This window comes from Electrona antarctica (assembly GCF_951216825.1).
Source record: "Electrona antarctica genome assembly, chromosome: 11".
Taxonomy (NCBI): domain Eukaryota; kingdom Metazoa; phylum Chordata; class Actinopteri; order Myctophiformes; family Myctophidae; genus Electrona; species Electrona antarctica.
In genome coordinates, this window is record NC_136792.1 from 52,160,856 (window position 1) to 52,305,034 (window position 144,179).

At 43.8% G+C, this 144,179-nt stretch overlaps 6 protein-coding genes across 7 annotated transcripts; 2 read left to right on the forward strand and 4 right to left on the reverse strand.

Moving 5' to 3' along the window:
* The first annotated feature begins 2,045 nt into the window (after positions 1–2,045).
* Positions 2,046–10,818, forward strand: LOC306931961 (uncharacterized protein). Its single transcript, XM_079513666.1, has 5 exons — positions 2,046–2,139; positions 5,998–6,123; positions 8,243–8,389; positions 8,837–8,950; positions 10,502–10,818. Exons 1-5 carry the CDS (start codon positions 2,094–2,096, stop codon positions 10,708–10,710), a joined length of 642 nt encoding a protein of 213 aa, XP_079369792.1. The 5' UTR covers positions 2,046–2,093; the 3' UTR covers positions 10,711–10,818.
* A 5,994-nt stretch (positions 10,819–16,812) lies between these two features.
* ints4 (integrator complex subunit 4) lies at positions 16,813–54,736 on the reverse strand. Its single transcript, XM_079514411.1, has 24 exons — positions 54,565–54,736; positions 51,155–51,352; positions 50,592–50,712; positions 48,445–48,551; positions 42,876–42,981; positions 41,119–41,204; positions 39,403–39,453; positions 38,112–38,200; positions 37,814–37,934; positions 37,438–37,509; positions 37,142–37,316; positions 36,051–36,256; positions 35,303–35,445; positions 34,367–34,482; positions 33,472–33,605; positions 32,386–32,540; positions 31,844–31,937; positions 31,250–31,330; positions 30,539–30,669; positions 28,460–28,519; positions 26,504–26,663; positions 19,576–19,719; positions 18,032–18,152; positions 16,813–17,217 (listed from the first exon to the last, which is right to left on the reverse strand). Exons 1-24 carry the CDS (start codon positions 54,616–54,618, stop codon positions 17,033–17,035), a joined length of 2,910 nt encoding a protein of 969 aa, XP_079370537.1. The 5' UTR covers positions 54,619–54,736; the 3' UTR covers positions 16,813–17,032.
* A 21,203-nt stretch (positions 54,737–75,939) lies between these two features.
* kctd14 (potassium channel tetramerization domain containing 14) lies at positions 75,940–84,413 on the reverse strand. 2 transcript variants are annotated; one of them, XM_079515058.1, is made up of 4 exons: positions 84,212–84,406; positions 80,478–80,702; positions 78,303–78,437; positions 75,940–76,590 (listed from the first exon to the last, which is right to left on the reverse strand). In XM_079515058.1, the coding sequence occupies exons 1-4, from the start codon at positions 84,263–84,265 to the stop codon at positions 76,270–76,272; spliced, it is 735 nt and encodes a 244-aa protein (XP_079371184.1). In that variant the 5' UTR covers positions 84,266–84,406; the 3' UTR covers positions 75,940–76,269. The 2 variants fall into 2 exon arrangements, with proteins under 2 accessions (XP_079371184.1, XP_079371185.1); XM_079515059.1 differs by lacking the exon at positions 78,303–78,437 and having other exon boundaries at positions 84,212–84,413.
* Positions 84,414–86,233: 1,820 nt separating this feature from the next.
* Positions 86,234–94,127, reverse strand: rps3 (ribosomal protein S3). Its single transcript, XM_079514326.1, has 7 exons — positions 94,008–94,127; positions 92,167–92,297; positions 91,615–91,708; positions 90,368–90,462; positions 88,963–89,150; positions 87,654–87,854; positions 86,234–86,308 (listed from the first exon to the last, which is right to left on the reverse strand). Exons 1-6 carry the CDS (start codon positions 94,035–94,037, stop codon positions 87,658–87,660), a joined length of 735 nt encoding a protein of 244 aa, XP_079370452.1. The 5' UTR covers positions 94,038–94,127; the 3' UTR covers positions 86,234–86,308; positions 87,654–87,657.
* A 5,323-nt stretch (positions 94,128–99,450) lies between these two features.
* LOC306933042 (alpha-2-macroglobulin-like) lies at positions 99,451–119,730 on the forward strand. The gene is made up of 36 exons (XM_079515025.1): positions 99,451–99,620; positions 99,786–99,966; positions 100,056–100,218; positions 100,413–100,465; positions 100,784–100,804; positions 100,969–101,134; positions 101,993–102,077; positions 102,329–102,446; positions 103,590–103,707; positions 103,816–103,928; positions 104,013–104,198; positions 104,386–104,616; positions 105,908–105,977; positions 106,198–106,343; positions 107,040–107,189; positions 107,499–107,648; positions 107,787–107,877; positions 107,959–108,061; positions 108,508–108,733; positions 109,086–109,212; positions 109,717–109,838; positions 110,392–110,443; positions 110,880–110,972; positions 112,818–112,994; positions 113,142–113,217; positions 113,343–113,514; positions 113,654–113,725; positions 114,702–114,867; positions 115,197–115,387; positions 116,045–116,269; positions 116,411–116,535; positions 116,723–116,813; positions 116,925–116,993; positions 118,004–118,109; positions 118,658–118,727; positions 119,621–119,730. Exons 1-35 carry the CDS (start codon positions 99,535–99,537, stop codon positions 118,696–118,698), a joined length of 4,362 nt encoding a protein of 1,453 aa, XP_079371151.1. The 5' UTR covers positions 99,451–99,534; the 3' UTR covers positions 118,699–118,727; positions 119,621–119,730.
* A 6,512-nt stretch (positions 119,731–126,242) lies between these two features.
* gpr184 (G protein-coupled receptor 184) lies at positions 126,243–130,113 on the reverse strand. Its single transcript, XM_079514461.1, has 2 exons — positions 129,935–130,113; positions 126,243–128,172 (listed from the first exon to the last, which is right to left on the reverse strand). Exon 2 carries the CDS (start codon positions 128,142–128,144, stop codon positions 127,122–127,124), a length of 1,023 nt encoding a protein of 340 aa, XP_079370587.1. The 5' UTR covers positions 128,145–128,172; positions 129,935–130,113; the 3' UTR covers positions 126,243–127,121.
* Between the last annotated feature and the right edge of the window lie 14,066 nt (positions 130,114–144,179).

A 144,179-nucleotide genomic window follows, 5' to 3' on the forward strand; every position in this document is an offset into this window, starting at 1 on the left:
GTAAATCACTAGTTCTCATACTTTAAATGCCGTGATAAAACATGTTCATCAGGAACTATATATGATTATACTAGGAGAAAGATCTTTTTCAAATAAAGTGTACAGAAAGTGTTAAAATTATGTTTTTAAAAATGGGACGTGAATTAGAGAGGGTTAATTGAAGTATAATGGAGATTGTTGTTTATAGAGCGTCGCAGTCCCGCCCCCTTTCATGACCAGGAAATAATTCCCAGTGCGTTTTTCCCATAGACATTTCAAAAATGTATTTAAAGACCTTTTAAGCGTCGTACAAAGCCAACTCGAGTTGTGACAAATCATGACAACAAACACAATATTTTGGACCAAACAAATAATTACAAAGAAGAAAAACAACCAAAAAAAGTGTTGTAACCTGCCGTTTTCTTCTTCTTTCTAATTATTTGTTTGGCCCGAAAAATGGTGTTTGTTGTCATGATTTGTCACGGCAAGAGTTGGCTTTGTTCGAGGCTTAAAAGGGTCTTTAAATAAATACTTCTTGGAATGTCTATGAGGAAAATGAACGGAGAATCATTTCCTGGGCCCTGGTAGGGGGCGGGACTGCGACGCTCTATTGTGGTTATCATTGTTTACATGTCATTGTCGTTGTTGTCATCTATGTTTTTATGTTTGTTGCATAGCTGATAATAGTCAGAAGAAAATCATGTATTTGTTAGATCATTATTATACTAGGAAGGGTTGGGGTTTCTCTTTTTTAGCTAGGAAATGAAATATTTTACATGTTGAATTTTGTAACTATGTAAATGAAACCAACAATTCAAATAATTTTTTTTGAGATCCACCTGAACTGAAGCCACACCCACAGCTGTGATATACAAATGATAAAGGGGGAGGGGATGATATTGTGATGTCACTAACGTGGTGTCTTTCTATTGGGCCTTTTGACTCAAAGGTTTCAGGAAGAAACAAAAAATACACAGGGAAGACATATATTTGCATATTATAACCACACACGACGGTCTATTACTATTAGAGTAATGAGATGAGATTCAATTTATTGTCAATGTACAGTACAAGTATAGTACAGCGAAAAGTATTTTTATTTTCGCATCTCACCAATAGTGCAAACATGTCAGTAAGGAGGATACATTAATCAGTACAGTAGTAACAGCAGATATGGGTTGAGTCATTTAAATACTTGAATAAATAAGGATATGAGCAGGAAGAAAAAACATTGATATGTCCATATTGCACGTAGCCCTTATTGCACGTGGCCCAAAGCACAAAGTGCTAAACTAAGGTCCAGAGACCATATTGCACGAGTCCACATAGTGCTATAGACTATAGGATGTGTCCAGAGTCCGAGTCTAATGTCCAGTCTAATGTTAAGACACAAATAAAAATGTAAAAAATCAATTACCACAATTAACTTTAAAATGTTCTACATTTACTCATCTCATTCAGTAGTCATTCAGTTGTGAAAACAGACACTTTGGAAAAGAGTATAGGCTATTTATTGATTGATTGATTGATTGATTGATTGATTGATTGATTGAATACTTTATTAACAGACTTTGGCCAAACCCATAGCCATAGGGCCTAGGCTTGTTTCTATTGAGGTCCTCTGTATAATATCAGAATCGGTCATAATCTGTATCGGCAGATACCGATGACCCTGCAAATAATCGAGATCGGATATCGGTCATAATTTCATAATCGTGCTCCCCTACTCTCGAGCCTCTCCCTAGGGAGGTCATCGAGGCACGTCCCACTGGGAGGAGACCCCGGGGCAAACCAAGGAAGCACATCGACTCACTGGCCTTGGAACGCCTCTGAATCCCCCAGGAGGAAGTTACTGATGTTGCACTGGAGAGGGAAGTCTGGAGCACTCTGGTGGAGCTGTTGCCCCCCGCGACCAGACTACGGATAAGCGGTTGAAGATGGAAGGATGGATGGTTGGCATTATTTCAACTTCAGAGAAATGAAAGTGAAAGTTAAGAAATCGAAGGAAAGGGAGAGTTATGCATCTTGCCCCCCCCCCATCCAGATGCCACACCCCATTTGTAGACAGATATTAGAAGCTGAACCGTTGCCCAGTTCTTCTGTTGAACAGCAACATGCATCTAGTCACAGTGATCCTTGGAGTTCTGCTTTTCCCAAAAGGTAAGTATTTTATTGAATGATAATATGTTGGGGTTTGATGCATGTGTTAAATTATATTTCTCCATATAAATAATCAATCATTTCAGTGTTGTTAGTGTTGTGTGTGTGTGTGTGTGTGTGTGTGTGTGTGTGTGTGTGTGTGTGTGTGTGTGTGTGTGTGTGTGTGTGTGTGTGTGTGTGTGTGTGTGTGTGTGTGTGTGTGTGTGTGTGTGTGTGTGTTCTAAATCTAGTCAACAATGCCTGCATAGCCGACTGAGGCTATGCACTGGACAAATGTGCATGACATAATAAACTAGAAATATGAGGAAATGTTGTAGGGAGAAACAGTATCCAACAATCAATGTCCGACAGGAGTTTTCATGTCATCTATGGTGATTAGTATTATTGCCATCACCATGAGTGGGTCAGTCGTGTAACTTTACCGATGTTAAACTGTGTATGTGTTCAACAACACAGCCATGCAAAATTACATTGACAGCGCGAAAGCTTAAATCCCTAGACTCCTTCAAAACAAACTCAAAGAGCACCCCTATTTTTCTATACTGTATGTTTTCCCTTTTTTCTAACTGTGTATATGATGATTTATTTATTTCTTCTTTTTTTTGCATATTAGTGTATATTTGTATGACTTTAAGGCCCTCATTTATCAATTGAGTGTAAAATCTGCCCCAAATTCAAGTGTAGGTTTCGTAGTACACCCACGTCGCCACGGCATTTATAAAGTGATCGCAAACAGCTGATCCTTCCTTAATTTCGTTCCGACTAGGCTAGGAAACCATAGTTACATGACGAAAAAAGCTATTGCCTTGCTGCCCCCCTCACCCCCCCTCTCATACACACACACACACACACACGCGCACACGCAACTTGCAAGCCCAACTGTGTGTTGTACCTCAATGATGTGTGCTGCCGTCTGCTGGTGGATACTGGTGTGGGCTGGTCTCTCCTGAACATGGATACCTACAATAACCTTTTCAGTTCACTGCCCCTGTCCGCGCCCTCTACTGCCCTGTATGGTTATGGGGGGTCAGGCATCGACCTGCTGGCGTCTCTCCAGGGGACTGTCTGCTACGGCAGGGGTTCTCAACCCGTGGTTGACCCCTCGAGGGGTCGCCAAATTATTTTTTTTATTTATTTTTTTGCAACTGAATGGCTGTAAAGTGGAAATGAAGAGTTTACATAATACACATAGTACATGCATACACCTTCCCTAATGATTATATCTGGTTTCAGTATTTATTTATGGTGTATTGTCTCTATTATTAAGGTTATTGTAGCAGTCAATGAAATGAAATGAAATGATTACTATATTTACCCAGGGTATCTGGGCTAAGCTCAAGAACTTGTTTCCAGCCAGGCCCTGCTCATAGAATATTTCATCGTAGTGGTTCAATGCCTTGTTCAAGGGCACTTCAGCGGTGGTAATTTTAACGTGTCGGACCGCTGATTCGAACTGGCGACCTTCCGGTATCAAGACCGCTCCGCAATCCGTTCGGCCACCGCTGCCACATTATTGGGGGTCGGGAGGGGGCGGGGCGGGGGTCCCGAGACGTTGCCAAAGCATTTTCGGGGGTCCCCGGCCAAAAAGGTTGAGAACCCCTGTGCTACGGGACTAAGACTGTGCCTGGCTGTGTCTTCCAAGTGGCCCGCCGTGGGGCTAACCTGCTGGACCTGTTCACCGCTCTGGGGTTCTCTGTCCTGGACACGGGGGGGGGGGGGGGGGTCGGCCATTATGACTGTCACCCATAGAGTATATATATAATAGAGACTGAACTGGTGCGAAGCTCCGCCCCCCCAGCTATTCATGTCAGTGGAAGTTGCTCAGTGGCGTTTTGAAGCACCCGGAAGACTGCCGGAAGTACCGTCTGAGAACGTCTACTTCCGCATTTGACCACCAAATTTTGGTGGTCAAATGCGGAAGTGCAACCGAGCGCTCAATGTTAAAGCCCAGCTGCACGGGGTTTCCCGGTCATGAATCCACGGGTCCGCCTGTAGTCCCTCCTCCTACCACTAGGGAGGAGAGCTTCAACGTTGGAAAGCCTGCCTGCCCCCTTGCTGTCACCACGCCATGGCAGCAGAAGTGGCCGTCTCTGTTTCCTGGTCTGGGCTGCCTCTCTGCTTTCGCCCACCAACCCCTCAGTTAAGTCTGTCGTCCAGAATTCAAGGATTTGCGCCACATTCTAACGATTTTCCAAAAATAGCAGATCTACAAGCTCGTAGCGCGCCACCGAGTGGCGCGCTATGAGCATGTAGATCTGCTATTTTTCAACAGCTAAAGCATAACAATGTTTAAAATACCAAAAGGGGTTCTCGCCCAGAATGGGATTATACCCATTCTGCAAACTGTAAATACAAATTTCAATCCATCCATCCATCCTTATTGATTGATTCGTTTATTAGACATAATGTATAAACAGCAACAGAGTACAGTACGTCAAACACTACAGTCCAAAAGGGATAGCAGCACCAAAACAAAAAGTCCTTGCGGTCTTGTTTCCATTTAGGCCCGGCCTATATGCAATCAATTCATAGACAATTATAGCAACAGACGGTCGCTAAACAATTTGGATATGGCAAAAAATAAAAACTATATTAACCAGGTGCTCGACGGAGATATAAACAGGTGATCAAACGGGATTAAGGCATAAAGAAAAAAAGAGACGATGTTTCGATGTTTCAACCTAACCGGTCTTCATCAGGGCAAGACCGGTTAGGTTAAACATGTTGGCAGTTGCCTTTTTAATTTAACCCATTTAGGCCTGACGTCGAAATTAAAATAAAATCTTCTAAATTCTGACAGCTTTCTGAAATAGCCTACCTCATGTTTCTGTATCAGTGGTGCTCAATATTTCATGTCAAGGACCCCAAAAATGATATGTAATTGGCCACCAACCCCCATCTGAAAATAATGTTGTTCCAGGAACCCCTCAGAAACAAAGATTTGAGTAAAAAATGTTGGCTCCGAAAGAATATATATTCAAAGATTTGTGCCGCATTTTCACGATTTTTCAAAAATAGCAGACCTATTGAACAATATTATTGAGGCTTTTGAGGTGGGGTTTAGCCAAGACCCCAGTGAGGCTCTCCAACGTTGAGGCGCTCGGCCCTAGTGGTAAGAGTGGGGACTGCAGGCGGACCCGTGGAGTTATGACGAGGAAACCCTGTGCATCTCGTTTGCATGCACTTCCACATTTTGGACAAGGACTATTAAAAGAGGACAGGGAGCGAAGACCGTGGACTGTGGACTCCATGTGCTCCCTGGAAGGAAAGAAACATGCGCAATTGAGACCAAGGAAGCTGAACACGGAAGTGTTGGCTGCATATAGCCTGCATTGTGCATGTTTCTTTCCTTCCAGGGAGCAACATGGAGTCCACCGTACGGTCTTCGCTTCCTGCCCCCTTTTAAAAGTCCTTGATTTTGGACAACAAAATTTGGTGTCCAAAAATGCTTCAAGTTTGCTTCAAGTTTCCAAATAATACACATGCATGGTGGACTGTGTGTAAAGAATTAGCGTTCAGTCGTATTAACCTCTATGATGTAGGGCATTAAGCAACTAGTCGACTAGTTTACTAGTAAATCCACTAGTCGACCTTGCTGGTACTAGTTGACTAGTTGATAAGATTTTTGATTTTGTAGGCCTCAATATCAGGTAGATTATAGCTATAGTCACCAATGTACACAGTTTTTAAATGTACACATATGTATAAAAAAAAAAAAAAAAAAAACTTTTTTTTAACATAATAGGTGGTTAAACAACTAGTCGACTAGTCGACTAGTAAACTAGGCAACTAGTCAACTAGTAAAAATGACTAGAAGTGAATGCCCTACTATATGATGTCGCCCCTCTGTTGCCTTAGCCCTGTCTGCCTTGACATGCTACGACTGCACGGAGGCACTCCGACTCACAGGAGCCTGCACCGAGGTACAGACAGACTGCCCTGCTTCGCAGCAATGTGGAGCCTCAGCAGTCAGGACATCTCTGGGTATGTATGTATGTATGTGATAAGCTGTGGTGGGGGGGAAAAAAAGTACTCACCGTTATTTACTTAACCCATTCTGACGATTCTAAAAATGTCTTCTACATCCTGACAGTTTTCTGAAAAAGCTATGTTTCTATGTCAGTGGTTCTTCGATTTTTCAAAAATAGCAGACCTACAAGCTCGTAGCGCGCCACTCGGTGGCGCGCTATGAGCTTGTAGATCTGCTATTTTTCAATAGCTAAAGCATAACATAATGCTAACACCAAAAGGGGTTCACGCCCAAAATGGGTTAAGTAAAAGTATCAATACCGCAAAGTAGAAATACTCGCCTGGGGGGGTCAGATCAACATCTGGAATGAATTCTGTACTGGCCATATATGGAGCGTGTCCTGAGTATACAGGGTTTGAGGAGGTCAGATCAACATAAGGAATGTTAGAACAGGTTCAGCACTCAGCTCCATATACAGTATGAGTATGGAGATCTGAGGGTGGCAGCGGGGGCAGCGTCTTGAGTGTACAGGGTTTGATGAGGTCAGATCAACATAAGGAATGTTAGAACAGGTTCAGCACTCAGCTCCATATACAGTATGAGTATGGAGATCTGAGGGTGGCAGCGGGGGCAGTGTCTTGAGTGTACAGGGTTTGATGAGGGCCCAGTTAGGGCAGGGCCTGTTGAGAACTCTAGTTTTCGCCGGCTGCCGGGCGCGGCTGCACTTATAACTTTGGGTCAGGGCAGGCCCGTCTAGAGTTTGAATGGACAGTTCCAGACCCACAGGAACGCACCCAGGGTCCGAAACGGTTGAGAAATGACAGAGTTGTGGGGGTCCCTCCCTCCTCTACTGTACCCTCTACTGTACAGAGCAACAGAGTACTGTACTGTACTGTACTGTACTGTACTGTACTGTACTGTACTGTACTGTACTGTACTGTACTGTACTGTACTGGCACACCCGAAATCACCATAGTTAATATGTGCGTGTGTGTTTGTGTGTGTGTTAGGTTGCGCACAGGTGGTGAAAAACAACCATGCTGTTTTCGTGCTCAGACGCCCACCCACCCACACACATAGCTCCGTAAGGGAGTGGTTGCACCACTCAAAAATCTAAATCTACAGAGTAACTTCAAATAAATTCAGTCACGCTGTCACGTGTCACGCTGAGTACATGCAGCGCTCTCTCTATCACGTTGGCCTTAAAGCCCATTGGCTAATGTAGTGCATGACAGATGATGCAATGGCTCCGGCTGCTCTTCTCTGTGCGGTATCGGGTATCCGTCGCCACCGTACGCGTTGCGTCTCCGTCGCGTGCGTCAAAAAACGATCCGGGGCAATTTTAATGCAGTCACGCAACGCAACGCGGGCAGTGGAGCCACCCTTCATTGATTAAAAAGGGAACATTCCCTGACGGTGACGGAGACGCGACGCTGACGCGCCCGGTGGAGCCCGGCCGTTATCAAAACAACGCTCAGTGGAGTGGAGGATGCTCGGCATTCTTGTTCTTAATTTAACTCGGAGCGTGGACATGGTGAGCAATAGTCTCTCTCTGGTTCTGATATTAAGGTCATACAGATAGAAGTATGCATGGTATTGGTTACACAAAACAAGGGACTAATTTCGCTCCTATGCCACCAACATGTGGAACGCCCTACCAACAGCCGTTAAGACACGTGAATCCCTTGACTCCTTCAAAACCGCTCTCAAAGGGCACCTACAATTCAAAACTGGCCCCCGTAAAAGTCTGAGTCCACCCCACCTTCTCCTTACTGTTACATGTTTTCCCCCCTTTAATTTACCTCCTTATATGATGATTTCCTGTTTTTTTGTATAGAAGTGTATATTTGTACGTCTCTAAATGTTCTGATGAATTGAAAATGGTGGACCCTGTTGTAAACAAGTGTAATGCTTTATCAGTGTGTCGTCCACAGTAACAGTCTTTGTATTGAGTTGTGCTTGAGTTGTGTGTATTGATGTGAAATGTACCCATTCTGGAAACTGTTAATAAATACTTCAATCAATCAATCAATCACCTCTATGGCTAACAATACCTGAACACACTGCTTGCATGTGCTTCTAAGGAATGAATCCACAACAACAACAACAGTGGGTAATGTTGTTTGTTTTCAGCTGGGATTAACGTGGAAGTCAAAGTGAAGTCTTGCCTGCCGTCTGCCAGTTGTGGTCTCAGTGGCTCTATGAACGTTGGAATGACCAAGACAAGTACTGTCAGCCAGTGCTGCTCCACTGCCCTTTGTAATGTCCACTATCCCACACGTAAGTACCTATAGCGTGCGTGCGTGCGTGCGCGCATACTGGTATCAAACTAGTTTGGAAGCGCTCGTCGGAAGTCACTGAACGGCCTTGTTTGTAGTTTGGAAATTGCACATAATGCAGGAGGCAGCAGCACGACATGCTAATAAAAACGAGTGTTTCCAAACTCCAACACTTTGAAAGATAATCATCACCTGCACGGAACATGTCTACGGTGGATATTGCAGATATAAAGAGGATAATTCAAGCTTGCCGTATACAGCTGCAATGTATTTTCTATTTGGATGAATGGGCTGTCAATGGAGGGTGTTTGTTGCTCTAGATTCAACCCATTATAAAAAACAATCTAATGTTGCAAATTGCGGCTATGCAAATAATGTGAATGTTATTTTGTTGTTCAGCGTTGAAGGAATCGTGTATATGACCATTTAAAAAATGTAAACCCTCCAGCTCCCTCCATCTCTGCTACTCCCAACGGCAAGAGATGTTACACCTGCGAGGGCGACACATGCTCCACCATCCTGTCATGTTCTGGTGGCGAGGATCGATGCATCTCCACAAGAGGTATAACAACGAGTCTGTGGTTTCACATGTTCTCCTGTTTGGCCAAATATTTCACATTATTCTTCAGCTCTCAGAAGAACGTTCAATTAAGCAATATTACACTTGAGGGTCGTGCTTTACAGTCGTTAATGACACGCCTGCGTTGCTGCAGCTGGACGAGCCGATAGGCCAGTTCCTACAAGCAGAAGTGTCATTATATATATTGCATATATTGCGATTATACAAGTTCAGTCAGACAACTCACGAATAGATTTATTACAGAATGAGTAATGAGTGTGCATATGATATTTGACTTGGCGTTTGGCTCTGCTGGATTTCTCCCTGCTCTGCAAGATTAAGCAACAACATAAAACATTAAAAGCAGGGAGATAGATATACAATAACCCCCCATGGGGAACATAAATAGCAGATTCGGCACAAACAAGGGACTAAATTATTTTCGCTCCTATGCCACCAAAATGTGGAACACCCTACCAACTGTCATTAAGACATGCGAATCCCTTGACTCCTTCAAAACCGCTCTCAAAGGGCACCTACGGATGGCTGCAATTCGAAACTGGCCCCCGTAAAATCTGAATCCCCCCCCCACCGCCCCCCCCTTTTTCCCCTCACTGTATATATTTCTTTTCCCTTTTTACCTCCTTTATGATGAATTCCTGTTCTGTCTATAGAAGTGTCTATTTGTACGTCTCTAAATGTTTTGATGATTTGAACATGGTGGACCCTATTGGAAACAAGTGTAATGCTTAATTGGGTCGTCCACTCACAGTTAACAGCCTTTGTATTGAGTTTGTGCTTGAAATGTACTGTAATTCTGCAAACTGTTAATAAATTCTTCAATCAATCAATCAATCAAAGCCCACCGGTGGTGCTGGGGTGGAGGTGGGAAAAAACATCACATACAACCAGGGACCATATGCAGAGGAAGGCAGGAAGAGCATGCAGTCTGGTGAGCTTAAGTAGCCCGCCCAATTGGTCAGCTGACTGCCGCATCGGCGAATGACGTGAGGGACTTGCACACACTGTACACCCACATAGTAATGCAGCATGTTAACCCCTTGAGTATAGTATGCGCCTTTGAGCATGGCATTACCTCCCTTGAGGTTGTCTGAATGAACTAACTCCGCAAGCTACGTCTCATTTCCCCAAAACACATTTTCACAATTTCATTATAACTAAAAGATATTTGCAAAAAAATATATATACTTTCTTGATGACAGATGTAGCCACTACGACCGAAAAATTTCCCTAGAAAATGGCTAGCCTAGCAACCAGGTCTAGCCTCTCTGGGAGAGCTGCGAGACTCACTCAGCACAGCTGATTTGTAGGTTACGATTAGACGTTCCATCACGCTCGTTTGAAGCACGTCTAGATGGCTACTTCAGTCTTCAACCAATCAGATTGCTTCCTCTAAACGACCCGTTGCATGAATTAATTATGTTTCTCTAGACATGGAGCGTTAAGTGTACAAACAATGGATTAATTATGTTTCTCTAGACATGGAGTGTCCAGTGTACAAACAATGACGTGTTTTATCATGTCTGTTCACAGTGGAATTCGGAGGCTCTGCGCGGACCGTGAAGGGCTGCGTCTCAAAGAGCCTGTGCGTGTCGTCGTCGGGGGCTGACACTCACGCAATTCCAGGCGTGTCAGCTACAGTGAGCTGCTGTGAGGGTGACCTGTGCAACAGCGCTACCAGCACCGCTGTTAGCCTGTTGCTGCTGGCAGCAGCGGTGCTCTCTTTTGCTCTGTTCAACTGAAGGTTTCGCTGCTTCAGTTCAAGAGATTCTATAACAAGAGACAAAACTCCTTAAAACTGTTTAAGTGCCAGGGACGTTAAGACGAGCTGAATCTAATTATGCACTGATTGCCAGGGACGTTAAGACGAGTTTATTTTTTTATCCATATTTTGAAAATTCCTCTAATCTGGTGTGCAGGTGATGACATGCACATGACATGCACAATAGAATTACATTTTCTTTCTTTTATCCCATTATAAAATGGGCTAAAATGGCACCCAGGACCAAAACTGGTGTCCACCAGGTGGCGCTGTTAAAGGACAACTTTGTTTTTCCTTTTTTCCCAAACCAAGGTTCATGTTTTAGGTCGTTATTAGAGAATATAGAATAAAGATGAGAAAACGAATGCTGCTTTCATTCGTTTTAACAATTCTAGCTGTTTTTGACAGGGGGGCGGGGGCATTCGAACAAGTGGCTAAATATGTATTTTAGTTTTACGGTGATCTTTTGTGGCAAGATGTAATTTCCTGGGGTCTAGTAGGACTATAGTACTGTAAATAACAAAGAAATCGCTGTAAAATGTTGTCAAAAAATACATTTTTTATCACTCCAAGACACATGCACATACTGATATTCTGAGTTAATGTCAATGTAACTCCACAAACACACACATAAACATTCACGGGCGCACACACATGCACCCTGAAATTCTGAATGAATACGTTACTAATTTCTACTTTGATCCATTCATAAATATCATAAATAATTATAGTAGTATGCATATTTCTTGCCGTTCAACATGCACAGACCAGTTGTGTAGAAGCATTACACATAATGATATAGTAGAATAGGATAAAAACAGGTTTTTGTTCGTACACGTACACCATGACTTTTTAATGTTTTTTAAAGCCGTCATCACTCCAAAATGGCGACTGCACGGAGCGCTGGTTGTTACTATTGGACTTAAAGGGGCATTCCACTCATTTTCAACATTTTACTATGTCATTAATATACCTTAGAGCCGTTGTGTGGAAATAATAAAAACGTCCCCCCCATTCTGTGTTTCCTAGAACTGGAGATCTGAAAAAAATCGATGATGATGTCATCAAGATGTGTTTCACCATGTTAATGATTTTTTCGATACTTACAGTTCTAGGAAACACAGAATGGGGGGACTTTTTTATTATTTCCACACAACAGCTCTAAGGTATATTAATGACATAGTAAAATGTTGAAAATGAGTGGAATGCCCCTTTAATGGGAGTTTCATCTCTGGTTATCGAATCTCTTTGGTTTGAGCCTTATCTCTGTAAGATCTCTTGCTGCTACTGGTGCAGGTGACAGTGCTTTGCAGTGGGTTAAACGTATTTGTCAAGCCCAAAGGCATGCATGGTCCATGCAGCTTCGCAATAGAATTGTCTGTTACAAAATGTTGCCTCACTCACTCACTCACTCACTCACTCACTCACACACACACACACACACACACACACACACACACACACACACACACACACACACACACACACACACACACAGTCACACACACACACACACACACACACTACCCTAGAACCATTCGTTTCTAATGAATTTGAAAAATAACCTTTGAGCTCCGAATATTAGCTTGTTTACAACTGAAACGGACTTCCTCTTCTAAATAAGAGCCACATGTAATGATTAGTCAACACTAGTTTTATTTCTAAGTCTACTTACAGGACATTAATATCACATTTGAGTTCCTTTTGACATTTTTGTAACATGTAAACACAACATCTTATTATGCATATCGCATTCTCGCCGAGAAATATTAGTTAAAAAAAAGAATGGTTCAAGCCCATTAATTAAGATTCGAGTGCCAACCCTAACGAGCGAAGGTTCGAACCCCGAATGTTCGGGGACAGCCTTAACACACACACACACACACACACAGCTGTATGTCATTCTTTTGTACTCTAAGGTTACAATGAAGGGTTTTCATTGAAGTGGATTCACTTCGAACACATTTTCAGCTTTGAATGATCCTACTAAATGTATATCATGCCAGTTGACGGGGTCCCAAGGGGATCACCGGACCACTATTTACATAAACATCCTATCTACCATACTGAACCTCTACTCCAAAGGCCACCATCACCCTGTCACAGGCTTCCACCACCCTGTCACAGGCTTCCACCACCCTGTCACAGGCTTCCACCCCAGCAACCGAATTCAATTAAGCATTTTAAGGGGCGAAAGACAGAGCCAAGATGGGGACCACTGGAGACGAGTAGGACTAGGACCTCAGTCATGAGGAGCGCGTGACAGCGCGTCGGCCACCACGTTCTCCGTCTCTGTTCACTTTTCAAAATATATTACCTTCCAAAGCTGTGAGCACAAATAATCTGACGCACGTGGTACCAGTTGTAACACTTTACTACTTGATGTAAAGGAAAAATACAGGTGAACAAAATGTCTTAAAAGGTTACATGGTGTGTGATAACATGTGGTAGAAAAAATATGTGCTCTCTTATCTCTACATCAACTTCACAGCTTCTGACAAGCTCAAACCGGAGGACAGGAGAGTAATTTAGACATCAAAGAAAAAGGAGCACCAATCACAAACATTCAATCAAGAACTGACCAATCTAAGCAAGGCAGTTAAAAGAGTACTCTGCTGCACTAATTATCATGAGATCAAACACTGCTGCATAGAATAGGCACAATCAAGCAAACACGGTCATCATGACATGACCTCATAAAGTGGCTCTAGTCTGTATAAATGACAACAGGGGTACTACCGCCTACATAAAACGTCAAAGTGTTGCAAAGCTATTATGAATTGAATGCAGGTCTACTACAGGCTGGTACATGGTGGTTCTCAGGTGGTATGTTTACTGACCATGTGTGGTCTAGATATCTCCAAATCTTCCTCAGTGTTACACCAGTGGTTGTGTTATTTTATTGTTTTTTTTTTATATCGTTATTGTTGTTTTATAGGTCATTCTGTGTGTGCAGGGCCAATATTACGCATTTAAGTGCACGTGCGTGCACCGTGTCCGATGTCGATGTCGATGTAAATGCCGTTATATATATGAACACGGATAGGATGATAAACAAGCGATGTCCGTCCGCTGTGCGTTTGCATTTGAGCTTTCGTTAGTCATGTTTCACCTGACACAAAGAATAAAGAATAACATTAAATGAGCCTTGGTTTTTCTTTTGTCCAGAAAAAAAAAAGGAGAATATTCTTCAGAACATCTGCAGATACAAAGTAGACTCAAGCAGTGCATGCTTTTATTATCTGCCTGTGAACCATTATCTTTGTTTTGTTTGCTAGTGGCAGAACCTCCAGGCATGAATGCAGATTGCACACAGGACTGAATCTACAGTACACATATGTATAGAGACAGAGGGGTTAAAAAAACAAACTGCCTATATTAAGTAATATATTTCACAATATATTAACCACTTAACTGCTTCTTCCAGGCTCTACTGCCTGGAAGAACTTTCTGGAGGAACTAAAAAAATGTTCATAGAAAATGTAAAAACATCCAGCTCAAGTTAGGAGGTTTTTGTCAGGACATTAATATCACATTTGAGTTCCTTTTGACATTTTTGTAACATGTAAACACAACATCTTATTATGCATATCGCATTCTCGCCGAGAAATATTAGTTAAAAAAAAGAATGGTTCAAGCCCATTAATTAAGATTCGAGTGCCAACCCTAACGAGCGAAGGTTCGAACCCCGAATGTTCGGGGACAGCCTTAACACACACACACACACACACACAGCTGTATGTCATTCTTTTGTACTCTAAGGTTACAATGAAGGGTTTTCATTGAAGTGGATTCACTTCGAACACATTTTCAGCTTTGAATGATCCTACTAAATGTATATCATGCCAGTTGACGGGGTCCCAAGGGGATCACCGGACCACTATTTACATAAACATCCTATCTACCATACTGAACCTCTACTCCAAAGGCCACCATCACCCTGTCACAGGCTTCCACCACCCTGTCACAGGCTTCCACCACCCTGTCACAGGCTTCCACCCCAGCAACCGAATTCAATTAAGCATTTTAAGGGGCGAAAGACAGAGCCAAGATGGGGACCACTGGAGACGAGTAGGACTAGGACCTCAGTCATGAGGAGCGCGTGACAGCGCGTCGGCCACCACGTTCTCCGTCTCTGTTCACTTTTCAAAATATATTACCTTCCAAAGCTGTGAGCACAAATAATCTGACGCACGTGGTACCAGTTGTATCACTTTACTACTTGATGTAAAGGAAAAATACAGGTGAACAAAATGTCTTAAAAGGTTACATGGTGTGTGATAACATGTGGTAGAAAAAATATGTGCTCTCTTATCTCTACATCAACTTCACAGCTTCTGACAAGCTCAAACCGGAGGACAGGAGAGTAATTTAGACATCAAAGAAAAAGGAGCACCAATCACAAACATTCAATCAAGAACTGACCAATCTAAGCAAGGCAGTTAAAAGAGTACTCTGCTGCACTAATTATCATGAGATCAAACACTGCTGCATAGAATAGGCACAATCAAGCAAACACGGTCATCATGACATGACCTCATAAAGTGGCTCTAGTCTGTATAAATGACAACAGGGGTACTACCGCCTACATAAAACGTCAAAGTGTTGCAAAGCTATTATGAATTGAATGCAGGTCTACTACAGGCTGGTACATGGTGGTTCTCAGGTGGTATGTTTACTGACCATGTGTGGTCTAGATATCTCCAAATCTTCCTCAGTGTTACACCAGTGGTTGTGTTATTTTATTGTTTTTTTTTTATATCGTTATTGTTGTTTTATAGGTCATTCTGTGTGTGCAGGGCCAATATTACGCATTTAAGTGCACGTGCGTGCACCGTGTCCGATGTCGACCTAAATGCCGTTATATATATGAACACGGATAGGATGATAAACAAGCGATGTCCGTCCGCTGTGCGTTTGCATTTGAGCTTTCGTTAGTCATGTTTCACCTGACACAAAGAATAAAGAATAACATTAAATGAGCCTTGGTTTTTCTTTTGTCCAGAAAAAAAAAGGAGAATATTCTTCAGAACATCTGCAGATACAAAGTAGACTCAAGCAGTGCATGCTTTTATTATCTGCCTGTGAACCATTATCTTTGTTTTGTTTGCTAGTGGCAGAACCTCCAGGCATGAATGCAGATTGCACACAGGACTGAATCTACAGTACACATATGTATAGAGACAGAGGGGTTAAAAAAACAAACAAACTGCCTATATTAAGTAATATATTTCACAATATATTAACCACTTAACTGCTTCTTCCAGGCTCTACTGCCTGGAAGAACTTTCTGGAGGAACTAAAAAAATGTTCATAGAAAATGTAAAAACATCCAGCTCAAGTTAGGAGGTTTTTGTCGAAGCGCTTTTTAAAAAGCCACTTCATTTGAGAAGAATGTGGGGGATCTTTGTTATATATAACAGCCTCATGAAATGCTTGCATTGTTGTTTTTGATTGATTGAATAGTTTATTGAACATAAATGTTAACCCATTTTGGGCGGGAACCCCTTTTGGTGTTAGCATGATTATGTTATGCTTTGGCTATTGGAAAATAGCAGATCTACAAGCTCATAGCGCGCCACCGAGTGGCGCGCTACGAGCTTGTAGGGCTGCTATTTTTGAAAAATCGTGAAAATGTGGCACAAATCTTTGAATATATATTCTTTCAGAAGACTTTTTATTTTATTTATTTTTTTAGCCGCGCTCTGGAATCATTAGTTGATTTGACCCCCAATGCAACCCATTGATGCTGAATGCCAAGCAGGGAGGCACTGGGTCCCATTTTTGGTCTTTGGTATGACCCGGCCGGGGATCGAACCCACGACCTCCCAGTTTCAGGGTGGACACTCTAACCACAAGGCCACTGTCAGGTGGGCAACCCTTAATGTTTTATTTACCAGCCAGTGGCAGGTGGGCAACCCTTACCACTCCTCTACCCTGACTGATACCTAATTTACCAAAACCTAATCTGCAGTTACCACTTTTCTTGAGTTGTCCTGACTGAAGTATAGGAACCATTCATTCAAGGAGCCCTAGATACAAAACATCAAAGCAAGAAAAATAATGTCTCAAGTAAACGAAATGACTTGAATCCAAAACCCAACTTTAATAATACTGCACATACAAAGTGTGATCATTGTGTCAAAACATAACACAAACCAATTCTATCTGGAACATTTTTTTTGTTTCCCCCCCCAAAAAATGTTTTCGCACACACCTAAATAACATATGAACTCTGTCTACAGTGTCTAGACGAGGCAAATTGAGAAATAAAAAAAAATGTCTCGTTATGTAACAAATAACTAGCGTCTGGCGGGTTTGGGATGGATGAACACTTTGACCGGCTTGCTGAAGGGGATGGTGCCCTCTATGGTGCCCTCCGGTGGCGGGAGGCTGTCGGTGCTGTCGCCCCAGCCTGGTTTGGACGAGGAGGAAGACGAGGAGGTGCTGTAGGCCAGGAGGAGCCTCACCTCGATCTGACTCGGCTCTGAGAATGAAAGGACGAGAGAGAAGGAGGGAGGAGGTCACAATATGAGAGATGAACCTAGCCCGGGCACAATCACCAAAAATATATCATGATAATATATGTGGCCAAATTTGACTGAGGGACTGCCATTGGATTCGTTTTTGTCATTTGAAAGCAGGGAATCATAGCTTCAAATTGACATATTGGTTGTTCAGTTTGACCCACCAGTTTTGGAGATATGGCTTATAGAGTAAGGTCTCGCAGAAAACAGCGAGTTGAGAAAACAGGTTCACTTCTGTGGTGTCTAACATTACACCTATAGCTACATGTTTAAGCATTTATTTCATATTTGCATGTCGATTTCAGCTCTGACACTTATTTCAGACATGCTCTAGTATGTGAAGAGTCTGGATAAAAAAAAAAGGGTTTTCTTTCTGTACTTATACATATGTATGGTACAAAACACTGAAGTCCTTAAACCAGAAACCTAACCGCAAGCACGGAAGCAGCAAATCTTTGACCGCATGTCCGACCGCTGTGTCCGCATAACGGCCCGTTGGTGTGTCTAACCTGCGTGTGCATCTCTGACCGATTAGCCAAAATGTTAGATGTTAGACCCTGACGAAGACCTTCTAGGTCGAAACACGACAAAAATGTAATGTTTTTGTTCACATGACTCCCTGTTTCCATATATGGTGTTATCATCATATACCTAGTTGTGTGCTGAAGTCGCACACCGGAAATGGCAGATCTACAATACAAGCTCAGAAGATGTCACAGCGTGCGTGCGCACATGCATGCGTGCGCGTGCGTGCGTGTGTGTGTGTGTACAGACCTGTCCAAGCGGTGTGTGACAGGTACACCTGTGTGATCAGTCGGTGTCGGTTGGGTCCAGGCTTCCTGAAGTCTCCGGGTTTGGGTTGGATGACGTGAGACTGCCCGTCCGGATACAGAACCTAGGGACACAGAGGGGGTGTGTTTAAACATGCTACTGTAAATGTAGTCCGGATACAGAACCTAGGGACACAGAGGGGTGTGTTTAAACATGCTACTGTAAATGTAGTCCGGATACAGAACCTACGGACACAGAGGGGTGTGTTTAAACATGCTACTGTAAATGTAGTCCGGATACAGAACCTACGGACACAGAGGGGGTGTGTTTAAACATGCTACTGTAAATGTAGTCCGGATACAGAACCTACGGACACAGAGGGGGTGTGTTTTAACATGCTACTGTAAATGTAGTCCGGATACAGAACCTAGGGACACAGAGGGGGAGTGTTTAAACATGCTACTGTAAATGTAGTCCGGATCCAGAACCTACGGACACAGAGGGGGTGTGTTTAAACATGCTACTGTAAATGTAGTCCGGATACAGAACCTACGGACACAGAGGGGTGTGTTTAAACATGCTACTGTAAATGTAGTCCGGATACAGAACCTAGGGACACAGAGGGGGTGTGTTTAAACATGCTACTGTAAATGTAGTCCGGATACAGAACCTACGGACACAGAGGGGGTGTGTTTTAACATGCTACTGTAAATGTAGTCCGGATACAGAACCTACGGACACAGAGGGGGTGTGTTTAAACATGCTACTGTAAATGTAGTCCGGATACAGAACCTAGGGACACAGAGGGGGTGTGTTTAAACATGCTACTGTAAATGTAGTCCGGAAACAGAACCTACGGACACAGAGGGGTGTGTTTAAACAAAAATAAATGTATAGCGCTTTTCCAAGCGCTCAAAGCACTTTACAATGGTTCCTTCATTCATACATTGGGAGGTGAAGCGGCGAACAGTCGACGCCAGCGTCCTCACATCCCACATTCACACACCAACGGTGGCGAGCTCACACCGACCGACTCATTGGAGGCAAGGTAGAGTTCAGTCAGTGTCTTGCCCAAGGACACTTCGACATGTGGACAGGAGGAGCCAGGATTCGAACCGCCGACCCCAGGGATCATTGGACGACCTGCTCTACCTCCTGAGCCACAGCCGCCCAGACATGTTACTGTAAATGTAGTCAGGATACAGCACCTACTGTACCAACACAGAGGGCTGGGTTTAAACATGCCAAGTACTGTAAATAACATTACGATGCAGGTTAATTTTAGATATAGAACGAACACACACACACACACACACACACACACACACACACACACACACACACACACACACACACACACACACACACACACACACACACACACACACACACACACACACACACACACACACACACAATACAACTATATAAAAAAAAAAAGACTAATTGCTTGTTACCGGTTATAACGGGTTGATAACTTCATGTCCAGACTGACCTGGACTTTAACAGTGTTCTGCAGGGGTTTATTAAAGGGTTAATTAACCTACCTGGACTTTAACAGTGTTCTGCGGGTCCTGCATGTGTTCCAGCGTTGCGTCGATGTCTAGCGCCACCACCAGGCCACTGATGAACTTCAGGGGGTTGTCAGACTCCCCCGTTGGCTCGATGATGGTCGCCGTCGCCCGCTGGATCTGTTGGCATTAGGACACAGTCTGTAAACTACACTGGATCTGTTGGCATTAGGACACAGTGTAAACTACACTGGATCTGTTGGCATTAGGACACAGTGTAAACTACACTGGATCTGTTGGCATTAGGACACAGTGTAAACTACACTGGATCTGTTGGCATTAGGACACAGTCTGTAAACTACACTGGATCTGTTGGCATTAGGGCACAGTCTGTAAACTACACTGGATCTGTTGGCATTAGGACACAGTGTGAACGTAAGTTACGTATGTAACTATGGTTCTATGAGTCCCGAATGACCGCCAGAGGCGGTGCTTAAGCACTGAATACGTCCCTTCGCGCATGCGCAGTCGAGTATTTTATACCAACAATGTCAATTTTGACCCCGTGATGACCCGGAGTCGTCTATATCTTCCGGCAGTCACCAGGGGCTCAGTCCCTACAGAATCTTCTCGCGAGCACACGAGGATTCTGAGTGACAAGAGTGCTCTGGCGGTCATTCGGGACTCATAGAACCATAGTTACATACGTAACTTACGTTCTATTTCGTCCCTGCTGACCGCCAGAGGCGGTGCTTAAGCACTGAATGACTTATACCAGCAAAGTCACGAGGAATCCTGATTACAAACCTCAAAGAGTAGAACCGGAGGATTCGGGGAAGAGGACCACGTCCAATGGGTGTGGAGTGGCAACATTCACCCTGTAGTACCTTGAGAAAGTGCCTGCCGAAGCCCATGAGGCGGCGGCACAAATGTCCTCCAAGGGCACCCCTCTCATGGCAGCCCATGATGTGGAAATGCTCCTTGTAGAGTGGCACCGTACACCCGATGGTACGGGAAGGTTACTTACCTCATAGGCGTGGCTGATTGTGTCCACAATCCAGTGGGACAGGCGCTGCTTTGAGAGAGCGCCGCCTTTGTTCACACCATTATGGCAGAGGAATAGCTGCTCTGCCCGCCTGATGCGTGCAGTAGCACCAATGTAGGCTCTCAGGGCCCGGACTGGGCACAACAGCTCCAGTTTGTCTGTAACCTCCCCAGGTGGGGGGTTAAATCGGGCCAGCCTGATAGGCTGGTTGAGGTGAGGCTGCGACAGCACCTTTGGGAGGAATGCTATGTTTGGCCACAGCGTGACCCCTGAGCCGTCTGCGTTCCACCTCAGACATGTCTCACTGACTGACAGGGCGTGCAGCTCACTGACGCGCTTTGCCGATGTAATGGCCAGGAGGAAAGATGTCTTGCACGACGCCCACTTCAACTCCGCCTGTGCCAGGGGTTCGAAGGGAGGCCCGCACAGGGCGTCCAATACCCGGTTAAGGTCCCATGACGGAGCTCTCGGAGCTCTCGGGGGATGCAACCTCTGAGCACCTCTCAGGAAGAGGGACACCAGGTTGTGGCTCCCTACCGTGCGGTCCTTAATTGTAACGTGGCGGCAGGATATTGCTGCCACGTAAACTTTCAAGGTAGAGGGAGATCGGCCCTTACCTAGTAGGGATTGCAGGAACTCCAGGATCGTGGGTACTGGGCAGTGTACTGGGTCTTCGCCCAGATCCCTGCACCAGCTGGAAAACAGCTTCCACCTGTTGTCATACTGTAGCCTGGTGGACGGCGCTCTGGCGTTCAGTATTGTGTGCCTCACCGGGCTGCTCAGCGGTGGCTCCGGCCCCTGAGCAGCCAGACGCACAGCTGGAGGCGTTGTGGGCATGGGTGCCAGATCCGGCCTCCCAGCTGTGACAATAGGTCCCTCCTGTCGGGAAGGCGCCAAGGCGCTCCGTGGCAGAGGCTGTGGAGCAGGGGGAACCATGTCCTCCCTGGCCAAAAGGGGGCCACCAGCAGGATGGTGTGACCCTCCTGAACGACCCTCTGGAGGATCATGCGTACCAGAGGAAGTGGTGGGAATGCATATAGCAGCTCTTGTGGCCAAGGGTGCGACAGTGCGTCCAGGCCCAGAGGACTGTCGGTTTCCACTAGGGAGAACCAGCGGGGGCAGTGGGTTGACTCCTCTGAGGCGAGGAGGTCCACCTGTGCTCTCCCGAAGCGGGCCCAGATGGTGTGCACCACATCCGGATGGAGGCGCCATTCCCCTGACGGGGGCTTCTGGCGGGAGAGGAAGTCCGCAAGGTGGTTCCGCTCCCCTGGTATGTGCACCGCCCGTAGGCTGGTGAGACGGGGGGCCGCCCACGTCAGCAGGTCTGTGGACACCTCTAGCAGTCGTGCAGACTTGGTTCCGCCCTGATGGTTGATGTGGTATACGGTTGATGTGTTGTCTGACCGTATGAGGATGTGCCTGCCTCTCAGATATGGCAGGAAGTGTTGTAGGGCCAGGTGCACCGCCCGCAGCTCCAGCACGTTTATGTGGTCTAGGCGGTCTTCCGCAGACCACTGGTCGCGAGCTGTCCTGCTCTGCCACACCGCACCCCAGCCCAGGGGGCAGGCGTCGGTGGTGACGATCTCCCTGCGAGAGGGAATGGACCGCATAGGGACCCCCCTCGACAGGTACGCCCTGTCTCTCCATGGGGCTAGGGCGAGTAGACACTGTCGTGACACTGTTATTTTCCTGTGTCTGTGCCGCTCGGCATCCAAATGAAAGCTGTTCAGCCACCTCTGCAGGGGGCGCAACCGCAGCAAACCCAGGGGGACAACGGCCACCACGGACGTCAGTTTTCCCAAGAGGCAGAGGAATGTGACAAACGACAGCCGACTGCCTCTCCGAAACATGGGAAGAAACTTTAAGATGTCGTCCACCCGGCGGGAGGACGGACATGCTTTCATCGTTATGGTGTGTAAAGCCAGACCAATAAACGTTGTGGTTTGGGATGGGGTCAGGCAACTCTTTTCCGCATTTACCTTGAGACCCAGCCGGGCTGCGTGGGACAGGAGACGTGCTGTGTCCTCGGCTACCTGCGCCTGGGATGGCGCGCAAATCAGCCAGTCGTCGAGATATGGGAGGATCTTGACGCCCTGCGACTGGAGAGGCGCCAGCGCCGCTGCCACACACCTTGTGAATACTCTCGGGGAGAGGGAGAGCCCGAACGGCAGGACTCTGAACTGCCAGTGGCGGTCTCGATAGGCAAACCGCAGGAACTGGCGGTGTTGCCGAGCAATGGGGACATGAAAGTATGCGTCCTCTAGGTCCACTGATGTGAACCATTCCCCGTGGGCGATGGATTGCAGGACTTCTATTGTGGTCAGCATATGGAACGGAATGACCTTCATAAATGTGTTCAGTACCCTTAGGTCTAAGACGGGACGAAGCCCGCCTGTCTTTTTTCCCACTAGAAAGTATGTCGAGTAGAACCCCCTGGGGTGCTCCCGGGGGTCTACTGCCTCTACTGCCTCTACTGTCTACAGCTCCTGGTCTAGGGCAAGGGCCTTTGCCGGGTCGGCTATGGTGGTCATTCTGACCCGGCCGGCTGTGGGGGGCCGGCGTCGGAACTGGAGCTTGTACCCGTGGGTTAAGGTGGCAACCACCCACGGGTCCGAAGCTTGAGCAGCCCAGTACCTGAGCTGCTGAGGTGTAAAGTATCCGACGGCCGGCCCCGTGGTCTCAGCGTCTGCCCCCCCGGCCCCTAGGGGCCCTGGGGGGGGTCCGCCACGGCCCGGGGCTCGAAACTGCCTAACGGAGGACCGGCCAGAGTTATGGCCCTGCCTCTGTTCGGTACGCTGAGCCGTGCGCTGGCCCCCGGTGGGGGCCTGTGGCAGGCGAGCTCGGGTGGCGGCCGAGGGGCCTCTGCTCCTGTTAGGAGGCCCATCTGGGGGAGGCATGCGCTGTCGCCGTAGGCTTGACAGCTGCTCCTTGTCCTCCCTGGCCCGGATTGTGCGGTCTAGCGCTTCCCGCGCAGCTGGGCCAAATATCGTTCCCGGCACCACTGGGAGACCACGCAGGGTTGCCCTGGTTTTCTCGGTCAGGTTGGCCTGCGAGAGCCAGACTTGGCGCCGCGCCTGAACCAGGGTGGACATCATCCGTCCAAGCTCTCGTGACATGAGGCCGAATGCCTCCAGTGATGCGTCACAGAGGGTGTTGGAGTCTGCGAGCTCTGCGGGCTCTGCACTTTCGTTGTCCGCCTGCAGAGAAGCCGAGAGGGCAAGCATGAGGTGTGACAGGGAGTTAGAGATCCTCCCGGCACGGGCTCCTGCGTCATAAGCCCTTATGAGGAGGTCGTCGGTGTTCCTGCACTGGGGTCGGGGGCACCTGGCATCCTGCCCTAGCACCTCGTCGGAGTCGATGACTAGGGATGCAATACAAGGCTCTACAGCCGGCATGCGATGCAGGCCGACTCCTTCCGCGTCGTCCATGGCCGCAAGAGTACGCCCATCATTAGAGAGACGAGAGCAAGCCTTTGAGTCTCTCCAGCATGTATGTAGCTCCTTCAGAAAGTCCTCTGAGTGAGGAACGGTGAAGTTAGTGGGGGCTGGCTTGTGCTTGAAGAAGCGGCTTGACGGGGCTGACCCCGCCTGCTGCGGTCCAGCCAGGCCCTGACGTTCAAGAGCCAAGTACAGGACGGCTCTCATGGAGCTGTCCCCCGTCTCAGTCAGGCAGGTCTGGGCTGACGAGTAAGAGCCATGCGCCGAGGCCTCGGAAGCCCCATCTGTCCCATCCACCTCATTGTCGTGGAAGTCAGTGGCTGAAGCCGCCAGGGACAGAGTGTCATGGTCCCGATCCTCAGGGACCAGGTGTGGCATCGGAGGAGTAGGTACTTCTGCGTCCTCCGGAGGAATCTCGGGCTGACGGGCCATGAGTATGGCCCTCATTCGGGCCAGGTCGGCAGACAGCTGGTCGACCTTGGATGATAACCTATGGTCAGGCCCCGCCCTTCTCTTGGAAGCGAGGGTCGAGGTAGCAAGTGTGGTGGACTGACGCTTGGTAGCCCTGGTCTGGCGTCGAGGCAGCCGGCCCGATGGGGGGAGCTCGCCTTCGGCCATTTCCACCTGTGCCAATCTGGCTGCCCTCACCTCCCGGGGCATGATGGTGCAGTTCATGCACGGGTTGTCACCGAGTGCCTCCCTCAGATGTTGGGGGCCAAGGCACCCAGGGCAGAGGTCATGCCCATCCTCTGGCCGCAGAGGAGCCTGGCAGGAGGTGCAGAGGTGGTGGTGGGATTCATCCATGGTAACCCGCACCAGTCGTATCTAGCCCAGGGCGCGGACGCTACTGGTCGCTAGGGGTGGAGCCGTATGCTGGAGGGAGGGAGCGCGGACGCTGCCTGTGCCAGCAGAGGCTTGTTGGCTGTGCTGTAGGCCGCTTAAGCTGGGGGAGGGGGCGCGCACGCCGCCTATGCCAGCTAAAACAGAGGCTAACAGAGGCTAGTACTGTAAATGCACTAGAAGGTTGTATATATATATATATATATATAAGAAACAATAACCTATAAAGGGGCAACCAGTCTGGGTAAGCCGAAATTAAAGTGCACTATTGAAAACAAGTGCGGACTGAATCAGTCAAGTTAAATTATAAGAACCTTGGTTACGGAAGTAACCTCGAGGTTACGCCGTGGCGAGAAACAAAAACGGCTATGGTCTAATATAGAAAGTAAGTATTAAGTAAGTACACTACACAGAATGAGTGTCAAACTGAGTTGCACCGTGCTGGAGCGTGTCGCGTCGCAGACACGGGCTAATAAACAGAAAAATAAACAAATAGCGTCGACTGACGATTGTGTCACAGTGTTGGGAGCGGGCCGCGCTAACGCTAGCCGTCACTAACACTGCAGCATAGCATTCATGGGAATCAGAGGTTGAACATCGTAAGCTAGCAAAGAGGAACGACTATCCGTTCAGCTTTAACCTGTGCTGAACGGGACGCTCAGGTCACCGTTCATAGCACGCAACCGTGTGTATGGCAGGGAAGCGGCGCGCACGCAGCCTATGCTAAACAGAGGTTGTTTGCTTACCTTTGTTCCCACGGTGAAAAGAAGAAGTGTGAAGTCAAGCTCCACTCGAAAACGTAGTATTAGGTCACAGTTCCTGGAGGGCGAACACGCGTCGCTACTCCGACCAATCTAATGGTCACGAAACTACTAGCGACCTAGAAATAGTTCTGTAATAGTGCAGTTCAATTCTGCTGTAGAACTTTGTCGAACTTGCGCGAGCGAGAAGAAATTAGGGACTGAGCCCCTGGTGACTGCCGGAAGATATAGACGACTCCGGGTCATCACGGGGTCAAAATTGACATTGTTGGTATAAAATACTCGACTGCGCATGCGCGAAGGGACGTATTCAGTGCTTAAGCACCGCCTCTGGCGGTCAGCAGGGACGAAATAGAACTACACTGGATCTGTTGGCATTAGGAGGACACAGTGTAAACTACACTGGATCTGTTGGCATTAGGACACAGTGTGAACTACACTGGATCTGTTGGCATTAGGACACAGTCTGTAAACTACACTGGATCTTTTGGCAATGCATTAGGACACAGTGTAAACTAAAGGATCTGGATCTGCTGGCATTAGGACAGCAGCTACAAACGTCAGATTTGCTTCGTACAGCTTCATGTTGCCGGCTCTCATTGGAAATGAATGGCAGACTGTGCATTTGGCAGACCTCAGTAACTGACCTGCTGGGGCATCAGACCTCAGTAACTGACCTGCTGGGGCATCAGACCTCAGTAACTGACCTGCTGGGGCAGCTGCAGGCGCGGCAGACCTCAGTAACTGACCTGCTGGGGCATCAGACCTCAGTAACTGACCTGCTGGGGCAACTGCAGGTGCAGCAGACCTCAGTAACTGACCTGCTGGGGCATCAGACCTCAGTAACTGACCTGCTGGGGCATCAGACCTCAGTAACTGACCTGCTGGGGCAGCTGCAGGTGGAGCAGACCGCTCTGTCTCAGCGTGGTCTGGAGGATCTTGACCTGCTCCACGGGCTTACTGGACGACAGGCGGGGCAGCACCTCCAACAGCTTCTCCACAAAGCTGTCCTGGAGGTGGGGCAGCTCCGTCACAAAGGACCTGCAGGGTGGAGAGACCGTGGGGACAACAGCACGTCTGGTTGGACAATGGGAAACAGAACAGCTCTCAACTAGCCCAGTGTAAAAAAGTATTGGCCATAGGATTTACAATTTAGGCATTTAGCAGACGCTTTAACCCATTCTGGGCGGGAACCCCTTTTGGTGTTAGCATTACGTTATGCTTTAGCTATTGAAAAAAAGCTCATAGCGCGCCACCGAGTGGCGCGCTACGAGCTTGTAGGTCTGCTATTTTTGAAAAATCGAAGAACGACTGACATAGAAACATAGCTTTTTCAGAAAACTGTCAGGATGTAGAAGACATTTTTAGAATCTGATCTCAGGTCAAAATGTGTTAATCCAGAGCGATTTACGGTAAGCAAGAACACCGCATGGTGATAATAGATCAAATACAAGGAACCTAACATCCGTCTAACAGTAGAATATCTACACAGTGAAGCTATGAGTATACACTATAGACTAGCCCATTTTGACCTGAGATCAGATTCTAAAAATGTCTTCTAAATCCTGACAGTTTTCTGAAAAAGCTATGTTTCTATGTCAGTCGTTCTTTGATTTTTCAAAAATAGCAGACCTACAAGTTCATAGCGCGGCACTCGGTGCCGGGCTATGAGCTTGTAGATCTGCTATTTTTCAATAGCTAAAGCATAACATAATGCTAACACCAAAAGGGGTTCCCGCCCAAAATGGGCTAGAGTTCTATGTCTACATGCAATGCTACAGTATCTAAATGACAGGAGTTGAGCCTTTGCATACAGTAGGCCTGTAAGGTCGTCGAGGCTATAGGGCAAGTGCTACGGGCTACAGCAGGGGTGCCCACACGTTTTGACTTGAGAGCTACTTTCAAAATGACCAGCTCGGCAAGATCTACCCACAAATCAATTATTATACCATTGCTGAAAATAGTTTAAATATGTACCTGAGGGGGCTTCGGAATAGTAGAGTTTGTGTTACATTCTGTACAGTATAAGACAAATGCACTTGGAATGGGAAATAGAGGGGGAGACATTTTTTATCGTTTTTTTTCTTCAATATATTTAAATGAAATACTCTTTAGGGGCATGTCATGTGATCTACCTGCACAGCCTTTGTGATCTACTGGTAGATCGCGATCTACCTTTTGGGCACCCCTGGGCTACAGGTTTTCACACTACGGCGGAAGATTGGGAGTGAGTCCGCAGTTCTGATTGCAATGGGAAGTTCATTCCATAGTTTGGAAGTTAGTGTCCAAGTGTCCTTGAGCGAGACTCTGAACCCCTAATTGCTCCCGATGTGCAGGTTGGTTCCTTGAATGGTTTCCTCCCCTAGGGTAGGTAGTACCCTCACAAAAAACATGCAGTAATCCTGGTCTCTAAAACGGGGCGCCTGATGGAGGGGAAAGGAACTGGTCTGAATAATGTGTTCCTTCCACGCGCTACGTCTGGCCGGGGAAATCCCCCTCCATCAGGTGAAAAGAAGCAGCTTGGACTCCTCATGCATAGAAGGAAGCATGAGGTCAGTCCGCTGCCCCCCCCCCCCCCCAGGTTGGCAGAGGAAGTGTAGCGCCCAGGATTACATTAGATAATTGACACTGGGTGAAAAAATGGGTTGCAAAATCGTGGGATAAAATATATATATAAAAAAAAATATGGTTTCCTCCGCCATCGGTGTATGAATGGGTGAATGTAAATGAATGCACAATCAATGTAAAGCGCCTTGGATAAAAGGCGCTATATAAATGCACCATTTACCATTTATAGTTTTGGAGCCAGAAGAGCTCCAACTTGAGAGAGACGTTACCTTTGAAAAGACTCCACGTCCTGCATAAACCTCTCACAGCTGCTGATGAGAGGGTCCATCCTGGAGAAAAGACACAAGCATGACGATCATTCAGGATCAGATTCACGTGACCTTCCCCAGTAACGCTCATTTAGAGAAACAAATGTAAATCTTCATTTGTAGTTTTTTTGTGTGTGTGTGTGTGTGTTTCAGAAAATTTTTTTTTATAAACTCGTCAATGTACAGTGCCCATAATATGTTAGATCTAAGCCAAAACATGTTGGGACACAAATTGACGCATTATCAGCTTATTACGCTGGCCAATGCATCACCAAGTAGCACATTCGTAGGGGAGAGAGTGAGTAAGATGTGTGTACGCCTGAGTCTACTGAATACCAAGTTACCAACCCTCTTCTGGTGCGTACAGTAAGCATCATACAGTACTGAATACCAAACCTCGTCTGGTGCGTACAGTAAGGATCATACAGTACTGAATACCAACCCTCTTCTGGTGCGTACAGTAAGGATCATACAGTACTGAATACCAACCCTCTTCTGGTGTGTACAGTAAGGATCATACAGTACTGAATACCAACCCTCGTCTGGTGCGTACAGTAAGGATCATACAGTACTGAATACCAACCCTCGTCTGGTGCGTACAGTAAGGATCATACAGTACTGAATACCAACCCTCTTCTGGTGCGTACAGTAAGGATCATACAGTACTGAATACCAACCCTCGTCTGGTGCGTACAGTAAGGATCATACAGTACTGAATACCAACCCTCGTCTGGTGCGTACAGTAAGGATCATACAGTACTGAATACCAACCCTCTTCTGGTGTGTACAGTAAGGATCATACAGTACTGAATACCAACCCTCGTCTGGTGCGTACAGTAAGCATCATACAGTACTGAATACCAACCCTCGTCTGGTGCGTACAGTAAGCATCATACAGTACTGAATACCAACCCTCGTCTGGTGCGTACAGTAAGGATCATACAGTACTGAATACCAACCCTCGTCTGGTGCGTACAGTAAGCATCATACAGTACTGAATACCAACCCTCGTCTGGTGCGTACAGTAAGGATCATACAGTACTGAATACCAACCCTCTTCTGGTGCGTACAGTAAGGATCATACAGTACTGAATACCAACCCTCGTCTGGTGCGTACAGTAAGGATCATACAGTACTGAATACCAACCCTCGTCTGGTGCGTACAGTAAGGATCATACAGTACTGAATACCAACCCTCGTCTGGTGCGTACAGTAAGCATCATACAGTACTGAATACCAACCCTCGTCTGGTGCGTACAGTAAGCATCATACAGTACTGAATACCAACCCTCGTCTGGTGCGTACAGTAATGATCATACAGTACTGAATACCAACCCTCGTCTGGTGCGTACAGTAAGGATCATACAGTACTGAATACCAACCCTCGTCTGGTGCGTACAGTAAGCATCATACAGTACTGAATACCAACCCTCGTCTGGTGCGTACAGTAATGATCATACAGTACTGAATACCAACCCTCGTCTGGTGCGTACAGTAAGCATCATACAGTACTGAATACCAACCCTCGTCTGGTGCGTACAGTAAGCATCATACAGTACTGAATACCAACCCTCGTCTGGTGCGTACAGTAAGGATCATACAGTACTGAATACCAACCCTCGTCTGGTGCGTACAGTAAGGATCATACAGTACTGAATACCAACCCTCGTCTGGTGCGTACAGTAAGCATCATACAGTACTGAATACCAACCCTCGTCTGGTGCGTACAGTAAGGATCATACAGTACTGAATACCAACCCTCTTCTGGTGCGTACAGTAAGCATCATACAGTACTGAATACCAACCCTCGTCTGGTGCGTACAGTAAGCATCATACAGTACTGAATACCAACCCTCGTCTGGTGCGTACAGTAACGATCATACAGTACTGAATACCAACCCTCGTCTGGTGCGTACAGTAACGATCATACAGTACTGAATACCAACCCTCGTCTGGTGCGTACAGTAACGATCATACAGTACTGAATACCAACCCTCGTCTGGTGCGTACAGTAACGATCATACAGTACTGAATACCAACCCTCGTCTGGTGCGTGCGTTAAGGATCAGCTGCAGCGCCTTGGCCTGGAGACGAACGTGATGGATCGTTGCCACCTGTCGGCTCTCCAACCCGCCGTACATAAACTCTAGTTTATATGTCTCCTCCAGGATCTACACATGCACACATACGTGCACACACACACACAGTTGATACAAAGACGTATTCACTAAAATGCTCACAATGCTACAGAAATGGAGGTATATATACGACCCCAACATAATTAGACAATCTAAAAGCTCACAGCTCGTCACGATGCGGCGCATTGTTGTGAGTCTTTTTAAAATCTATTCTAAAATCTTCTCATATGGGGGTCGCCGGCTGAAGATATTTGGACAGATGCCCATGGATTATTTCAGAATAAAGACAGAGTGCCCAGCAGATTTCGCAGATAAAAAAAACAGTAGCCGAAATCTTCGCGGTCCCGTCGCTAGTCGCACTAAAATAATTCATGCCTGGGGTGATCGGCGAACCTCCCGCATGGTATTAGGGTATTCTTTTCCCTTGAAAAAGGCTCCTAAGGCTGCAATAGCTGGGCACAGCAATGTATTGATTTCCAACTAACGTGGGCAGTCAAAGTGTTAAATGGGTTTACGATAAATGGTTACATGCCTAAACTTAAAGTAACATAAGTGTTTACGATATAACATGCCTAAACTTAAAGTAAAAGAAGCACTACTGTGCTGCTCTGACCTGCCGTGCTGCTGTCGTGGATGTGGCGTTCCGCTTGAGGCAGAGAGGGACGGCCATGTTCCACAGCCTCTCTTGTAAGGCCTGAACACAGGACGAAAAACATTAAACATGTTCCACAGCCTCTCTTGTAAGGCCTGAACACAGGACGAAAAACATTAAACATGTTCCACAGCCTCTCTTGTAAGGCCTGAACACAGGACGAAAAACATTAAACAAGTTCCACAGCCTCTCTTGTAAGGCCTGAACACAGGATGAAAAAGATATAAGATAACGTTAAATAAACCAGTTCCATTTTTAACCCTAGAACATTAAACCATGTCCCACAGCCTGACCACACGACAAGAAACATAAATATATAAGATAACATTAAATAAACTATGTGTACATTTATTTAACCCTAAACATCATTTTTGTCAAACCATCACTAAACACGGTATATTTTACCCAATGTAAAATATTCCATAAAAAATATATATTTCTCATCCAAAATATATTGAAGTATAGCAATACATGGCAACTTGAGCCAGAGTCGTCTTATATTCGGCGCAATACAGGTATGTACTCTGTGCAAAATCGAAATGAGCCAAATCAAACCTTCATTAGCAGCAGCTGACAGCGGAGGTAGGTTGCACAGAAGTCAGCCGCTCCGGCCAGCTCCGTCTGCAGCTCCCCAAGCCTCTGGAGGTCCCTGACAGACAGACAGACAGACAGACATCACGTTATCCATTGTGATAAGACTCTTAGGGCAGTATTATGCGTGTCTTAAGTACCAGGTCTTATTACTTAACTTAAGACCTGGAGGCGTGATCAATTCCATTTGGCTATTCTGAGTGGCCAAACAGCATTGACCACGCCTCCAGGTCTTAAGTTAAGTAATAAGACCTGGTACTTAAGACACACATAATACTGCCCTTAGAGTCTTATCAGACTATCATTTAATATCGTCGCTGTCTGGCAGAAAGAAAGGAAGAAAATGTATTTAATTTAACTGAAGACAAATGTATAAAAAAATAAAAAAACACACCATGAAGAAATGAGAATAGGAAAAGAATGTCTGCCTTTGTGTGTGTGTGTGTGTGTGTGTGTGTGTGTGTGTGTGTGTGTGTGCACACGCATGTGTGTGTGTGCATGCGTACCGTATGGTGAAGTCCAGCAGCTCCTGTGCTCCGGGCGCCTCCAGGTTTTGGATGGTGCTGACCCGGTTCAGGCTCTGCTGGAGGAAAAGCTGGGCCGACTCCACTCCGCTGGCGTCCACAGAGTCTAAACCACACACCTGCTGTCTGCCCGGTAACTGCAGGAGGAAGGAGAGACGACACGACGAATCACTGCTGAGCATTTGAACCAGCGCATTTTCAAAGATATCAAACGAGAGAAGAATATTCTGAATTTCTTTCTTCTTCTTTTTTAGTTGGCCTCCAAATGCCACCATACTCTTCGCTCTTCGTTCATCCGCAGTCCCAGTCACTTCCCTGTTTACCGTTGCAGAAAGAATCCCTCGTATCTCCCTAATCTAGGGAGCTCTCCGTGGTTTTGATCAGATGGATATACTAAGCTCTTCATTTCTGACCTCTGACCTGCCTCTCGTTCAAAATATGAACGCGAGGGATCATCGAGCGATTTTATCGAAACGAGAACATAAGCAAGCAAAAATATGTCTGTTTTTTTTCCGGAACGGAAGGGGGGGGTGGCTTTACAAAGAGCGGGGCGGAGCGGGGGTCGCAAGACATGGCCAAAGCATTTCCGGGGGTCCCCAGCCAAAAACGTTGAGAACCCCTGATTTAGATGAGAGAGTTGCGACAACTCCGTTCACTTCACGGGGCCAGTCCAATAGACTTTTATTGGCGAAGAGCATTGCGAAGAGTGACAATGTCCTGGACCAGAAGATGGCAGAATGCACTGACTGGACTCAAGCAACAAGCCCAGCTTTAATGATCTTAAATTCCTTTATTTTAGATAGTTCTATCTCAATGGGATAGTTCCAGCCATAGGAGCAATGTTTGGAACTATAGCCCATAGGCACCCGTTTTGCGGCGAGATCAAAGCGTGTCGCTACTCTCCTACTCTACACTCTGATTTGAACATACTGAACAAATGGGAAAACATTCAGCTTCGGGTTTAGGATTAAGCATTCATGGCCCTTTATCACCCTCAGAGGGGGTACCAGGTGAGACGGTATGTGTGTGTGTGTGTGTGTGTGTGTGTGTGCGTGCGTGCGTCCTCACCCTCAGTGGGGGTACCAGGTGACTCAGGCTGTCTCGGAGGTAGGCGTAGTGCCTGAAGGTGTGGTCAGAGAACAGGGCGGGCATGGTGGGACAGGACTTGGCTGCGTTGAACACCAGCACCAACACCGCAATGTCTGGGATTCCACAGGGCACAAGTCAAGGACGGGTCAACATGATCTCATTCCCCCCAGATTGGGCACAAACATGGGGATGAATTCCTAATAATAATATTGGATTGCATTTTTATAGCGCTTTTCCAAGTGCTCAAAGCGCTTTACAATGGTCCATTCATTCATACATTGGGAGGTGAAGCGGCCAACAGTCGACGCCAGCGTCCTCACTTCCCACATTCACACACGAACGGTGGTAAGCTCACAGTCACACCGTCTGGACACTTTTGACATGTGGACAGGAGGAGCCGGGATTCGAACCGCCGACCCACGGATCATTGGACGACCTGCTCTACCTCCTGAGCCACAGCCGCCCCTTTACCGTTATGCCACCAGAATGTGGAATGCAATGCAATACCACCGGTCATCAAAAAGTGCGACTCCCTACGAGGGGTCTTCGGGTAAACCAGAGACCTGAAAATAGACTAAGGGCCCTATTATCGCCATGCTATACTCCTTATCCATAAACTTCTTGATATAATTGGTATAATATTTTTTGTTTGTTTTTACTATATTTTGAAATATTTTAGCGGTGACGAAAATGGAGCCCTATGTCTATAGACTTGGCTGGAAAACGATTTAAATCAGAAGTGCTCTAAACAATCATTATAAATCAAATCCCATAGACTTAATTGGCTGCCATATGACGTAATCTTCAAAAGCCATGCATTGGAGGGGCTAGCGCCTGTGAAAAATAAGCGGTTTAGTTAGTGTGTATAGGATACAGGCTGGGTCGTCCATGTCAGGCTCGGGGGTATCGAAGTAGGGGTGCGTACTGAGCAGCTCTGGGACCAGAGGCAGGACCAGGGTGGGGTGACGCTCTCCCACAAACTTCAGGCACCTGGAGAACAGTCACAGTGGTGGAAGAAAATACTCAAATTTTTGCCATTTTGCGCACCACTACTGACGACCTTAAAGACGACTCTAAACACTAGCGACCTAGTCCTGATTGGCTGCGCGCACGCACGCGCGCACGCACGCACGCACGCACGCACGCACGCACGCACGCACACACACACACACACACACACACACACACACACACACACACACACACACACACACACACACACACACACACACACACACACACACACACACACACACACACACACACACACACACACACACACACACACACACACACACACACACACACACACACACACACACACGAAATGTTTATTTATGTCCACATAATGAGAAGTACAGGAATACCTTGTACAAAGGACATAAACACTGCCAGTGCAGTTTGACAGTGGGAGAGCAGCCAGTTACAACGTGCATGGACGGCAAAGCATCGTTACATACAGTACAGCTGACATGTCGGACACAGGACAGCAGACATAAATCATGGATAAAGGAAACAACGCCTCCTCCAAATTGAGCGGCTTCCTATAATGGCTGAAACTGAGCAGTACCTCGCTAACTCCTCTCCTTTTGGAAAGGCCGGCCATTTGTAAGCCCCTCACAACCAACTTATGCACATGCCCTAGGCTGCCAAAGATAAAAACTAAAAGTTTACATCTGTAGCCTAGCTGTGAGATGGTCTGCACTAGCTGCTGATACTTCAGCACTTTGGTTAGAAAGGCTTCTTCTAGGCTATAGTCAAGGTACAGCCGACCTCGAGAATGAACACCTCTCTACACACACACACTCACTTCCAGACAGAGTTGCGGTCGGTGGGGTACTTGGTGAGGTTTTTGAGCAGCTCCAGCAGGGCCAGCTGGATGCACTCTTTAGTGGAGACGTTGGTGTAGCACAGGAGCTCATGGAGGGCCTCCCTGATGTCCCGGGACGAGTCCTGGAGTGTAGAGACATTGTTATTAACACGGGAGCTCATTTAGGGCTTTCCTAATGTCCCGGGACGAGTCCTGGAGTGTAGAGACATTTAGGCCTGACCTCAAAATTAAAAAAAAAATCTTCTAAATCCTCCAGTTTTCTGAAATAAATATTTTCACGATTTTTCAAAAATAGCAGACCTACAAGCTCGTAGCGCGCCACTCGGTGGCGCGCTATGAGCTTGTAGATCTGCTATTTTTCAATAGCTAAATTATAACATAATGTTTAAAACACCAAAAGGTGTTCCCGCCCAAAATGGTTTAAAGGGGCATTCCACAAATTTTCAACATTTTACTATGTCATTAATATACCTTAGAGCTAGAGGTCTGAAAAAGATCATTAACATGGTGAAACACATCTTGATGTCATCAAGATGTGTTTCATAACATAATGCAGGACAATTAAACGACAATTGGTCAGTGTGTGTGTGTGTGTGTGTATGTGTGCGTGTGTGTGTACCTCCAACACAGCCAGCACTATATCCAGTTGGTCCTCTCTCAATGTGTGTGTGGTGTGTGTGTGTGTGTGTGTGTGTGTGCACGTGTGTGTGTGTGTGTGCTCTCTTACCTCTAACACAGCCAGGACAGTGTCCAGTTGGTCTTCTCGTAGAGTGATGTTTGTGGCGATCTCCCTCAGAGCGTGGATCGACTGCAGGCGGACCTCATCGATCTCGTCGTTGAACATGTCCACCAGGAAGTCCAGGCATTTCTCGGCGAAGCCGGCCGACGAGCGCGCCAGCAGGCACAGGGCTTCTACGGCCGCGATGCGGACCTCTACACCAAAAAAATACACAAAAAACACATGAAGCCAGCAGGCACAGGGCTTCTACGGCCGCGATACGGACCTCTACGAGAAAAAACAAAGAAAAATCCCCTAGGGTGTGGTTGAATAGAAACCAATGTGGGATATGTTAGTAGACACCCTTACAAACGCATTGGTGAAGAACATTCTTGGAAAGAAATGTATTCCCATTATTCCGATAATATTCCCTGACTATATGAACGGGCCTTTAGACAAACACATATCTCACCATACATCTAAAACTGGACTATCAACAGGACTTTAGACAAACACATATCTCACCATACATCTAAAACTGGACTATCAACAGGCCTTTAGACAAACACATATCTCACCATACATCTAAAACTGGACTATCAACAGGCCTTTAGACAAACACATATCTCACCATACATCTAAAACTGGACTATCAACGGGCCTTTAGACAGAACATATCTTACCGTACATCTAAAACTGGACTATCAACAGGCCTTTAGACAGAACATATCGTACCGTACATCTAAAACTGGACTATCAACAGGCCTTTAGACAGAACATATCGTACCGTACATCTAAAACTGGACTATCAACAGGCCTTTAGACAGAACATATCGTACCGTAAATCTAAAACTGGACTATCAACAGGCCTTTAGACGAAACATATCTTACCGTACATCTAAAACTGGACTATCAACAGGCCTTTAGACGTAACATATCTTACCGTACATCTAAAACTGGACTATCAACAGGCCTTTAGACGAAACATATCTTACCGTACATCTAAAACTGGACTATCAACAGGCCTTTAGACGTAACATATCTTACCGTACATCTGAAACTGGAGTATGAACGAGCCTTTAGACAAACACATATCGTACCATACATCTCGTCCTCCAGGCCGTGGACGAAGGCTCCGCAGGCTCCCGAGGCCATCAGGTTAACGTTGTTGGTGTCCACCCTCTCCTTGGGCGCGTCGTCGGCCCACTTCCTGCCCGACGAGAACTCTCCCGACGTGTACAGCTCCTTGGCTCGCTCGTGGGCCGTGCGCTTCCTCTGTGGAGAGTCACGTGATTCAGAAACAACCAACGAACGGTCCCGGGTGGAGATGTTTAACCCATAGACTCCCGTTGACGTTATTGTGTGTGTGTGTGTGTGTGTGTGTGTGTGTACTCACTCTGAGGTCAGACATCAGCTTCTTGTCCAGGGTCTGCTCCAGGAAATGAGGACTGACTTGCAGCATGGAGCCCTGCGCACACACGCACGCATGCATTGCATGCACACGCACACACAGTCACACACGCACACACACACACACACACACACCTTGGTTTAACCTTCTTTTTTTTTAAATCAAGTATAGACGAATCCGTGGAGCGGTGCCCTGTAGGCCAGGTGTAGGCAATCAATGCTGAGGTGTCAAGCTGCACTCAATGTGACACCTCAGCTATGGCTGCACCGAGAGGACACCCCTCCATGGATTTGTCTAAAGCTGTACCAGTCCAGTAATAATGTGTGTGCGTGCATGCGCGCGCGTTCAACGGTCTCCTCACCAGAGTCTTGGCCGCCTGCACTCGGACCATCCAGGAGCCGTCACTGACCATGTGACTGATCTTCCCAAAAGAGTCGTCCACCATACGGATCTCCTCATTGGACGATGGGATGGGCACGATGCTGAATGGACGGGGCATAACAACGAGGCACCAATCAGCACGCGGCAGAGGCGGGACAACATGGACGACATCCATGTTGGCCAGTGGCCCGATGAGCCAGTGGCTCGTCGTATTTTTGTATCGACTCGTCGTTGTGCCATTACAAATAAAACTGCTCAGCTGTCACTAGTTGACTTACTTTTCTGGGTAGAGTTGGCTGAGCACCCACACCATCTGTACTGCTGCGGAACGCACCTGTTCATAGTCATCCTTCAGTAGCCTGCAGGCCTGCGCGGACACACACACACATTATATTAATTTGTTACCATTCTCATTTAACCCATTCTAGACGGGAACCCCTTTTGGTGTTAGCATTATGTTATGCTTTAGCTATTGGAAAATAGCAGATCTACAAGCTCACGAGCTTGTAGGTCTGCTATTTTTGAAAAAAAAAAAGCTTTTTCAGAAAACTGTCAGGATGTAGAAGACATTTTTAGAATCTGATCTCAGGTCAAAATGGGTTAAAAATCTTATTCAAACTTTAGCTTAGCTGGTAGCTACTAGCTCGGTAGGGCAGCTGAATCCGAAATTCAGGGCAGGAATAAATCTGGGTCGGGAAGTGATTGGTCGTCACTCGTCCAAGACCGCTGAAGTGCCCTTGAGCAAGGCACTGAACCCCCAACTGCTCCAGTGGAGCTGCTTAGTGGCCAACAGTATAGAGCGCCGCAGTCCCGCCCCCTTTCATGACGACACCAGGCCCAGGAAATAATTCCCAATGCATTTTTCCCATAGACATTTCAAAAAGTATTTATTTAATGACCTTCTAAGCATCGTACAAAGCCAATTCGAGGTGTGACAAATCATGACAACAAACAATATTTTGGACCAAACAAATAATTACAAAGAAGAAAAACAACAAAAATTGTGTTTGTTGTCATGATTTCTCACAACTCGAGTTGGCTTTGTACGACGCTTAAAAAGTCTTTAAATAAATACCTTTTGAAATGTCTATGAGGAAAATGAACGGGGAATGCATTTCCTGGGCCATGGTAGGGGGCGGGACTGCGACAGTGTGTATGTGAAGGAGTGAACTACAAGTATAGAGCAGTGTGTATGTGAAGGAGTGAACTACAAGTATAGAGCAGTGTGTATGTGAAGGAGTGAACTACAGTTAGAGCAGTGTGTATGTGAAGGAGTGAACTACAGTTAGAGCAGTGTGTATGTGAAGGAGTGAACTACAGTTAGAGCAGTGTGTATGTGAAGGAGTGAACTACAGTTAGAGCAGTGTGTATGTGAAGGAGTGAACTACAGTTAGAGCAGTGTGTATGTGAAGGAGTGAACTACAGTTAGAGCAGTGTGTATGTGAAGGAGTGAACTACAGTTAGAGCAGTGTGCATGTGAAGGAGTGAACGACAGTTAGAGCAGTGTGCATGTGAAGGAGTGAACGACAGTTAGAGCAGTGTGTATGTGAAGGAGTGAACTACAGTTACCTGCTCATAGACGATCTGACTGATCTTCATTCCTCTCTCGTGCACCTGGAGCTGAAAACAACAACAGAAACAACACCTGCAGCTGAGAACAACAACAGAAACAACAACACCTGCAGCTGAAAACAACAACAGAAACAACACCTGCAGCTGAGAACAACAACAGAAACAACACCTGCAGCTGAGAACAACAACAGAAACAACAACACCTGCAGCTGAGAACAACAACAGAAACAACACCTGCAGCTGAGAACAACAACAGAAACAACAACACCTGCAGCTGAGAACAACAACAGAAACAACACCTGCAGCTGAGAACAACAACAGAAACAACACCTGCAGCTGAGAACAACAACAGAAACAACACCTGCAGCTGAGAACAACAACGTTGTTGCGTGGTGTAATCAACTTTCGATTTAGACTTCCATTATTCCTGTATTTTCATCTTTTGGACGCTGCCAACTTCAGTGGTAAATTTGTGCTACTTTTAACCGCCAGCATTAATGAATCCCTCGATAGCGTACTGCCAAGGTTTTATCGCGCGTAACACTTACTTTGAAGATCCAAATATCCGTAATGGCATGTTACAATGACAAACTGCTATGTGTGGTCTCATGCCCGGATGTTGGCATGAGACCACACACATGTCGGTCGGTGGTGGAAAAAGGCGACCGCGAGTGTCAGCCCGCCTGCTACAGCCGTTGAAAACCCTTGTATTCACCAGAAACGGCCCCTCAATGTCGTTTCTGCGATACAGAGCTGTGAATGGTGGGCTTAGACTGGAAGTGGATGCGCGCACATGTTCAAAATGGCCGCGGCCACAGTGTCCCACTGTGTAGCAACATCAGCTAGCATTACGATCGTATCAAAAATGGATTAAAGAATACAAACGCTCAAACCCGGCTAGTTTATTAATTTACACCCTCGTGTTCCTCGCTTGCGGCGGGCAGGCGGTTAAGTCAGAATAACAGGGGGAAATAGAATCCAGCACAACAGACCTATAGTTGCGCATGGTGTTGCGTGCAGCAAATGGGAGATATACAAGCTCACAAGCGCGTATAGCATTCGTGACACGCTGTGAGCTTGCAGATCTGCTATTTACTGTCTGCGCAGCAGTGCGCACGAAGTCACGACACCAGCACGCCAACACTTCGGTGTCGCAGTGTCGGGTTACATTCAGCAGCGCGTGGTGCATGCTGAGCAGCTGATAGACGTAAATATGATTTGAGTGCGAATGGAAGCTTGGTAGTTTGGACTTTGGAGAGATCTCTTGACTAGTAGCAAGTAGCTGCATTTTGCAGATGCGTATTGCGTGCGTGCGTGCGTTAGGGCATTCACTTCTAGTCATTTTTACTAGTTGACTAGTTGCCTAGTTTACTAGTCGACTAGTTGTTTAACTACCTATTATGTAAAAAATAAAATAATAATTTTTTTTGGGGGGGGAATAAATATTTGTACATTGAAAAACTGTGTACATGGTGACTATAACTATAATCTACCTGATCTTGAGGCCTACCAAATCAGGAAAAAAAAAGAAAAAAAACTTTTTGTTTGTTTTTCTTATCAACTAGTCAACTAGTACCAATATGGTCGACTAGTGGATTTAATAGTCGACTAGTAAACTAGTCGACTATTAAATCTAGTCGACTAGTTGCTTAATGCCCTAGCGTGCGTGCGTGCGTGCGTGCGTGCGTGTGTGCGTGCGTGCGTGCGTGTTACCATGGCTTTGATGGCTGCTGTGCGGACTCTGGGATCCTGGTCTCTAAAGTAGTCGCTGATGACACTCTGGACATCTCTCACCATGTCTGAGAGAACACATTGTACAAACCCACGGTTCAAGAAAACGGAAAACTGAAGGGCAGACTTTCTTCCTACTGGGAGTGTGCGTGCAATTAAAATTTCTAATCAAATGAGCTTTATTGGCATTGCCAAAGCAAGTGTCAAAATAATATATAACAGTTGAAAAAATGGAAAGTATATACAGTTGGAAGCATTTCGTAAACAGAGCTATGTCACATTGCATTTTCCTGAAAGACATATCAATGGTTCTCAAACCTTTTCATGTCAATTACCCCCAGAATTATTGTGTATTTGGTCGCGGACCCCCATCTGAAATTATGTTGTTCCATGGACCCCCCCACCAGAAGCAAAGATACGAGTTAAAAAACGTTTGCTGTGAAAGAATATTATTATATTGAAAGATTTGCACACATTTTCACGATTAAAAAGATCTACAAGCTCAGATCTGGTATTTTTCAACAGCAAATGTATAAAAGAATGGTTAAAAGCTAAAAGGTGACACAGATGGGTTCCAGGTCTTAAATGGGCTAACTAACTAACTCACCAGCGGACGTGCCCGGTGGTCCCTCAGTGATGTAACTAACTCACCAGGGGGTCCCTCAGTGATGTAACTAACTCACCAGGGGGTCCCTCAGTGATGTAACTAACTCACCAGGTGGTCCCTCAGTGATGTAACTAACTCACCAGGGGGTCCCTCAGTGATGTAACTAACTCACCAGGGGGTCCCTCAGTGATGTAACTAACTCACCAGGGGGTCCCTCAGTGATGTAACTAACTCACCGGGGGGTCCCTCAGTGATGTAACTAACTCACCGGGGGGTCCCTCAGTGATGTAACTAACTCACCAGGGGGTCCCTCAGTGATGTAACTAACTCACCGGGGGGTCCCTCAGTGATGTAACTAACTCACCGGGGGGTCCCTCAGTGATGTAACTAACTCACCAGGTGGTCCCTCAGTGATGTAACTAACTCACCAGGTGGTCCCTCAGTGATGTAACTAACTCACCAGGTGGTCCCTCAGTGATGTAACTAACTCACCAGGTGGTCCCTCAGTGATGTAACTAACTCACCGGGGGGTCCCTCAGTGATGTAACTAACTCACCGGGGGGTCCCTCAGTGATGTAACTAACTCACCAGGTGGTCCCTCAGTGATGTAACTAACTCACCAGGGGGTCCCTCAGTGATGTAACTAACTCACCAGGTGGTCCCTCAGTGATGTAACTAACTCACCAGGTGGTCCCTCAGTGATGTAACTAACTCACCGGGGGGTCCCTCAGTGATGTAACTAACTCACCGGGGGGTCCCTCAGTGATGTAACTAACTCACCAGGGGGTCCCTCAGTGATGTAACTAACTCACCGGGGGGTCCCTCAGTGATGTAACTAACTCACCAGGTGGTCCCTCAGTGATGTAACTAACTCACCGGGGGGTCCCTCAGTGATGTAACTAACTCACCAGGTGGTCCCTCAGTGATGTAACTAACTCACCAGGTGGTCCCTCAGTGATGTAACTAACTCACCAGGGGGTCCCTCAGTGATGTAACTAACTCACCAGGTGGTCCCTCAGTGATGTAACTAACTCACCAGGTGGTCCCTCAGTGATGTAACTAACTCACCAGGGGGTCCCTCAGTGATGTAACTAACTCACCGGGGGGTCCCTCAGTGATGTAACTAACTCACCAGAGGGTCCCTCGTTGTCTTTGGTCAGAGGTCTGTCCACGGTGCCCAGGAAGCCCAGGAGCTGCAGGCACTTGTTCCTCACCCCAAAGTAGGTGTCCGACAGGTGCTGAGAGAGAGAGAGACCCCACATGAATACAGGTGCTGAGAGAGAGAGAGAGAGACCCCACATGAATACAGGTGCTGAGAGAGAGACCCCACATGAATACAGGTGCTGAGAGAGAGAGACCCCACATGAATACAGGTGCTGAGAGAGAGAGACCCCACATGAATACAGGTGCTGAGAGAGAGAGAGAGAGACCCCACATGAATTACAGGTGCTGAGAGAGAGAGAGAGACCCCACATGAATACAGGTGCTGAGAGAGAGAGACCCCACATGAATACAGGTGCTGAGAGAGAGAGACCCCACATGAATTACAGGTGCTGAGAGAGAGAGACCCCACATGAATACAGGTGCTGAGAGAGAGAGAGACCCCACATGAATACAGGTGCTGAGAGAGAGACCCCACATGAATACAGGTGCTGAGAGAGAGAGACCCCACATGAATACAGGTGCTGAGAGAGAGAGACCCCACATGAATACAGGTGCTGAGAGAGAGAGACCCCACATGAATACAGGTGCTGAGAGAGAGAGAGAGAGACCCCACATGAATACAGGTGCTGAGAGAGAGAGACCCCACATGAATACAGGTGCTGAGAGAGAGAGAGAGAGAGAGAGACCCCACATGAATACAGGTGCTGAGAGAGAGAGAGAGAGACCCCACATGAATACAGGTGCTGAGAGAGAGACCCCACATGAATACAGGTGCTGAGAGAGAGAGAGAGAGACCCCACATGAATACAGGTGCTGAGAGAGAGACCCCACATGAATACAGGTGCTGAGAGAGAGAGAGAGAGAGAGACCCCACATGAATACAGGTGCTGAGAGAGAGAGAGAGAGACCCCACATGAATACAGGTGCTGAGAGAGAGAGAGAGAGACCCCACATGAATACAGGTGCTGAGAGAGAGAGAGAGACCCCACATGAATACAGGTGCTGAGAGAGAGAGAGAGACCCCACATGAATACAGGTGCTGAGAGAGAGAGAGAGAGAGACCCCACATGAATACAGGTGCTGAGAGAGAGAGAGAGACCCCACATGAATACAGGTGCTGAGAGAGAGAGAGAGACCCCACATGAATACAGGTGCTGAGAGAGAGAGACCCCACATGAATACAGGTGCTGAGAGAGAGAGAGAGACCCCACATGAATACAGGTGCTGAGAGAGAGACCCCACATGAATACAGGTGCTGAGAGAGAGAGAGAGAGACCCCACATGAATACAGGTGCTGAGAGAGAGACCCCACATGAATACAGGTGCTGAGAGAGAGAGAGAGAGAGACCCCACATGAATACAGGTGCTGAGAGAGAGAGAGAGAGACCCCACATGAATACAGGTGCTGAGAGAGAGAGACCCCACATGAATACAGGTGCTGAGAGAGAGAGAGAGACCCCACATGAATACAGGTGCTGAGAGAGAGAGAGAGACCCCACATGAATACAGGTGCTGAGAGAGAGAGAGAGAGAGACCCCACATGAATACAGGTGCTGAGAGAGAGAGAGAGAGACCCCACATGAATACAGGTGCTGAGAGAGAGAGAGAGACCCCACATGAATACAGGTGCTGAGAGAGAGAGACCCCACATGAATACAGGTGCTGAGAGAGAGAGAGAGACCCCACATGAATACAGGTGCTGAGAGAGAGAGACCCCACATGAATACAGGTGCTGAGAGAGAGAGAGAGACCCCACATGAATTACAATGTAGGCATTTATCAGACTCGATTTACAGTAAGCAAGAACAACCCATGGTAATACATCATATACATAGAAATAGTCATCATGAATCATACATAAGCTAAGAACAGTGGAATATCTAAACTATGCATATACTATGCTACGTCTCTACATAAAATTATATCTAAATTACATAATTTGGTCTTTGCATACACCTGTAAGGTCGTCGGGCAAGTGCTACGGCAAGTGCTATGGGCTAACATGGAGTCTGAAGAGGTGGGATTTCAGACTACGGCGGAAGATCGGGAGTGAACCTGCAGTTCTGACTGCAGTGGGAAGTGCATTCCATAATTTTGGAACCCGAAGGGAGAAGCGCGTGGAGCGTTAACTAGTCCCAGTGTTTTTAGTGAAGGTACTTCCAGCTTCCCTGTGTTGGCTGGGTGCTGAGAGACCCAGAATAAATACAGGTAGTGATGCACCGAATATTTGTCCGAAGAAGATATTCAGCAGAAAATGGCTAAAAATGCATTTTCGGCCTATTCGGTTTCGGCCCAAATAGGCAGAAAATATTTCACCGAATAGTGTATGTAATTAATGCATTCAAAAGTGCTGAATACATGTTTTATGGACCCATAATAGTGATTATTATTTAAGTTTAAGTTTTGCCATAATCAGGTAAGGTGCGGCCATGACAGCAATGGTAGGAAAAAAGATATATAATATTAATCATGTTCGGCTGTTCGGTATTCGGGCCAACTGTTTCCTATATTCGGTATTCGGTTTCGGCCAAGAATTTCCCTTTCGGTGCATCCCTAAATACAGGTGAATAAAAGAAGAGAATACAATAAATCTGGTGGATTTTTATGAAACCATGAATAATCCAGCGGTGTGAAGAAATAACGATCGACTAGTCTTACTCTCTCTATAGTTGTACTGTAGCTCAGGTTTTTATTTAACCTTTATTTAACCCAGGGGTTCTCAACCCGTGGGTCGCGACCCCTCGGGGGGTCGCCAAATTATTTTAGGGGGTCCCCAAATTATTTTCAAAAATATATATATATATATATATTTTCACGATTTTTCAAAAATAGCAGACCTACAAGCTCGTAGCGCGCCACTCGGTGGCGCGCTATGAGCTTGTAGATCTGCTATTTTTCAATAGCTAAATTATAACAATGCTTAAAACACCAAAAGGGGTTCCCGCCCAAAATGGTTTAAGGTTATTGTAGCAGTCAATTTATATTGGGGGTCGGGAGGGGGCGGGGCGGGGGTCCCGAGACATTGCCAAAGCATTTCCGGGGGTCCCCGGCCAAAAACGTTGAGAACCCCTGATTTAACCAGTAAAACACATTGAGACCGAGTCTCTTTTATAAGTGGGAACTGGCCAAGAGGCAGAAATGAAATGACACTTCAATGCTACATCGTCCATGTTACATTTTGGACCAGCAAATACAACATCCATAAATTATACACCTCAAAGTACCTATGAAATAAATACAACAAATCACCAAAGTGCTAATCTTTTAGTAGCGGGGCCAAATACACAATGTACAAAATATAAACAGAAATGATAAATATATACTAAGGCATGAACATAGGCTAGTACAGTACATATCCATGAACATAGGCTAGTACAGTACACATCCATGAACATAGGCTAGTACAGTACATATCCATGAACATAGGCTAGTACAGTACATATCCATGAACATAGGCTAGTACAGTACACATCCATGAACATAGGCTAGTACAGTACATATCCATGAACATAGGCTAGTACAGTACATATCCATGAACATAGACTAGTACAGTACACATCCATGAACATAGGCTAGTACAGTACACATCCATGAACATAGGCTACTACAGTACATATCCATGAACATAGGCTACTACAGTACATATCCATGAACATAGGCTAGTACAGTACATATCCATGAACATAGGCTAGTACAGTACATATCCATGAACATAGGCTAGTACAGTACATATCCATGAACATAGGCTAGTACAGTACACATCCATGAACATAGGCTAGTACAGTACATATCCATGAACATAGGCTAGTACAGTACATATCCATGAACATAGGCTAGTACAGTACATATCCATGAACATAGACTAGTACAGTACATATCCATGAACATAGGCTAGTACAGTACACATCCATGAACATAGGCTACTACAGTACATATCCATGAACATAGGCTACTACAGTACATATCCATGAACATAGGCTAGTACAGTACATATCCATGAACATAGGCTAGTACAGTACACATCCATGAACATAGGCTAGTACAGTACATATCCATGAACATAGGCTAGTACAGTACATATCCATGAACATAGGCTAGTACAGTACACATCCATGAACATAGGCTAGTACAGTACATATCCATGAACATAGGCTAGTACAGTACATATCCATGAACATAGGCTAGTACAGTACACATCCATGAACATAGGCTAGTACAGTACATATCCATGAACATAGGCTAGTACAGTACACATCCATGAACATAGGCTAGTACAGTACATATCCATGAACATAGGCTAGTACAGTACATATCCATGAACATAGGCTAGTACAGTACATATCCATGAACATAGACTAGTACAGTACATATCCATGAACATAGGCTAGTACAGTACACATCCATGAACATAGGCTACTACAGTACATATCCATGAACATAGGCTACTACAGTACATATCCATGAACATAGGCTAGTACAGTATATATCCATGAACATAGGCTAGTACAGTACATATCCATGAACATAGGCTAGTACAGTACATATCCATGAACATAGGCTAGTACAGTACATATCCATGAACATAGGCTAGTACAGTACATATCCATGAACATAGGCTAGTACAGTACATATCCATGAACATAGGCTAGTACAGTACATATCCATGAACATAGGCTAGTACAGTACATATCCATGAACATAGGCTACTACAGTACATATCCATGAACATAGGCTACTACAGTACATATCCATGAACATAGGCTACTACAGTACATATCCATGAACATAGGCTAGTACAGTACATATCCATGAACATAGGCTAGTACAGTACACATCCATGAACATAGGCTAGTACAGTACATATCCATGAACATAGGCTAGTACAGTACATATCCATGAACATAGGCTACTACAGTACATATCCATGAACATAGGCTAGTACAGTACATATCCATGAACATAGGCTACTACAGTACATATCCATGAACATAGGCTAGTACAGTACATATCCATGAACATAGGCTACTACAGTACATATCCATGAACATAGGCTAGTACAGTACACATCCATGAACATAGGCTAGTACAGTACATATCCATGAACATAGACTACTACAGTACATATCCATGAACATAGGCTAGTACAGTACATACCCATGAACATAGGCTAGTACAGTACATATCCAAGCATGTGCAGGTGTTGGACTGTACGTCTAAGATGATTCTTTTGAAACTTCTCAACGGAACTTTCAAAGCCAATTTTAGTCTGGACTGTCGGTCGTTCCACGACCAGGGGCCAAAGAAAGCGAAACACTATTTACCCCCCTCGGATTTGAATGCTGGTACTACACACTGTAGCCAAGCATTTGACCTGAGGTTTAGACCATTTTGGACCAAGTCAAGTTTTGGATGGCTTTATGAATGGCTTTATGAAGAGACCAGTGACGCGTTTTTTTTGCGAGCTGAACAAGCAACACAAGAAATTGTGTCCAAAAAATGCGTGCGTGCGTGCGTGCGTGCGTGCGTGCGTGCCCTACCTTACAGGCCACCTCTATCAGCCTCTGCCTGATGACAGGGCTGTCTGGGAGCTGGGAGCCGATGGCCAACAGAGTGTCCAGGAGCTGGGCCAGGACCTGGTGGGACTCTGGGGACAGAAAGGACATGGGGGTCATCGCCATAATAATAATATCTCAAACTTATATAGCACTTTTCTGAGTACCCAGAGACACTTTACATGGGGGGGCTTTACAGAGGTAACAACAAAATAAAAACAACTTTATTTGAAAAAGGAAAAACACTAAAAGCTAAAAACCATGGTGATGACATGTGACAGAAAGGACCAGGGGTCATCGCCATGGAGATGACATGTGACAGAAAGGACCAGGGGTCATCGCCATGGAGGTGACAGAAAGGACCAGGGGTCATCGCCATGGAGGTGACAGAAAGGACCAGGGGTCATCGCCATCAGAGCCATAGACTATTAAAAAACAGTTTCAGGGCCTTAAATTGATTGATCAAACGATATGCCCTGCTTATTACGCGTTTCCCGCTATTTGTTTTATGTGTCTAAATCGCCGAATTTTAATAATAAAAAAGAAAGTCAGTCGTTCCGCGGAGCAGGGGGAGAGAGCTTCATGTTATGATGACGAAACCGGAAATCGAAACTTATGCTGGGCTGCTAGGGCTTCTGGGAAATTGAGTCCAATGCAAGTGGACGGGGGTTTTGTCTGACTACAACAGCCTCCCAGCCCCCTCCATTCTGCTTGGCAAGATGGCGGGTGGTGCGATCATACAAAAACAAACTGAGGAACGGATTTGGACCGGATTTTCACGGATCAAACGCCCAAATACTTCAGCGTATGATCTAAAGGTAATAAAACAATCCAGGCAGCGTAGGATATTTGATTATAATGCGGGAAACACGGAATAAGCAGTAGAACTGTTAAGACAGAGTTACGACATGCCCGTTCACTTCATGGGGCTTCAGTCCAATGGCGGCTCTTCTACTTCCACATAGACTTCTATTGGCGAAGAGCATTGCAAAGAGTGACAAAGTCCTGGACCAGAAGTTGGCAGAATGCACTGGACTCAGGCAACAGCCCAGCTTTAATTATCTTAAATCCCTTTATTTTAGATCGTTTTGTAGTAATGGTACACCATGAAAACATTACAGAGACTGTAGTTGTCACTGTACAATACTTTAACCCATTTTGGGCGGGAACCCCTTTTGGTGTTAGCATTAAGTTATGCTTTAGCTATTGAAAAATAGCAGATCTACAAGCTCATAGCGCGCCACCGAGTGGCGCGCTACGAGCTTGTAGGTCTGCTATTTTTGAAAAATCGAAGAACGACTGACATAGAAACATAGCTTTTTCAGAAAACTGTCAGGATGTAGAAGACATTTTTAGAATCTGATGTCAGGTCAAAATGAGTTAAAACAGTTGTCATGTTGCACACATGCCTAAAATTGCTGATATTTGCGCCTGCCCTCGTTGGAAACAATGTATTTCAAACTCCAGCTTGTCCCTCTCCAGAGCTGCATGAACACTACCAACGCTCGAGCGCTCAGTTTTCTGCACGGCTCTGTTCCGTTATTTTGTTAAGTTTCGTTGAACTATAACCAGTAAGACGCCCTGAGGGCGAGAAGCGACCTTGCCCTTGGGTGACGGCAGACGTCAGACTGCTGGGCGAGCGCTGGCGCTTTGGCATGTGTGAGGGGTCAGATCAACATATGGAATGAATTCTGTACTGGCCATATATGGATCGTGTCTTGAGTGTACAGGGTTTGATGAGGTCAGACCAACATATGGAATGTCAGAGCAGGAAGGACGGGTGGGGAAGGGTCAACATATGGAATGTCAGAACAGGTCAGCTCAAGGGTTTGAGGTCAGATGTAGAGTTTCTTGCCGGCTCCATATTATGCAGATCTAGGTGATGATCCAGTCTTCTCCATGTATGGTTATCCAGGGTTGGATGAGGTCAGTGTCGTGATCTTCATATATGGAGAAAGATGGCCATATATGGTGGCATGACATGTCACGAGGCGTGATGTCACGAGGCGTGACCATATATGGAGGCGTGACTAACGGGAGATGCAGGTTTTCAAAGTAAATGCGACCTACGGCCGCAATAACCTTGCTGTGTGTGTGTACCGGTGTGTGTGTGTGTGTGTGTGTGTACGTACTCTCATTGCTGAGGGTGTTGTTGAGGACATCATCGACGATGCAGTCAGGGTTGAAGCCCGGCGTCTTAGACAGTCGGCCCAGCAGGGCGGCGATCTTCAGACGCACAGAGCTGTCTGGCTCCTGATAAGACAGGCAGAGAGAGAGACAGCTAAATCAGTTACATCACACACACACACACACACACACACACACACACACACACACGATTGCCTTATATTGGCCCTGCACCCACTGCAGAGGTACGTGTAAAACAACAGTATACCTTGTAGTATAGGGCATTCACTTCTAGTCATTTTAGTAGTTGACTAGTTGCCTAGTTTACTAGTCGACTAGTTGTTTAACTACCTATTATGTAAAAAGAAAAACCCTTTTTTTTTCTTTCTTTTTAATCTACCTGATTTTGAGGCCTACAAAATCGGGGGGGAAAAAATAATAAAAAAAATACACTTTTATTTTTTATCAACTAGTACCAATAAGGTCGACTAGTGGATTTACTAGTCGACTAGTAAACTAGTAAACTAGTCGACTAGTAAACTAGTCGACTAGTTGCTTAATGCCCTACCTTGTAGTAGTGCTCGAGCAGCACGCGCACCACGCTCTCGATGCTCTCGGGCTCGACGGGCTTGCGCGCGAACAGCAGCAGGCACTGCAGGGCGTCCGTGGAGGTGGCGGCCTTGCAGAGGTCCACGTGCAGCGCCGCAGACTTACTGGGCTTGGACAGGCGGAGCTTCTTGGACGGAGCCTCCTCGCCGTGGGGGATCTGTGTGGCGGGGGAAATAAATCAGAGGTGGAGGAAGAGGTCAGCGCTGCACGATTTAACCCATTTAGGAGGACTGAGACCAGATTCTAGTACAAATGCAGTGTTGTTTTCGTCGACTAAAAATGGCCGTAGAGTCGATTACCTTTTTTCACTGACGAAAACTAAATGTCAACTAAATGAAAACTAGGCTACGATGACTAAAACTGAGACTAAATATACTGACAATTTCGTCAACAAATAAAAACTAGACTAAAATGTTAGGAAGGGACTAGTGCACAAGAGATCCAGTATAAATCATTTTACACTTGGTTGCATGCTGAAAATAGCAGATCTAGAAGCTCACAACGCGTCGCAGCGCGACGCGTTGTGAGCTTGTAGATCGGCTATTTTCAGCAAGTGTAAAACATAGTCATTGTGACGGCATCAAGGACCGCCAAAATACATTTTAGTCGACTAAATCAACTGTAAATTTAGTCGACTAAAATCCTATGATATTTAGTCGACATATCTAGACTATAAGACATTCCAGGTGACTAAAATGTGACTAAAACTATTCAAGAGACTATGACTAAAACTAACATCAAAATTTGCTGCCAAAAACAACACGGTACAAATGTCTTCAGAATCCTGACAGTTTTCTGAAAAACCCTATGTTTCTATATCAGTGGTTCTCAATCCATTTCATGTGAAGGACCCTAACAAAATATATATGTAATTGGCCGCCAACCCCCATCTGAAAATACGTTGTTCCAGGGACACCCCCCCCCCAGAAGCAAAGATTTGAGTTAAAAACGTTCACTCTGAAAGAGTGCGCCACATTTTAAAGATTTTTCAATAGCAGATCTACAGTACAGTACGTCTGCGGTGGCTCAGGGGTAGAGTGGCCGGATGGAAACCGCAAGGTTGCCAGTTCGAACCCGGGCTCCCTCCTGAGTTAGTGTCGAAGTGTCCTTGAGCAAGACACCGAACCCCTAATTGCTCCTGATGTGCTGGTTGGTGCCTTGCATGGTTTCCGCCGCCATCGGTGTGTGAATGGGTGAATGTAATGCACAATCTATGTAAAGTGCCTTGCATAAAGGCGCTAAATAAATGCACCATTTTGCCATTTACAGTACAGTACCACTCAGTTCAGAAGAGGGGTTTAAGTCGAGCACTTTGATGTTGTCTGTTTAAAGCTACACAGTAGTTATGGCTCCAAGTGCCACATCTAGAACGTAGTAATGTTCGGCAACCTCAGACTAAAGAGTATAAGACAATACATATTTTTCATGGGAAAAATGAGAACTATGTGAGAATCTTGATCTCAATTCTTGCGGAGGAAAGAAAACAGTCGTGCAGCACTAGAAGAAGTACTCACATGTTTTTTACACTTAGATTTCATGTAATTTGCAACTCGATTAACTATTAACATCCTTACATGGAACGAGTAGGACCCCACAACCTTCTCAATTTGAAGTAAGACTGCCGTTATCCTGAATTCCAGAGAGAAATGCAGCATGACAAACAGCCTGTGGTGAACACTACAGAGCTGCACAGGCCGGGGGAGTGAACTGAAAGAAATAAACTATCATTCCTCTCACCAAAAATTAAACGCACAAAGAAAAACTCGCTGCTGGGTTCCATTTCCATCACTTTTATCAAGTCTGTTAAAATAACGTGAGAAATATCCCCTATATAGGCTACAGTACCAAGTCAGCCATACCACCCATGACCAAACCTTTTAAAACAAAATATAACCCTGACAAAACAAAATGTGAGACGCCAGAGGGGTTTAATAACAAAATGAGGCAATATTAGGCCTATGGTGGAATATGACATCAGAGCACCCATTCAGGGCGGGAACACCTTTTGGTGTTTGAAGCATTATGTTATACTTTAGCTATTGAAAAATAGCACATCTTTGAATATATATTCTTTCAGAGCGAACGGTTTTAACTCAAATCTTTGCTTCTGTGGGGGTCCCTGGAAACATATTTTGAGATTGGGGTCCGGGGCCAATTACATATAATTCTGGGGGTCCTTGGCATGAAAATGTTATAGAAACATGAGGTTTTTCAGAAAACTGTCAGGATCGTCTTCAGGTCTAAATGGGTTATTATAATAGTAACGTTAAGTAATACTAACCCAGTCCCCCCCGTCCCATAAATGTCACGGTTTGGATCTGGTCACCCTACTTGACCTAGTCTCTACCTCTCTGTCTAGTCCAGTGGGGGGTCCCTGAGGGAGTTCCAGGGGGTCCCCAGCAAAATGATAGTTAGGAAACAAATGGACCCTTATGGGTCTGTAACTCTGAGAGTGTACAAATGGAACCAAATGGACCCTTATGGGTCTGTAACTCTGAGAGTGTACAAATGGAAACAAATGGACCCTTATGAGTCTGTAACTCTGAGAGACAGTGTACAAATGGAACCAAATTAAAGTTAAATTAACATTTTTTTACAATTATAAATTGGGGGTCTCAGAGATAGAAATGCCATTAAATGGGGGCCCGCATGTCAAACCGGGGGTCCTTGAAATTAAACGGGTTAAATCACTGCTAGAGCCATAAAAAGCTTCTCTTATGGGGGTCCGCGGGCCAATTAGTGTCAATTTGGGGGTCCTTGACATGAAAAGGCCACAGTGACATTGCACAACAGGCTCAACATGGACTCTCAGTTGAAAACAAGCACCAATACTGCAATGTAGTTATACTCTCATCATTACTCTGTTACTTAGTTACAAGTAGAAGTCCTGTCTGTGTATGCAAAAGTATCAGCGTCAAAAATGCTAGTACCAAAAGTACTCATTGTGCAGAATGTCCCATTTAATTAGTTCGATTAGTCCTGCATTCATTTACTTCAACAAGTTTACACAATTAGAGAATGTAAAATATTGTTATGTTGATCAACGTTTGCCTGTTATCTGACACTATGGTGCCAACATCAACACAGCATAATGGAATTGTGGACTAAATCAACAATATTAACAAAATATTATTTAGTTTTGGGTCGGAGGGGCTAAATGTCATCAAATGGTGGTCCGTGGCTCAAATGCCGAATACATAAATAATGGACCTTGATGTGAAAAGGGTTGAAAACCACACTGTAATGGACAGTATATTGTTGTTGACATGAATGCATTAGTTCATAATAGCTAACGTCAAAATGTGACAGTCAGACGTTTAACTAAAATACATTCTGTGAACTAAAGAGATTAAAAGATAAGTTACTCACCGTAACAGTTTTGGAGAACTCCTCATAAACTCTCCTTTTCAGATGTGCAGCCATTATTAATGAAATGTTGTGTAAACCATAGACTTATAACTTATATGGTGTAATAAAAGCTAGCAATGAGCTAGTAGCAGTGTTTGTCCCTCCTGGCTTCCCGTAGAGGTACGAAACGCGATTGTTCCAGTCTGTTTCCCAAACACTGGGTCGGGACCCATTTATGGGTCGCGGACACATTTTTATGGACCCCTTAAATATTATATATTTTTTTGTTTTCTACATTTTGTTTTTAAATTAATATAATTTAAAAACATTTTCAAAGAAAAATTCTAAAAGTTTTCAAATGAAATGATTTTTCTGTGTAATTTCTTGAATGTTAAAGTAAAAGAATAATCTAAGAAATGTCATACATTAGAAAACAACCGATCTACAAGCTCACAACGTGGCACGAAGCGACACGTGAGCTTGTAGATCTGCTATTTTCACTAACTTATTGGGTCTAGGGGGTCGGGACCCCTTGCTACCTCAGCAGTAAACAAACAAACTATACAGGTGTATACAGGTCATCGGCCTAATGTACTGTATGACTATGTGCTCATTGCTTTACTCAATCTTTATAAATTATATTATCACGATAAACATGCAACACTAATTCAATCATTATAGGCCTAAATATATCACTATTCTTTTTGTGTTTTTATAAACGCTTTATTTTTTATTATTTTGTTGAAGATGAGTTCTAAGGATAGACAAATCCTTACTCATCCAATCATTTGTATGTCTCTAAATGTTATGATGAATTGAACAAGGTGGACCCTCTTGTAAGTTTACAAGTGTAATGCTATATTGGGTCGTCCACTCACTGTTAACAGCTTTTGTATTGAAATGTACTGTAATTCTGCAAACTGTTAATAAATACTTCAATCAAACAAGCTGATGTGTTTAAAACATCTGTGTGACTTGTTGTAATGGACACCGAAAACCTGCTGCTCAGGCGCCATCTAGTGCCCATCAGCAGACTCTACATGTGTGTGGATATCCATGGATTTCTTTCCCCCCCTACATTCGTAACATATATAATATTGTCTAAACCACTTAACCCCTATTTACACATCAAGCCCCCCCGCCCACCCCACACACACACACACACACACACACACACACACACACACACACACACACACACACACACACACACACACACACACACACACACACACACACTTTTTTAAACAAAATGTACTTTATTATTTGAAAAGTAAGGATGATCTATTATGACTTATGAGCCCTTCAATAATTCATTAAATAACACAGAGGTTTTCAACCCTTTTCATTAGTCCATTATTTATTGATCCTGCACGGACCACCATTTGATGAGATTTAGCCTTTAGCCTAACAATTCTTCTACATTCTCTAATTGTGTAGACTTCTTGTAAATTTAGTAATGCAGATGTTTAATTCAATGTTCAATAATGTAACTGTCAAGAGTTAAAGATCTAATAAGGGTCCATTTGGTTACCAACTCTCCATCATTTAGTTGGTTGAAAACCACTGCAATGTTCCACCCAGTGTTCCCAAAAACAGCAGATCTACTACAAGCTTATAGATCAGCTAATTTCACATGATTTATGGAATTTCTTAGATTTTCCCTTGATTGTCTCCACCAGGCCAAAGGCATGGGGAGAGAGTATGTTTTGCACTCTGTCCGTGTGTGTCCGTCCTTCCGTCCGTCCGTCTTCCGTCCGTCCGTTACCAGCTAATCTCCAGCACCGTTGGCCCGATCCATGCCAAACTTTGCACACACACTCCCTGGATGCCAACGACGAACCTCTGCCCCAAATATTCCTCAACGGCCTGTTATAGCGCCACCATGAGGCCGATTTAGGCAAAACACATTTCTGTAGATTACTCGTACACATTTTATCCATACATCACACAATTCGGTATACACTATCTCCATAGTCATGTGATCAACACGGATCTGCACCATTTCCCATCTTCCATCCTGATTGGCTAAGATTGGCTTCCAAAGCTCACATGATTGGTCCGTTTCGAACAAAATGCCACAAATCACAAACACAGTGTGCAATTTCCGTGGAATTATACACGCACATTTCCACTAGGCAGAGGACATGCCACTCATTTTCAGTCTCACGGTGGTGCTATAACAGGCCAATTCCTGTTTTTAGCTATAACTGCATTGATCTGTATACAACTCACTCCCTAGAGGCCATGGAAAAACATTTCCTCACCAAATTAAAGAAAATCTAACAAAAACTAACAAAAACATGTTTATATTACTCCTAAACATTTTGCCAAACATCTCACACAGTCCTATCCTCCTGGTGGAGACCTGTGCCCAGAAGGGCACTTTTTTATTTTGTCATGTTCAACAATTGGCACATGTCGATCAAATGTGTAAAATAGAGAAATGCCATGGTCATTGTAGTACAATTATGGTTAAATATTTCCAAAATGTGTATCTATAGCATAGGAGAAAAGTCTGTGCTTAACAGAAGGTTCCAAATCTAACAATGTTTTCCAAGTTTGTAACCGGCTCTAATCTTTAACTGAAGAGCATGCATAAGAACTATTTAAGCGTGAACCACATGGTACCATTGTAATGTAAGGCCAAGTATTGACCACTGCGAATCCCTCAAATAGAGCGATGTTGACTGCATAATGTCTGGTAGTGTAGTGGAGGATTGCGTCCACTCTCTCCTCATTTGTGGCTTAAGCTGAATGCGTAGCGAGGTCTTGGAGTCAGAAGGTCTACCCTGTGTCACTGAGCAAGACAACCCTAACTGCTTCCGGGCTCTGTATAAATAGCACCCAGTTCTTCTAGGATGGATTAAAAGCAGAGCACAAATTTCATGTAAATGTTTTGTAAATTTCACTGTGAATTTCACTGGTTCTCTTCGGGCAAGTTTGCTTCAGCTAACACAAAAACAGATTACATTTTGAGAGTAGATTGTTTTACACTCGCATTTTAGATGTAAGAGTGATTTAATGAGATCATGCTTTGTCATGCTAAAAGTTTCCTCCACTCACTTTGATGTCTCCATGGTTTCCTTATCCTTGTACTGGACTCCGGTCACACAACCATTCTCCTCCTCCAAGCTGGCCACGATGTCTTCTACTGCTGTGACACTGAGGGGGAGTAAAGCGCTAGTCAGGAATATTAGGACTATTATAACCTAGCCTAAGATTTAGACTCTCGTAGATGTATTTTTAGATTCTGACGTCATCCTAGAAGCGAAAAATACATCTACGAGAGTCTAAATCTTAGGCTAACCATAACCCACGTTGATTTCAGTCCACGAACCAACTCTCCAGCCAACATGAAAACCATATTTACCACCTTCACTTACTTTGGTTGGAGCAGCTCTCCTCAGTCTCATGAGAAAGCGTCCATGATGGAAGGCCCGTCGTCCACGCGTGATTATGAATCCCACCAACGTTCTAGGGTAGACCCACCTCACCATGTGTCTGATTGGCTCCCGGGAAGGCATAGTTTTGCTGAGGTTGGGCCGTTCGGGTTAGGTTTAGGGGGGTGCATACTTAGTTTAGACTAGTCATTGGTTAAGGTTAGGTTTAAGTGTGCTGCCCCGTGGGGGGTTAGGTTTAGGGTGAGGGTTTGAGATAGGTTGTAGTTGTAAGACTAATGACTGGTCGCAAAAACGAGAACTGTCAATCACAACGACTACTGGCCAATCACAGCAGGGCGTTCCTAGAACTGCGGTGGGATAAATAATAACGCGTCGTCCACACTGGATGTGTTTGTCTTCCTGAGGGTAGGGAATCTCCACCTCTGTGCTACTCTCCATGTCGTGGACCACATATCCGTGCACTGTGTGGAGGCGCTTACGGTTCTCCTGCTGCTAGAAACACACACACACACACACACACACACACACACACACACACACACACACACACACACACACACACACACACACACACACACACACACACACACACACACACACACACACACACACACACACACACACACACACACACACACACACACACACACACACACACACACACACAGTATTGTGTCTGTCTCTCTCTCGCTCACTCACATTTGCAACGGGCACACTCACATGCAAGTTTGATTATCTCACACACACACACGCGCACGCACGCGCACAGCCTCTTTCAGTGTCTGTCTGTCCCTCTCTCGCTTGCTCACATGCACACGGGTGCACAGTACACGTCAGTCACACACACACACACACGAACGCACGCAATCACACACATGCACGCACGCACGCAAAAGTTGAATCCCGTTCCTCCCATTCGTACCAGCACGCAGCAGCAGAGGAGGTGCATGGACGATGAGCCGTACAGTAGTGCTTTTTCCCCGCCCAGCGATTCGCCAACGTCCTCCGCTCGGTCTCCGTTGTCCAGATTAGCATATGGGAGTGTCCAAGATCGCCAGAGGTGCATACCTGTGTTCCAATTTACATCTCATTTAATCTGACATCCCCGAGAGGTCCAGGGTTCGCGCCTGGGATTGTGCAAAGCCTATACTGTGAGAGAAAATTTGACATGGTCAAAGGGTCCAGGGTTCTCGCCTGGGATTGTGCAAAGCGTACTGTGGAAGAGAACTCCGTGAACCAAGTATTACATTACTGTAATTTGTAATTACAAATAGTTTGTGCATAGGGGTACTATTATGACTTGTGATAACATTTCATGTAATAAACACACAAGCAGGACACGTGTAAAACATTAAGCCTTCCATCACTGCAGGGACTTGAACCCCATTTCAGAGACCTGAAAGTACCTTCTACCGGTGATTGTTTTGGCCATGCTAACATGTCCTTATACTTGCATGATAAAATAAAAAATCTGCTGATGCACAAACCTGGACTGTCAATGTTGTAATCTTGAATCATTGGATGTTTCTGCGTCTCGCAACAGACACCGTCCTCCAGGCGACCCGACCACGGCTGATGAGACACCGGCTTGGACCCACCAACGAAAGAACATTGGATGGACATTACTGAGGAGATGTATGTTATGGAAAAACTAACATTCATACTTAAGACTACAAGAGGATACGTTCTATAAAAAGTGGGATCTTTTCTCTCAGCCTAGCGATAATGCTAGAGGATTTCAATGAATGTATCTTGTAATATGAAAAATGCAGCCTTTGTCTTTTGCTTTTGTCTTCCTCCTTTTGTTCTTATTGTCTTTTTTGTTTTGTTTTGTTGTCTGTCTTTTCATCATTACAAATTAAGTGGGAAAAAAAACTATCTCTGCTGTTTCTCTGAACATAGTTGGTTGGATGTAACCTTTTCTGAATGGCCTGTGTATTAACTGCAGCTTTAATTCAATACTTAACTGAGGATAATGTTATATTAATTTGTGTTGCTATACAAATGCTCATTTAACCCATTCTGGACCCCTTTTGGTGTTTTAAGCATTATATTATACTTTAGCTATTGAAAAATAGGGTGCCTGGAACAACATATTTTCAGATGGGGGTCCAAGGCCAAATAGAGGTAATTCTGGGGGTCCTGGACATGAAAAGGGTTGAACACCACTGACAGAAACATGTTTTTTTCAGAAAACTGTCAGGCTTTAGAAGGCTTTTTTTTTTTAGAATCGACCTCAGGTCTAAATGGGTCAAAAATGATATCAGCTGTTTGTGTCAAGAGTTACAGAAATGTTGACCCCCAGAAATCAAATGAGTGATTGACTGTTTCAGAAACAAAAAACAGCTATTAACTAGAAAAAGTGCCCTTCCGGGCACAGGTCTCCACCAGGAGGATAGGAGTGTGTGTGATGTTTGGCAAGGATGTTTAGGAGGATGTTTTTTTTTTTTTTTTTATGATTTGAGGCATTTTGTTCCAAAAATGTGTTTTGCAAAAATCAACCTGTTGGTGGCGCTATAACAGGCCAATGTGAAAAGGGTGGGATATATTCCTCAGCCTAGTAAGAAAAAGTGTGAAAGATTTCACGTAAATTGCATGCTGCGTTCATGATTTGAGGCTATTGTTCAAAACGGGGCAATCTTGCAAACTGTGAAAGCCAATTATAGCCAATTAGGATGGAATATGAAATATCGGACAGATCCAACTTGAGCACATGACCATAGAGATACTGTGTAACGATTTGTGAGATTTTTGGACAGAATCTGGAGGAGTAATATAAAAAAATGTGTTTTACAAAAGTCGGCCTCCTGGTGGCGCTATAAAAGGCAGATGCGGAAAATGCAGGTCAAAGGTTTGTCCTTGGCCTCTAGGGAGTGTGCATGCAACGTTTCACGCAGATCGGTGCAGTTGTAGGTCAAAAATGTGAAAAGCTGCCTCATGGTGGCGCTATAACTGGCCGTTCTGGAAAATGTGGGGCAGAGGTTCATCGTTGGCATCCAGGGAGTGTGTGTGCAAAGTTTGGCATCGGCCGGGTTAACGGTGCCGGAGATTAGCTGTACACAGACGGACGGAAGGACACACACACGGACGGACGGACACACACACGGACGGAGTGCAAAACATACTCTCTCCCCATGCCTTCGGCCTGGTGGAGACAATTAATACCTAGTCCTCTGGGTTCCTCAGGCGTTGACACTAAGCGGTGCCCACCTGCCCCTGGCAGCTAAATAAAACACTAAGGGGTGCCCACTTGCCCCTGGCAGCTAATTGGGGACAATTCCATGTTTGGGAACAATTCCATGTTTGAGTTCCGAAGTGGCAAGTGTAGAGGGGTGCTCCAGGGGAAGACAAACGAGCGGGTAGGATAGAAACACGAGGGAGGGAGAAAGAGAGAGAGAAAAGATATGCGACCGCCTCCGGTGAGAGCAACACCTGAATGTGGGAGAAATTGAGGTAATTTTTTTTATTGTACAGCCTAGTGCAGTGGTTCTCAACCTTTTCAGGCTTGGACCCCCAAAATAATCATATTTAAACTGGGGACCCCCACCCTGAGAAGCACTTGGAATTGTAGGAGTTAAGTTGAGGTATTTCATTTCGTTTTTTATATATATATATATATATATATATATATATATATATATATATATATATATATATATATATATATATATATATATATATATATATATATACACATAGTGAAAACAGCAGATCTACAAGCTCACATTTGCGAGGCGTTGTGAGCTTGTAGATCGGCCATCTTATACCATGGTCACTTCACTCACCATGAAGACAGGTAGTCACTGACAGTGATGTACTACAGACACTGATGAAGAAAAAATATATAGGCCTAAATCTCAAATACAGACAAGAGCTGTCAATCTCTCCATTTCAGCATAAAGAATATAAAATCCATGTTACACTGAGCACTTTACACAACTCAGACACCCAGATGGATGACAAACATGTATTGACAGCATCAAACGTTGCCACATTAAAGCCTTCCTTCATCATCTGGTCAGAAATAGGCAATCTACAAGCTTGCAGATCGGCTATTTCCAACTGTAGTTATGATGATGATGATGATGATGATAAAGAAAGTTGACAAAAACGGAGCTAACAGCTGAACGGAGCTAACAGCTCATTCCCTCAATATGCTACATAATAAACCAAGCTAAATATATTTAAAATAATGTCGAGTCATTTGGGGGTTCTAATGAGTATAATGATCAGTGATTATGATCTATGGGACATTATATTTGGCTTGAACAGACTGTTGTATGGTCTACTCTGTCTGTGTTGTTGTAACCATGCTAAAGCGCTAATTCCGTTAGCATCAGTCCCTTGGTCAAAGAGAAGCAAATACAAAAATCTGGCAGTTTAAACACGCAATGTTACATGTTTTTAGAGGCGTTTTGTTTATTTTCCGTGGTCATTAAATACCTGTTGTTGTTACTGTCCGTCCGTCCGTCATGACACCATGATGATGAAGAAGTTACACAAATAAAAAACAAAGTTTCAAACAAAACATGGTACAGCCTAGTACACACACATACACACACACACACACACACGGCTGATGGAAATAAATAATTTCATTGCGCATTAAGGATTGTAATTACGGTAAGATCTGCTCAGTGGCCCGCAAGCCCCGCAGTGGTGGTTCAACCATACTCTATGGGTTCAACAAACAAAACAAAAAAATAACAATTGCAAACGCAAAAATAAACGAGCGTTCGTACTTTTAACTTCTAACTGTAAAAGTGACATTTAAACTTGACAAGAACTGACATTTAAACCGACCAATCAACGACCAGCGACAGCCACCAGGGGACAAATCAACGACCAGCGAGAGCTCACAGCCAACCCACCCTGGCCACACCCTGGCCAAGACCTACGCTGAAAAGACTATCAGCGGAAGTGGCGGAAGTGTTGCGTGTAAAATAACTACGTCACGCGGTGCGGCTGTGTTTACTAGTCCCCACCCAATGATCATTTCAGCGGGAATACATTTTCGGGAACACAACGCTGCGATTGGTCAAAACACGTTAACTTCCGGGGGGGGGGGTTACACGGCGGAAGTCCTGCCTTAGATAGCTTATTTGTCCTAGGTTGTGACCAGGCTCTTCTTTTTCGCAGTTAAGTGAGCCTGGGACCGAGGCTACCCTGGCCAAGACCTACGCTGAAAAGACTATCAGCGGAAGTGGCGGAAGTGTTGCGTGTAAGATAACTACGTCACGCGGTGCGGCTGTGTTTACTAGTCCCCACCCAATGATCATTTCAGCGGGAATACATTTTCGGGAACACAACGCTGCGATTGGTCAAAACGTTAACTTCCGGGGGGGGGCTTTCGATAGCTTTTCTGCCTTAGGTTGTGACCAGGCTCTTCTTTTTCGCAGTTAAGTGAGCCTGGGACCGAGGCTACAGCCAACCAATCAACGACGAGGGGCGGGCCACAGCTCGCGTATGCAGGTGCATGTGAGTGCATCACCTCAGATGCACTGAGACTTTGAACAGAACCAGTCGCATTTTGTACTCGCTTAACAGCAACCTACCTGTTCAACAGCTACATCACCAACGGACCACCATTTAACACAGTTACAGAGAGGATACATCGACAACCACGACAGGAACTAGCGTTTATCTAACAGTGCTAATATTGTTGCTTTTCACACAGTGAGTTTTATTTTTCGAATTACTCGTGCGTTGGGGTAAGGGCCGGGGAACGGTCTGTTACCGACCGTTGCTGCCCGTCGCTGTCGGTATCATCGTTAACGTCTGTAGTTGTGATTTTCAAAAACATTTGAAAGCATTTGGGCTGTCAGTTAGTCGGTAGCCGTTGTAGCCTAGCTTGGCCACAACTACTATCACAGAGGGCAATTGTTTTTTTTGTACCGTAAGGTTCCCGTCTTATTGCTGTTGTACTGTGTTTAAAACTTTAAGTTAGTTAGGCGGCCTACATTTAAAAGTTAACTCTCATTGTGGCTCGGCCATTACATTTGAATACAACTAGCTGCAGTCATTCAAATCAGTCACTGTGTCTGTTGTGAAAAAAAGACCAGGCCTAATTAAGCTAACACCTTGCAGCATCAATAATACTCTGTTCTTCTTTTTTTTTTTTTACATCTCTCTTTCACAGGTGTATCAGCTCTCAGCTCTCTCCCTCTCTCAGCACTCTCTCTGTCAGAGCATCCCCTCTCTCCACAGGCACAGCACCTGCTCTCTTTCCACAGGCACAGAGCAGCATCTCTCTCTCTCCACAGGCACAGAGCATCCAGCTCTCTTTCTTTCTCTCTCTCTCTCTCTCTCCACAGAGCAGCAGAATGGAGCAGTATAGCATCAGGTTGATCAACGAGCCGTCTGTACGTGCAGGTAAGTTGAGGGCTCGTTCCAGAAGGCAGGTAGATGTCCGCGTGGACAACCTGAGGAACAGCCCCCTAACCAAGGACGACCTCGCGGTCATCACAGCGTCCATCCCTAAACTGTACAGACAGTTCGACCAGGTAAGTGACGTGTCCTCACTAGTAGTAGTTGAGAAGCAGCTGCTCAGACCTCCGAAGGCTGTCGCACCCGTTGTTGAGGAGAGACCCTGTGCATGCTACTATGACCACCTCACTAACGAGTGGAGGCCGGTGCGTGCACGCTATGACCGGCGTAGAAAGCAGTGGAGGCCTGCTTTTATTCCAACGGTTGTGCGGTGTCTCTGTACTCGCTACGTCCACAGTAGTAAGACGTGGGTCCCGGTGCGACCTCCCATGCGACCACCCAGGGTGGTGACCACCCAGAGCAACATCCTTTTCCATGAGTTCTCTGGGTGCCTCGTGACTCCGCCCCATCCTGATACCCTAACGCCCCCCTTCAGGTTTTGGAACGCCCGCTGTGGCAACCGTTATGACCTTGTGGAGGTGAACGGTCAGCAGCTGGCCAGAGTCATCTCTGGTGTCTCCGCCACATGGGAGCTCGGCGGAAAGCCAGTCCAGCGGCAGTGGAGGGTCACTGTCTATAGGTCAGACGGACAGATGCAGCTGTCCGTGTTCTGTAGCTTCCCTGGAGAAAAGGTACGGAGGCGTTTCGTCTTTAGTGACGGGGCGCCTTCCCCTTTGCTGGAGAGGAAGACCGATGCCGATGTGACCATCGACAGAGGCCCTCCTCGAAGCAAGACGGGTCTAAGACTGTAACTCAGACAGACCTGGGGTGCGGTGTTCATTGTAGCAGCTGCATGCACAGGGTTTTTCCTCAACAACGGGGGTGCATCAAGTTGATCAAGGAGCTGTCTTATTTCTGGACGTGCAGCTAAGTTGAGGGCCAGACATTTCTATTTAATACCTTACACATATAGAATTGTGTGGATTAATACGGAATGCTTTTAGTAGTACTTCATGAGAGGATCGACCAGGTAAGTGACCTTTCCTAGACGACAAGCAGCTCTTAAGGACCTCTGGTACAGGTTGGTTTGGTGCCTTTTCAGCAGGAAGTGGATCTTGGAGGCATAGATCTTGTTCCTCCACATGTGCTAGGCCTCACAGAGAAACTTGACACTGTCTCTCTACTCTATAGGGTTTAACTTTTAACATCAAGTAATAATAGTCGCAAAGAAAACAAATAACTAAAACCCCCTCTCTCTCTCCACAGAGCAGCAGAATGGAGCAGTATTGCATCAACAAAAAAAAGTAATGTCTGTCTGTTTGCCTGTCTGTTTTCTGCACTAACTATTTCTAGTTTGTCCACAGGTTTCTACCGACGGAGTCCTGCGTGCTGATCATCGTCACCAGTCAGTTGGCCTCGCGTCTGGCGGGCTAGCTTGAGGTGCCCTTCAACCCTGTGATGGTCACTGGCCTTGGCGTCTTGCGGGGCCAGGCTCTAGGTTGCGTCTTGCGCCTGAGCGTTTAGCAACGTCTGTCTATGGGGCCTCTGGGTGTGGTTAAGAGGTAAAGTACTCTCCCCACCACTGCAGCATTAACTGCGGTGCCTCTAACTTGGCCTGGCGCTCCATCAAACACAATTGGCCGTGTTTACGGGTGGGAACTTAATCTGGCGATGGATCAAGTGACCGTCCCTTTTGCTGCACTGCAGAAGCTACTTGCAAGTGTGTATGGGAGGATGCACACAGTAGTTTAAACCTCCCCAGCTGTGGGGGTGGTGGTGCCAGCAACAGGGACTCAAGGACACTTGGGGCAATTGGGAATTGGCGATGACTAAATTGGGTCTCCTCCCATGGATTGTCGCCTTGACGTTGGCGGAGGAGCTTATGTATTTCTTAACCCAGAGAGCAGGTCATGGCAGGTACATACCGGACAGCTCAAAGGGTAAAGAAATCAACTAAGGACAATCCGTAGATAGAACAAACCTGTGTTACAGAAATCACCACAAGGGTAGCCGAGATACCACCGTGGAGCATGCTAGGAGGTGCGTGGTGGTGGTGGGAGATCTCTACAACACATTGAGCCCCAGCTAAATCACAACTGGTTAACCCATTAAAAGTGTCATTTTAGATTATTGCATTGGATATCAGCAGATATACAAGCTATTTGTATCTGCTATTTGTGAACTTTTTTTGAAAAATCTTGAAGATTTGTGGTCAAATGCATATCAATTTGAGAACTACTGATTTAGTAGAATTGGGCTCGGGTGCTATTGGGTTAATGAAAAAAGACTAATTTAGTAAAAACATTAAAAATGTCAGTGTAGATTGGGATCTCATCAATAAAAGTTGTGTAAAATGGGGGTCCGTGGCTGAATGCTCATCAAACTGGAAATTTAAAAGGTTGAGAATCACTGTTCTAAATTAAATGTCAGGTCGAACTACTGTGATGACCCATCCTGTTTGTGTGATGTTACTGTTCTGATAGTGGTGTTCTCTGTCCATGTGTAGGAGGAGGAGACCAGCCTGCAGGGGTGTGCCTAGAGGAAGAGGCACACCTGACTCCAATCTGGCTAGGAGTATTTAAGCAGGCTGGTCAAGGCCATTCTCCCTCTCACCCCTACTCAGGAAACATTGTTTGGTTTTGGTTATTTTGAGTTAGTTTGGTTAATGCACCTGTACATACACTACATTCTCACACATCCATACATGCACTACACTACTGATACAACTAACTACTCACACTCCACTCAAAGTAAAGTATAATTAATTCATGTTTAATCTAGTTTCAAATAAATACATTTTGGCATTTATTTTTGTGTGTCTCCCATATTTGTCATGATTTGAGTCGGGTCATGACACTACTAGTATTGATTATGCACTGAGTTATTTGAGGCATGACAATGGTGAAATGTATTGAGCCAGTATATGACAACACAACCTGTTCTGTGCAGGTGGATGAGGAGCAGTGGGAAGAAGGAGGGAGTCAAGCTGATGTGTGGAGGAGGCGTGGCCATCCAGCCCACCGTGTTTGGAGACGTCCATGACAACATGACCATCGCTGGGGAGGATTCCACGATCCGGCGCGGAATCAGGACAGACTAATGGCTCGTTATAGCTTAATGGCTTGACAGCCATATTTAGACCTGAGGATGATTATGCAAATGTCTTCTAAATCCTGACAATTTTCTGAAAAACCCATGTTTCTGTCAGTGGTTCTCAAACTATTTCATGTCAAGGACCCCCAGAATTATCTGTATTTGGCCGCCGACCCCATCTGAAAAATATGTAGTTCCAGGGACACCCCCAGAAAGCAAAGGTTTGAATTAAAAACTGTTCGCTCTGAAAGAACATAGGCTATAGTCAAAGATTTGCGCCACATTTTCACGATTTTTCGAAAATAGCAGATCTACAAGCTCGTAGTGCGGCAGATCTGCTATTTTTCAAAAGCTAAACTACAACATAATGCTTAAAACACCAAAAGGGGTTCCCGTCCAAAATGGGTTAATGGGCAATCCTCTGTCAATTTCTTCAAGAGTGTGTACTGTACACTCTGAGGCACAGACACATAAGGGTCTATTCATTGGGTACCTAAACTAAATCATTAATAAAAATCACACCCGTGTGAAGTGAGGTTAAAGGAGAATTCCATACTAAAAGGCTTGCTTACCTTTCTTTGTAGTTGTTACGTCCCCACCAAAGAGGTCCAGGTGTTATTTTGTGCAAAAGCTCCTTATTGGCTATTTCCCCTACCATAAGCCCTACATGAATTGCATTGAATTGAATGGGGCTATGGGGTGTTGTGCTAATTCGCTTATTTCAATCGCTCAAAATTATTTATTTTTTGTATATATCCTCTCTTCATAATGTAAATAATATCCCAAGCGGCGCACACTTAACTACTTATTTCGATGGAAATAAGCGAATTAGCACAACACCCCATAGCCCCATTCAATTCCCATCCAATTCAATGCAATTAATTGAGGGCTTATGGTAGGGGAAATAACCAATAAGGAGTTTTTGCACAAAAAAACACCTGGACCTCTTTGGTGGGGACGTAACAACTACAAAGAAAGGTAAAAAAAAGTGTCAACCTACCCAACATTAAATTGCATTATGTTGTATATTCACAGCGTTACATGGGCAAGATACGTATAGTGTTAATATGTTGGGCCATTGATTGACACATTAACACACTTCGACCGCACAATCTCCTTGGTGGTGGGTAGACACTTTACCACTGTGCCACCCTAGCACCTTAAGAGACATTCAAATATTATGTTGATGCTAGCCCACCAACATGAGTCATTTGGTATTTGTATTAGCCCATTACGGGGTTAGAAAAATGGAGCTCTGTGCCTACCCCGACTTATATGCAACAGATTGTTTACATTGGTCCTTCAGATTTTATCCAAATATCAATCCTGGTGGAGACCTGTGCCCAGAGGGGCACTTCTTCTAGTTTCTTCATGAAATTACTGTCTGGAGGAAAAAAAATGAATTTAATTCATGGGCAATTTTGGGGATGTTTTTTGAAAAGGTCTTGAAATTAAAAAATAATTCAAAACTAAATGTAGTAAACAACACATAAGTGACCTACAATATATGCTTGGCCATCACCACCAGATACCAGAGTTTATGGAACTATTCATAATGGCCTTAGTCTATACAATGTAGGCATTTATCAGATGTTCTTAGCCCATTCTGGGCGGGAACCCGTTTTGGTGTTTTAGGCATTATGTATTATACTTTAGCTATTGAAAAATCTACATGCATGCAGTTGTGACTTGTAGTCCAGGTAGGAAGTAAGACGATATTTTCATGACAAATTTTGGCGCCATGACAAAAATATCAAAAAACACATATTACACTCTCTTAAACTCTCTCTTGTAGCAAAAACATAAAGGACTAAAATGAATTGGACAGCCAAACTAGTGCTGCACCATTCTTGCTCAAATTTAGAAATTAGATCGGATAGGTGTCTGAATCTAGATCTCGATCTTTGTTCTATTAACTGTGAGCACTATTTTCCAAGTGGTTAAATCGATGCTTTAGTTGAAATACCTGCACCCCCCCCACACACACACACACACACATGTGTTTATATAGCACTTACCCTACCCCCTTAGACAGCACTTCTTAGACTTATATAGCATTTGAAACAGACTTATAGCATGTCATGTAGACAGCACAATAAGTGCATTGTATGTAGTCATAGCACTTCATAGTATATATGTACAGCATAGTATAGCATATATGTGTAGTTTATATGTATAGTGTCATTATATAGATATGTTCTAGTTATAGTTTATATGTATAGTGTCATTATATAGATATGTTCTAGTCACGGTCTTAGCTTACGCATGTTTCGCGATAAATGCATTTTTTTTTACATATGTGATGTATTCCCATGCTTTTTGTTCTTGCCTATTGTAAGTCGCTCTGGATTAAGAGCGTCTGCTAAATGCCTAAATTGTAAATTGTAAATTGTATATACATTTTTAAACAAAATTTACTTTAATGTCTACAACAGCTTTAAAAAAAAACATTTTATACAAAACTTCTGTCTATCTCTTGTATTTTAAAATCATAGAATCATACACCATTATTTGAAAAGTAAGGATGATCTATTATGACTTGAGCCCTTCAATAATTCATTCAATAACAGAGGTTTTCAACCCTTTTCATTCCATTATTCCATTATTTATTGGGCATTTGATCCTGCACGGACCACCATTTGATGAGATTTAGCCTTTAGCCTAACAATTCTTCTACATTCTCTAATAGGCCTATCTCACAGCATTTCCCCGCCCCCTTTCCACGCCCCCTTTTGGAGCTAATGGTGTTATTTTTTCTGCGGTCCATAGACTTCCATGTTAAGAGAGGTATTTTCACAAGCCACAAACTACCGTTTTGTAAAGGTAAGGTTTATTCTACTTATTTGAGTTGTTATACCATTGTGTTTTCTTCAAATTATTATCGGTCTTTGACATTTTAACATTAGGAAATGTACTTAGATTCTCCAGAGAAAAAAAGTGTAAATGCCTAATGTTAAATGACACCACTAGCTACCGGAAGGGGGCGTGGAAAGGGTCCTGTGAGATAGGCCTATTGTGTAGACTTCTTGTAAATTTAGCAATGCAGATGTTTAATTCAATGTTCAATAATGTAACTCTCAAGAGTTAAAGATCTAATAAGGGTCCATTTGGTTACCAACTCTCCATCATTTAGTAGTTGGTTGAAAACCACTGCAATAACAGAATATTACCCAAACAACACTTGTACAAGTGTTAGAAACATACAGTTTTCAGAAAACTGTTCCAGAGCGACTTACAGTAAGCAAGAACAACACATGGTAATACATCAAATGTATAGAAATAGTAATCTGTGATCATAACTAAGTAAACTAAGAACCTGTCTTCTGTCTAACAGTAGAATATCTGTACGATGGAACTATGAGTATACACTATAGAATGATATGTCTACATAATATGCCATCTATATTACAGATACAGTGCCCCTCACAGGTGTGATTTTTTAGTTTCCTTCATGTCTCGTAACGTATAAAAAGAAACCGGTCACAAGATGTATTTATAATGTATATCTGCCACATGACGTCCCACGTTGTCATTTAGTGCCATAAAGAAACATTGAGGGCCCTATTATGCATGTCTTAAGTACCAGGTCTTATTACTTAACTTAAGACCTGGAGGCGTGATCAATGCCATTTGGCTATTCTGAGTGGCCAAACAGCATTGACCATGCCTCCAGGTCTTAAGTTAAGTCATAAGACCTGGTACTTAAGACACGCATAATAGGGCCCTGAAAGTCCATAGACTTGGCTGTTAAAAGTGCTCTAAAAGGAACCGCTGGAAGAAACTGCAGTCACTCAATGTTCATAGTATTTGTAGTAGATAACAGAAGCACAATTTGAAATTTGCACCCTGTTATATGGCCAGGAAATTAATGAAGTCTGTGTGTTTGACTGCATTGCTGTATTCCTACAATGACCATAATGCTTTGGTGCACTTCCCTTCCTTGTGGAGAAGGGGGGAGGCCGCATGCAGTTGTGACTTGTAGTCCAGGTAGGAAGTAAGACGATATTTTCATGACAAATTTTGGTCATGAACACATGGTGCCATGACAAAAATATCAAAAAACACATATTACACTCTTAAACTCTCTCTTGTAGCAAAAACATAAAGGACTAAAATGAATTGGACAGCCAAACTAGTGCTGCACCATTCTTGCTCAAATTTAGAAATTAGATCGGATAGGTGTCTGAATCTAGATCTCGATCTTTGTTCTATTAACTGTGAGCACTATTTTCCATGTGGTTAAATCGATGCTTTAGTTGAAATACCTGCACCCCCCCCCCCCCCCCCACACACACACATGTGTTTATATACATGTTTAAACAAAATTTACTTGAATGTCTACAACAGCTTTAAAAAAAACATTTTATACAAAACTTCTGTCTATCTCTTGTATTTTAAAATCATAGAATCATACACCTCATTATTTGAAAAGTAAGGATGATCTATTATGACTTGAGCCCTTCAATAATTAATTCAATAACAGAGGTTTTCAACCCTTTTCATTCCATCATTCCATTATTTATTGGGCATTTGATCCTGCACGGACCACCATTTGATGAGATTTAGCCTTTAGCCTAACAATTCTTCTACATTCTCTAATAGGCCTATCTCACAGCATTTCCTCGCCCCCTTTCCACGCCCCCTTTTGGAGCTAATGGTGTTATTTTTTCTGCGGTCCATAGACTTCCATGTTAAAAGAGGTATTTTCACAAGCCACAAACTACCGTTTTGTAAAGGTAAGGGTTATTCTACTTATTTGAGTTGTTATACCATTGTGTTTTCTTCATATTATTATCGGTCTTTGACATTTTAACATTAGGAAATGTACTTAGATTCTCCAGAGAAAAAAAGTGTAAATGCCTAATGTTAAATGACACCACTAGCTACCGGAAGGGGGCGTGGAAAGGGTCCTGTGAGATAGGCCTATTGTGTAGACTTCTTGTAAATTTAGCAATGCAGATGTTTAATTCAATGTTCAATAATGTAACTCTCAAGAGTTAAAGATCTAATAAGGGTCCATTTGGTTACCAACTCTCCATCATTTAGTAGTTGGTTGAAAACCACTGCAATAACAGAATATTACCCAAACAACACTTGTACAAGTGTTAGAAACATACAGTTTTCAGAAAACTGTTCCAGAGCGACTTACAGTAAGCAAGAACAACACATGGTAATACATCAAATGTATAGAAATAGTAATCTGTGATCATAACTAAGTAAACTAAGAACCTGTCTTCTGTCTAACAGTAGAATATCTGTACGATGGAACTATGAGTATACACTATAGAATGATATGTCTACATAATATGCCATCTATATTACAGATACAGTGCCCCTCACAGGTGTGATTTTTTAGTTTCCTTCATGTCTCGTAACGTATAAAAAGAAACCGGTCACAAGATGTATTTATAATGTATATCTGCCACATGACGTCCCACGTTGTCATTTAGTGCCATAAAGAAACATTGAGGGCCCTATTATGCATGTCTTAAGTACCAGGTCTTATTACTTAACTTAAGACCTGGAGGCGTGATCAATGCCATTTGGCTATTCTGAGTGGCCAAACAGCATTGACCATGCCTCCAGGTCTTAAGTTAAGTCATAAGACCTGGTACTTAAGACACGCATAATAGGGCCCTGAAAGTCCATAGACTTGGCTGTTAAAAGTGCTCTAAAAGGAACCGCTGGAAGAAACTGCAGTCACTCAATGTTCATAGTATTTGTAGTAGATAACAGAAGCACAATTTGAAATTTGCACCCTGTTATATGGCCAGGAAATTAATGAAGTCTGTGTGTTTGACTGCATTGCTGTATTCCTACAATGACCATAATGCTTTGGTGCACTTCCCTTCCTTGTGGAGAAGGGGGGAGGCCGCATGCAGTTGTGACTTGTAGTCCAGGTAGGAAGTAAGACGATATTTTCATGACAAATTTTGGTCATGAACACATGGTGCCATGACAAAAATATCAAAAAACACATATTACACTCTTAAACTCTCTCTTGTAGCAAAAACATAAAGGACTAAAATGAATTGGACAGCCAAACTAGTGCTGCACCATTCTTGCTCAAATTTAGAAATTAGATCGGATAGGTGTCTGAATCTAGATCTCGATCTTTGTTCTATTAACTGTGAGCACTATTTTCCATGTGGTTAAATCGATGCTTTAGTTGAAATACCTGCACCCCCCCCCCCCCCCCCCCCACACACACACGTGTTTATATACATGTTTAAACAAAATTTACTTGAATGTCTACAACAGCTTTAAAAAAAACATTTTATACAAAACTTCTGTCTATCTCTTGTATTTTAAAATCATAGAATCATACACCTCATTATTTGAAAAGTAAGGATGATCTATTATGACTTGAGCCCTTCAATAATTAATTCAATAACAGAGGTTTTCAACCCTTTTCATTCCATCATTCCATTATTTATTGGGCATTTGATCCTGCACGGACCACCATTTGATGAGATTTAGCCTTTAGCCTAACAATTCTTCTACATTCTCTAATAGGCCTATCTCACAGCATTTCCTCGCCCCCTTTCCACGCCCCCTTTTGGAGCTAATGGTGTTATTTTTTCTGCGGTCCATAGACTTCCATGTTAAAAGAGGTATTTTCACAAGCCACAAACTACCGTTTTGTAAAGGTAAGGGTTATTCTACTTATTTGAGTTGTTATACCATTGTGTTTTCTTCATATTATTATCGGTCTTTGACATTTTAACATTAGGAAATGTACTTAGATTCTCCAGAGGAAAAAAAGTGTAAATGCCTAATGTTAAATGACACCACTAGCTACCGGAAGGGGGCGTGGAAAGGGTCCTGTGAGATAGGCCTATTGTGTAGACTTTAAATTTAGCAATGCATATTAATTCAATGTTCAATAATGTAACTCTCAAGAGTTAAAGATCTAATAAGGGTCCATTTGGTTACCAACTCTCCATCATTTAGTAGTTGGTTGAAAACCACTGCAATAACAGAATATTACAAACAACACTTGTACTAGTAGTGTGTTAGAAACATACAGTTTTCAGAAAACTGTTCCAGAGCGACTTACAGTAAGCAAGAACAACACATGGTAATACATCAAATGTATAGAAATAGTAATCTGTGATCATAACTAAGTAAACTAAGAACCTGTCTTCTGTCTAACAGACAGTAGAATATCTGTACGATGGAACTATGAGTATACACTATAGAATATGTCTACATAATATGCCATCTATATATTACAGATACAGTGCCCCTCACAGGTGTGATTTTTTTGTTTCCTTCATGTCTCGTAACGTATAAAAAGAAACCGGTCACAAGATGTATTTATAATTTGTATCTGCCACATGACGTCCCACGTTGTCATTTAGTGCCATAAAGAAACATTAAAGCGCAAATAACATGCATTTTAAAACTGCTTTTAATATTTAATATCGTATTGTCTATGTCCCTCAAAGTTATTTCTAATGGTTTGAGCCTCAATCACCACTCTGATATAACCAGGCCTTGTCATTTCTTTCTGGACTTTGAAAGGAGTTTTAGCTGCAGTACCACAATGTCCTGAGGTGGTGGGGGTGCTGATATGCAGATTATTTAATATTTGAGTCATTATAATACTGATGCTAGATAAAACCAGGCTTGTTTCCATTCCATGCCAGCTTGGAAAATCAACAATGGTGGACATTGTAAACAAAGTGGAAATGCAAATTTGGAACTGAAGACTGAAGAGAGGGAGGAATTATACAAAATAGGGTGACATTGATGACATCACGATGAGACCAAAATCAGTTGAGCTGTTCCTGAGAGCAATTTCCATTAAAGCACCCATATGATATGAAAGCCTGATTGTTCAAAATTGGTTATTTGTGGGGATAGAAAACACATATGGGAGCCCCAAAAACACAAAAGAAATTGAAAAAGTTGAATTTTATGTTATAGGCCCTTTAAAAGTCCATAGACTTGGCTGTTAAAAGTGCTCTAAAAGGAACCGCTGGAAGAAACTGCAGTCACTCAATGTTCATAGTATTTGTAGTAGATAACAGTAGAGCACAATTTGAAATTTGCACCATATTATATGGCCAGAAAATTAATGAAGTCTGTGTGTTTGACTGCATTGCTGTATTCCTACAATGACCATAATGCTTTGGTGCACTTCCCTTCCTTGCGGAGAGGGGGGGGGGGGGGGGGAGGCCGCATGCAGTTGTGACTTGTAGTCCAGGTAGGAAGTAAGACGATATTTTCATGACAAATTTTGGTCATGAACATATTACACTCTCTTAAACTCTTGTAGCAAAAACATAAAGGACTAAAATGAATTGGACAGCCAAACTAGTGCTGCACCATTCTCGCTCGAATTTGGAAATTAGATCGGATAGGTGTCTGAATCTAGATCTCGATCTTTGTTCTATTAACTGTGAGCACTATTTTCCATGTGGTTAAATCGATGCTTTAGTTGAAATACCTGCACCCTCCCCCCCCCCCCCCCCCCCCCCCCCCCCCCCCCCACACACACACACACACGTGTTTATATACATTTTTAAACAAAATGTACTTTAATGTCTACAACAGCTTTAAAAAAAACATTTTATACAAAACTTCTGTCTATCTCTTGTATTTTAAAATCATAGAATCATACACCTCATTATTTGAAAAGTAAGGATGATCTATTATGACTTATGAGCCCTAGTCCAGGTAGGAAGTAAGACGATATTTTCATGACACATTTTGGTCATGAACATGGCGCCACGACAAAAATATCAAAAAACACATACAGTATTACACACATAAAAACCCCCAGGAAAGTGTTTCTTCTTGTGTCCTAAACATCATTAAACAAACATATCCAAGTGAAATATAAGTGACTTTGTTATCACCACCAGGTGAATATGACCTTGTGGAAGTAGTCGTAGCTCTTGGCCAGAAAGCCCCTGTCCATGACGTGAGGCAGGATGGACACTCGGTATCCCCGGCTCTCGATGTCCATCTTCATGCAGTCCAGGAGGTCCAGGACGCTGGGGGGCCCCGCGGCCCCCTTCCAGGGGCCGAAGGTCACCACCGACTGCTTGTCGGCCTCCAGGCTGCTGATGGCGCTGTCGTACAGGGCCAGGTCCTCGTCGGTGCGCAGCACGCACACCAAGATGGTGGAGCGGCGAGCCGCGATGGCCTCGGCCCGCGCGATGCGGATCAGCACCTTACATGGAGAGGTTTGGAAAGGGAAAGGTGAGGAGGTAGTGGGACGATGAAGGCCTATTGCCTAAAAAAAATGGCAACTAAAAAATACGGGGAAGCAGCTTTTTGCTTCTACGGGCCGACGGCGTGGAACAAACTCCCACTGTACCTTCGACAGGCAGCCGCTGTGGACATTTTTAAAGCACAGCTCAAGACCCACTTCTACACCCTTGCTTTGAATTGATTTGTTTTTTAATTTCTTTTGTTATTCATGTCCTCACTGTATTGCAGTACAGCTCTTGTTTTTTATGCCTTGCTTTTCTTTTCTTTTTTTTCTCTCTTCATTGCTCTGTAAAGCACTTTGAGCTTTGAGTCATGAAAGGTGCTATACAAATAAAGTTTTATTATTATTATTATTATTATTCATAGTCCAGTTTTAGGTGATAAGGTGACCACTGAAAACTACAACATGACACGCTGCGGTGGTCAAAGCTCACACAAACACATCTCTCTGTGTTTACTAACCCGGTGGTCACCTTATCACCTAAAACTGGAGTATGAGTAGGCCTCGAGGCTTCTACTGGAAATGGAAACTGGGGCTTTTTGTGTTATCCTTTTATCATAACCTTTGACTGTACTATCTGTACTGTAAAAAATCACACCCGTGTGAACTGAGTGGTGCAAGGTCTTATATAGCCTGATCAGCTGTGGTCTGACGTAATGTCAGTGACCATAGTAACCATGCTCATTTTTTTGGGTCCCACGTACAGGTACACACACGTACAGGTACACACATACATAGACACAAACATAGATACAGACAAAGCTGGTTGTTGGAGTGGTTTGCACCACTCAAAAAACAAAACTGCTAATAAAGTATTCAATCAATCAATCAAGAGGAGATGGTTAACCAGTGACACTTCAGTACAAAATAAATCCAATATCAGACAGAATTCAACCCTATGCTCATAAATAGCATGTGGCCAGGCTCTAACACGACGGGTGGGAATATTTTCCATTTCCCACCTTCTCAAATATTCTCTTGCCAATTTTCCCCTACACACTCATTGCAGTGACAGAGTTCATTCTCCTCTGTGCGGCTTCCAACACTCGACCACACCCAATGATATTGGTTGGAGCGTCCAGCCAATGATATTGGTTGGAGCGTCCAGCCAAGCTGAATTTAACTTTACCTGGCCAACCTACAGTACAGTAGTGTCCCATATGGAAATATCTTCAATATCTCCCCTTTGACACTGAACTGTTCAACTCTGCCCTCTTGCAGTGTACGCTACCTCGATGTTCTCCTTGTAGTGTGGGACTCTGGGTAATGTAGTACAATACTTCAATGACTGCATCCAGACAGTCGAGTCATGAAGATGCCAGATGCCGGGAGCGGCAGGAGTCTCTTCCGGGTTTTTAAACAGATGGTGGAGCTTCATTTCAACTGGCATCTTCGTGACTCTACTGTGTGGATGCACCCAATGTTCTCCTTGTAGTGTGGGACTCTGGGTAATGTAGTACGCTACCTCAATGTTCTCCTTGTAGTGCGGGACTATGGGTAATGTAATGTACAGTAGTACGCTACCTCAATGTTTAGTGCGGGACTATGGGTAATGTAGTGCGCTACCTCAGTGTTCTCCTTGTAGTGTGGGACTCTGTCTCTGGGTAATGTAGTGCGCTACCTCAGTGTTCTCCTTGTAGTGCGGGACTCTGGGTAATGTAGTGCACTACCTCAATGTGCTCCCTGTAGTGCGGTACTCTGGAGAGGAACTGCTGCCTGGACACTGTCTCTCCAAAGAGCTGGGGGGTCTCCTCCAACTGCTTCACCAGGGGTTTTATGTCGTAGTGCACGGCTTCCCGGTGAACCTATGAACACACGCATGACTTTCACGTATTCATGACTTTCATGTATCTTAAATCACAGTGTCCCTGTAGATTTTTGACATTTCCAGAATAGAGATGCTTCCATTAGTGCTGCACGAATCTTGCTCAAATGTGAATCTCGATATTTCCTCCACGAGAATTGAGATCACGATTCTAAATGTTTCCATGACAATATTCATTGTCTTTAGTCTGTGTAGTTGCTGAACATTACTACTTTCAAAATGTGTCACCTGGAGCCATAACTACTGTGGCTTTAAACGACATCAAAGTGCTAGACTTAAACCCCTCTTAAAACTCTCTCTTGTAGCAAAAACATAATAGTGACTAAAATAAATTGGACAGCCAAACTAGTGCTGCACCATTCTTGCTCAAATTTAGAAATGAGATCGCATAGTTGTCTGAATCTAGATCTCAACCTTTTTTCTAATAACTGTGCAGCACTAGTTTTCATGTGGTTAAATCGATGCTTTAGTTGAAATACCTGCACATTTTACTTTGAGGTGTTAAACTGCATTTCCTTGACTATAATGCAGTGGAAAAGAATACAAAAAAAATCACACCCGTGTGTACAAAAAAAATCACACCCGTGTGAACTGAGTGGTGCAACTCCCCCCCTTGCACTCCCCCCCCCCCCTCTCTCTCTCTCTCTCTCGCTCTCATTAGCAGGCAACAGTGCAGCACTATTTCTCTCTCTCTGTTTCTGGCACGACAGCGCCCCTACTGGTACTCATGAGTCACACACAAACATAGGTTAAAGGGGCATTCCACTCATTTTCAAATTTTACTATGTCATTAATATACCATAGAGCTGTTGTGTGGAAATAATAAAAAAGTTCCCCCATTCTGTGTTTCCTAGAACTGTAATTATGAAAAAACCCATTAACATGGTGAAACACATCTTGATGACATCATCAAGATGTGTTTCACCATGTTAATGATTTTTTTCAGACCTCAGTTCTAGGAAACACAGAATGGGGTAACTTTTTTATTATTTCCACACAACAGCTCTATGGTATATTAATGACATAGTAAAATGTTGAAAATGAGTGGAATGCCCCTTTAACACGAGTCACATAGGTGTCACACGGACACGGACATTGCTGTTCCTTGGAGTGGTTGCACCACTCAAAAATAGCAGTAGAAATGAAAATACTATTCTGGGTCTCCAAGGCTGAAGCTAAAGAACACAGCTATGGACTCATACAGCTTAACGTCAACGAAGTCCATGACCACAACATCAGAGGGAGTTCCACAAACCACGTTCAACCCAGATTCGGCTCAAACAAGGGGTTACATTAGTTTCACTCCTATGACACTAAAATGTGGAACGACCTACCAACAGCCGTTGAGAAATGTGAATCCCTAGACTCCTTCAAAACCGCTCTCAAAGAATACCCCTATCCGTGTCTTCTTTGCTGGTGTACGGCCGCAAAGAAGATGGTTGCTACGCGCTGGAAACCTCCTCATACATTGACATCTCGCCAATGGGCTTTGACCTTTCTACATATCATCTGGAGATGTCCACGGCAAGATTACACAGAGCGAAAAAGGAAAACATTAATATTTGGTCTAGTATTGCCGATTTGGTCGGTGGTAGGAATCTTGTTTGATGTTTGATTGTGCTATTTTGTCTTAAATAAAAAACAAAAAACGCTCTCAAAGAGCATTTATGGGTGGCTGCAATTCTAAACTGGCCCCTGTAAAAAAGATATAAGTCCCTCCGGCCCATACATGTTTTTTCCTGTTTTTGTTCTTGTTTTGTTTTCAACTGTATGATTTATTTGTTTGCATAGAAGTGTATACCGGTATTTGTATGTCTATAGATGTTCTGATGAATTGAAAATGGAGGACCCTGATGTAAACAAGTCTTAGTGCTTTTTCCGGTTTTATCCTCGTAGCAGTTTTTGTATTGACCTGTACTTTCGTTGAACAAACTGTACCCATTCCACAATCTGTTAATACAATGTTCATTCAATCAATCAATCAATCAATCAATCCGCTACTGACATGTGCCGTACAAACCTCCAAGACATTAGCAGTGGGAAGGCGCTCCGTCCGCAGGAACTCCAAAATGGCCCCGAAGTGTGTCCCGTCCCGGTCGATGAAGTAGCGCCCCTCTCTGTCCGTGCGCAGTTTGGGCTGTCCGCTGAACAGGTCGGCCAGCTTGGACTCGGGGTGTTTCCTCAAGGTGTTCAGAGACGTGCTGAAGAGGTGACCTCCGATGTTCAGCTGGACCACAGGAGATTGCTGAGCAGTAAAAAAAAATCACACCTGTGTGAACTGAGTGGTGCAACTCCCCTCTCCCCTCTCCCCCTGCCTCTCTCTCTCTGTAATTAGCATTAGGCAACAGTGCAACACTATCTCTCTCTCTCTGTTTATGGCACAACAGCGCCACTTTTGCCCCTACTGGTACTCATTGTCACATAGCCACACACATAGCCACACAGTCACATAGGTTAACACACAGTCACATAGGTTAACACGGACATTGCTGTTCCTTGGAGTGGTTGCACCACTCAAAAATAAAAAATAAAAATCACACCCGTGTGAAGTGAGGGGCGCTCTTATCATCGTACATCATCCATTCATCGTCAATGGGAATTTAATGTCTGTGTAAGACACTATAGCTGAATATAGCGCCCCTCAAAAAAAAAAGAAAATAAATCACACCCGTGTGACTGGGGCGCTCTTATCATCAAACATCATCATACATCACATTCCGTGCTCAACCAATCAAAACCTCACGAATGTCATTCCGGCCAATCACTTTTGGCGTCTTCACTTCTTCGCCCTTCACCACTCCAACAACTCCACCACCACTCCAACAACTGGCTTTGTACCCGTGTACCCGTGTATCCGTGTTTGTTCGTACCATAAAAAACGAGCATGGTTGCTATGGTTAGTATGTGACGTCACTGACATCACAGATAACTATACAAATAAATGTGTAGTTTTACTTCAATATGTACTTTCTCTATTCTCTATTTTTCTTTTCTTTTACATTTTGTGTTGTGGTACTGTAGCCGGACGGAAACTGTCTGGTGGTCTGGCTCTTGAAGGTGGTTAAAATATATATTATTTTTTAGTTTTATAGTATTTGCCTGTATTGGGAAATGAGTGTGCAGTTGCGCACAAAAAAAGGAAATTGATGATAGTCGTTTACTAGTATAGATAACGTGTGGAGGTTGTCACGGGGGATACCAGGTCCTCCGGCTCCTGGTGAATGAAGCCGGACTGTTATAAGGGAAATCTCAAGTTCAACTCATACTGTATAATTGCACGCAGCAATACAGACAAACAATGTTCTACTTGGATCCATAAAATCAAACATGCCACTGTCCAAATACATATAGCTATATAAGTAGTACCCACCCAGTATCTAGCACAGAAGGGCGTCTGTGTATAAGTAATCTACACATTGGTTTACTCAACCTGATAAAAGCACATTCGTCACTGCAGAGTCAGCCAAGCCAAGCGTGCCTGGTCAAACGGCAACACCCAGGGCAGGCTGATGGCTTACTGTATGCCATGCTATTGCTATATTATATCATTTATATGAATGCCTGTTATTGGACTGTGGTATCAGAGAGACCAGGTTTGAACCGGTTCAGTTCTTTTTTTTCCCGCCTAAAATATTGAACCAGTGTTATCCCACACGACACAGCTGATTTTGTGACAAGCAAACGTTAAAGTTTGGTTATTTGTATTTTAACCACTTTCAAGAGCCATGCAGGCCACTAGATTTCAGAACCGTTTCCACCCAGCTATGCTCAGATTTCAGAACCGTTTCCACCCAGCTATGCTCAGATTTCAGAACCGTTTCCACCCAGCTATGCTCAGATTTCAGAACCGTTTCCACCCAGCTATGCTCAGATTTCAGAACCGTTTCCACCCAGCTATGCTCAGATTTCAGAACCGTTTCCACCCAGCTATGCTCTACAGCTCTACACGACAAAATGTAAAAGAAAAGGAGAAAAGAAAACAGAGAAAGTAGGGCGAGTTTACAAGCTCGCCACGAAGTGAGCTTGTAAAATCGGCCTATAGCTACTTGAGATACGCCTTGAGATTTTGACTTTCCCACTTTGTGACGGGAGGAGTGCCACAAAATGTTGGGAAACCAAAACTGCACTATAGACCAACAGACAGACTGTTATTTAACTTCATGTAAGGATCTGTAATTTGTAATCATGAGTAACAGACTATACAGATGAAAATTTGCTTCTGGTTAACTCTGGTCTATTTACACGGATTTGAAAAATGACATGTTGATTAACGTGCATTGTCTCTGTAAAATAAATAAAATAAAATAAATTTGTCGCAGACAGTAAGTATACTGTCGAACTATTGTGGCCTACTGAGTGTTCTATAGGAGCCCTTTTGAGCACTTGCAGAAGATGAATGAGAAGGCCAGGCATGCCCTTATTTCTGTATCATTTTATTAAGGACAAAAGCTTAGTTACTGAATTCAAGCATCATCACTCCAGCAGTGCTAGTCATCCTGCCGAGCTGAAGCTCACACCAGCAGTTCTTTCCAGCAGACAGTGCCCGATCTTGATCCCTGCCTCCCTGTCTCTCTCGGAGACCAAGCTCATGTATGGGTTTGCGTAGCCTATGCGTACGCATGTGCATGTACTTGTACAAAACAGTGCGCGTGGTGTGTGCACACGTGCACGCAGAGTCTAATAGTCTAATTACTGAGCAGGTGACCATTTCTAAAGGATGTCAACACAACAATGCCCCATTGAATGATCACTATGGCCCTGCGCGTGGTGTCTCACCAGACACAAGTCACAAGTCCAGAGTTCCCATGCAGCCACCTGCATGCAGTCATCACTACTATGCACAGTATATTGTATATTTAAACAATATGGAATATGACATGATGATGTGGTTCCAATACACAATACTATGAAAGCGGTCTCTGCACCTCTTTGCATTTATTGTAGAGCCCAGAGTGTAGAGTAGGAGAGGAGCGACACGCTATGATCTTGTCGCAAAGTGGGTGCCTATGGGCTATATAGTTCCAAACATTGCTCCTATGGCTGGAACTATCCCATTGAGATAGAATGAGCACTTCCGCATTCCATTGTTACTATATTACTCTGGTAGAGCCTACTTGTTGTAAAGTTATTCCGATTAGAAAAGAAATACTGCGTTTCATTGGGCCAATTTACAGACATTTCCTAATTGGCAGATTTATATTGGATGTGACAGTCAACCCAAGGCATAGATCTGTGCTTTTCAACTATGAGGGGGTTCCAGGTCCCCAGCTAAATGATGGAGAGTTGGTAACCAAATGGACTCTTATTAGATATTTAACTCTTAAACCAAATGGAACCCTTGCTGGTCCATTTGGTTTCATTTTACATTCTCAAGAGTCAAATTATTGTTAAACATTACTCAATTTACAAGTCTATACAATTAGTGAATATAGAATTATTTTGATCAACGTTTGCCTGTTATCTCTCCTAATGGTACCAACATCAATACAGCATGGAATTGTGGACAAAATCTAATCCAACCACAACAATATTCTTTTGGGTCTGAGAGGCTAAAATAAATGTCATCAAATGACAGGTGGTCCGTGGCTCAAATGCTGAATGAATAATGGACCTTGATGTGAAAAGGGTTGAAAACCGAACCACACACTGACATTTCCTCGCCGTACGTGTCACAGGTGCACCTGTTCACATTTAAAACAACCCGACAATGTTTTGATCTGTATCTGTAATTGTTTTAACTTTGTATGTTCTTACCGGTGAGGCAGGAGAAGACTGCTTCCCTGGTGACCTGTAGTCTGGAAGACTCATGATGTCGTCTCTTGGATGATGTTAATCAGTTGAGTTTATTTATGTAAAGTTTAGGAACAGATTGTTTAAAAGTTTAAAAGTAGTCACTCAGGTATGAAGTGGGGGGGGGGGCGTGGTTTAACCCGGACGTGTTGCTGCTGTCAATGGAATGCTGCTGTAGGCTGTAGGTGTCATGTCGTCATCATGCAGGGGCGGGGCGGCCTTATTTTGTAGCTCCGCTCAGATTATCAATGTGACTCAAATTCCATAATGGAATAAAGTAAGATCATGAATGCGGGAGTGAAACACAGGATTCTTAAATAGTTTCAGTTTAAGACAAATGTCAACGTGGGTTAGGTTAATTAATGCTCATGATGAATCTGGCATTTATTTAAAGTCAAAATATGTATGCACCAATATTTTGACTTGAAATAAATCCCAGAATGTAATTTATTTTCTTAGCAGTTCCGAACAGATTGCCATATTATCACCTAGGCTAGGGTATAAAATCACACCTGTGTGAAGTGAGGGGCGCTAATATATTAAACTGAACTCATGTGATGTAAAACCCCTTCCTTATTAACCCTCATGTTCATGTTCCTTATTAACCCTTCTTTATACTCTGTAAAACAAACTGTCAAAACATTTAATTTGTATTAGGGACAAGATGACGTTTATGTTCCCTTCATTGTCAATGGAGTTTCTAAAACAAACATGTATTAGCGCCCCTCAAATATTATTGTCCTTTACCGACACCTAGTGGGGAACAATAATCTCAAATCACTATGGTGAAAGAATATTCGTTGAATGAACAAAAACACAGGCTTGGTGACAGCGTCACGGGTATAATTATGTGTGCTCTGATCGGGCGTGTATTAAATGTCTTCTCATTTATATCTGCCCAAAGTTAAAGTACCGAGTCTTGACATGTTCAGACACCCCAGGAACTCTTTACATGGGCCTACATCAACATTTTCCATGGTATGATTTGCCTACCTACGGCAAAGTTATTCTAAATTCACAAAACAACAAATCTACAATACTAATCTTTCTACAGTAACTACCCACCATCAATGCTGTACTGAGGAATTTTGTATGTGTAGACAGATTTATTAATTCTGGCCTTGATATTAGGGATTAGTGATATACGGTATTCCTCATGCTTCTGCAAACACGGGAGGCAATGATTTTGATCTTGGCTTTAAGGAGTGAAATCAGTCTGGTACCGAGGCCATCTCAGTCTTATCTTTATATGGACCCATTGTCTGAAATAAAGTTAATTCATCATCATCGAGCCATGCACCTGGGCTGGTCCTGGTGAGAGCAGGAGTGGACCTGGTGAGACATAGATGGGGCCCAGACAGGACTCAACACACGGAGTCTAATCCTTCCACACGTCAGACATCCTAGTCCCGGCAGAGTAGTTCGGGTGCAGTGGACTGTGACATTGTAGGTAGCTACTGGGACATAAGTGGGGACTTGATCACCCCGGCTGAGTCACCCGAGTGAGGGTTATGATGTTGCGAGACCCGAAACCCTGATGACCTTAGTTGGGATACATCACTGAGGATACATCCCAGGTGCATCCATGATTTGTTAGTTCTTAACCATCATTAATAGTACACAAGCAGAATATAATTTCAATCTTTTTTTTTTCTTCAATCTTAAAAATATAACCTAAACATGGCACTAAAATCAGGGTTCCTAGACATTTATTAATTTCAAAGTTCCATACTTTGTTCTGACTCTAATTTCGGGCCCGTCGGTATCAGAGATAAATAAAAAAAAGTTCAATCGGGTCAGGAAAAAAACCCCGCAGTAATAGTCTGGAAACAAATATCTTTCCATAGATTTTAAAAGAGATTGAAAAGAAATTCCATACTTAGGAACCCTGTAAAATGCTCTGGCTTTAAGACAGTAGCTAAACTTAGTGGTAAATTACTTAACAGATCAGTGGTATGGTACAAAATAATCAATACAACAGGGTCATATCTTCCAGATTTTTTTATTTTTGTACACAAAAAAACACAGGGTCTTGCTTCCATCTGGGGGATTAGAGAGCACCTGGAACAGAGAGAAAATAAAGATCATGAAAATCCATTTCACAAATGAGTTCACTTTAATAGTTAAATATTCAACTCTGCTAAAAAAAGTTTTGGATTAAAGCAAAATCCAACTTCACGACTGAAAGATTTTGGATGGTCAAGTCCTAATGAACACCATGTGAAGTTATGTTTTAGCAACATTCCTGTACAGCCAACCAGGTGAAGAAAATCACTGACTGAGGCTTTACCCTTTGCTTTTACATGAAATATTTATCGATGATGCTTCTGAACATATTGCTAGTTTGACCACACTTCAAACGCTCAAAAGAATAACTGAAAACGGCGTATCTACCTACAAGCTCTCCATGCACCTGCTATGACGCATTGAAAGCTTGTAGATCGGCCATTTTCGCTGGCGGTGGCGTACTGAGAACTTTTTATGTTCTTTATGTTCTTAGTAAACCCTTCTCAATAACTGAAAACGGCGTATCTACCTACAAGCTCTCCATGCACCTGCTATGACGCATTGAAAGCTTGTAGATCGGCCATTTTCGCTGGCGGTGGCGTACTGAGAACTTTTTATGTTCTTTATGTTCTTAGTAAACCCTTCTCAGACAAATGCCTCGATGTCTTCAACTGAGAAAGACAGGCTGCTCTGAGGAACTGACCCAGAACCACAGAACGTGACCCTGAGCCAGAGACCCCCAGAACCAGACCCTGTCCCGTTCCGACTCGTCATCGTATCATCACTGAAGGGGAGGCAAACGGACTAAATAAAACTGTGTTGTCCACCATGAATCCAGTGCTAACTTTTACAGCCTCAAAATGGCAAAAGGGACTTTACATATTTTGAGTATCTCCGTTCATCCAGTTATAAAGTGTAACTGGATGAAGAAGTGTATACAGGGTATAGATCTGCACATTTCTAAAGTGGCAATTTAAGGACTTTTAAGATCTTGTGCATAAGATGGAGGCAAATAGAGGAAAATAGCCAATCTACAAGCTCACAACAAGGGTTGGGGAACCCTTGCCCTAGTCAGTGGATGATCATACCAGCATCTAATTTCTACATTACACCAGCGTAAAATAAATTTTATTTAAAAACAGCCTTATATATTTTTAACAGACCATCTAACAAGCTCACGGCCCTTTTTGAAAGATTTTTTTTTTTTACATTTTCACCTGTAATGACATGTCCAAAATAGGGACACCAAGTTGAAAAGCGGTTAAAAATGTTTAGGTCTAAGTTCTCTACCATCTCTTCTTGGGTACACTCGTACCCACCGTTATGCAGTGAGTACGGGTCACTTACCCTGCTATGCAGTGGGTACGGGTGTGGGTGGCATGAGTCTACCATGTCTTACCCTTTTATGCAGTGGGCACGGGTGTGGGTGGCATGACGGGCGCGTCAGGCTTGACCCCCTTCTGCTCAGAGATGGGTGTGGTGGGCAGGGTCTCCTCCTTGGGCTCCACGATGCTGACGTGGTCGGGCAGGGGCTTCTTGGGACCCATCTTGCCGCTGGGGTCCCACGGGAGCATGATCTTCACCTTGATGCCCAGCACACCTGAACAACAGAGATGATGCACCCTTTTAGGAACGTAGGGGAAGAGTGCTTTGCTCAAGGGCATATCATTAGTATTACAGGACAAAGCTGTTGGTGCCGTTGTTCACTTCCTCCACAAGGTACTTTTTATGACAGATAATTTGATCGCAAAGACTTGTCTAGAATAATAAAGTCACACATGCCATTTTATAACCACATCAACGTATTTATCCAATATCAGCTGGTTCAGAAGTTGCGTTGTAGTTTCAACTTCTAGCTTCCTTTCCTTTTTAGAAATAAAGTACAATCCCTTAGCCCTTCTCAGACAAATGCCTCAATTGTCTTCAACTGAGAAAGACACGCTGCTCTGAGGAACTGACCCAGAACCACAGAACGTGACCCTGGGCCAGAGACCCCCAGAACCAGACCGTGTCCCGTTCCGACTCGTCATCGTATCATCACTGAAGGGAAGGAGGTGGAGGCTTTGAGGAGCCATTCTATAAAACCTCATCTGCAGTCTAGTAAAGCTGAGGGTTGAAGTCAACTAAGTGCAGCATGTGCTAGCAAAACAGTCTCACACAGTGCCCAATCTCAGAGTATCCCGAATCTAAATTGTGTAATCCATTCATAGGCAAAGAAAGTCATAAGCAGTGGCATCCGTTTGTTTTGGGAGGAAATTCTTTCAATGCTCCACCTTCTGACAGATCGTAGCCTTAAATCACAAATTTCTATGAAGAAAAATGTGTGGGGGTTTTAAGGGAAAACAAAAAAGGTCTAAGACCCTCGTTTCACAACTTTAAAAGCATGCACACATTGAGGATCAGTAATCAAACACCTAACACTCAGCATGGACTCCTGTGACTCTTATCGTTCTGAAGTCTGACATACCATGGCTTTGAGGCATACTTTTCTCAAATTGCAGGTGAAAGACACCTATGTGATCTCATGTTGTGAAGAATGGTGCAGTACTAGTTGGCTGTCCAATTCATTTTAGTTACTCTTATGTTTTATTTATGGGGAAAAATGAGAATCGTGTGAGAATCGTGATCTCAATTCTAGTGGAGGAAAAAGAAAATCAAGTGCAGCACTAGCTGAAATGCAAAAAACAAACAATCTGGTTTGTACATACCCTGTCTGAGCAGGACGTGACGGACAGCTGTGTCGACGTAGTAGTTGACGGGGTCTCCACTGTGGATCATCAGGCCGTCCACAAACTTCATGGACTTGGCCCTCTGGCCTCGGAGCTTCCCAGACACCACCACCTCACAGCCCTTCGCTCCGCTCTCCATGATGAAACGCAGCACGCCGTAGCACGCCCTGCACCGTGGGAGGAGAAGGCAAGAAGAATGAGGCTAAAATAAAATCTCTGCACCGTGGGAGGAGGAAGAGAAGGCAAGAAGAAGAATAAACCCATTTAGACCCGACACTAGATTCTACAAAATGTTTCTGTGTCAGTGGTGCTCAGCCTGTTTCATGTCAAGGAACCCCAGAATGATCTGTATTTGGCTGCGGACTCCCAACTGTAAATATGTTGTTCCAGGGACCTCCCATAAGGAAATATTTGAGTTCAAAATGTTCACTGTGAAAGAATATATATTCAAAGTTTTGGGCCACATTTCACGATTTTTCCAAACTATCAGATCTACAAGCTCATATTTTTAAATAGCTAAAGTATAACATAATGCTTAAGTACCAAAAGGGGTTCAATGTATCTGAACTTCCTTAGACCCTTCTCAGACAAATGCCTCGATGTCTTCAACTGAAAAGACAGACTGCTCTGAGGAACTGACCCAGAACCACAGAACGTGACCCCGAGCCAGAGACCCCCAGAACCAGACCGTGTCCCGTTCCGACTCGTCATCGTTTCATCACTGAAGGGAGGAGGTGGAGGCTTTGAGGAGCCATTCTATAAAGCCTCATCTGCAGTCTAGTAAAGTTGAGGGTTGAAGCGCAGTATGTGCTACAGCGCTAGTAAACAACCTCCCCACCACACAGTTAGTAGTGGCCCCCATTGACTACTGAAGACCATGGGAAGTTGGGGCGGCAGTGACTCAGGGGGTAGAGTGGCCGGTATAACAGCCGGATGGGAACCGTGAAGTTACCAGTTCGATCCCAGGCTCCTCAAGTCAGTGTCGAAGAGTCCTTGAGCAAGACTCTGAATGTATGTACATGTTACCTATGTAAAGGTGTGTGAATGTGTCTGTGAATGTAATTGCACAATGTAAGGTGGCTTGGATAAAAGTGCTATATAAATGGTAAATGCACTTAGGTCTTCGTGCTGGACAAACTTACATTTAGTAATCCATTCACAGACAAAGATTCATAGAGAAAGTCACATAGCCAAGCAATGGCATATGTATTTTTTGGGCTGTGGGACATGAGCAGATTTAAGATTTACAGCACTGGTTTTCAGTGGGGGTGGGAGGTCCAGGGAGCCCCAAGGGTCTTTGAGGGGGTTCCAGGGGTTGCCCAGTAAAATTAGGAACACTTCATTTGGAAAACGAGGTACAAATACTAAGAGTATGCATATTTACCTACGCACGGCCAGACCACCGAGCAGCTTGTAACGCAGAGACTCAGCCTGAGCGATGGCGCACAGTCCACGGGTCGCAACCTTCTCGGCATAGAGCTGTGAGAGGGGAAGAGCAGGACATGATTAAACTTCAATACTAGTCGTAGTTTAGAATCTCAACCGCCTAGAACTGTCCCCCTCAAAAGTAGACCAATCACATGCCAAGTCAATTTAAAGTTTAACTCATTCAAAATGATTTATTTGCAGCTAAAGATGTTATTTACACTTCCGTTTGGCCAAATGTGGCATATACTTCAACACACCAACACGTGCACACACAAGCAGAGAGATCATAGTGTGATTTCACCACTCAACACGGCATTGCTCACACAAACTGTACACATACCACTGATAACTCAATACTGGACAGAAGCCAATATTTAGCCATTACATTGTTTAACTAGAGAAATGTGATTTAGCACGTTGTTAAGACTTAATTGAGGAGCTGGGCAGCAAATCGGGGTGTTAAGATTAACCACCATTGCGCCAAAGACTAAGACCTCAATTTGCATGATGCTACAACCCTTCTCAGACAAATTCCTCAAATGTCTTCAAACTAAAAGGACACACGGCTCTGAGGAACTGACCCAGAACCACAGAACGTGACCCCGAGCCAGAGACCCCCAGAACCAGGCCGTGTCCCGTTCCGACTCGTCATCGTATCATCACTGAAGGGAGGAGGCGGCGGCTTTGATTAGCCTCAACCACAGAAGCACTGCATCAACGCACTCATTTAAACTACTCAACACATCTCGCATGCTTCCTACTCTCTGAAATGTACAGGGTTCATGCGTTAAATCACAGGCAATCAATGATAGTTTAGATATGGGGGGGAAAAACAGCTGGAGATCATGTCAGCTACCTTCAGAGATTTTGTTGCTTTCGTTTTGTGTTCTAGATTTTAAACATTACCACAGCATATGTCGATTGACAGGTAATTTGGTCGCACAATATGGTAGACTGACTCATTTTGCAACAGCCTGACGGATAACCACACCCCCACCTCGCACAGTATGTGATGTAAGGATCATTTAAAGATGACCAAAATCATGTCGGGCAGAAAGAATCCTCTTTCATTCATATTCTAACGTGTTTTTCTTAAATTAATGCCCTTCTTGAGCCATGTAAGTAGGTACCAAACTAGAGTATAAAAATTGACCAATTAAAAGATATACAAAATTTGTCATCCATCCATCAGGGCATTCTCACCTCCACACTGCCCTCAGGGAAGCCAAACCTCTTCTGTACGACAGCAGTCAACTCTCTGATGCGACGACCCTTTTCACCCAGCACATTCTGGGTCCTGGACAGAGAAAAGATACAAAATAAATGCGTACAGTCGCATCCAAAGATAGGACTTGTGTCATCATTCGTCCTGGCTTAGACCCTTCTCAGACAAATGCCTCGATGTCTTCAACTGAGAAGACAGGCTGCTCTGAGGAACTGACCCAGAACCACAGAACGTGACCCTGAGCCAGAGACCCCCAGAACCAGACCGTGTCCCGTTCCGACTCGTCATCGTCTCATCACTGAAGGGGAGGAGGTGGAGGCTTCAAAGAGATTTCTATAAATTGCTGTCTAGTAATTCTGAGGGTTAAAGTGCAGCATACACTAGTGAACAAACATGTACACAATGGGAACCCAACAGTTAGTAGTGCCCATTGAGAAGTAGTGGTTTAACGGGGCAACAATGCCGTTTTCCACCCAACTGAGACGATATGCGGTTATGACGAGCTATGCTCGTGTGTGTGTGCTGCCAACCTGGTAGCCAGGATAATGATCTCGGTCCTGGTGGGCGTCACACGCACCTCCACACCGGAGTAGCCATCCTCGGCAAGCTCACGAGTCAGGAACTCGTTCAGCTCGGCCTTGAAGATACCGTCAGAGACGAACTGGGTGGAGAAAAAAAAAACACAAGCATCACTATAACACCCTCATAACAGCTTATTATGCATCCATCATCATAGAACACCCACTGGGGGTCACAGACCTAAATCAATTATTATGGGTCACGACTTGAGTAAAAATCACACTCACAAGTGTTCAAAAGATTTTTCCCTCCTCCAAATATATTTTATAAATGTTAACCCTTTTAGGACTGAGGACCGATTCTACAAATGCCTTCAATAAATCATGACCCAAGTTTCTGGAAAAACTTCAAATGTGTAAAAAAAATCTTAAATGGGTTAAAGAGATTTTAAAAGTCATTGTTAAGGAGGTTCTGATCTCAGTCCCATATCCGCTAGTTTCATCCAACAGTCACTAGAAAATGCATCATCATCGATCAGAAGAAACTCCATATATATATACACCATTATTTATAATATATATATATATATATATATATATATATATATATATATATATATATTTTACATATGGACAGTTGAGACCCGGCTGTACAGTAGGACACATTTAAAAATAAATAATTAAGTAGTGAAAATAGCCGATCTACAAGCTCACAAAGACACTTTTCTTCGTGTTGTGAGCTTGTACATCTGCTATTTTCACTAGTTTCTTTGGATCCCAGGCAAACTTCGGATAATCTCTTTTGGGCCACACAGGCTAAAAAGTTTGGAAAGTTGTCCTGAGCAAAACTATCAAACTAATTAGTATGGAGCGCTTGGTGAGAATTATACAGACCCAATCATGTACTCTTCATGTGCAATCATGGATGCAATACATTCTTCTGGTGAACAGTCAACATAATTAATATTCACTAACTTTCTGAGACATGTTTATTTATGTCAGTGCTGCCGAACCAACCAAATTTGTCATTCTGGGAAACGTCCAATTATGTCATAACCAGAACACTTTCACACTTTTATCAAATATCTGATAATCTCAGATATTTGCTTCTGAAAGGGGTCCCTGGTAAGTACATTTTGAGATGGAGTCAGTGGTGACTGACATAGAAACATTTAGTTTAGCAAACAGTCAGGATTTAGAAGACATTTAGAAGCTGCCGGCCTCCGGTCTGAATGGGACAGTGTCATGCAGCCAGTGTGTAATACTGTATAATGAGAATTGAGATGTGCTCCTGTTGTAAGGCAAGCTAACAGACTGGCTGTATGATCAGTCCAACCACCGTCTAGTAGACGAGTAGAGAATAATACACACATGTAAAGAACTTTAAATTGACACAGAACTGCCGGCTGCCGCATCTGCAACGATACCTTAGCATGAACTACTCACACTGGGGGTAGCTAAAGCTAACCAGCATTAGCAGTTAGCTCTCTGGCCAGGATAGCGGTACCGTTCCACACAACAACACCGGTCAATGGATAAGAGACCAGACGACACCGGTAGAGCTAAAACAACTCCACGGGACAATGTCGGTGGTTAATGCGGGGTTTGTGTGCCCCAGCAGCGGGTCAGTATGTTAAGAGTACCGCGGCCCCGGCAGACAGAGAGAGCCATGTTTGCGACGTGAGGAGAGACATCAGTGTGTGTGAAATCAAATCTGACTCAATCCTCAGCGGAGGAGCGGCGGACGCGTCCATCCGACTGTGAAACGAACGCGGGACACTGGTATATAACGTGACGCGGTGACATTTTTTGTGTTTTGCGAGGGTTAGTGGGTGATAAAAAAGGCTGCTAACCTTCCTCTTCTTGGAGATTTGCACCGCCATCTTCAACAGGCCGTAGACAGGAAAGGACGTTCAGCGGATCCGGAAGTGTATTTATACCCGACGCGTGCTGCTTCCGTTGAACTCACTTAGCTGGGATTTGTAGTTTATCATCGGGCAAAATGTTACAGACCCACAATCAGAGCCCACAATCAAGTTTTAATAACATTGTTCCAGTATTATTATAAACGCTCTCATCATTAACACAAAAAAGACAGAAGAGATTATATTTGGTGCACCACTAGAGACACACAGATCCCCCATCACTATTCACGGTGAACAGATTTACCAGGTATGTAACTGTTCATTTAAATACCTAGGAGACTAGTTGTAATAGATCATCTTCTGTCAGGTAAAGATCAGATTGAATCAGTGTAAGAAAACAAAGCAAAGTATCTATTTCCTTCGCTGTTTAAGATCCTTTTGGTGCTAGTAGATGGATTCTTTAGTTTTTTCTTCTGTTATTATGAGTGTTCTCCAGTACTGTAGTACCACCTGGTATGGATGTACTGTTACTATTGTTATTATGAGTGTTCTCCAGTACTGTAGTACCACCTGGTATGGATGTACTGTAGTACTTCTGTTATTATGAGTGTTCTTCAGTACTTATACCACCTGGTATGGATGTACTGTATAGTGTATACTACTGTTATTATGAGTGTTCTCCAGTAGTACCACCTGGTATGGATGTTTGTCTGCAGCCCTAAAGTCACAACTGCTGCAACAACTGAACATTTGTTCAAAGATTGTTGGACAACCAAATATAACCTTGACCTGACCTTTAATATGTGAGATTGAGTATATGAAAAACAACTAAACATGGATTCTACAAGCCTACATTATATGAAAACCATAAACAAAATCTAAAAAGAGACATTATACAGTATGTCTTTCTTTGAAAAGCAGACCAAAAGTTAATTGTATCATGGCCATTCATAAATGGCGGTTGCTCATTTAGCGTGGCAAAGGAAAAAGCTTACAGCACCTGGTATTCCCAGGCGGTCTCCCATCCAAGTACTAACCAGGCCCGACCCTGCTTAGCTTCCGAGATCGGACGAGATCGGGCGTGTTCAGGGTGGTATGGCCGTAAGCAACAGCTGTTGGGGCCGGTCGGTCCTTTATAGCTGACAGCGGCCCCGCGTCGCACAAGAGAATTACAATGCCCTGCTGTGGTGTTTATTCTAGTTGGGCTGGCCTGCTAAAGGTTAGAAGTGGCATTTGTCAGCAGTACCCAAATTAGTGCTGCACACAATCTAGTAATATTGTATCATGGCCATTCATAAATGGCGGTTGCTCATTTAGCGTGGCAAAGGAAAAAGCTTACAGCACCTGGTATTCCCAGGCGGTCTCCCATCCAAGTACTAACCAGGCCCGACCCTGCTTAGCTTCCGAGATCGGACGAGATCGGGCGTGTTCAGGGTGGTATGGCCGTAAGCAACAGCTGTTGGGGTCGGTCGGTCTTTTATAGCTGACAGCGGCCCCGCGCCGCACACACAAGGAAGGGATTGATTGATTGATTGATTGATTGATTTATTGATTGATTGATTGATTTATTAACAGTTTGCAGAAATACAGTACATTTCAAGTACAACTCAATACAAAAACTGTTAACAGTGAGTGGACGACACCATAAAGCATTACACTTGTTTACAATAGGGCCCACCATTTTCAATTCATCAAAACATTTAGAGACGTACGAATATACACAACTATATAGTCAAAAAGAAATCATCATAGGAGGTAAAAAGGGAAAAGAAATATATACAGTGAGGGGAAACAGAGGTGGACCCTCTTGTAAACAAGTGTAATGCTTAATTGGGTCGTCCACTCACAGTTAACAGCCTTTGTATTGAGTTTGTGCTTGAAATGTACTGTAATTCTGCAAACTGTTAATAAATATTTCAATCAATCAATCAATCAAAAAACAGGGTGGGTGGGGGATTCAGATTTTACGGGGGCCAGTTTCGAATTGCAGCCGTCCGTAGATGCCCTTTGAGAGCAGTTTTGAATGAGTCCAGGGATTTGCATGTCTTAATGACTGTTGGTAGGGCGTTCCACATTTTGGTGGCATAGGAGCGAAATGAATTTAATCCCTTGTTTGTACCGAATCTGGGGAGAATTACAATGCCCTGCTGTGGTGTTTATTCTAGTTGGGCTGGCCTGCTAAAGGTTAGAAGTGGCATTTGTCAGCAGTACCCAAGTTAGTGCTGCACACGATCTAGTAATATTGTATCATGGCCATTCATAAATGGCCGTTGCTCATTTAGCGTGGCAAAGAAAAAAGCTTACAGCACCTGGTATTCCCAGGCGGTCTCCCATCCAAGTACTAACCAGGCCCGACCCTGCTTAGCTTCCGAGATCGGACGAGATCGGGCGTGTTCAGGGTGGTATGGCCGTAAGCAACAGCAGTTGGGGCCGGTCGGTCTTTTATAGCTGACAGAGGCCCCGCGCCGCACACAAGGGAGGGAGAATTACAATGCCCTGCTGTGTCTCCACCAGGCCGAAGGCATGGGGAGAGAGTATGTCTAAACCACCTGGGCCCTGACCTGTATGACGGTGGTTTATAATTAAAATGACACTCTAAACCACCTGGGCCCTGACCTGTATGACGGTGGTTTATAATTAAAATGACACTCTAAACCACCTGGGCCCTGACCTGTATGACGGTGGTTTATAATTAAAATGAAACTAAACAACCTGGGCCCTGACCTGTATGACGGCGGTTTATAATTAAAATGAAACTAAACAACCTGGGCCCTGACCTGTATGACGGTGGTTTATAATTAAAATGAAACTAAACAACTTGGGCCCTGACCTGTATGACGGTGGTGAGGTTGACTGGGGAGAAGGTGGGCGGGTTGTCGACTTGTCGTTGATGTCAGAGATGTCTATGTTGACCATGACGGTGGAGGACATGGCTGGGATGCCACTGTCCAGAGCTCTCACTGCTAAGGAGTAACCTGAGACCTGCAGGGAGAGAGGAAGAGGGAGAGACACCTTTAAAGATGGTGTGCCATGATTTTTGTCCCCCCTAAAACATGATTGAGAACGAAGTGATTGCGAACGCAGTGATTGCGAACGCAGTGAGCACTAACTATAGAAGATGGCCAAAACTGTCTGTGTGTGTGTCTGTGTGTCACGCTGCAACACCACCCGCCCGCCACCAGAGGGCAAAAGATTGGGAGCAAACCAATACGAACTGAAATTGGAAGGATACAGAGGTCTCTCTCTGTGTGTGTGTGTGTGTGTGTGTGTGTGTGTGTGTGTGTGTGTGTGTGTGTGTGTGTGTGTGTGTGTGTGTGTGTGTGTGTGTGTGTGTGTGTGTGTCCGTCCGTCCTTCCTTCCTTCCGTCCGTCCGTTACCAGCTAATCTCCGCCACCGTTGGCCCGATCCATGCCAAACTTTGCACACACACTCCCTGGATGCCAACCCTGGATGCCAACCCTGGATGCCTGAGGCCTGTTATAGCGCCACCATGAGGCCGGTTTAGGCAAAACACATTTCTGTAGATTACTCGTACACATTTTATCCATACATCACACAATTCGGTATACACTATCTCCATAGTCATGTGATCAACACGGATCTGCATTTCCCATCTTCCATCCTGATTGGCTAAGATTGGCTTCCAAAGCTCACATGATTGGTCCGTTTCGACAAAATGCCACAAATCACAAACACAGTTTTGCAATTTACGTGAAATTATACACGTACATTTCCACTAGGCCAGGACGACATGCCACTATTTTTTTTTTCAAATCAGCCTCATGGTGGTGCTATAACAGGCCAATTCCTGTTTTTAGCTATAACTGCATCATCTGTATACAACTTATGTATGCACACTCCCTAGAGGCCATGGAAAAACATTGTCCCTGCATCCCTCCACAGCTGCCGGTTATAGCGCCACCATGAGGCCGATTTCTGCAAAACACATTGCTTATGTTAGTCGCACAGATTTCATCCAAATCTCACGCAAATCGGTACACATAATCTCTGTAGTCATGTGATCAAGACGAGTCTGTTGGATTTCTCAGATTCTACACTGATTGGCTAACATTGCCTTCCAAAGTTTTCAGGAGTGGCCTGTTTCTTTCAAAATGCTGCTCATCCAGAATTCTATCCTCAGAGATGCTATGAGTGATCTGGCTTTGCATTTCCTCAACAACATGAAGAAAATTGTTAAAAAACAAACAAAATGTTTATATTACTCCTAAACATTTTGCCAAACATCTCACACAGTCCTATCCTCCTGGTGGAGACCTGTGCCCAGAAGGGCACTTTTTCTAGTTCTAGCTGGGCTGGCCTGCTAAAGGTTAGAAGTGGCATTTGTCAGCAGTACCCAAGTTAGTGCTGCACACGATCTAGTAATATATTTTCTGTAGGCGTTCAGTGGTCAATTTGCAATTTGCATTTCATAATACATCTTCTTAGAATCAATCTATGTATATAAACATGTAAATCTTTTAGTTTATTTACAGAGGGAACTTTTGTGTTACATATTTCATGAAAACAGAAGTATCTTTAGAAGGAGCTTTATCCAAAGCCATCTTTCAAAAAGAGAGGGTCTAATGAATCTATAGAAGGTGTGCGCATAAAGTCAGTGGCAATTTCTGGCAAAGTGATATTCAAAGTGAGTTTAACGAAATTGTGGGGAAAGTGTCAGTCCATAGGCCTACAGAGAAGGAGCTCCGCACACATGTCTTTGCTCCAACAGTGTTCATTTTGTTAAAACACCATTTAACTCAGGACACTACGTTTCGGCCGTGAACGGCCTTCATCAAGTGATAGTCTGTCTTGTTCTGAAAAATAAAACGTGTTTCTTTAAAGTCAATTCCTCCTGTGGATCAGATTATACTAAGATCCCCTGACCTGGAATATACCAATTGGTTTAGTGATGGTGTATCAAAAGTTGGGTTTAATGTTCTACAGTTATAGGAATTATATTTCATAGGCTATAGGCCTATTTAAAACAAGAAATGAAGCAATACATTTTGTGAATGTATTTTGTTATGTAGATTTTCTTTACGTTCAATGTTTATTTATTTATTTTACTTTGTATTTGTTTGTGGAGAGGTCGTTTAGACCTATACTGTATAAATACCAAACCAAACACATATTTGTGAATACTTGCAATACTCCATTCCTTAATGAGTACCACAGACGAAAAACAGTCTAAGTCCAAATTTCAGACTGACCCCTCCACGAAAAGGCCTTGTTGTCCTGAACCCTTATCTATCATTTATATATTGTGAAACTGGTCTAATTACCGCCACCATGTGGCGAAGTCAGGTTAAGTCTCACAATGTGTACCTGGTAGTCACAAATCACAGCCAGCCCAGTCTAATTAATTTGACTCAGGTCAGGTGTGCACTCGATCGTCTCAGGCAGCTTAAATCAGCCACAGCTTCACCTCCACCACAGGACTTGTTGCTCACTCACTGCTGTGTGAGTGTATGTAGCAGCAGTATCTCAGAGACAACTGATTCTGTATCCCTCAGTCATGGCTCTCTCTCGGATTCAGACGTGGACATGGATTCTGTCTGCCTGTTTAACCTGGATTTGTATCAGTCAAGCAGCAGCAGGACCGTAAGTAGGCTATAGAGCTCCACTCCACAGCTCATTTGAATGTCTGTTGGGTTGGATGATATTTTGTTCTTGAAAGTTGAAAGAGTACATTTTAGTTTACAGTAGGCCTATAGGCTTTTAGCAAATACAACGATGTATGTATAAACATTTCCATGATTTTTATAGGCAATACATGGTGACCATTCCTGCAGTAATCGAGGCCGGCTCTGAGACCATGTTCTGCGTGGCTTTTATGCAGCCCGACGAAAATCTCACCATCACCATCTTTCTAGTTTACCCTGACTCGAACGAAACGATCTTCCAGAAGACTACAGACAAACCATTCCACCACCGTGGACTATTCCAGGTCACCTCTGGCACAGAATAAAATTGATTTCACTTGGTTTTGTTGTTCCCATTTCAACATAATGCTAACTTTTCCTGTATCCACCACAGGCTCGTGAAGTGACTAATGAACTGATGCTGAGTCTTGAGGTGGTGTTGCAAGGACCAACATCCCTAACCCTATCTAGAGAAGTCAGGAAAATCATGTTCAAATCCTACAAACCCATGACCTTCATCCAAACGGATAAACCAATCTACCTCCCTGGACAAACGGGTAAATGCTGTCTCATCAATATGAGATTTAACTAAATTTGCACAATTTGAAAATGAAGTTGAGTGTTTCATAAACTACTAAGTTCGGAAAAAGAAATGTCTACAGCAGTGAGCAGTCCCAGTTTAGCATTTATCCATGCTATTATTCAATCAATTCCTCTTGTAGATAATTTTATCCAATCTCATTTATTGCAGTGAAATTCAGAATCTTCACCATGAATACCACGTTCAGGCCTATCGATGAGTTGGTGAGTGGTTGCTACTTGTATCACATCCGTGTGTGTGCTCCTTTATTGAAACACCCATGGTGTATAAGGAAAAGTAAGTCAAAATGCTTCATAGTACAATTTTGTACACATTTGGCCATTATTATGCACTCCAATCAGCAGATGGCAGATAGAACAGACCGACTACTCACAGGGGGAAAAAATGCCATCTCTGTCCTGTCTGCTATTAAGCTAAAGTGGATATAACTACAGTATATTCTTGTTCAGAGTGTTTGATAATGAGACTGATACACATATGATAGTTTCCTGTTTAACAATGTTCTTTTTTCTATCTTGCAGTACAAGATGGTAGAGATTGAGGTAAGACTCACTGCATTTGACATAACGACATGCACCGCATATATTACCAAATCAGATGTCATACGACTACAGATGAGCTATACCAGTAGAAAACACGACATATATTTGTTTGTGATGATAGGGTTGTCCGTTGCCTCTTCTCTCCACAATTCATGTTTGATCAGGATGCTTATGGTAACCGCATTGGACAGTGGGTGAACCAAATGTCTAATAAGAGCATTGTGGAGCATTCTTACCCATTGAACCCTGAGGCCCACGAAGGACCCTACAGAGTTATTGTTCATGTTGACGACATGGAACTGGATCATTATTTCAAGGTGGAGAAATACGGTAAGAGTTAATTTGGAAGAAATGTGTGTTCATAATGGGCAAAGTGTACGCTTTGGAAAACTTTGGTCATTTTGTTTCTAATAATACCACTTGGTATTGTATTTTGTAGCGTTGATTAGCCACTTTTACCACGAGGCATTTGTGGAATGAGCAACACGGCTAAATGTGTACCCACACATTTAGCCGTTGCTCATTCTATGAATGTGGAGTGCCACTGACTGCCTCCAATGTTTTTGGCCAAAATGGCAAATGGTTGTTAGTCACCCTTGTAATAAGGAAAAAAAACGACACATTGGCCATTTCTACACTTTATTAATTTTACACTCGGTGTTCTGGAACTCTGTAGCGTCTGGAAGATCTCCAGACACCACAGCTTGGCACCTCCTCCTCATGCTTGTCACCAACCTAGCCACATTTAGATGTGGGATGGCATCCCATTCTTGACCTGAACCAGGATTTGTTGCAAGTCGGCCAACATGCTTATGTTGGTCTACACTACAGCATGCCTGATCCGACAAGTGTTCACTTGGGTCGAGGTCTGGACTCCTTTTATTTAGCCGTGTTGCTCATTCCTTGAATGTCTGGTCCTTACAAGCTGTACCTCATTGTAAAGGTGACTAATCAATGATAAAAAATATATAAAATGCAATACCAATTGCTATTAAAGGGGAGAAATAATCTACCCAAAGTTTCTGAACTTTTATTTCAAGAATCCAAAATGGACATTGATATTTGTATATTATGAAGAAGTGTCACCCATCATCTAAACATTAAGCATGTATATGAAAATGTCTATCTCTTGTGGGGCATCCATTTACTTTCATGTCATGACGATAAACGTGCAACAATTGTCCCCAGTTTTGCCAAGATTTGATGTCAAATTGGAAGCAGATGACAAGCTGAGCATTGAACAGGAAGAATTTACAGCTAAAGTTTGTGCAACGTAAGTATGATGCATCAACTTTTGGCTTGTATGTTCCTGTGGTCTTTGTCTACACTTGACACATTGTGGTTTCCCACAGAAAATAAACATGTCATGTAAACTTTATAATTTACAGCAAGCCTACTTTCCTTCATGGAAAAAATCCCTTTAAATGCTTTGAAATATTAATGTTTCTTTTGCAGTTGAAATGCATAAATTTTCTGCTATGGGTGACTACCTTTTTAGAGATTAGTTTTTACACTCTTCATCAGGTACACCTATGGACAGCCTGTGCCTGGTATGATAGAAGTGGAGCTCTGCCGACCACTTGATCGATATCGTGTTCCTGTTCCTGGCATGACTGTGCCCTGTCATAAAGAGAGTAAACGGGTAACATTATCTATTATAATATATATTTGCAGTGAAAATGACTGGAACATTTTGCAACGCTGGTACTAGAGTAAAGGCAAATGGTTTCTCAGTTGCCACTGACTGACTTCGGTCATTTGGATTACTGTACATATAAGTCGGCATGGCTTCCTTGGAAGAATGTTACGCAGCTACACCCCAAAAATTGCAAACTTGTAGATGGCATATGTTTAGTAGCATTTTAAATTGGTCAAACTAACAATAGAAAACTGACTGGTGACTTGTGACTAGCTGTAGCCTTCATTCAATTCCATTTTGATTATGATTATTAAAAATCACACTCGTTCCAGACCCACAATCTCACCCAGGGTGCCGGCCCGATTCCGGCGAGCCGCCCCGCGTCCGAAAAGCTTGAGAAATGACAGTTACCATGTGGGATGGTCACTCTACTGTACCCTCTACTGGCACACCCGAAATCACCATATATACAGTGACTTTGTGTTAGGTTGTGGCTGTGCACAGGTGGTGAAAAACAACCATGCTGTTTTCATGCTCCTACCTACCCAGCCAGAGACCCACACATAGTTTTTAAGTGGTGCAACCACTTCCTTAAGTGACTAAGGTTCAGACCTCCCAAAACAAACTGCAACTACTTCCATTGACCCACCTAATTCCGACACACTTTACTAGTTTGAGATGGCTCAGGGTAGAAGACGGGGTTAAGCAAATATCAATGAGATTGTATTTGAAGATGGCCAAAGAAACGGTGACCTCAATCCCCTCATACCTAGACTGTTGTGTTATCCTTTATAGCCTTAATGTCTTGCACTAAAGTATTCAATCAATGATCACGGATATTTCATAAAAGCAACGGTTAAACTATCTTCAATACAAGGTTTGGCTATATGGCTACCAAAACATTTGTACTAAATGTCTATGAACACTGTTTCACAAATTGCAGATTAGGTCTTGGCCAACGCTTTGCCTGGCTTTGGTTTTTGCTTTGCCTTAATCCATGATGTTATGTGCCTATAAATGCCCTCATCAAATGTATGGCAATCTATAACCATTGGCTTCTGAGGTAGTCTTATCTGGTGCACAAGAGGAATAGAAGGGGAGAATCTCAGTCCTCTCAATTATGTATTTTCTTTTCCTCTTGTACAGACGTGTGGGGGGGGCTGTGCGACTTTCACTTTCAATATGTCAACTTTCACCACACCTGCCCAAAAGTATCTTGATGACAAACTGCAACTCAATGCAAAAGTAGAGGAAGATGGAACAGGCAAGTCTTCACACGGTTGGAACCGTTTCATTCAAAAATGAAGCCATGAGCTTAGTAGCTCATCAATGTTTCTAACGCTGAAATGACATGGGTGGGTTTTCTCCACAGGCATTGCACTGTCTGCACAAGAAAAAGTGATCTCTCTAGCTTATTGTATTGGAGATCTTTCCTTTATTGAAACACCCATGGTGTATAAGGACCAATCAGTGATTGAAGGAAAAGTAAGTCCAAATGCTTCATAGTACAGTTGTGCACATTTGGCCATTATTGTTATGCACTCTGTATAATATTTTTATTTCCAACAGGTCAAAGCACATTACTTGAATCACACAGCCATTCCTGACATGACGGTGTACCTGTTTGAGGGTCAAATACGGTCAACGGCGCATAAGATATTGACTGTCAAGACTGACAGCAACGGTGAGGCCAGTTTCTCATTCAACACGGCAGACTCCAAAGCAGACCCAGGACAGGACGTCATCTTTCTCACAGTAAGTCGGCCTTGGTTATGCAATTTATTTGAAGATGGCAGCTCTAAGGTTGTGCGTGTCGGCTCATAGGGAACGAGGGTTCCAAAAATGTTGCTGACTCATCACCGGAAGTCTAAAAAGGGAACGTATACAAAAACAATATTCTGGTTGACAGACTTCATTTATATATTTAACCTCTCTCATCAAGGCTAGTGCGACACCAGAGTTGCAGTACCATATGTACAGAGTGACACACTATACGGAAGGGGAACATCAACTGTCCCTGGTCCAGGAAGCCACCGGCGTTGACCCCAAGACCGTGAGCTCACTGGAGGTGAAGTGGACCGGGAACCCACTGGTCTGCAATGGAGAAAACGACATCACCATCCACTACACTGTAGTTGGAGAGGCTGCAGGCCCCGTGCACCTGATGTACCTGGTGAGTAGTACCACACTGCTTGGCTGGGCACGCCAGTGAACTCAATTGGAACTAGAAAAAGTGCCCTTCTGGGCACAGGTCTCCACCAGGAGGATAGGACTGTGTGAGATGTTTGGCAAAATGTTTAGTAGTAATATAAACATGTTTGCCTTGTATGGCAATTGGATGATTTGAGGCATTTTGTTCCAATCAACCTGTTTTGCAAAAATCAACCTGTTGGTGGCGCTATAACAGGCCAATGTGAAAAGGGTGGGATATATTCCTCAGCCTAGTAAGAAAATGTGTGAAAGATTTCACGTAAATTGCATGCGGTGTTCATGATTTGAGGCTTTTGTTCAAAACGGGGCAATCTTGCAAACTGAAAGGCAATTGTAGCCAATTAGGGTGGAATATGAAATATCGGACAGATCCGACTTGAGCACATGACCATAGAGATACTGTGTAACGATTTGTGAGATTTTTGGACAGAATCTGGAGGAGTAATATCCAAAAATGTGTTTTACAAAAGTCGGCCTCCTGGTGGCGCTATAAAAGGCAGATGCGGAAAATGCAGGTCAAAGGTTTGTCCTTGGCCTCTAGGGAGTGTGCATGCAACGTTTCACGCAGATCGGTGCAGTTTTAGGTAACAAATGTGAAAAGCTGCCTCATGGTGGCGCTATAACAGGCCGTTGTGGAAAATGCGGGGCAGAGGTTCATCGTTGGCATCTAGGGAGTGTGTGTGTGCAAAGTTTGGCGTTGAGCGGGTTAACGGTGCCGGAGATTAGCTGGTAACGGACGGACGGAAGGACACACGGACACACACGGACGGAGTGCAAAACATACTCTCTCACCATGCCTTCGGCCTGGTGGAGACAATTAAGTTTATTGGGGAAAACCTGGGACTACAGTGTCTGTGGGTGAGAAACCAGAACGCCTATAAAGTCCTGCGGCATACTCTAAATTGAGCAGGTGTCCGGTTTCTTAGAAACTCTTCGAGGTGCATGAACTGCCGAACGGAAGTTCTTACTGTGTCATTTTGTTCTCCATAAATAATGCACCCTTTACACTTACAGGTTGTTTACATTTCTGTTCAGCAGAGAGCTGAACTAAGAGGGAGCATCTTCCTCCCAATGAAACTCTTAATGGCTGATATAAAATGGCGGTGACATGTGTATTAGAGGCCATGTGGTTGTCTACACCCTGGCAATAGTAGAAATTCACTACTTCGATTAACTAAATGTGCAGTTGACTAAACTTATAGCCTATATATATGACTGGAAGCATCATCGGCATATCTCCATTTTGTCTCTAGATTTTATCCAGAGCAGCCATTCGTGACATTGGACTAGTACCTAGTCCTATTGATGTGCTGAATAGTTCAAGTAAGTCTACACAGGACGTAATTGCCATTGTCTTTTGTTAAGCTTCCTGTGTTTAATTTGAAATGAAACTGTAAATTTAGTTTGAAAGCTTCAGGTTATTAAAATTCAGAAAAATAAGCATAAATGCCTATAAGCTGCAGCAGTAATATACATTCATATTCGATTAAGCTATACCGCAGCTACGGTTTACTACCAATGTCCTTACCTGCTGTGTTTCCAGTCACCGACGGTGAGATCTCCTTCAAGTTGGACGTCACCCCAGTAATGGCTCCATTGCTCCAGGTGCTTGTGTACGCCGTCCTCCCCAGTGAGACGGTCATTGCTCACAGCGCAGACTTCACCACAGAGAAATGCTTCCCTAATGAGGTCAGTTCACGTTTGGCCCCTGCTCTCTTTTGTGCCAATTAATGTTCATGTGATCTCAAGGGATCTGGGTAACCTTGTCTGGTCACTGTGGAGTCAGAAGACCCTTCAAATGTGAGTGGGGGCACGGTGGCACAGTCGGTAGTGCTGTCTCCTCACAGCTAGAAGGTCCTGGGTTCGATTCCCCGCTCGGTACGCTGTGGGTGCTGGCGGCGTGTTTCCTCCTCCGCGTCATCGGGGCCTTTCTGTGTGGAGTTTGCATGTTCTCCCCGTGTCCCCTAGGGTAGGTACCCTCACAAAAACATGCCGTAATCCTGGTCTCTAAACTGCCTCCCCCTGGCCAGCCGGGGTGCCTGATGGAGGGGAAGGGAACTGGTTGGAATAACGTGTTCCTTCCACGCGCTATGTCCAACCAGGGAAACTCCCCCCTGTCAGGTGTAAAGGAGCAACTTGGACACTCATGCATGAAGGAACCATGAGTTCAAGTCCGTTGCGCTCCCCATGTCCCCCATATATGGGGACTAGGTTGGCGCAGGGTGTGTAGAGCCCAGGATCACATTAGATAATTGACACGGGGGTGAAAAATGGATTACAAAATCGTGGGATAAAAAAAACAAATGTGAGTGGGGCTAACCTGGGGCTTGACACATTGCACGTGTCAAGGTCTGCATTCATGGTGACGTTTTGTGTAAAATCCAGGTGTCTCTGGAGTTCTCTCCATCCACGGCGATCCCCGGAGAGAAGAATACACTGCAGGTGTCGGCCACGGCAGGCTCGCTGTGTGGTGTCAGTGCCATCGACAAGAGTGTTCACATCAAGGAGCCAGGGAACCGGCTGGATGCAGACAAGGTGAGACTTTCATTATGCAGGGACAGACTGTAACTGAGCCGGCAAATGTGCTGTCACTGCAATACCGAGCGCATTCTTGTCTCATCTTGGATGTCTGAATGAGACTAGTGTCAATGCCACAGTCAGACTTGCATGAGCATCGGACCGTGTCCAGTAATTTTGCATTTTCCTTGGGGCCGTTCGGACCGGTCCACATTATCCACAGGTCCGTTTTGGACCTTGTTTGTTTACCCCTACCACCCTGTATTTTACAAAAGACGCAGGTCATTTTTGACAACCGCTTTTCACAACCCCTTTTCTTTTGAACAGATATTTGACCGGTTGCCAGTCAAGACGGCAAACTATATTCCATTTGAACTTGACGATGTTGTGCTGCCTGAACCATGTTTGCCTGTGAGACAAAAACGAAGTATCTACGGTGGACGTGATGAAAGAAAGGATGCTTTCACCGTGTTTATGGTATCTCTTTGCAATAATATCATGTACATTTTTGACTATGTACAACATCTATTTCTAAATGTGTGTGTATAATTTTTGCACTACCTGTTGAGGGATGCACTCCCAATTTACTGGGCTATTTTTTAATGTTTTCTCTAGGACCTGGGACTGAAGATGGCAACAAATTTGGAAATCAAAGCACCTTCCTGCGTCCTCTTCAAGGGAAGAGAGTACTTCAAAGGCTTCCCAAGTAAATTTAACAAGCATGACATAAGTTGATTTCAGTGTTTGTTGGCATTCATGAATATAGTGTTTTTTTTTCCCCCCTCAGTGCCAGTGCCCATGTGGTTGAAGCTAGCTGGTTCAGGATCTTCCATACAGACAATCCGCTCCTTCTTCCCAGAGACATGGATATGGGACCTGGTGGCGGTGGGGTGAGTGCACAGAGCTACAACACGAGTGTTAAACATCCTATTGTTTGAAATGGATTTTGAGTATAGTTCAAGACACACTTCAAAGCTGTATTTATGATGTTGGTTGTCTTTACAATCCCACAAACTTTGTATGTTTTAGCTAAATTACCACAGCCAGCAGATTACCTTTTTTTTTGGGGGGGGGGGGGGGGGGGGGGGAGAGAATATCGTAAGCCACACAAAATGGAAGGTTACTTGTGTAATCATGAGAAACCTGTTCAATCAGAACTTGTTCTCATTAGCCAGCATGTACTTCAGGGTTCCCCAATAGGCGGCCCGCGGGCCATTTGTGGCCCGCGAAGTCAAAATATGGCCCTTGAGGAAAATGTATTGGGGGACCCTTACTTGATAGATGGATAATCCAATAGTTTAATATTTGCCTGTCTGTCCATCGTCCTTCCATCCAGGGACTCGGGAAAAGCGGACGTGTCCCTCACTGTCCCAGACACCATCACCACATGGGAGACGGAGGCTTTCTGCTTGTCCTCGAGCGGCTTCGGTCTCGCTCCTCCCAAGGAGCTCAAAGTCTTCCAGCCCTTCTTCCTGGAGCTCAGCCTGCCTTACTCCATCGTCAGGGGAGAGAGATTTGTTCTGAAGGCTACCGTCTTCAACTATCTGTCCAGCTGCATCATGGTACGTTATACAGGTTTCAGAATGTACCAAAAGTTGCCACAAATGTATTTGCAATAGATACTTTAGAGTTATACATGTATAGTCTAAACTCTAAAGTGTGTGTGTGTGTGTACACACTGTAGGCCAGGTACAGTATTATGTTTAAATATTTACATTGGTGGCTAACTCGGGCTGAAACATTGCCCAAATATTAAGTCGGTTATACTGGAATAAGTCATACTGTAGCGCTCATAGGAAAATTATAGGTTGACCAGATGACCAAGATCTGTAAGATGCTACACTGTAATTGGAGCCCTGGCTTATATTTTAATGGAATAAATGTACAGTTCAATCTTTTTTTTCTTCCCATCAGGTGAGTGCGACTCCCAGCCCCTCATCAAATTACACTCTCACAGCCGTCCCTGGTGAAGAGTACTCCTCCTGTGTCTGTGCCAACGGACGCAAGACCTTCAACTGGACTATGGATGCCTCTGTCCTAGGTGAGACCTGAACTCTACCAGTTTCCCCCCCCCACCGCCCCCCCTTTTTCCCCTCACTGTATATGTTTCTTTTCCCTTTTTACCTCCTTTATGATGAATTCCTGTTCTGTCCTTTGTCTATATAGAAGTGTCTATGTACGTCTCTAAATGTTTTTGATGACTTGAACATGGTGGACCCTATTGGAAACAAGTGTAATGCTTAATTGGGTCGTCCACTCACAGTTAACAGCCTTTGTATTGAGTTTGTGCTTGAAATGTACTGTAATTCTGCAAACTGTTAATACATTTTTCAATCAATTTAAATCATCAACACCATGCAATAACATTGTACACTCATGGAAATGCCTTTGGCTTCCCTATGGGACAAGTTATGACATGCTGTATAATCAAACGGCACATTGCCCACGGAAGGCAGCTTCCACAACGTCCAGTCCATTTTCAAGAAACCTTCTGATCTGCATGTTATCAGATGTTTGACGTGTCATTGCTAATGTATGTTTCCAGGCATTGTTAATGTGACTGTGACTGCTGAGGCAGTGGCGTCCAATGTATCGTGTAACAACGAGCCGGTCAGTGTACCCGAGAGAGGTCGCGTTGATGTCGTCACTCGCTCTCTGATAATCAAGGTAGAGTTTTGTCTGTCTCCCTAACATGTTGTAATCGTTCTAAGATTTTAAACCCACAATCTATAGTTATTTGTTTCCAAAGAGTAACGCATGTCCACTCTGGTGTTAACCTGACTCCGCCAGATGGGGCAGCAGAGAGTACACTGGGTTCCCCCCTCCTGCTCTCATCTGGGAACTCTCAGGCAGACTTGATGCCCGGCCACAAAACAGCCTGGCCAATCGGCAGCGGCTCTAGCTTCTAGCGGCTGCTGATTGGCCAGGCTGTTTTGTGCCCGGGCATCAAGTCTGCCTGAGAGTTCCCAGATGGGAGCAGGAGGGGGGAACCCAGTGTACTCTCTGCTGCCCCATCTGGCGGAGTCAGGTTACTCTGGTGTGCCCTCTGCTCCAAATAACTTAACATTAGAGTCAAACTTTTCTAAATTCACTTTAGTTATTGGCCCCACTAGGGGTGTCTGGCCAGTTATAGTCCAGCACCTTTGAAAGTGAAATTAGCTTTACTCTATTTACATTTGGCCGATAATGGATTGAATTGTCTGCCTTTCTCTCTTTTCAGGCAGAAGGAACGGAAGTAAGACGGACCTACAACTGGTTCTTGGCTCCTAGAGGTGAGTGTACATGGAGCACCAGTGGCTTGCACAGATAGACACTAGGGGGTGCTAGAGCACCCCCTGCGCTTTTGGCAATGTGCACTTAAAAAAAAAAACATTTTTATTTTTTTTGTACACTGTACAGCATGTGGACCATGGAGACATTGATCAATTCTTGATAAAGCTTCTAATATATTATTTAGGCCCCAAAATCTATAAATCTCACACTATTAAGGCAACCGGCGGGTTCTACGCGCTGCACAAGGTGCCCTTTTTTCACTTGAGCACCTGCCCCTCTAAATGTCTGTGCACGCCACTGTGGAGCACTGGCAGAACTAACACATTTTTCAGTATAGAATCCTGCTTATTCCCGTTTCCAGAGTTTGTGACTGAGGTGGTTGTGTCAATTCTGTTACCTGAGTTCAGGTAGTTAAATCCTTTTTCCTCTGTCTAGCATATTTAGGAGAGACTCTGACGGAGGACATCCAGCTAGAACTCCCTGAGAATGTGATTACGGGATCTGCCAGTTGTTCTATATCAGTCCTGGGTAAGGATGCCTGTTTGTTGTTTTTACTCCATTTCAAGGTTTTCTGTTTATGATACGTAGCTTGCGGAGTCAATTCAGTCAAATATACTCGAGCGGCTTCATGCTATGCTCAAGGGTCATACATGTACTGGAGGGGTTAATACGCTGCATTACTATGTGGGTGTATACAGTGTTTGCAACTAGACCCACATGTCATTTTCTGATGTGGCAGTCAGCTGACCAATTGGGCGGGGTATTTAAGCTCACCTAGACTACATGCATTATTCCTGCCTTCCTTCTGCATATGGTTCCTGGTGGTTGTTGTGCAGTTTGTTCCCACCGCCAATAACCTGTTATTTCTGTTCCACATGGAGGGGTTGTTTTGTATCTATCTCCCCGCTCTTAATGTTTAATGGTGGTGTTCAATTGTGCCGAGCAGGGAGAAAATGTAGCTGAGCCAAACGCCAAGATAAAATATTATATGCGCACTGATTCTATTCAGTATTTTAGCTGTGACGTGAGCGCAAGCACGTGAGATACTTCCGGGTCCTACTTTTGTGTCCCCATATACGCTTTTGTGTCCCCATAGAGTTATACTGTGACGCTCCGTCGGACTAAATCTGAGACGGAAACAACCACGAGCGCCATTTTATTTCATTGTGTCAACTAAATCCTCATTAATGCAAACTAGATTCAACATACTCAAGCCTGCAAACATTCTAAATATGCCCCCGAAATATTTTACTGAGCAAATGGACTGTTACCACCTTCAATAATAATGATAATAATAGTCTTTAGTGCTACGTAACGTAGCACTACAAAATGACGTCGGACTTAAATACTGAATAACCTACAAGACGCCTAAGGGTCACGTGCACACATCCGCCTCGTTGACGGCAGACTGCTGGGCGAGCGCTGGCGCTTTGGTATGGGGGGGGGGGGGTCAGATGAACATGGAATTAATTCTGTACTGGCCATATAAGGAGCATGTCTTGAGTGTACAGCGTTTGCTAGATGCCTAAATTGTAATTGATCTGGCATCAGACTCAACTAATCCAGAGCGACTCGTTCCATTCAACATATGGAGTGTCAGATCTCCATATAGGAGCTGTTCCAAGTGTGGTAGCGGGGACATTCTCTTGAGTGTACAGGGTTTGATGAAGGCCTGGCCTTAATTTCCGGGCCTGTTGAGAACTCTAGTTTTCACAGGCTGCCGGGCGCGGCTGCACTAATAACTTTGGGGCAGGCCCGTCTAGAGTTTGAATATACAGGTATCGGTCAACTCAAAAGGGAGACATCGAAGAGGAAGGATGGATGGGGAAGCATCAACATATGGAATGTCATAACATGTTCTGACATTCCATATATTGAGCTTCCAATGGGCTTAATTGCGACAGCCAGATCGCATTTACTATGACATCAGATGATGTCACAAGACCGGGGCACCATATATGGGATTTCCCCATGTATGGGGATTTTGCGTGATACACTGATGGGAATTGCATGTTTTAGTAAATGCAACCTTTGGTCGCAATAAATATTGGTTAAATCCATTTGAGTTCTCTGACTGAATTGCCTTATTTCAAGGACTAATACCAAAAACATAGTAATCTTCTGTATTACTCATTGACCGTTGATTAAACAAGCACCCCTTTATGGCTCTTTATAACTAACCCAGACCCTTCCCTTCATAACCTCACATTTTCTCTGGAACATCATCTTGTTTCCATAGGTGATGATTTTAAAATATTAACTTCTACATACGGCCAGTAGTTTACGAGAGATTTTGAGACTGATGGGCATTGCTGTCCTTCCTTGGAGCCCCTTTGCTGTTACAGTTTCAATCTAGTATCTCTCTGACGACAGGCGACATCCTGGGCCGTGCCATGAAGAACCTGGATGGACTGCTGAGGATGCCGTATGGATGTGGGGAACAGAATATGGCGCTCTTGGCTCCCAACGTCTACATCCTGGAATACCTGAAGAACACAAACCAGCTGACAGAGGCCATCAAGGAGAAGGCCATGCCCTTCCTGGTCGGCGGTGAGTCAAGTGTCTGGATTGTCTTAATTTATTAAATGTTTCAAGGGCCAGCAATCGAGTGTCACCCAGTCCCAACGCACCTTTACCACAATGCTGTGTTCCTCTGTATTTGTCATGTCTTTATAATAATGAATAATCTAAATGCAGGCTACCACAGACAACTAAACTTCAAGCACAGCAATGGTGCCTACAGCTCGTTTGTAAATGGTGAAGAGAACGCTTGGTGAGATTATTAAATGTGTATAACAAAGATACTACAGTATAATTTAGTTTGAGGTATGGGAGATAATGATTCAACCCTCACCTAATGTCTTGATAACACACACGTGTGTAAATATCTTTGTCCAGGTTGACTGCATTTGTCCTGAGAACTTTGGTCCAAGCGAAGTCTTTCTACAACTCCCTCGACCAGTTGAACATACAGTCGACCATAGAACAAGCGAAGACCTGGCTGGATAGTAAACGGAAACCCGATGGCTGTTTTGAACAATCTGGAAAACTCTTAAACAACAGACTGAAGGTATAGAGTCGGGTACACACTCTTTAAAGAAGTGTATCATGTTAATGTTTCTAAAATATATATATATATATATATATTTTTTTTTAGAAACATAATTGGAGATTGTAACATGTCTTTGTATGATTGCTCTCCTCTGCAGGGTGGAGTGTCGGATGAAGTGACTCTCAGTGCTTACATCACTGCTTCATTCCTAGAGATGAATTTGCCTTCAGTGAGTACTTTAAAAAAATGTAGGCGGGGGGGGGGGGGGGGGGGCGAACATGCGGCACACTGCCAGACTGGATTACCAGCCAAGGTGCCTGGGCCACTGAGCCACAGCCCAGGACAGTGAATACTTTTTTTTTAACATTAATTTCAGGGGAGAGCGGGTGACATGCAAGGTACATTCTAAAACGGTTGGTCCCAATACGTGATTCCATTGGCTGGTTGCCATGGTAAATCTCACGATAATCTACACCTTCAATCACTTTATATCCTTCCTATGCTGCATTCCATTGATCCCACAGCTGTAGCTGAACTGGGCACTGATTGCCTTAAACAATGGCCGTGCGGGTGACTAAGCAACGCCCGCGCTCATATGACTGACTGTGTGGCTCCGGGAGTCCGGGCAGCCTCGTAAACATCAAGCTCCTCCTATTCCCCCGTCTGAGTAAAAACCAAGGAAGTGTGGCTCGCTCTGGTGGGCGCAAAGTGTAGCTACTTTTGTGAATTAGGAATAGTTTTGAGGTTAATATTGCTATGTTTGTAACCGTTTTAGAAAAGCAATAAGCCACTCGAGGTCCCAGCTTACCGGGTATTTTATAATGGCTGAAAAGGTCGGAGACACTCCGCGACGCGTCATGTCTATCAGCCATTATAAAATACCCGGTAACCTGAGACCTCTTGTGGCTTATCGCTTTATTCTAATATGGATTTGAACCTAATGCCGCAGATATTGAATAATGGGGCGTTTACAGTCATCTCGTGCTTCTTAATTTCTAACTTTACTATTGTCAAGGAGACATTTGACTACGTTTGACTATTGTCAAGGATAAATTCGGTGTCTGTCAAGGTAATTGTCCTGAGAACCATGAAGCTCATGGTTTTGATGCCATAAGATTCAGAGAATGCTGTGGTGCTATTATTCAAATGAAGCACATTTGCCTGGAGAAGGCTAGCTTATGTCTCTTCTGGATGTCTCTCTGTAGGAACATGTGGGGAGTCTGTCTTGCCTGAGGGATGCCATCGATCGGTCCATGCAGACCAACACCTACACTACAGCTCTGCTGGCCTACGTCTTCTCTCTGGCGGGTGACACGACTGCAAGCTCATGGCTCCTAGAACACCTGGACAAGATTGCGTTGGAAAGCGATGGTGCGACGGAAAGCATTTGGATAACGTTAAATTAGATGAGATTGTTAAGACGTGATCAAACTGTATTTACTTGAGACTAAACTAACTGTATTAGCATAAAGCATTACTGCTGTGTGTGTGTGTGTGTGTGTGTGTGTATAGAGGTTATGCGGGAATGCCTACTGGGTGACAAAAAATACTTTATGGCCATGACTGCCCATAATACACATCCAAACATTAGATGTTAAACTCTGCCACTCACTTTATGCATGCGCATACCCTCTATTGTTGTGCATTTACCAGTAAAGTTGATAGATTTTTTTGTTTTGTGTGTCTGGGTGCTTCCCCAGGAGGTTTCCTGCATTGGTCTCAGACCTCCGACGACACCTCGGTCTCTCTGTCCGTAGAGATCAGCTCCTACGTGCTGCTGGCCAAGCTCGCCAGCCCTAATCCCAGCGCTGCAGACCTGGGTTATGGTTCTCGCATCGTGGGGTGGTTGGCCCTCCAGCGGAACTCCTATGGTGGCTTCTCCTCCACACAGGTTCGGCTCAAATCTTTCGGATGACATGCCGCCTTCGTCCACAGCTTGTTGCACTATTTGTGAGAGTAGTCCCCTCGTTCTAAAATGGTTTGTCTTTCTTATGCTCTAAACAGCAGGTCCTTAGATCTCTGAAACCTCATCTTGCTTATGCTCTCCTTTAGATCTCTGAAACCACACCTTTGTAACTATTATGTTGTGGCTCTCCTGGAGTCTTCACTTTCACGTAATACACATGAGTAGTAAGACATAAAAGCCATTGCAAGTAGGCCTATAAGAATACATCTTATCTGTGATGCTGCAGTATTCTACATTATTTCATTTTGGCCAGTGGCATGGGTAGGGAGGAGGTTCTATTGAAAAATAATACGGTGGTAATGAGAGAACCAGACATTTATTTGTGACTGAACTTTGTTCAAAATTGTGAAATATGGAAATTGCACTGATCGGCTTTTTGCATAATATGCCCTTGCTGGTGTATCCCTATCCCTCTTCCCCACTGTTAACTTCAAACGTAGAAGTAGGCTTTTAGAAAGATCAATCCCACCACATGGCCTGTCTGGTGATTTACATCAGCTGAAAACAGTGCTGTCTGGTGTTCTGGTCAACAAGCTCTGTACGTGGCAGACTGATTTCAGAGGTGGTTTGTGTGCTTTGTAGGACACGGTAGTGGCTATTCAGGCCCTGGCTCGCTTCTCCAGTCTGAGCCTCCGAGAGCACTACGACCCTGAGGCCTCCAGCACTCTGACGCTCAAATCCTCCAGCGGTGAAGACATCTTCAATGTGAATAACGCCAACAAACTGCTCTACCAGGAGAAGGCGCTGCACATTGTGAGCGGAGTGTACGGCCTGGAGGTCAAGGGCACTGCAAGCGTCTCAGCGCAGGTCAGCTCACCATCTATAAAGTTGTATATTAACTGTCCTATATGTAATTACAAATGGCCTTTTTCTTAAAAACAAGCCATGTAGAATAAGCCATTTACTCTTCATGACTGTAGAAATGGGATTCCTCTTCTGTTTCCTCAGATGTCTCTTAAGTACAACATCCCGACACCAGTTGAGGAAAGCAGTTTGTCCATCAAGGTCACACCTGAGGCCAACTGCAGCAGCAACTCTCTGACACGGACAATGACTCTGAAACTACACAGCCTGTAAGGATCACCTGTAGAGACGGAACCATGTTAAATGTACCCATTATTGACGACAAAGAAATCCCCACTAATTATGAACAAATTATAGGCAATATTATTGTATATTCAAACAGCCAAAAGCTTCCCAAAACCTCCCCCCAAAATACTTGAATTAGAAATGATGTTTTAACATGTTCTACCCACACAGATATACTGGAAATGAAACTACTTCAAACATGGTGTTGGTTGATGTAGCGATGCTTTCTGGATTCATCCCACACCCAGAGTCCTTGAAAAAGGTGAGTCATTCTGAACATGTTTGACTTTGTGTAGAACTTTGAATTTGTAGACGTGAACGTTCCAACACGTGGGTAAAATATGATAACCAGTTTAATATGGTTTCTTCACAGCTGAAAAAGGCTCTGCTGGTGGAGCTTCTAGAGCAAAAGGATGACCACATCATTCTGTATCTAACAGAGGTGAGAGTTGGGGGGGGGGGGAGGTAGGATTAGGGAGATAATAAACCGACAGGGCGTTTATAACCACCGATGTAAAGCGTCACCCTGAAGGTGAATTATATCCCTGCAATGACCACCAGACATTATCCCACTTATTACACGGCTACTTAATGAATTGACCCCAAAACAGAACGAGGTATTTCCTAACTTGCGGTAATGAAAGTATTCCATAAGTGTTGTGCTGGCTGGCGTCTGCCCAGCTGCAAACAAGGAAGTGAGTTGATCAATCCATTTCCGGGTACTCTCAGCGGTTCCCAAACCTTTTTGGCCATGCACCCCCCCGTTACCCCCCCTCGACATAGCTGACGCACCCCCCCCCACATGGAAATATAAATTGCATAAGCTATATAGAGACATATATGTCCTATTTATGCACATATATGAATATGGCATATATGCAAGATAGGCTATATTCTGCATATGCTTGCCATATATTGGCATATGTTAATATATTTAAAATATATCCTCCCATCAGTGATGATACGATGACGAGTCGGAACGGGACACGGTCTGGTTCTGGGGGTCTCTGGCTCAGGGTCACGTTCTGGGTCAGTTCCTCAGAGCAGTGTGTCCTTTTAGTTTGAAGACATTGAGGCATTTGTCTGAGAAGGGTCTAAGGAAGTTCAGATACATTGAACCCCTTTTGGTACTTAAGCATTATGTTATACTGTTTAAAAATAGCATCAGGTGCTCCCAAGGCTTTGATTAGACATCGGTCTGTTATAGAGCGGACCGGTCATTATCAAGAAGAAATAACATACCACTGAATTCAGCGATTGACCAATCGGAATCGAGCAATTCAACCAAGCCGTGTAATAAGATGGAAAAGCACCAGTCCTAGTGGTCCTGGTACGATAGAAAGACAAAGGAGGACTGTTGGGAACCACTGGCATAACTAGTATTATGACAATATATAGGGTACAGTATGGTGAACTACAGTACAGTATGGTAAACTACATTTCTGCCAACAGTTAACACAAGGCATACCTATCAACCACACCTTGGAGCTCATACAGAATGTCCCTGTTCTGAACCTGAAACCAGCACTGGTCAAGATCTACGATTACTACCATCCAAGTGAGTACATGGTGTGACTGAGATGTAGGAGAGGTTTAACACTGTACTAGTATTCGGGGATGTGCATGCATTTTACAGTAGATTATTGATTATTTTACAGTAGGCAAATTGACAATACATGCACTTTGCTGTTATGTGTTCTGCATACAGTATATCGGCCATTTCCAAATTTGGGCACCAGTTTGAGCCGATCTGTCCCACTTTACTCTCCATTATGAATAACTAATAATAAAACCTGTGGAAGGAGGTTTGCAGGTGCTACTGTATGTTGACCTACTGGCACAAGAAATGTGGCAGCAGCAGATTGCAAGATTAGCTCTGGGCAAAGACACTCCTGGAGAAAATCGACTGGTTTGATTATAGTTTCATGCAGTTTATTATATCATGAGTATTGATCTAAAATGGTGATTAAGCTGTTGGTCAATCTATTGAGTTGTCCCCTAAATCTGCGTTTGAGTTGTTCCAATATCTGATTAACGGACACCAAATGGAGGACTCTTCTGTCCTGTTGCTCTGCAGTAAACTCTCATGGTCTTGTTTTCACTCAGGTGACAACATGGAGACGGAATACAGCTATCCTTGTCAGTAACCATGCATGATGTAGCCAGCAGGTAGTAGGTACAGACTATTTTACAAATTGATTCCTCAATGTGTGTTTACAGTAAAAGTATCTTCTAAATGCATCAATTTTTATATATATAATGTATTGACTGATAAGTATCGATGTACATGGCATGCTCTACTACAGTGGTTCCCAAAGTGGGGTCCGGGGGACCCCCAGGGGTCCCAAATGGACCCCCAGGGGTCCCTAATGGACCCTTATGGGTCTAACTCTGAGAGTGTACAAATTGAACCAAATTGGTGTACAAATTTGACCCATTAGGGTCCATTTGATTCCATTTGTACACAGAGTTAAATTAACATTGATTTTACAATATAAATTGAGGGTCTGAGATAGAAACGGGGGTCCATAGCCTAATGCAGGTCAAACTGGGCTGGTCTATAATAGGTGTAAATTTGGGGGTCCTTGACATGAAAATGTTTGGGAACCACTGCAGCACTAAGTAGTTTTTTTTTTTTTTTTGTTAAACTCTCCTAAAACTATCACTAGCTGTCCCATCCCATGACTATTTAAATACTGGGCAATTATATTAACTTTTCCTCAAAATTTGCATATAGAGGTTAGAGGGTATGCGTGTAACAACATCATCATCATCATCATACCCGGAAGTTATGCAGCCTACGCCTACTAAGTGGCAAACTACTTTCTGGCCTTGATAGCCCATGCATCCAAACGGAACCAATCAGATTGATTTAATGTCATTAAACTACATTAAACTCACTTTGCCACTCTATTTCCCATACCCTCTATTGCAGTATAGCACTGTATCGACACTGTCAAATTAGTAATGGATATGGTAGATGTATAAATGTTTGCTTATAACCCCTCTTTATTAATGAAAATGCATGATTTTGAATTGCTCAATGTCTTTTTCTTCTTTACTTTACAGGTGGAGTACTTGAAGAGAAACATCGTCTCAACTTCTTCAACCTATAATTGAATCATGTGTAGTTGGAAATGTATCATCATGGAAGATAATAAAGTTGTGTTATCATGGAAGGTATAGTGAATGAGTACCTCATTTGTACAGTAACAAGTTTGCATTAAGTTAGTCTAAATGCATGGCATATACACTTATACAGTAGTTGGGATGAATTACATGATGGTTTTTAAAATTTCTGTGGCATTTCTTCAAACTGTCACGCATTTTCTAGTAGAACTGCATTAGAATGGCATTTGGGCAATGTAGTTACACACAATTTCTATTGTAAGTATAGTACAACTTAAAGTGACAAATGCCAGCGTTTGGTTTTAGTTGGCTTACCAGGCTGGTCTTGCTGGTCTGTCAGTATAGTTGGTCAGCTAAGCTATATTCTGCTGGTCGACCAGCTGACTGGCTGGAATGACCAACAAAGCCAAGCTATGCTGTTACACCAGCAAGTGGCCTACAACTATGTTCCACATAGTAGCCAGAGTGTCGGGCTACTAAGTATAAAGTAACTTTGAATTGGGCATAAATCAATTTAAATATTCACAATAGTATAGAGGGTGGCACTCCCCCTATGCTGCACCTACAGTATTGGGCTGATGAGTTATAACACAGTTCGCCCATGTGGGCCAGGAGTGGATGGTAACTGTGTAATAGCAAGGCATTACTGCCACCATTTGGGGTTATACTGGTGTGAAGTGGTCCTATCAAGGTATTTATTTTTTACTTTGGCTGTTAGCCATAGGTGACTGGGTGGGATTGGCTATTCTGGCTACCTGGTGAAGCGAGCTGTGTATTGATGTAATGCATCAGTCCAACATTAACAGTGGTTCTTAATCACTTCAAGGACTCCTGAAAATATGTAGTACCATGCCAGGGCCTCTCATAAGACAGACCAGCTAAAACCAGCAACCATCATAAGCTGTGTTTTGCTGGGAGCTATGTTGCCACCACCTCATGTACTAGTCCAGCAGCCGAGGTGGGAAATTTGGTATAGTCTATATTGGTCTATACATTCAAGAATCCACTTGCTGACCGTCTGTCACTATTGGGCAATTTTTTTTATTGGTTTCATGTGACATCCTATGGCAGGCAAATGTCAAACTTTCCTTATGCTTTAAGTAGCATGTGACATGTCAAACTAGGGGGTTTTCACGATTCTAAATCTATTCCAAGCATTAGTTTTGCACAAAATACACTCCTCATAACATTTGTCATGACGTCTATGGCCGTTGTTAGCCCAAGCGTGTTTTTTGTGCAAAACGAATGCTTGGAATGGATTCAGAATCATGAAAATCCCCTAGTTTGACATGCCACATGCTACTTAAAGCATAAGGAAAGTTTGACAATGTTGCCTGCCATAGGATGTTAATGGTAGGGTCACAAGAAACCCAGCCAGTCAGCAAGTGGATTCATGTATATAGACAATATAAAAAAGACTATATACCAAACTTCCCACTTTAAACAAAAGAAGCCTATCGGCTGCCGGACTACACCAAAATCCAAGTCTGAGCGAGCATGTTGGTTTTCCTTGTGTCCACTGCCTGCACAATTCCTCAACCTAGGACTTGGAACATTCCCTAGAGCCCTGTGAGATCATGATTTGAGTATGTCATGGCATTGTACTATCTATACTGTTGATTTAAATGGAGGAAAAAAGGCAAAAGGTTTATAAAGAAGCATTTACACACTTTGGTTAGACGTTTATTTTTAAGGATCACCCTGGTTATCAATGCTACTACCAGTCTACCACATGTTATGTAAGTGGTGAAATTGTAATGCAACAAAACATACCAAACAACAATGCTAAAAGGAATAAAACATACCAAACTACAATCCTAAAAGGAATAAAACATACCAAACGATGCTAAAAGGAATGTGTGATTTCATTCTTCAGCATATGTTTCCATGGGCCATCATCACACAATGTACTTATCTGTTCTGCTGAAGGTAAAAACCAGCTGCCTGGTGTTTACACTTGGCCAGATATGTATCAACAGATGAATGTAGGTGAACATAACAAAAAGCTCAACACCAGAATCACCAACACTGGCTCATCTTGGTTAACGGTGGCACGGTTGGGGTGTCTTTTAGTAGCAATCGTAACTCTTGATTCAAACTTGGAGTCACAGGAAAGTGTTCTCAATGACCAACATCTGGGGCTCCGACTCACTTTCCCCAGACTCACTTTCCCCAGCAGACGGAGCCAGTGGCTTGCAGCAGGGTTCCTTTTTGGGCAGAGAGCAGCACATTTTCCCAGCACAGACCTTACCACAGGCAAGGCTACAAGCCAGGGTGGGAGACGACGAGGGTTGCTCTGTGTGGACGACGGGGCGGCTGCTGATGTCTCCACCGCTGTTGGAGGTCGTGGATGAAGGTAGAAACTCTGGTTGGACTGTGCAGCAGGTTACGCCCACGCTCTTTAACACATTCGTGACTCCAGAAATCAGATCGCCACATCTGGACATGATACAATGAATCACTTTTAGATTTGTAGGCACAACACAATTATTGAATTATATCTATCAAATGCAAATTCCAGAGGAGAAAAAAAAGCATACAAGAATTCTACAGTATTTACTGCAGTTAGCCTAATTATTTATGTTCTAAAGTTCCATTCTCAGCCTCAATTTAGTCTAGTAATGTTTCAAAACCATGCTTCTAACCCACATTGTGCGTATGATACTGTATTTGTATAATAAATAATGAACTTGACAATATCAAGTGGTGACATATCCCACAGATTTCAGCAGAGTGGATATTAAAAACCAATGCTTCAAAAGAACTTCTAATGTAACGACGACAAACAAACAGCATAGCCTGCCCTACAACTTTAATTAGTTTAGTACTTCCACCTGTGAGTCTGAAAGTCCCAGTGGCAGTGCACGTGCACGGAGGCCACCGTGCACATGTCTGTCAGCTGCCAGAAGTGGAGGTCGTGGACACCCTGGACGCCAGCAACACCGGCGATTCTCCGCTGAAGCTCAGACACACACACCTCTGGAGGGCTGGCCTGAAGCAACTGTAGACCATACCTGTTCACCTGGGGAGGACACCTTAATCTGGTCAAAGGAGATCTGCATTCTGGATGCTCATATACAGAGGTTCCCCAAACTTTTTCACCTCAAGAACCCCCAAATTGACTCATTAGCCCACGGACCCCCATTAGAATTTTTTTACGGCTCTAGCAGTGATTCTCAACCATTTTCATTTCAAGGACCCCCTAGTTTGACATGCATATTAGTCTACCAACCCCCATTTAATGGAATTTCTATCTCTGGGACCCCCTTTTATATTATTGGGGTTTTACAATATTATTGTAAAATCAATGGTATTTTAACTCTGAGAGTGTACAGATGGACCCATTTGGTTCCATTTGTACACTCTCAGAGTTACAGACCCATAAGGGTCCATTTGGTTCCAAACTATCATTTAGCTCATGGGGACCCCTGGAACTCCCTCAAGGACCCCTGAGGGGTCCCCACTGTGGGAACCACTGCTCTAATACAGTGATTTTCAACCTTTTTCATATCAAAAAGGTCCATTATTTATTCAGCATTTGAGCCACGGACCATGAGATTTAGCTTAACAAAAGTATTCTGTTGTCAATTGCCTTATGATATGCCCTAATATGACTGATATGCCCTGGACGCAATAGGGTTCAAGTGTTTAATATGACTGATATGCCCTGGAAGCTTCAATAGGGTTCATGTGTTTAATATGACTGATATGCCCTGGAAGCTTCAATAGGGTTCATGTGTTTAATATGACTGATATGCCCTGGACGCTATAGGGTTCAAGTGTTTAATATCACTGATATGCCCTGGACACTATAGGGTTCAAGTGTTTAATATGACTGATATTCCCTGGACACTATAGGGTTCAAGTGTTTAATATGACTGATATTCCCTGGACACAATAGGGTTCAAGTGTTTAATATGACTGATATTCCCTGGACACAATAGGGTTCAAGTGTTTAATATGACTGATAGGCCCTGGACACAATAGGGTTCAAGTGTTTAATATGACTGATATGCCCTGGACACTATAGGGTTCAAGTGTTTAATATGACTGATATGCCCTGGACACTATAGGGTTCAAGTGTTTAATATGACTGATATGCACTGGACGCTATAGGGTTCAAGTGTTTAATATGACTGATATGCACTGGACGCTATAGGGTTCAAGTGTTTAATATGACTGATATGCCCTAATATGACTGATATGCCCTGGACACAATAGGGTTCAAGTGTTTAATATCACTGATATGCCCTGGACACAATAGGGTTCAAGTGTTTAATATGACTGATATGCCCTGGACACAATAGGGTTCAAGTGTTTAATATCACTGATATGCCCTGGACACAATAGGGTTCAAGTGTTTAATATGACTGATATGCCCTGGACGCAATAGGGTTCAAGTGTTTAATATGACTGGCCGTTTCTTAAGTTGAATTTGGACATTCTTAAAGACAAATGCTGCTGCAGTCCATGAGACTGTTTAGTCGTCTTCTCTGGTCTCTGCATGTAATGTGGGTTACATTTATGTTTCATTGTTGAGGGGGCGCTATAGCCCCTCGGTTTAATGTTCAAAAACGCCATTGACAATGGACAGAGTTTAATGTTTGTTTTGTCACTAACGCAAACATTAAATGGCATTAAGAATGAACAGAGTTTAATGTATGTTTTGTCACTAACACAAACATTAAATGGCATTAACAATAAACAGAGTTTAATGTTTGTTTTGTCTGTATTTGTTTTATAAGAGCGCCCCTCACTTCACACAGGTGTGATTTTATGTTTTATCTAGGCTACTGAGTATGCTCTCTCTTTACTCTAGCTGCTCTGTTTTATTTATTTTTTAACATGAATGATTTAGTTTACTGTACTCTACTGTATTTACTGTACTCACATAGTCACATAGTCACGGTCTAGTTCCCCCAGGACAGGTTCCTGCATTAGAGGATAAGGCTTCCTCCCTGGTATGTAGCATCCACAGCAGAAGAGAGATCACTGCATGCCTCATCCAGAACACAGCCCTGCTTGGCGTCATGTTTGGTGTGTTCCATCGCCTTGGCTGTATGGAGCAAACATCTGCCTAATGTTTAAAATAGGCATCTCCTACTTTTTATTATATTTAAACAAAATTCAAAGTAAAAGGTTCCAGCATGCGTGCCCACAGTAAGCTAAATTATAAAAAGTGTGAATGGAGTTTCTAGGTGAAAGTGACTTTTTGACGTGCCATAGAGCTGCCATTGAGCCCCATTATAGATTTCTCAAATTTTAAAGCACTATATTTCTAAAACTATGAAACATTTCAAAGATTCCTTTTCAGGCAAACATGTCCACCGTAAGATGAACCTAAATAGGTTTGAATGGGGTTTCTAGGTGTAAGTATGTAGGACTAGTAGCATGCCAAAGTTTGTGCTGTTGCCATTGAGAATGCATTGGGCGTTTAAGTTAAATAACTCAGAAAATACAAAACATTACAAAGTAAAAAGTTCCAGCATGTGTGCCCACAGTAAGCTGAATTATAAAAAGTATGAATGGAGTTTCTAGGTGAAAGTGACTTTTTGACGTGCCATAGAGCTGCCATTGAGCCTGATTATAGATTTCTCAAATTTGAAAGCACTATATTTCTAAAACTATGAAACATTTCAAAGATTCCTTTTCAGGCAAACATGTCCACCGTAAGATGAACCTAAATAGGTTTGAATGGGGTTTCTATAGGTGTAAGTATGTAGGACTAGTAACATGCCAAAGTTTGTGCTATTGCCATTGAGAATGCATTGGGCGTTTAAGTTAAATAACTCAGAAACTACAAAACATTTCAAAGTAAAAAGTTCCAGCATGTGTGCCCACAGTAAGCTGAATTATAAAAAGTGTGAATGGAGTTTCTAGGTGAAAGTGCTTTTTTGACGTGCTAATATCTGCCATTGAGCCCCATTATACATTTCTCAAATTTGAAAGCACTATATTTCTAAAACTATGAAACATGTCAAAGATTATTTTCAGCATGCAACTAATTGTAAAATGACGTATACTGGATCTCTTGTCCACTAGTCCATTACTCCCTTCCTAACATTTTAGTCTAGTTTTTATTTGACGAAATTATCAGTATTTTTAGTCTTAGTTTTAGTCATCATAGCTTAGTTTTTATTTAGTTTGGTTTTCATCAGTGGAAAAAGGTAGTCGACGAACATTTTTCATCTTAGTTTTAGTCGATGAAATCAACACTGTACATGACATTGGCTGGATGTGCTGCTGGCACATTTGACAATGCAGACAAAGGGCCGTGTATTTAATCAGCAAACTCAAGCTGTGGGTGCAGTACTTAGTTTAGACAGTTTTTGGTTTAGACTAGTCATTGGTTAGACCAGTCATTAGTCCTACAATTACAACCTATCTCAAACCCTCACCCTAAACATAACCTCCTACGGGGCAGCACACCTAAACCTAACCTTAACCCATGTCTAACCAAGTATGCACCCCCTCAGCCAGCAATAGCATTTTCTAAGCTTGTTAATACCATAGAAAAAAACAGATATTCACATAAAAAAGGGGGGACGGAATGTAAACAATGCACTGTAAACAACTGTATTCCATTCACATTTATTTATCTTTACTAGTACAATCATTATATGTATCATACATTAAATAACACTGTCATGCTAAGTAATTGGCAGCCTTTGATATGTCTCATCATGGACGGGTATGCGTTTAGCTAAATTGGCGCCTCGCACACACACACAGAAAACACAAGGGCCCTCCAGACTAGAGTCCAGCCCCAACCAGAAGAGGTGACCCCTTGAGGAGCTCATCCATGTGGAAGAATAGCTTATAGGACGACGGCGCAATTAAAGAGCACGGACTGAGATGCATGTTCAAACCACAGTGCAGGATATTAAAAACACAGATAAAAAGGTAGAGGTCTTCCTTCCTCAGATGATCAGCCTGTTTGATACAAGGGTTGACGACGGGCATGTAAACAAGACCCTCACGACACACACAGATTATCTACATATAAGCAGCCATGCACAAGTGCACGTACATAAACACACACACACACACACACACAGTGGCGTGCACAGACATTTAGAGGGGCAGGTGCTCAAGTGAAAAAAGGGCACCTTGTGCAGCGCGTGGAACCGTCCGGTTGCCTTAATAGTGTGAGATTTATAGATTGTGGGGCCTAAATAATATATTAGAAGCTTTTTATCAAGAATTGATCAATGTCACCATGGTCCACATACTGTACAGTGTACACTGTACAAAGGGGCACATTGGTTTTTTTTTAAGGGCACATTGCCAAAAGGGCAGAGGGTGCTCTAGCACTAGTGCCTATCTGTGCACGCCACTGCACACACACACGTCTCACACACACACACACACACACACACACACACGCGCACACACACACGCGCGTGCGTGCACACACACACACACACACACACACACCCCTTCATATTAAGTTATCAGTGGACCTTCGAGTAGTGTTATATGCCGTTAACGGACAGGCCTGTCGCGAGTGTGTCCTCTTATTGCCACTCCAGAACTGTTTGACCTCCGCCCGCACGCCGTTGCTGACCAACACGTACAGCACGGGGTCCACCACACAGTTCAGGCTGGACAGCGCCAGCGTGCACGAGAAGTAGAAGTGCATCTTGTCCTCAAACTGGCAGTACTTCCCGCCCGCCTCCACGCTCTTGCTGAGGTAGAAGACGAGCGAGCGCACCAGCAGCAGGATGTGGTACGGCGCGTAGCAGACGGAGAAGATGCCGATCACGCCGTAGGAGAGCAGGCGGACCTTCCTCTTGGACGGGGCGCTCAGGCCGGGGCTCTGGCCCACGGTGGCCAGCACCCTCCAGTAGCTCACGGCCAGGATCAACAGGGGCACGACGAAGGCCAGGCCCACGCGCAGCAGGTTGAACAGGGCCATGTTGGTCTGTATGGGGTAGGTCTCGTAGCAGCGGTCGTTGTTGTTGACCTCGTCGTGGGCGTCCTTCAGGTTGTCATAGTACAGGATGAGCACGTGCACCACCACCACCACCACGTACACGGCGGCCGACTGGGCCCAGGCGTAGCGCCACGTGCGGTGGGTCTTGGAGCGGAGCGGGAAGGTGACCACCAGGCAGCGGTCCACCGAGATGCAGCAGAGCAGGAGGATGCTGATGTACATGTTGGAGTAGTAGAAGAAGCCGGCGATGCTGCAGGACACCGGGCCCAGCTTCCAGTGGTGGTCGTTGCGGTAGTAGTTGATCCACAGGGGCAGCGTGAAGATGAAGAGCAGGTCGGAGATGGACAGGCTGAGGAGGAAGATGCCCAGGACATTTTGGTTCCTCACTTGCTGGAAGATGGGGCCCAGAGTCAGTACGTGGAAGATCAATCCAAAGATAAAAGCCAGGATATACACCGACATCAGGAAGTCACTGATAGCGCTGGCTTCGATGTGGACACACACCGAGTGGTTTGTTGAGTTGTTCATTGTTGCCACAGTCCAGATAGGGGCTCACCTGTAAGAACAAAGAGGTAATTTAATTATATATACCTGTATTGAAAGGATAATCCTCTTGAGTTGCCTCATCTCATTTTAGAGGGGGACCTCAATTGGGTTAATTATTAGCTCAAGCTATTGTAATATCTTCTAGAATAGTCAAATACATCACTCCTCCCTAATTCATGACTCACTGGGCTCCATTTGGCCACCCTAGTAGCAGATGCTCTTAATCCTGAGCGATTTACATTAAGCAAGAACCCTCTCTGCGGATTGGAGTGCAGTAATGGCTTTTAGCTGCATAGAGACACACAGGGACTACAAATTTCACGCCCCCAAATGAGACAGCGTCCCCACTTCTGGTCCGTTGGCACGGATACTGCAGGCCAGCCCATAGAAGTCCTTTGAAATTCAACTGTAGTTAGCCTACTTTTAAAATAATATGAAATTAAATGAAGACTATATTGATTTGAATAAAAATATGTTTCCAAATGTATGAAGTGTCTTTGTCAACATATATTGTTGTTTTCTCAATAGAGGATGTATTTCACATTTAATTTACCACTTGAATGAGTTACCCATAATGTTAATGGAGCAGAGGGTTGACGGCAGACAGAGAACCTGTCGCTTTTACGGGACGTCACTGCCTTTACGAGGCTACGAGCGCCGACTTTGAAGAGTGGAATTCTTCCGACTGACTTTGTTATTTCATGTCTATATTTTGAACATGTCACAGGCTTACTATATATGTTCTACCTACCATGGAGCTCCGACGGTGTGTTTTACCGCTGTCAACTTGTTGTATAATTAACTTTGCTGAATAGTTGCATGGGAAAATAACCCAGCTAAATGGAGGAGTGACATCCTGACATTTTCAACTAGCTAGTGAATTCTCCAGATGAGTATTAATAATAGTCTTGCAAGATGCTGTTTAGATCATTTTCAACAAATACATAGCATATAAAACGAAATACAACAAATATATCTGGGTATTGAAAACCTCAAGGGATGCATCCGTGACGTATATACCGTGCGACCACTTTGACTTGAGATTTACAATGCTAGCACTTTTCACAAACTGATGGAGTATATTATAGTACATTGTAGGATGTATATTGAAATGGCAGGTATGTGACATTGAAAAGGACAAATTAAACATGGGACACTTATTAGAACACAAAAAAAATCGCTATAGCCTCAGTAATGAACCAGTGAAATTAGGGTATTTCATGATGCCTCTCATAGGGATTGCATTGGCAGCTGCAGTACACAGTTGAAACGGACCAGAAGTGGGGCCGTTGTCTCATTTGGGGGCGTGAAATTTGTAGTCCCTGTGTGTCTCTATGGGATTGAAGTATTTCTTCCGTTTAGAGTGTCATGACTTCCTCATGCTCACTCTAGTGAAGACAGCAATTTGTTTCAATATGAATGAAATTAGATCCCATCCTCACTATGATCTGTTCTGGTGTGGAGAACAAAGTATTTGATGTGTACGCGTAGCCGCAACTCTAGATTCATCCCATTATAAAAACAATCTAGAGTTGCAAATTGCAGCTAGTGTACGTGTGTTCTCTTACTAAATGTAACGACTTCTTCTGATACCATATGGTTTAATAGAATCTGAGAGTAGAGAAGAAAAAGGACATTTTTTCAGACAAAATTGTCAGGAAATGCAGAGTGAATTGAACCCAAAGGCAAAGTTGCAACATGCAAACAGAAGAGTTCAATCAATTCAATCAAAGTATTTAATAATAAAGCTTAAGGAGAAAAGGCAAACTTACAACCAAGTAATTCAGGCAGTAGTAGGCAGTCCACAAATTAAAAAAGTTCCAGGTAAACAATCAAAAACTCCAGGCAAAGTACATCATGTCAAAGTATGAGCTGGCACTGCATGGCAGTGTGTTTGTTAATGAGTTCATGTAGTAGGTGGCTTAATTGGAGGAGTGGCCACAGGTGTGTACTGGGCATGTTGGGCTGGTGAAATGGCAAAAATATGGCCAGAGGCAGACACAGAAAGAGAGAAATAGACAGTCAGACCGGTCCATGACAGAAATAAGGAAACATTCACTCTCTCCCCCTCCTCCCTTATTTTATATATGAATTATGCTTGCATGAATGCTTAATTGAAATAAAATGTGTCACAGTAGGGGTAGGCAACCTTAGGCACAGGTGCCAACATTGCCACAAGGGAGGGTGATCACTAACCTGACTCCTCCAGATGGGGCAGCAGAGAGTACACTGGGTTCCCCCCCTCCTGGACCCAGTGTACTCTCTGCTGCCCCATCTGGCGGAGTCAGGTTAGGTGATCACTGGCACTCTACTAGAGCAACTAGAAAAAGTGCTCCATCCTCAGAGCACAGGTCTCCTCTCCACACTCCACCAGGTCAGGAACGTTTGTGAGTCTTTGGACGAATTGTGTAGGCGTAATATAAACAATAAATAAATAAAATAGGTCAATGTTAAAAGAGTGGCATTAATTGTTCCTCAATGTAGTGGAAATGTGTGTTCAAAGTTTCACAGCAATTGGACGCGTTCATGATTCGAGGCATTTTGTTCAAAACGGGCCACATGCACACACAGATGTCAATCTTAGCCATTAGCCAACCACGATAGAATAAACAATTAAAAAAAACACACACAGATCCGTCTTGATCACATGACACTAGACGAACCCACCACGGAGCCTAATTGCCCTGTAGGCCAGGCAGGGACGAATAGTTTTCATAATCCTCATGGGGGCCCGTGTCGCGCTCATGAACACGGCAGCAGAGCCTATTTGTGCACGGCTGCACGCGCACCTGCAGCCCATCAAGTATAATTTATGCTTCGTCCCGCGATGGTGTCGCGCACGCAGACCTCTACGCTCCCAACAGTCGCATCTGCGATGCGATGTGAGCTTGTATATCAGCTGTTCTCTGTGCGCAATACTGTTGGGCTTTGAAGTATAAATGTCTCCTAGGGTGCACCTCACTAGCCAACTCACAAGACGAGGTTGAATGGACTGAAACCAGCGCTCCCCAAAACAACAGGTTTGGAGATCTGTTGGGAATTGATTACATGAAACAGTCACCCGTGTGCCCAGTCCCAATGTTTGTAAACAAATAATTGGTCTGAAAAAAATGTTCTGGCGAATAATTAAGTGAAACAAAATGAAAATTCAGTCTGTGTGTCAGGCTAATGGCTGTACCGATTTGCGTGATATTTGGATAACATCTGAAGGACTAATATATATATAAAAAAAACATAAGTCGGCCTCCTGGTGGCACTATAAAAGGCAGATTTGAAAATACAGGGCTGACGTTTTTTTTTACAAACCTTTACGCAGATCGGTGCATCAATCATAGCCAATCAGGATGGAATAATATGAAAAATCAAACAGATCCGTGTTGATAACATGACTATAGAGATCATGTGTATACCGATTTGGGTGAAATTTGGATAAAATAACTGAAGGAGTAATATCAAAATTGTGTTTTACATAAGTCAGTCTGCATGCTGATGGTCGCTATAAAAGGCAGATCTATGTGAAAAATGCAGGGCAAAGGTTTTACACAGATCGGTGCAGTTATCTAACTATGCACCAAGTCTCTGTGTGTATATTGTGTACGTGTGTACGTCTGTAATCCACGTAACTCGAGAACCGTGCCACGCGTTCCACACCACCACAGGGAGTGCAGTGCCCAGTGTCGAGTCGGTCGGAACCCACGGTTGTCTAGAACCGACCCAAAAAGGCCTCTGCCCGGGCTCTGGACCGGGCCCCTGCCATGCAGGGTCCATATGGAGATGGTTTGTTCTGACCTCACAACACTCCATATATTTGGGTATGCCTTGACACAGAACTCCATAAGATGGCCTGTTCTGACATCCCAACACTCCATATTTGGGCATGGCTGACATAGAACTCCATATATTAGGAATAAAGGGACACAGAGAGACACGTACAGAAATCTGACATCATTCTGACGTCGGGCATAAAAAAGACACAGACATAATATCTGGGTGTGGCATGCATTTCCAATTAAGTAGACCAGTGCCCAACAGGCACCACCGTAGAGGCCCCACGGGGCAACTCTCTAGTACAGGGGTTCTCAACCCGTGGGTCGCGACCCCTCAGGGGGGTCGCCACATTATTTTGGGGGGGGTCCCCCAAATAATTAATATGCAACTGAATGGCTGGAAAATGGAAATGAAGAGTTTACATATAGTACACATAGTACATGCATACACCTTCCCTAATGATTACATCTGGTTTCAGTATTTATTTATGGTGTATTGTCTCTACCTTCATCAGTTATTTATTCACTTACACCTGTGATACTATAAACTGTGATTACTCTAGGCTTGTATTTATATACCTCCTCTGATTGCATTTTTGCACTTATCTCTTGTGATACTCTGTGATACTGTACTTGTACATTGCTGCTATTGTGTATTGTCTTCTGTTTTGGAAAGCGTCATGTACTACTGCACTTTTGCCCAAGACAAATTTCCCCTCGTGGGACAATAAAGTATATCTCATCTCATCTCATCTCATATTATTATGGTTATTGTAGCAGTCAATTTATATTGGGGGTCGGGAGGGGGCGGGGCGGGGGTCCCGAGACGTTGCCAAAGCATTTTCGGGGGTCCCCAGCCAAAAACGTTGAGAACCCCTGCTCTAGTAGGTAGAAATAAGAATTTAGCAAAAACACGGACGGACGGACGGACAGGGTGAAAAACATACTCTCTCCCATGCCATCAGCCTGCAGGAGGAGACAACGAGTCACTTTAATTTATTTCCAGTGCAGTGTATATACAGTAATATAGCTATGACAACACTGCAGTGGAAAATAAGTAATTACTGTACAATGTCTCTTAGTTATTATAGTATTACTAGTACAGTACTTGAGCATATTTTATATAGGCCTGCTAGAATCTGTATAGCAAGAGATAATACATTCAGCCTCTAGATGTCCCTCTTTCACAACACCTCTCCTTGCATTTTCTATTTCCTCTCTTTTCTAAGTCCTTGTCAACTGCAGCAAAGGCAGCAATCATGTATGTTAACAAGTATACGCAAGGAAAACACGGCGGCTGCTAGCTTATGGCTTATAGCGAAGCAGACCAGTAATTCTGAAGTTTTTTCCGGGTTGTCAAAATTATTACAATTTGGGGGATCGAGAGCAATACTTTTCATTCACATATTTGGATGTATTATTTTCATAACATTTCTATCTCCTTTGGGCACCCCTAAAATAGACACTTGTGCTTTCTAAGGGGGTGATTTGGAGCCCCAATGATGAATACAAAATGAATATCAACATCCTGAATATCAAACAGTATTAGGATGTTGATATTAATTTTGTATTCATCCTTAGGGCCCCAAATCACCCCTTAGAAAGCACAAGTGTCTATTTCAAACACAAAGTGTTTTTGACAGCAACTCCCCTCCCTTTCTAAGTATTGGACAGTATTAGGATGTTGATATTAATTTTGTATTCATCCTTAGGGCCCCAAATCACCCCTTAGAAAGCACAAGTGTCTATTAGTCTAGCACTTCTAGCAGTATCAAATATAGATCCCTGGGGGACCTCGGTCAACAACCTGTAGAGGTTGTTGACCGAGGTCCCCCAGGGATCTATATTTGGCCCCCTTCTTTTTTCTCTCTAGTATTCTGATCTATTCACTGAACATAGCTCTGATAAACAAGCTTAGCTCATGAGCATGTAGATGTGCTATAGTTTCACCAAATCTATATATTATGGCATGCCCAGAATAGGCGAACTATAGTAAAATACGCACATCACTTTGTGGAGGTGCTGGGTTCAAAAAGTGACATAGGAAAGTTGCCTTGGCTCGAAACGTTTTTTTTGATTGATTGAAATATTTATTAACAGTTTGCAGAATTACAGTACATTTCAAGCACAAACTCAATACAAAGGCTGTTAACTGTGAGTGGACGACCCAATTAAGCATTACACTTGTTTACAAGAGGGTCCACCATGTTCAATTCATCAAAACATTTAGAGACGTACAAATAGACACTTCTATCGTCGTCAATAAATAAACCTTTTGGAGCATATGAGTGTGCGGGTTCCCTTCTCTTTTCCTATGCCCAGAATAGGGTTCATGACATTACTGAAAAATACTGGTCATGATGACCAGCATGCATACCTGAACGTCATCACGAACCAACTTGGAAGATTTACGTTTGTGCCGAGTACTGACTCACTGGATTCTCCCTGATGGAGATTCCCGAGAAATCATTTCCAACAAAGGCTAACTCTAATCATCATATCCTCGTATCTAAATGAAGAATGGCAAGAATGAGCTGTTCAGGTTTTGAAGAGTTATGTCTTGCATAACTATTGTGTATTTCGTAGTTTACATTTGACAGGAAATGTTGAATTCCTTACTGGTAACTCATATTGTGTCTTGTTTTGTCTGTGGCTACTTTTCTGTCTCCAAGGCTATTCTTCCACTATCTCAGAATCATTTGATAGTTCAATAGCTTTCTTTTTTCTTTTTTCTATTGGCTATCTTCTGTGTCAAATTCAATTCCTCAGGGAAGGTCTATGGTCTGTTTGTAGGGCTAGGATGCATTCTAATGCCATTATTGCCTGCACAGATAGGCTTTTGAATTGAAAATCAATAATGGAGAAGTCATTAAGGATCGGATCATAGCCTCAAGTGGCCACACGATGTACGCGCGCGTGTGTGTGTGCGTGTGCGTGTGCGTGTGTGTGTGTGTGTGTGTACATTCACAGTTAAGTTTCTCACCAATCAGACTTGTTTGAATAACTGTGTAACAAATTGTTTTTCACCTTTTACTAAACAATAAGACTATGATTAGTTTGACTAAAAGAAAATACATAGAATCAACTATCACATCTGATTAAACAAGTGAGTCAGTGACAAAGATAGCAGCTCAAACAAGTCTTTTTTCTATTCCAGCCAGGGCTTTTCCCTTATCGGTTTCCATGTCAACTGATGTACCGTATACACAGTTCTATAAATCATAACCTACACATATGACTATATTTATATCTGTTAATGCCACTCTTAATACTGTCAATATGCTATCTATGCTATCTATCCATGACCTGACGAAGATGTAATTGACACATCGAAACGTTGTCACTTTTTACCTGCACCCTGTTACTAATAAAATAAGGGCCTAAATCGTCTGAGCTGCTCCAGTGCCTTCTTGTTCGCATGTCAATATGCTGTTGGTGCACTTACATTTATATAGTCCTGATTGTATCTCTTTTTCAGTATACAACTTGCGTGCCGTAACTGCTACCATGACAAAAAAAATTCCCCTAGCAGGATCAATAAAGGTCTATCTATCCAGGTATTTACAAGTTCGGTCTCTCTTACACAATGAGCCATGTTTAGGTGTCAAATCTGGTTATGTCTTGTTGCTGCTACACAGTCTGACACCACAAATGCTTCAACTTGAACATCAGCTAAACCTCAGGCCCTCATTTCAAGAAGTAGGATGTGTGTCAATAGTCAAATACTGTTCAAAATGGGTTGAATAGAGGAAGGGAGCGCTGCTGTGGTCCTTTGTTTGTTGAACTGAATACAGGTGCTCGTTGGCGAGGTTAAATCATGACAATAAAGAAGAGGATCCAAGGCACTCTGTTCCAGTGAGGTGAAGAAAAGCCTTTTTATTTGGCAAAGAACATTACAAAATGTTCAAAATGGGTTTCTTTTGAAATGCACTTCCACCTCCTACATTCACTCCCTAATACCATGGCCGTGTGCCATTATTGACCTTGGTTTTCCAGTACATTTCCAGGATTCTTTTGGCAAGATGTATTTCATTCTGTGCATGGTTGTGGTAATTAACTGGTGAGATATTGTTGGAAAAAAACATTCAGATCTGCCGAGAAGAAGCCATAGCTCCATAGATGTTTTTATGTTATTTCTTTGTGATTCATACAACCACAGGCATGCCATTGACAGCGTTTTATTGGGGACTAGAGAAACTGGAATAACAGAATTGCTTTTTACCAATATTTTTTATAGAATTTTCTATACAACTTTCAGAACCTTTCCATTATTTATTCTGTTTTCCTCAGCTAGAAAGAACTGCCGTACTTGATATTATTCTGTTTTTGTCCTTGCATTCAGTGACTCAACTAGAAACAACTTGCTGTACTTGATATTCATTCTGTTTTTGTCCTTGCATTCAGTGACTTAACTAGAAACAACCAATTTGTAATTCTACAAACTGTTAATACATTTTTCAATCAATCAATCAATCAATCAAAAAAAACACGTGATATTCTTATATCACAAACCTTTGAACACATGCTCATGCATCTCCGTTACTGTTACCGATGTCCTCACCTGTCAACTTTGTTATTGATTATGTCCTCACCTGTTATTGATCAGGAAGAGGACAACCTTCACAAGAGAGTCCTCTATAGTCACGTACGGTCACTGACTTGAAGCCATTAAGTCACCGGCGTCCCACATGATGCTCTCGACGAGACTGCCACACTCACTGAAGAATCTCCAGACAATAAAGAGAAGACAATGTTGGTTTTGAAATGTCTCTGCCCGCGACTTCTGCTTTACTCCGCAGTGTAGATGTCGTCAACAAGCCCAGAGTGTGTGTGTGTGTGTGTGTGTGTGTGTGTGTGTGAGAGAGAGAGAAAGAGAGAAACAGATCAACCACAGGAGAAGACAGCTCCGGGAGGAGGCGGGCAAGTATTATGATTCACACGTGCATGCCGTGTGCATGGAGGAAGTGGACCTTATGGCTGCTGGGGGGAGAACCAGGCTAGCAGGCTAGACGAAACCTGCCCAAGTGCAGATGTGGGGGAAAACATACATACATCACTGTAGAGCAGACAGGGACGCTGAAACTGTGTGGGTTGCCAGACGCAAATCTAGCATGTTCAATGGTCATTTCCAACCTATGGGGTTTCAAATCCTATAATGAGTGCTTTAACCGCTGTTGCATGTGTGGTATATATCAGGATACTTTGATATGATACTTATAACACAACTTTATAATGGATGTTTGCATTCTCCAGAAAGTGCCGCAATGCAGTAGAATAACTTAAAACCCGTTGCCAAAGCCAGTCCAGATGATTAGTATATTGGAAGGGGTCTCTGAGTCTCTCGTGGGACACTCTGACACTTGGATTGATTTCCTATAGATTAAAATGGATGGTTGCCATGGAAACTGGCATGTGGTCCAGCAAGGTTGTGCTGAGGTGAAAGACTTATGGGATAGTTAGAGGTACGTGTTCTGAATCCAATATGTTACGCAGCTCTGTATAAATACTAAATGCTGGAGACTGTCCTGTCCTGTACTTCCTGACCATATAACAGAATGTGCAACGATTTGACCAACTGACAGACTCCGTTCACACTTGTGGATGTAACCAAATAATAACCTTTTGATACAAGTGGCTGGTCTCCGAACCTTTATTCTCTTCATCAATCATCATAATTCACCACACATGTTACTGTATCTATAAGTACACTAATAGTCAAACTGTGGATATATATATATATATATATACTGTATATATATCCATCCATCCAGCCATCTTCAACCGCTTATCCGTAGTCGGGTCGCGGGGGCAACAGCTCCACCAGAGTGCTCCAGACTTCCCTCTCCAGAGCAACATTAGTGACTTCCTCCTGGGGGATTCCGAGACGTTCCAAGGCCAATGAGTCGATGTGTTTCCTCCAACTGCGCCTTGGTCTGCCCCGGGGTCTCCTCCCAGTGGGACGTGCCTGGAGGACCTCCCTAGGGAGGTGCCCGAGAGGCATCCTAACCAGATGCCCGAACCACCTCAGCTGGCTCCTTTCCAGGCGAAGAAGCAGCGACTCTACTCCGAGTCTCTCTCGCGTGACTGAACTTCTCACCCTATCTCTAAGGGAGATGCCAGCCACACGTCGAAGAAAACTCATTTCGGCCGCTTGTATTCGCGACCTTATTCTTTCGGTCATGACCCACACTTCATGACACATAGGTGAGAGTAGGAACGAAGATTGCTCGGTAGACGGAGAGTTTTGCCTTCTGGCTCAACTCTCTTTTCGTCACAACAGTGCGGTACAGCGACTGCAGTCAGTATTGAGGCCAGTGACAGATTATCACCCATACTGTACATTAAACCAGGGGTTCTCAACCCGTGGGTCGCGACCCCTCGGGGGGTCGCCAAATTATTTTAGGGGGTCCCCAAATTAATTAAAAAAAAAAGAAAAAATTGATTTTTTTTTTCAAAAATAGCAGACCTGCAAGCTCGTAGCGCGCCACTCGGTGGCGCGCTATGAGCTTGTAGATCTGCTATTTTTCAATAGCTAAATTATAACAATGCTTAAAACACCAAAAGGGGTTCCCGCCCAAAATGGTTTAAGGTTATTGTAGCAGTCAATTTATATTGGGGGTCGGGAGGGGGCGGGGCGGGGGTCCCGAGACGTTGCCAAAGCATTTTCGGGGGTCCCCGGCCAAAAACGTTGAGAACCCCTGCATTAAACTATTGAGAAATTCTACAAACTCCCTCATAAATTGAACAACCTCATACAAAATCTAAATAAAATAAGACTTGAGACAAGATGCATTTGAGTGAGAGAAAGAAAGAAAGACGGAAAGAAAGCAAGAAAGAAAGAAAGAAAGAAAGAAAGAACTACTCAACATGTGCTTCATATAAATCCTTGTTATCTCCCGTGTGTGTCTTGACATTCCTGGTGACGTGGCTGTAGCTGCTGCTCATCGTAGCACTCTCATACATTTCCACCAGCCTCTTACTTCACCTCCTCCTGACCTTCTATGCCAATTCTTAGAACTACAAACTGCTGAAAAAAACTGAGCAGTGAGCACACTTCCCTCGTGTAGCTTGCTAGTAGCTGCTCACAATGCTGATGATACAGATACAGAAGCATATTCTACAGTATAGGCTACCTTTGTAGGCTACTTGTAAATCACTAGTCACTATGAGTGTCATCTAATATAGCTGAGGTTATGTAATCTGTGTACAATTCTGAATATAATGCTGTATATATAACCAGACAAACCTTGTCAAATGCTAATGCACTCTGTTTGGCCCAGGGCAAAAGATAGTATACACTGACCTGTGTTGAATAAACATTTATACCAGCTGTGAGTGTTGTGTATTGTAGCGTGACTAGAGTCCTGGAAAGGACACTATAGACCTACAGTTGGAGGCCATCGATATTGTCCTTTTCTTTTTGCTGAGGTTTGCGTGATCTGTGCAAAAGGACAGTTAACCCATTTTGGGCGGGAACCCCTTTTGGTGTTTTAAACATTGTTATAATTTAGCTATTGAAAAATAGCAGATCTACAAGCTCATAGCGCGCCACTCGGTGGCGCGCTATGAGCTTGTAGATCTGCTATTTTTGAAAAATCGTGAAAATATTTATTTCAGAAAACTGGAGGATTTAGAAGGATTTAAAAAAAAATTGAGGTCAGGCCTAAATGGGTCAAATGATAAGGGACAATATCGGTGGCACCCAACTGTATGTGGTCAGCGTTGCAATAGCTACTCTTAGGTTGGTTAGCGTATTGTTAGGTAATAGTTACTGAGGTTATACTTGTTTATTTGGGTTATTGTGTGGGTTATAGTTAGTTTAGTTGAGATGCAGTTGGTTAGAAGGGAGACCTGGCACAGGTGTATCCTGTGACGTCTGTTTCATTGGTGGAGTACGTTGGGCGCAGTTTTCTTTGTTTTTCATTTAAAGACTGTTGCGTGTAGTTCACACTAGATAATGAGCAGAGAAAGCTAGAGAGAAGGCTATACAAGTGACGTACATTTACTCCGTTACAGATTGTTCATGGATTTTCCTAATAAAGCTATATGAATTGAATGAAATACTTGTAACCTTTTCCTTTTTAGATGCAACAGTACTTTCCTGTGAGCAAGATGAGGCTGTCAAGTCATATCTCGGCCGGTTTCAAGGGGGGTGGGGGGTTGGGGGGGGGACACAACAGATGACGGCATGATGCTAAAGAGGGGAAGAACTAAATGTTGCCTCGTCGTCATCTCCTCTCTTTTATTTCCATCTCCACTGAGAACTGACTGTGTCCGACTGCAGTCAGATTTATGATGCCGTCTCAAAGCAGCTGGATATGTTCAGTGGATCATGAGTATGATGCCTAAATGAAGTAAAACAATGATCGCTCCTGTGTGTGTGTGTGTGTGTGTGTGTGTGTGTGTGTGTGTGTGTGTGTGTGTGTGTGTGTGTGTGTGTGTGTGTGTGTGTGTGTGTGTATGCATGCAGGAATGTACTGTCTGTAATGATGGCTGGGTTTCAAATCGGAAGGAGCAGTCATGACAATGACTTATTATATTAATATAGGAAAACTATATTTTATTTGTAATCCCAATTACCAAACAGCATGCTATACCCTCTGTGTCACGGTTATGTGGCAAGTACACATTATTGTTCTATTATTATTTTTTACCGGAACAGGGCTAGTTTCCCAACATCATGTAGGAAAATTAAGAGTTATTGAAGCAGTCTTTCTTTCTGTGTTGGACTATGATGTCATCTATAGAAAAGCTGCTCCTTCTGTCCTCAACAAGCCCTTGGATGCAGTTTATCACTCTGCTCTGCGATCTATATCTGGTGAACCTTATAGAACTCATCACTAATTCCTATAGGACAGAGTGTGCTGGCCTTCCTTGGCCGACAGGCGGAATAAACATTGGTATCTGTTTATTTTTAAGGCAATTGATGGGACTTTACCGTTGTATTTTAAAGCTCTGCTGGATTGGAATCCTGTAACACAGGGCTTCTCAACCTTTTTGGCCGGGGACCCCCGGAAATGCTTTGGCAACGTCTCGGGACCCCCGCCCCGCCCCCTCCCGACCCCCAATATAAATTGACTGCTACAATAACCTTAAACCATTTTGGGCGGGAACCCCTTTTGGTGTTTTAAGCATTGTTATAATTTAGCTATTTAAAAATAGCAGATCTACAAGCTCATAGCGCGCCACCGAGTGGCGCGCTACGAGCTTGTAGGTCTGTTATGAAAAATTGTGGAAATCTTTTTTTTTTTTTTTTTTTTTATCTTTTTTTTTTTTTTTTTTTTTTGAAAATAATTTGGGGACCCCCTAAAATAATTTGGCGACCCCCCGAGGGGTCGCGACCCACGGGTTGAGAACCCCTGCTGTAACATATAGGACACGCTCCAGTCACTGGCTCACACTAAGGTTCCAAATGTAAACACAGAGATGGGGAAATTTGTTTTAGTGCCCCAGCCACGTGGAATGACCTACAGCTTAAATTAAAGATCTGCTCTCCCATTACATATACAGTCAATTTGTGTCTGCAACTGTTTTTTAAACATGTTTTAGATCATTTGACGAGCAAATGTTGCTGTTCTGTTAATCTGTTTTGTTTTTGAGTGGTGCAACCACTCCAAGGAACAGCAATGTCCGTGTTCACTCACCTATGTGACTCGTGTTAACCTATGTGACTCGTGTTAATGTGTGGACTCATGTGTGACTCATGAGTACCAGTAGGGGCGCTGTTGTGGCAGAAACAGAGACAGAGAGATGCACTGTTGCCTGCTAATATGAGAGAGAGAGAGAGAGAGAGAGAGAGAGGGGTGGGGGTGGGGATTTGCACCACTCAGTTCACACAGGTGTGATTTTTGTTTATTGCTTTGAAAATGTTGTATTATGTTGTACTGTATCTCAACGACACTGCAAATGAGGGTAACCTCAATGTCTCTCGGGAATAAATGAAGGTTTGAATGAATGAATGAATGAATGAATGAATGAATGGATGGATGGATGGATGAATGAATGAATGAATGAATGAATGGCTAAAAAATAGCCTGCCCAATCAAGTGAATGAATAGCTAAAAAATAGCCTGCCCAATCAAGTGAATGAATAGCTAAAAAATAGCCTGCCCAATCAAGTGTGCCTATTGATTTCAATTCAATTCAATTTCAATTCAATTTTATTAAAGTGTCAAATCACAACAAGTTGTCTCAAGACACTTTACAACAAACAAAGATCCACCCAGAGCAAGGAATATTGCGACAATGGTAACGAAAAACTCCCCTTTAGTCAGGCAGAACCCGACTCTAGGGTGGGCGGCCATCTGCCTCGACCGTGTCGGGGGAGAGGGGGGGGGAGTAGAGGGGGAATAGGAAGAAAGAATAGAAGAGAGATAGACAGGGTGGGCTCCATGGAGGGGCCTGGTCCACATCTGGTCCAGGTCGTGCACTGTGAGGCCGGGTCCATGGTCACACTTCCGGTGGGCTCCATGAAGTGGCCTGGTCCACGGTCGCACTCGGCAGTCAGTTGGGGGTTAATATTAGAGGTCCACGGAACTGCGAAGTGGAGGACGAAAAGAGACTCCGGGGAGGGATTCCCCGGATGTTGGGTTAGTGGCAGGCCTTACTGGAGCCTATACAGTGTATATTACAAGCACTGCTGGGAGATAAACCCACACAAACACTGTACAATTATGGTATTTAGCAGACACACAACACAGGTGCGGGGTTTGGCGGGAGGTTCCCCTTACTCAGTTCTCACCCTTATGACTTTATCGGGTGAGCGAGTACTGGAGACAAGTCTAGCTATAGGCTTTGTCGTAGAGAAAGGTTTTTAGCCTAGTTTTGAATGTGCAGAGCGTGTCAGCCCCACGGACCGAAGCAAAAAAATCCACCTGCTGGTGGCGCTATAACAGGCCAATGTGAAAAGGGTGGGATATATTCGTAGGAAAGTCTGTGAAAGATTTCACGTAAATTGCACGTTGCTTTCATGATTTGAGGCTTTTTGTTTCAAAAGGGTCAATCCTGCAAACTTTGAAAGCCAATGTTAGCCAATTAGGAAGGAATATGAAATATCGGACAGATCCATCTTGAACACATGACTATAGAGATAGTGTGTAACGATCTGCAGGATTTTTGGACAGAATCTGGAGGAGTAATATAAAAAAATGTGTTTTTCAAAAGTCAGCTTCCTGGTGGCGCTATAACGGGCCGTTTTGGAATTTTTGTGCAGAGGTTCATCGTTGGCATCCAGGGAGTGTGTGTGCAAAATTTGGCATCGACCGGGTTAACGGTGCCGGAGATTAGCTGATCACAGACGGACGGACGGACGGAGTGCAAAACATACTCTCTCCCCATGCCTTTGGCCTGGTGGAGACAATTAGACCCAGGCATGAGTACATTTCTCCAGGGTTGGGAGGATGGGGACAGTGATATCCCCAGACCCCATAGCACAGTGTGTGTCTGAACTCCTTGATCGCCGAGAGCTAATCAATGTGGTTCTCAATCAGATCCAGGGTTGGGTTAAAGCTGGTCAACGCCCAAAATGGACCAAGTAGCCATTATCTCCTATATTGACCGATGAGCCAGTCATCAAATGATTGCCTTAGGAATGTGACAAAAACATGTCAACATAATTCAAGGCTTCATGGGGTAAGTAATTGATAGAAAAGAATGTTTAGGAGTGAACAATTCCTTTAACCCATTTTGGGGTGGGAACCCCTTTTGGTGTTAGCATCATGTTATGCTTTAGCTATTGAAAAATAGCAGATCTACAAGCTCGTAGCGCGCCACTCGGTGGCTTAACTTACTATGGTAAACAGAAACAGCAAAACAGTAAACAAAACCAACGACCTTCAGAGTGGGTTCTGGTTATAATGGAGAAAAAAAGAATTAAGAAAAAAAAAAAGGGAAAGAACTTTGTGGAAACTTTATGGAAGGTTCTGGGTTACCCCTCGCCATCAAAAAGACCCAATAGTTTCTGAGATCAAGATACTTTTAGCAGTGAAGAATAAATATGAAAGGAATAATAATACATGCAATATAGGGTTCTTTAAACTAAGGACCACAATGGAAACAAGCCACTGGGGCTTTTGTGTTATCATTTCAGCATAACATTTGACTGTACTATCTGTACTGTTATTATTATTATTTGCACAAGCAGAGCGCGCACAAGTATTGTGGTCGTGCTGGCTTTTGTATGCGTATGCTCGGAGGTATATATACTTCTATGTTGATGGTGACGTAATTAAGATATGTTTCAATGTCGGGT

Excerpts from the sequence above, each read along its gene's own strand:
- LOC306931961 (XM_079513666.1), top strand. The coding sequence starts at position 2,094 with ATGCATCTAGTCACAGTGATCCTTGGAGTTCTGCTTTTCCCAAAAG. Across the intron at positions 6,124-8,242 it reads AGCAGTCAGGACATCTCTGG|CTGGGATTAACGTGGAAGTC; the intron begins GTATGTATGTAT and ends GTTTGTTTTCAG. Across the intron at positions 8,390-8,836 it reads TAATGTCCACTATCCCACAC|CTCCCTCCATCTCTGCTACT; the intron begins GTAAGTACCTAT and ends TAAACCCTCCAG.
- ints4 (XM_079514411.1), bottom strand. The coding sequence starts at position 54,618 with ATGGCTGCACATCTGAAAAGGAGAGTTTATGAGGAGTTCTCCAAAACT. Across the intron at positions 48,552-50,591 it reads CAACACCCTCAGCAATGAGA|AGTCCCACCAGGTCCTGGCC; the intron begins GTACGTACACAC and ends TTCTGTCCCCAG. Across the intron at positions 18,153-19,575 it reads AGAACACTGTTAAAGTCCAG|GTTCTGTATCCGGACGGGCA; the intron begins GTAGGTTAATTA and ends CTGTGTCCCTAG.
- kctd14 (XM_079515058.1), bottom strand. The coding sequence starts at position 84,265 with ATGAGTCTTCCAGACTACAGGTCACCAGGGAAGCAGTCTTCTCCTGCC. Across the intron at positions 80,703-84,211 it reads AGTCTTCTCCTGCCTCACCG|CAATCTCCTGTGGTCCAGCT; the intron begins GTAAGAACATAC and ends TTTACTGCTCAG. Across the intron at positions 78,438-80,477 it reads CCACTGCTAATGTCTTGGAG|GTTCACCGGGAAGCCGTGCA; the intron begins GTTTGTACGGCA and ends GTGTGTTCATAG.
- rps3 (XM_079514326.1), bottom strand. The coding sequence starts at position 94,037 with ATGGCGGTGCAAATCTCCAAGAAGAGGAAG. Across the intron at positions 91,709-92,166 it reads ATCATTATCCTGGCTACCAG|GACCCAGAATGTGCTGGGTG; the intron begins GTTGGCAGCACA and ends TTCTCTGTCCAG. Across the intron at positions 87,855-88,962 it reads TCACGTCCTGCTCAGACAGG|GTGTGCTGGGCATCAAGGTG; the intron begins GTATGTACAAAC and ends TCTGTTGTTCAG.
- LOC306933042 (XM_079515025.1), top strand. The coding sequence starts at position 99,535 with ATGGCTCTCTCTCGGATTCAGACGTGGACATGGATTCTGTCTGCCTGT. Across the intron at positions 110,973-112,817 it reads TTGTTCTATATCAGTCCTGG|GCGACATCCTGGGCCGTGCC; the intron begins GTAAGGATGCCT and ends CTCTGACGACAG. Across the intron at positions 116,994-118,003 it reads TCATTCTGTATCTAACAGAG|TTAACACAAGGCATACCTAT; the intron begins GTGAGAGTTGGG and ends TTCTGCCAACAG.
- gpr184 (XM_079514461.1), bottom strand. The coding sequence starts at position 128,144 with ATGAACAACTCAACAAACCACTCGGTGTGTGTCCACATCGAAGCCAGC.